The 121,896-nt window shown below is 41.5% G+C and overlaps 1 protein-coding gene across 1 annotated transcript; it reads right to left on the reverse strand.

Annotated features, from left to right (window-relative positions):
* Positions 1-61,555: 61,555 nt before the first annotated feature.
* On the reverse strand, positions 61,556-120,092 carry LOC124774885 (mite allergen Der p 3-like). Its single transcript, XM_047249537.1, has 6 exons — positions 119,996-120,092; positions 89,885-90,038; positions 86,083-86,218; positions 75,241-75,357; positions 71,690-71,839; positions 61,556-61,699 (listed from the first exon to the last, which is right to left on the reverse strand). Exons 1-6 carry the CDS (start codon positions 120,090-120,092, stop codon positions 61,556-61,558), a joined length of 798 nt encoding a protein of 265 aa, XP_047105493.1.
* Between the last annotated feature and the right edge of the window lie 1,804 nt (positions 120,093-121,896).

The following is a 121,896-nucleotide window of genomic DNA, read 5'->3' on the forward strand; positions in this document are numbered from 1 at the left end:
TATGAGGATATTGAAAGGGTAGTGCAGTATGTAAAGGGGGACGAAAATATAATAGTCATGGGCGACTGGAATGCAGTTGTAGGGGAAGGAGTAGAAGAAAAAGTTACAGGAGAATATGGGCTTGAGACAAGGAATGAAAGATGAGAAAGACTAATTGAGTTCTGTAACAAGTTTCAGCTGGTAATAGCGAATACCCTGTTCAAGAATCACAAGAGGAGGAGGAGGTATACTTGGAAAAGGCTGGGAGATACGGGAAGATTTCAATTAGATTACATCATGGTCAGACAGAGATTCCGAAATCAGATACTGGATTGTAAGGCGTACCCAGGAGCAGATATAGACTCAGATCACAATATAGTAGTGATGAAGAGTAGGCTGAAGTTCAAGACATTAGTCAGGAAGAATCAATACGCAAAGAAGTGGGATACGGAAGTCCTAAGGAATGACGAGATACGTTTGAAGTTCTCTAACGCTATAGACGCAGCAATAAGGAATAGCGCAGTAGGCAGTACAGTTGAAGACGAATGGACATCTCTAAAAAGGGTCATCACAGAAGTTGGGAAGGAAAACATAGGTACAAAGAAGGTAGCTGCGAAGAAACCATGGGTAACAGAAGAAATACTTCAGTTGATTGATGAAAGGAGGAAGTACAAACATGTTCCGGGAAAATCAGGAATACAGAAATACAAGTCGCTGAGGAATGAAATAAATAGGAAGAGCAGGGAAGCTAAGACGAAATGGCTGCAGGAAAAATGTGAAGACATCGAAAAAGATATAATTGTCGGAAGGACAGACTCAGCATACAGGAAAGTCAAAACAACCTTTGGTGACATTAAAAGCAACGGTGGTAACATTAAGAGTGCAACGGGAATTCCACTGTTAAATGCAGAGGAGAAAGCAGATAGGTGGAAAGAATACATTGAAAGCTTTTATGAGGGTGAAGATTTTTCTGATGTGATAGAAGAAGAAACAGGAGTCGATTTAGAAGAGATAGGGGATCCAGTATTAGAATCGGAACTTAAAAGAGCTTTGGAGTACTTACGGTCAAATAAGGCAGAAGGGATAGATAACATTCCATCAGAATTTCTAAAATCATTGGGGGAAGTGGCAACAAAACGACTATTCACGTTGGTGTGTAGAATATATGAGTCTGGCGACATACCATCTGACTTTCGGAAAAGCATCATCCACACAATTCCAAAGACGGCAAGAGCTGACAAGTGCGAGAGTTATCGCACAATCAGCTTAACAGCTCATGCATCGAAGCTGCTTACAAGAATAAAATACAGAAGAATGGAAAAGAAAATTGAGAATGCGCTAGGTGACGATCAGTTTGGATTTAGGAAAAGTAAAGGGACGAGAGAGGCAATTCTGACGTTACGGCTAATAATGGAAGCAAGGCTAAAGACAAATCAGGACACTTTCATAGGATTTGTCGACCTGGAAAAAGCGTTCGACAATATAAAGTGGTGCAAGCTGTTCGAGATTCTGAAAAAAGTAGGGGTAAGCTATAGGGAGAGACGGGTCATATACAATATGTACAACAACCAAAGGGAATAATAAGAGTGGACGATCAAGAACGAAGTGCTCGTATTAAGAAGGGTGTAAGACAAGGCTGTCGCCTTTCGCCCCTACTCTTCAATCTGTACATCGAGGAAGCAATGATGGAAATAAAGGAAAGGTTCAGGAGTGGAATTAAAATACAAGGTGAAAGGATATCAATGATACGATTCGCTGATGACATTGCTATCCTGAGTGAAAGCGAAGAAGAATTAAATGATCTGCTGAACGGAATGATCAGTCTAATGAGTACACAGTATGGTTTGAGAGTAAATCGGAGAAAGACGAAGGTAATGAGAAGTAGTATAAATGAGAACAGCGAGAAACTTAACATCAGGATTGATGGTCACGAAGTCGATGAAGTTAAGGAATTCTGCTACCTAGGCAGTAAAATAACCAATGACGGACGGAGCAAGGAGAACATCAAAAGCAGACTCGCTATGGCAAAAAAGGCATTTCTGGTCAAGAGAAGTCTAGTAATATCAAATACCGGCGTTATTTGAGGAAGAAATTTCTGAGGATGTACGTCTGGAGTACAGCATTGTATGGTAGTGAAACATGAACTGTGGGAAAACCGAAACAGAAGAGAATCGAAGCATTTGAGATGTGGTGCTATAGACGAATGTTGAAAATTAGGTGGACTGATAAGGTAAGGAATGAGGAGCTTCTACGCAGAATCGGAGAGGAAAGGAATATGTGGCAAACACTGATAAGGAGAAGGGACAGGATGATAGGACATCTGCTAAGACATGAGGGAATGACTTCCATGGTACTAGAGGGAGCTGTAGAGGGCAAAAACTGTAGAGGAAGACAGAGATTGGACTACGTCAAGCAAATAATTGAGGACGTAGGTTGCAAGTGCTACTCTGAGATGAAGAGGTTAGCACAGGAAAGGAATTCGTGGCGGGCCACATCAAACAAGTCAGTAGACTGATGACCAAAAAAAAAGGTTTGGACAATCAGAAATCTGTGATGTGGAGACATCATTTTCGTCCTACGAAAACATTATTTCTGGTCGGCGAAATTTTATGAGTGCAAAATGCACCACAAGTTATTCAATTCTGGCTCGTTTGGACTTACCACCCGACATCCTCAACGTTGCTTTGCTCCTCTTACTCGGAGCATCGTCCTGTATACTGGTAAATGGATGTACAGCGGATCCCTTGCTGACCAGGCGTATAGTTCGGCAATGACGCCCCCAATACGTAGTTGCGCTGGAACTACTCACAGGAAGGCTAAAACGCACTCTCAGGGATTTCGTTGAGGGGCCACACCTTTCATTGCAGAGCATGTGCTGATGAACTTCTAACGCTGGCCCGATTAGGTGATGAGGTGCATTCTATGCTTGGATGGAGCAAGTGATATGGATTGGTGACGAGACGCCACCAAGTCGTTGGTGATGTATAGTGGAAGGGGCCTCCAGCAAGGTTGCATGGCACCCCTCCATTAGGTTTGCCACGAACTATAGACGACTACTGCAGGCGATACGCATGGAGGTTCGCCAGAACCTACATCGATGCATGGACCTACTACAGCATTTCGAGAAGCTTCATGTGGCAACCAAGATGATACACATGACTCGGGTTCTCCCACTACCGACAGCGATAGGACACAGGCAGAAGGCGGCATTTCGGTACTAACTTACTGCTGGATTCCTATTTAAGGTCCGCTAGGAAATCCTCGCTCTCCCTCCTCGTTAGGGAGGGCTGCAGCCTTATATTTGTGTACAATGGCGAAACTGTGGACCCGTCAACATAATTAACTTAAGGACCATCTCCTAGAAGATGTGATGCCAACATTTATCCTGCCACCTGTTACAATTTCGCATATTCCTCGCTCTCTTTCTTAAATTTCGGCATTCATACTCGAATGTAGTTATGTGCAACCTGATCTCTCCACCATTCGAACTCTGAAGGAGAGAGACATGTATCGTTTGCTGCAGAGATCCGTCCCTCGTATACGGATTGAGAGAAAATGCCTTTGCCGGCCGCGGTGGTCTAGCGGTTCTAGGCGCTCAGTCCGGAACCGCGGGACAGCTACGGTCGGAGGTTCGAATCCTGCCTCGGGCATGGATGTGTGTGATGTCCTTAGGTTAGTTAGGTTTAATTAGTTCTAAGTTCTAGGCGACTGATGATCTCAGAAGTTAAGTCGCATAGTGCTCAGAGCCATTTGAACCAGAAAATGCCTTTCCACACTATGGCATACAGTGATGAGACCAGTCCATCAGCCGTTCCACCCTACACACGTACAATCAATGTAGCACCGTGTGGCCAACAACAAATATGCTACTAGACACAGGTTATACGCAGTCGGACTGAGATATTCTCCCCTCTGCCCGTAATGACACCACTCAGACACTGAAGAACACCGTTTAACACGTGGATCTACGTTTGACGTAGGGATGCTGGTACAGAAAATCCTCGCCTGCTACCTTAATGACCCGTTTCCGCTATTGGCCCCGCCTTTTGGTATACCAGTAGGATGCTTATCCGTACTTCCCGACCACCAAGATAGACGCTTTCAAACAGGTTAAAAGAATGTCGATTTCCTGTTTATTCCGAGACTATGACAAGACGAATCTTGACTACTGGCAGTATCTCCAAGACAACTGGTAGTATCTCCAAGACAATGATAGCACACTTGAGTGCATCCCTTGCCATCAACAACTATTTGCGAATTATTTACTTAGTGTCTTCGTAAGCCCCCCCCCCTCACAGTTGGGGACCTTGACATGAGGCAAAATGGTTCCCGACTTGGTACTAATGAACACTGCCCAAAGATAGGAAGCGTGCATGGGATGGCTCACAGGATTTTGTTTACATCATTATTTTTATTTCCATCGATCGTGTGGTCGTTATTTGAGCAATGTAACTCTAGTGATTTCCATTTACTTATTTGTTCTCTGGTGGTTTGGGTTCACTAGTATGGTGGAAGACGGATGCACCAAAGGAAATGTGCTTAAATTTCATTTTTATGTGATTTATTTTATTTAAATTATTTACAATGACTTCTCTGCAACACTAATAATTTGTATTCAATTTGTATCCCAAATTTAGGAGTTGAAGGGAAAAAATAAAGAATTTAAAATAAGGAAAGTGAAGGGGGTGTCAATTCGAGGACAGAGAGTCGTGGTCAGACCTCAGGTTATATCTCCCGCCCACCCTGTCTTCACCAGCCTCTAACTCACTGCTGTACTTAATTTTTTTTTACGAAAAAAGCTGGTTCAGGCAAAAACAGCCAGCAGAGCCCCTGCCTTCCAAAAGTAAGCGTGCCGAGTTTGAGTCTTGGACTGTCACACGTAAGTTTGAATCACCCCGTCTTAATTACTTTTCGTGTAATTCAGAAGTTATTCGAGTTTAAATTACTGATTATGTGAAATATTTAATGCAAATTTTTGTAATATTAAATATTTTAACCATTTTCATAACATGTATGTGTAGATATTTTGTGTGTCGATATTACACAAAAAACTGTGAACTCGCGATTATCAACGGCTGTAATAAATTTTCTATGCTTAGCGTTGGAAAATCTTTCAGCTGTGTACATAAGTTGCAGGGAACTTCACTTGTCGTAACCACTTGCAAAGACGTATTTGTGATGAGACTGACGTTGTAATGTGGTCATTTGTTTGTGAAGGGTAGAAAATAAAATATTTTTTGAATTATGCTGGGCGCTGTAATGGAACATGCAGTAGACTTTGTGTACTTTTATTGATAGGAACTGTCCCTCTATGCATCTCACCATCTCACGCCGACACTTCGTAAAATACTCTTTTCTCAGTGCCTTTATTTTGTCCCAGTTATTTCAGTCTATATTCGTTCCGTTTGCTACGTTTCTTGTAAGTCACGTCCAACAGATTGGAAGCTCCATAATATAATTTAAATTATATCTTTTATGTACGACGGACAACACTGATCTGGAGTTGCTCATTGACCTGTCTTCAGAGAATCTCATCTGTATCATTATGTTAGTTTAGACGGTCTAAGCAAGCAGTATGACAGGGAACTTGCGAATCTGAATGCCTAGCCGGCTGCCCATTAGCGCTCGGACACTGTCACGGAGCGCTACCTGCGCTTCACGTAATTATCGCTGCTCGGCAGTTTTTCGGCTTGGCTCAGGGCGTGGCGAACTTTTAATGAGCGGCCTGCGGGCAACTCCTGCCGGTTGTCCCGTGCTGCGACTGTGGCTGCAGCCGTGTCAGCGCCGGTGGTCTGACAGTCAGCCGCTGACAGCTGCCGCGGCAGGGGTAGACACGTGCTCGCTACACCTGACGTCACCGCAACCGGCCTGAGTGCGCCGATTTTTGCATCATAAGCTATCTAAAATAATCTACACGCTGCTGTCACACCTACATGTCAGCACTAATAAGAGAACCTACTTTTCGTATTGAACCGTTTAGCAGCTAGTGACTGTGCACTGCGTCGAACACACTGATAATAACAGAAAATATGTTTTTACGAAGTGCATATCTTGTCTGTTACTGCATCCATAGGTAGTTAACTTGCCACCTGAAACGAGTGGTACAGGAGAAAATATTAGGAGTAGTCAAAAATGGTTCAAATGGCTCTGAGCACTATGGGACTTAACGTCTGAGGTCATCAGTCCCCTAGAACTTAGAACTACTTAAAGCTAACTAACCTAAGGATATCACACACATCCATGCCCGAGGCAGGATTCAAACCTGCGACCGTAGCGGTCGCGCGGTTCCTGACTGAAGCGCCTAGAACAGCTCAGCCGCGCCGTCCGGCTAGGGGTGGTCAAGAAATATAGAAAACATTATAAAATATGTCGGGTATCGTATTTAGTTGTTAGGGAAATACGAAAATAAGGTGAGGAAAATTTGGGGAACGTAATAAAATCCATGAAAAGAATTTATCTTCAATAAAATCTTAGGCAAACTGTTGACTCAGTAGCACTGCAAAATTAGATCCTTATGTCTCATTTTAGCACTCATACGTATTCTCGTTCAAGTCACGTGTATATTTGACATGCATGAGCACAGATTCTGCTATCCATGATCATAAAGGGTCATTGACTTTTCGCACGTAATATGGCATATATGCTGGCCAATTCCGCAACGCTATGTTCAGTAACTGTTGAGATAAGTACAATTTCTTACCACTGATCAAGTGATGTATCTTCGGCTCAGGTAATGGATTTATGCGAAGTGCCTGAAAAAAGTGGCACTGATGCAATGTCACGCAGTTACAGAGGCTGCGTGAAGGAACGTGGCCTGTATCTGTACAGATGTCGAGGTAAGGGAGGAGACAATGGTAGTGTTGGGGGTTCCCTTGAGAAAGGCCACGCGCGTGAGGGGAGGTGCAGGGTGCAGTTCGCTTGAAGCATGTCTTGCAGAGGTACCTAGTTTGCAAATGTCAGTAGGATTATATAACATTTAAAAATAGCATCATTAAGTATACTAATGTTGCTACCTGTAATTTTGGGTATTCATTTCTGTTCAAGCCACCTGATACTAAAAAGACAGTTATTAAGTCCAACAGCATTACTGCTTTATACATTCATTTGAAGCGAACAGTAATAGCTCAAATAATCTCCATCAAAATTGTACATGAATCGTCTCTTCATGCTAATCTGCCTTTTTACTCCCAACAGAACCAGATTTTCCCCGTGTAGAGGAATCATTTACTTATTTTCACGGACAAATTTCTTGTATTCTGCACAACTGTGCATTCATATGATGCACAGCTTTTATCTGTGTGTGTACTGTAGCTAGTAATTTATTTTTTAAAAGTCTCCCATCTATTTCTTTATTTGATTCATCATATTTTTTTTTTTTTTTGCCACGGTGAGAGAGTACAGTACAGTAGAGGTAGCGAGGAAGGAAATGATGCGATGGCTAAGGTATTGGCAGAAACGGTAAGAGTCTTAATTGAAAGATTAGACGGAACTAGAACGAAATCAGATGAGAGATTAGAAGTTAAAGAAAGAACTATCTGATCTCCAGGAGGCCCAGGCAAGAGAATTCACGGAGACTGTCAATAAAATGATAACTGAGGAAAAATTCGAGAATTTTACAGCTCAGACTGTTATTCAAGGACGTGGCAAAGAATCCACCGACAGGGTGTTCACACCGTCCCATACGACTCGTAAACGTAATGGTAACATCTATCTCCACATTTTCTTTGCGTTTTGCCTTGTCACTGCAATCACCCCTCTCTATTTTTTGATGTTTTTTACATTTATTCATACCTACAATAACTTTACAATTTTTTGCTTAGCAGCCAATAGTTCTCCAAATACTTCCTTCCAAAATTCTTGTCAACCACTTATTGGGTCTAACTTAAAGTCTAAAGAGACTCATTGTCCTTTTTCTTTTGAACAGACGCTATTATGTTCCTTTGATCACCTATCTCATTCAAGATGCCTTCACTGGATTATCTTTCTGTCCAGACAGTCCTCGTTAGCTTTCCCCAAACCTTCAGTTTATTATACCATACCTCAGCGTTTTCTTTCTTCAACACTGTGTATCTTTCACAACTATACAGCAGCACACACCAGAGGAACGTACTGAGAATTTCATATTTTTGGCAGTATGTTTTGCAACGTCAAATGATACAATATCAGCAAGTGCATAACCTTGCTCGGGGAACGATGACCGACCACTTGCCGTGGCATGACATTTCGGATCGTACTAAGCATGCTGCTGTGATAGTGATGTGTGTGCATCAGACCTGTGAAGAGAAGTGATCCCCCTGATCGCAGCAGGATGTAGAGATAGTCGCCATTTCTTTCATGTCTGCGTCCACAGCTTCCACCTAATTCCTGAATGATGGACCCATTTTAAATAACTGTCAAATTCTATTATACGACAACCAAAGGTATATGTTTAACAAAGTTTCATCATTCAGAAACCAACCATGTTGTATGTGTTGCCGCAACGAATCATACTACTTTATGTGCATTTTCATGTACAACTAAACCTTGACAGCCACATTACCATGTGTACCGGTCGGTCAGTCATTTCGTCCGTCTCCTGCTGCAATCGCAGAATAGTGCACGGAAACAACGATTGTTACTAAAATTCCGTATAAACTCGAATCTCACTGCTTTTATATTGTTAGTGTTTTCTCGAAAAATATCAAAAAGCACAAATATGATTCTTGTTTTATTCATAAATTTGCACTCCCGCAATTTTAGCAGAAAACCACAGCGTAACGGGCCTGCCTTGTAATGTCCTCCAGTGAAATGGATGATTTTCTCCAACGTTTTCGCGCTTATTAAACGAACGCTTGACGAAACGTGCTTCTTATGACAACCCTTTACATTTCCGGTTAGTTAGAATTTAAATGAACCGCGTGTCCAAAGCTTCCTGTAGAGCGGGAAAGGCATCTCCTTCGGAGAATAAATGAAATCCGCTAAATCAAAGTGCTGTTATATCCGAATCGCCAATGCTCAGTGCTTTTATCAATGATGATAAGAAAATGAATTTCGGTTAAAGTAGAATGAAAATATAGAGTGAAATGGACTCATTGTAGTTCGAAAAATTTCGAAAAAGAGTTATGAGTTTAGTTGATAAATAAAGAAAATTAATGGTTGCCAGTTCACTCTGTGTGTGCCAAATTACTGTTCCTGTAATTACTAATTTGTGTTACTAGCAAATTTATGTAAAAATACTAAATGTGTTATCGAGCTAACACACAGCACGATATTTTTAAAAATAACTTAAGCACGAATTGAAATGGATATAACACAGTGGTCAAATACTTTTCGGTTAAATCGTGAAGCACGGAAACAGTTCAGCGATGAACTGGAACAACAAATGTCGTTAGTTGTGAATGGTTACGTAAAATGCAGAAATACTGGCGTTACTCTCTGTAATCCTTCTTGTCGTTAGTTCTGCGAAAAAGGCATTTACATTTATTCATTACCAAATGCTGTAGTTTAAATTGGAAACATCACAATGATTAGAGGCATGTCAATAATCACTTGCACGCAGTTCATAGTTACGTAATCTGAAAAGCTAAGTTACAGTTGCAAAAGTTTGTCAAAATTCAGCAAATGATGTTACTTGCATGATGATCACAAGTAATTCTACATTCACTATTATCCATTTGAATCGTCCCCTTTGAACAATTGTACAAGACTGTGCTTAAACTGACACACAATATTTTGTTAGCGCAACGCAATCTGACTTTCAAAATTCCCTACTAAAGAATGGCCCTGACTAACATTAAACTATACCTTTCACAAATCACTTACCTCACAAAAATCTTCGCTGCTCAAGCTACTGCAATACAGCGAGCGCCACTACTGCCAGCTAAATAAAAGATTCAAACTACTGAAGGCACTAACTACTGATAGGGATAGTTAGCAAATGAAAGATATTAATAGAGAACAAACAATGTATTTACCTTGATATCATCATATATAAATATAGCAGTTCATGACAAATTTCAAAACTCCGCCATCTCTCTCCCCACATCCACAACTGCTGGCGGCTCACCTCCAACTGCGCAACGCTACGCGCTGTTCACATCCAGCTGCCGCTGCCCAACACTACAATGGCGAGTATTACAACAATGCAAAGCAGCCACAGACTGCACACAGCACAGCCAGTGATTTTCATACAGAGGTGGCGTTACCAATAAAAAAACCTAAACAGCCTACTTACATAGCCCCCATGCTCCCCACAAAAAATTTTTACAAATTGGATTGGGCAGTGGCCAATACAGATTTGAAAAAAATTTTTCATAATTACAATAACAAAGAAATCAAATGCACACACTTATTGATACAATGTTGGTCAAAAGCTAAAAATTTCTCACAGTCCATAAAGACAGTCCTCATCATTCGTCACAGTAAAATTGCAGTGTTTTTCTCAAAGTCTGAGCAGTAAAAGAAAATGCATACGGAAGTAGTGGATTTCCATGCAGTCTTGAAGAAGTAGTGTCGTCCTTCCAACGGAAAGACAGTGCTGACTCTTGACTTGCTGACAGATAATGGGCCACAACAGAGCAAACCCACAGCAGAGTCAGTCGTAGTTTGGAAGAATATTGGTAGGTAGGTCATCACAGAGCAGACCCACTGTAGTCCTGGTAGAGAGTATGGTATTGGTGGGCCACCAGAGGTGCAGACTCACTGCAGACCTTGTAGAAATAAGGGCGTTGGTGGGTCATCAAAGATGCAGACCCACTGTAGTCCTTGTAGAAATAATGGCGTTGGTGGGCCACCAAAGATGTAGACCCACTGTAGTCCTTGTAGAGATGGCCAGCAGCCATCTGTTGTGACTGTGCAGGTGCACAATCACCACTGAAGAGTCTTGCGGATAATACAGCAAGTCCATAAACCACCACTTGTGCACTCACAAAGTTTTCGGAACTGTCCTTAGAACCAACAATGCTGTTATCCAGTCCCTTGCTGAATTATTAACACACGTGCAAACGCTAACAGTCCCTACTTCTCACATATTGTCCATATACTATGACCAACAGAAACGTGTGCAGTGAAATGTAACTTACAAGTTAATAATAAGATGAACTGGTGTCAATTACAATTTTATAACATGAGAATACAATTACAAAGGTACAAAATACATCATTAAAGAACATAACAATACAGATAAAATTTGTAGTAAAACAGGCGTTACAAAAGAATAGAAATAGACATGTACATCAGTGTTACAGGAATTATGACATGAGTACATACATAAAAGATCAGAATAACTTTCGAAACATCAACTTCACACATGAGCATTAACACAAAACAGAATAAATAATGTCTAAACATCTTTACAAAGTAAATAACACATTATTAATGCCAATTGCATTTGAGGATAACAGTATTCCTCATCATAGTGAATGTAACTTAGTATTAGAAGAGAAAAATGTTCTATGAAACAGTACACAGAGACAGGAAGAAAACAAATACACATGGGTACACAAACATATAGTGGGATAACACAAAAGGGAAAGGACAGGGTTTGTTTTACTGCAGTATTTTGCATTTGCATGGAGATCTCCCTTTGTTCATCATTATTCCCAAAAAGTCCTATCTAAGCCTGCTTTCTGTATTCTATTCATATTTCTTTCAAAATAATTATTTCTGATTGTACAATACTCATTTGGGCCCAAATCGTTTTCATATAACTTCGCAATGCATTCTTTACCTATTCTCCATAGTCAGTTTCTTATATAGTCTACCCCTCTTAAGCTAACTTAAATCTACTGAGCTCAGATGCTAAACTAAGGGACGAGGCAATGCAGCAGCACATAAAACAATTAATATAAACAGCAACGAAAAAAATGGAAAATCGCAAAGCAAGCTACAGTAAATCTAAATTACCAAGCAATTCAACATTACAACTAATATGAGGCAATGCGCAGCAAGCAAAAAAATAAATCTGGCTTAGCAGAGTAACACAAATTAAAGTTCAGTAGCACTATGCCTGGCAAACAGCAGCTTATATCTAAACATGACATAACTCAAGCAGAAAAAATAGTACACTAAAGATAACAATGCAGATAAGGGAAATGTATAATCACACCTTAATGTCTATGTAATTAAAGTGGTGCATCACAACAACTTATTGTAAAAGAAATATTACCATGTACTTGAAAAGAAAATTATGTGTCCAGTTACTGTTACTAGTCCCTTCTTACTGTTCTTTCCTTTCCAAGTGCTCCTTTTTTTTAAAGAATGTGGATTACAAAATTATCATTTAATAGATCTGTTGACAGAAAGTGTTCACATTAGCAAATGCATCTAAGTTTATTTTATAAAACTAATGCTGTAACACAGCTGGAAAACAGGTATCAAATGAAATAAGCAATTACGCAAACCAAAGCATAAAAATATCATTCAATAGTCATGTGACATTTCATAAGTTAGTAGAAATTCTCTCAACTCTCGTAGAAAGACGCTTGTCGTAATCAGGTGTGCAGATGTAAAAATATTTCTCGTCATTTCATTAGGCATTTCAATAAATATCATAAATTACGAGCTCCACAGTATGCTTTCAACAAGGAAATGTCAATGTGGAGGATAATGGCCTCTCCCCCCTTTTCTTTTTCTACCTGTGCTTCCAGAAAGGCACACCCTAATGGCTTGTTCTCCAGGTGTCTGACACAGCGGTGTGCCGACGACGCACGTGCAGGTGGTCATTTAACTTTCTTACGGAAATATTTACGACAGCAGTTTCCGCTACAGTGACAGTCTCACATAAAAATATTTCACAGGTCAAGAATTAGCGTTGCAAATCTGTAGAAAGAAAATCCTATAAATATAAGTGTCCAAATAAAATATTCGTCAGCATTGTGATACAGTCACGCATTTACGCACATTTCATAACTCTTAAAGTACGAATCTTGGTTTCCAACAACCTTTTTCACAAACCAGAGTCCCTAAACACTACTCATTATTCCTTACCATATTCGTCAACACTTCTTCAATATTTCATCATAACAGCTACGTGGCTTAATCAAATAACTCATATAGCATCAGCCTATTAATCATAAACATACCTCAGCAGCATAATACACATCGTCGTCGTAATAATAACATCATAACACCTCAGTCAAATCTCAAAAACGTCGTAGCTTTCTGCAATCATTTCAAAACCTAAAAAAATTCTCTGCTCATGTCAATAGTGTCATCTGCCTCAAACGTACTTTAAAAATCATGATCCCATACCAAATATATCATTCAAAGCTCTCATAGTATCACAATGGTTCCGAAAAAATATGAACAAATCACACAGTACAGACAAAATACAATTTCGTAAGTGTGAAGTAATCCAACTCTGTAATTGCGTAAACATGTGTCACTGACGTAGTAAAAAACATGTTTATCTCTCAGTTTATGTAACGTCCCCTTTGAACAATTTATACAAGACTGTGCTTATACTGACACACAATGTTTTTAGCGCAACGCAATCTGACTTTCAAAATTCCCTACTAAAGAATGGCCCTGACTAACATTAGACTATACCTTTCACAAATCACTTACCTCACAAAAATCTTCGCTGCTCAAGCTACTGCAATACAGCGAGCGCCACTACTGCCAGCTAAATAAAAGATTCAAACTATGGAAGGCACTAACTACTGATAGGGATAGTTAGCAAATGAAAGATATTAGTAGAGAACAAACAATGTATTTACCTTGATATCATCATATATAAATATAGCAGTTCATGACAAATTACAAATCTCCGCCATCTCTCTCCCCACATCCACCACTGCTGGCGGCTCACCTCCAACTGCGCAACGCTACGCGCTGTTCACAGCCAGCTGCCTAACACTACAATGGCGAGTATTACAACAATGCAAAGCAGCCACAGACTGCACACAGCACAGCCAGTGATTTTCATACAGAGGTGGCGTTACCAATAAGAAAACCTAAACAGCCTACTTACATAGCCCCCATGCTACCCAAAAAAAATTTTACAAATTTTTTTGGGCACTGGCCAATACATATTTGTTAAAATTTTTTTTCACAATTACAATAACAAAGAAATCAAAGGCACACACTTATTGATACAATGTTGGTCAAAAGCTAAAATTTTCTCACAGTCCATAAAGACAGTCCTCATCATTCATCACAGTAAAATTGCAGTGTTTTTCTCAAAGTCTGACCAGTAAAAGACAATGCACACAGACGTAGTGGATTTCCATGCAGTCTTGAAGAAGTAGTGTTGTCCTTCCAACGGAAAGACAGTGCTGACTCGACATGCAGACAGGTAATGGGCCACAACAGAGTAAACCCACAGCAGAGTCAGTCGACGTTTTGAAGAATATTGGTAGTTAGGTCATCACAGAGCAGACCCACTGTAGTCTTGGTAGAAATTACGGTACTGGTGGGCCACCAGAGGTGCAGACCCACTGCAGTCCTTGTAGCAATTGGTGGGCCATCAAAGATGCAGACCCACTGTAGTCCTGGTAGAGACAGCCAGCAGCCATCTGTTGCAAATGTCCAGGTGCACAATCACCATCGAAGAGTCTTGCGGACAATATAGCAAGTCCATAAACCACCACTAATTTTGAAAGTCAGATTGCGTTGCGCTAACAAAATATTGTGTGTCAGTTTAAGCACAGTCTTGTACAATTGTTCAAAGGGGACGTTTCATATGGCGAGTATTACAACAATGCAAAGCAGCCACAGACTGCACACAGCACAGCCAGTGATTTTCATACAGAGGTGGCGTTACCAATAAAAAAACCTAAACAGCCTACTTACACATTAACAGTTTCTGAGAATCACTTTCCACAATTATTACCATTATTAGTTCAAGACTTAACAAACACTTTTGACTGATTCCACTTGAGTAATATGAAAAGTAGATTATCATAGGAAAATAACCAAATAAATCGTTTAGTGAATGTACTTTGTTAAGCAATAATTTCAAAATTACTGTACAAATTACTAGATGCAAACACTTTGGTTAATTAATGTGTATAGGTTCGGCCTTTTGCAAAATACTGTTTTTTTGTGTTACCCAAACAGGTTTAGGCCCCTCTGTGCCATCAGAAGTCGGTTTTGTTTACTAAAAAACTGTATAAAGTGAACATCCTTTAGGTTGTAACTGATCTAAATAAATGTGACGTACAGACAGCTTTAGTTCGTTTTTGTTCTTACCTGGATTTTACGTTATACGGTGTTCAGGACCATCTGAACGTCTCCTACACTGACAGCTACTCATCTGCAAACCAAATGATGTAAATGTGTATTTTATCAACGAGTTAACATATTCTTCGACTGTTAAAAATATGATTTTGGTATGGCAAAATGTTTTACGTATATATTTGTTATTACTAACCTATTGTTGCAAAAGATCGTCATTCTTTCGCGTTCCGAAAGCACTGGCACACATATTAGATGTATTTTGCATAATTTTTATTTAACAAACGCCTTTTCACTTCACAAAACGCAACGTAAACGATGTTGTTGTATGTTCTAGCCCCATCGGCGTTTATTTGTTCCCGAGTGAGTTTGGCGCCGAATTTTAATTTTGTTTCCTTTTACTTCTCTCTTTCTGTACACGCGTGTATGTGTGCACGCGCATGCGTGTACGCTCCTTCAGATGTTTGGGTTGCCTCTTATGTAAAGTTCTTTTAATGTGTTATGTAATGTGCCTTGGCAGAGAGTAGCGTATTCATTTAAAACTTATTTGCCTTCTGCTATTGCCTTCTGTATGTGGAAGTTTTCTTCTATTACTAGTTAGTGGTATAGGCTGCGACTGGATTTCAGTATTTTTAAATCTATTGCCATTGTAGTTGGATGGTGGTTAAGGGCTATTACATGGGCAGCAAATGTGATATGAGTGCTGTTACTTTTTAGGGCTCTTAGTTGTTCTGAGTATATTGATTTAAAATTCCTTCATGTTTGTCCTATGTATATTAACTGGCAAATGTAGCACTTGAGTTCTGAGTATTTTCTGGGTTGCGTTGCCTGTCTTGTATCCTATTAGAAGTCTCTATTTTTTCAATATGTCAACTATTCTGTGTACAATTTTGTTATTGTAGTTGTAGGCGAGTAAATGCCATTTTGTTTTTATGTGGCTGATTAATGAACCACACACACACACACACACATAGAAGAGCTACTCAGTGAAATAAACAGTACAAACCAAAACTCACTTCACATTAGAAACAGAAACACAAAACAAACTAAATTTTCTGGATCTAACAACACTAAAAACAAACAACATCCATTGCTTCATAATATTCAGAAAACCGACAATCACGAGAACAACCGTTCACAATCTGTGGAACAACCCGGTAGCACACAAGCAATTAATCTTCAGATTCGTTCTCCACAGACTGCTCTGAACACGCATAAGCAAAGAGAATTACATCAGAAGCTAAACACAATAAAACGAAAAGCAAGGGAAAATGGCTACAAGACCCATATGATAGAGAGATTAAACCAACAAATTTGTAAATCAAAAAGGAATGGATTCATCGTATACACACAAAACTACGCACAAAACCACACACTACACTGAAAAACACAATACACCAACTACGCCCACGTGTAAACCATTAAAGTGCAACAACACACACACACACACACACACACACACACAAAACAAAATGGCGCATACTCACGTACAATAACAAAATTGTCCACAGAATAGGTAATATATTGATGAAACGAGGACTTCAAATAGGATACAAGACCGACAACACAACATACAAGATGCTCAGAACGTGGGAGACGCCCACTGATAAATTTAGCAGGTCTCATGCAGTATACATAGGAATTTTAAAACAAGGTAGGTGGAACAACTCATAACCGTAAAACATAACAGCACTCATATCACATTTGCTGCCCACATAATAGCCTATAATCACGATCCAACTACTATGGTAACAGATGTAAAATACTGAAATCCAATCACAGCCTATACCACAAACCAGCAATAGAAGAAAATTTCTACATACGGAAGGCAACAGCACATGGCAAATAAGTTTTAAATGAATACTCTCTGCCAAAGCACATTATTTAACACATTAAAAGAACTTTACATAAGAGGCAACACAAATAGCTGAAGGATCGTACACGCATGCACCGGCACACACACGCACATACAGTAAAAGAGAGATAAAAGTAAACAAAATACAAATTCAGCGCCAAACTCACTCGGGAACAAGCCGGCCGTAATGACCGAGCGGTTCTAGGCACTTCAGTCTGGAGCCGCACGACCGCTACGGTCGCAGGTTCGAATCCTGCTTCGGGCATGGATGTGTGTAATGTCCTTAGGTTAGTTAGGTTCAAGTAGTTCTAAGTTCTAAGGGACTGATGACCTCAGAAGTTAAGTTCCATAGTGCTCAGAGCCATCACTCGGGAACAAATAAACGCCGACGGAGCTAGAACACACAACAACATCGTTTCCGCTGCGTTTTGCGAAGTGAAAAGGTTCTGTTAAACCAAAATTATGCAAAGTACATTTAATATACGTGCCAGTGCTTTCAGAACGCGAAAGAATAACGATCTTTCACAACATTAGGTGACTAATAACAAATATATACGCAAAACATTTTGCCATACCAAAATCACGATATTAAAATTCGAGGGAGGTGTTAACTCGCTGATGAAATTCACATTTACATCGTTTGGTTTGCAGATGAGAAGCTGTCAGTGTAGGACACATTCAGATGGTCCTGAAAACCGTATGATGTAAAATCCAGGTGAAAACAAAAACGAACAAAAATTGTCTGTGGGCCTCATTTAGTTAGATCAGTTACAACCTAAAGAATTTTCACTTTCTGCAGTTTTTCAATTAAAAAAAAACACTTTTGATGGCAGAGAGGTGCCTAAACCTGTTTGGCTAACATGAAAAAAACAGTTTTTTGCATAAATCTGGAACCAATAGCCAATAATTTTAACTGCAAACACGGACGAAGTACAAGAGCTGCAAATCCAAAAGATGAATACTTTGATTAATTACTTTCTTGCACACGACTGAAACTTTAACTACTGTTACGTTTTTCAGCATAGCAAAAGTTACTCATCGCTTAGTTATTTTGTTTGACTGAATTCTTCCATAGAGAAACGTTGCTGTCGCGTCTAATTCATTAGAATTTTCTCGAATTAGTCACTTTGGATGGGATGGACGCTACTTTGATAAACTGTCTTAAATAGAACTGATAATCAGCATGTTAGATGAATGCGTGGTGTCTGATCTTTCAGACATGTCCCTTAGAACAGTGACCATTCGGAATGCACAGCTGTGATAAATGTTATGTAACTGTGGTTGGGGGAAGGAAAGGAAAGGGGAGGAAATAATGACATCAGCTTCCTCTGTACTTTTTTGTGCAATAAGCGGTGACGAGGGAAATTTTGTACAGTACCAGGACTCGAACCCTGTATATCCTGCTTACTATACATCCGGACTCAGTGTTAATCGCAAATGCACGGACTATCTCGGAACGCGCCCCCGTTGTCGCATCCTCCCACCTATCCGCAGTCCCCTTCCATGTCGTCCATGCTCGCTGATTTTATATTCCCGCTGGAGGTCGAACGTAAATGTGCATCCACGCTAAAGGTGGTGGATTCATCACCCATCGAGGAGAATCGACTATATGAATGCATGGTGTTCGTTCGGCATGCACAAACTTTATTCAACATGTAAACGTCACTTCAGATATTCGGATTTCAAATGGCTCTGAGCACTATGGAACTTAACATCTCTGGTCATCAGTCCCCTAGAACTTAGAACTACTTAAACCTAACTAACCTAAGGACATCACACACATCCATGCCCGAGGCAGGATTCGAACCTGCGACCGTAGCAGTCGCGCGGTTCCGGGCTGAGCGCGTGAACCGCTAGACCACCGTGGCCGGCTATTCGGATTTGGCTTGTGACTTGTTCGCCAACCCTGCCATCAGTGGTGATGACGTGGCGCAGACGAATAGCGAAATTCTGCGTGACCGGCTAAAGTGGCGGAACATCAATGCTGTCGATGACCTCCTGAATGGCTGTTCCCAGCTCACCAATAGTTCTGTGGTTATTGCTGTACACCCTGTGTTTAATATAGCCCCACAACAAGGATTCCATGAGTTCAAATCCGGAGAGTATGGCGGCCAATCGAGGCCTATGCCTGTGGTCTCTGCGAACCCCAGAGCCAGAATGCGATCCCCAAAGTGCTCCTCCAGGACATCAATCTTCTGCTTCTATGGGGCCGAACTCCATCTTGCATGAACAACATCTTGCAGAAATCAAGGTCGCTTTGTACAAGGAGGATGAAATCATCTTCCGAAACCTTAACGTACCGTTCGATAGCCATCTTTCCATCAAGGAATATCGCACCGATTATTCTGTGACTGCAGCTTGCACAACATACAGTCACCCGATCACGAAATCCGGATTGCCCATCCTCAAATGCACCAATTTTGCTTATTGACTGTAACATTGTCACGTGCTAAGTGGCCGACACAGCAAGATGCTGATTCATGCGCATACTAATTCCCATCGTTCCCCGCCGCCAACCTTGCAGTTTGAACTTCCTAACGGAAACCGTTCAGATTTTGTTTCATATAGTTCAAAAACTATCAACCAGTATAACTGACTCGCTTCGATGGGCAATGAATGCACAACGTTGGGTGCGGATAAACATTTCGTTCAACCTCCGGTGGGCAGGGGAACATGGATGGGGACTGCAGATAGGTGTCGCACGGTTGGCGAGTTGGTCGGCCGGGAGGCATGCCGAGATAATTCATGCGATTGCGGATGGCGCAGTGGTTAACGCAACTGCCGTGTAAGAACGACGTCATGGGTTCTAGTCCCGCCTGTGACACCTTGTCACTCGTCGTCGCTGATTCCGCACAACGACCTGAAGCAGCTCGTATCATTAGTTCCTTTCCTTTCACCCATCTCCACGTTCAACTACGTAGTATAACAACCAACAGTTCGCAAAATCTTGCTATTATTTTGTCACAAAATTAGCAACGAAGCTGGCTAGCCATATACAAATCTAATCAAATAATTGGTCAGATCTTACTTCGTGTTGAGTCGTCGTCGGTGCATATAAGGTATTGTTCGTTAACAGTGTGTGGTACAGGCTTTTCTTCTTGCAGCTGCACAATAAATAACATTGATCCCACAGTACTCTTCACGTTAATTGGTGTCTTCTTGCAGTGATTAGACAATGCCGCCTTAATCTCTTGTACTGTACCTGGTGATACCAAACTTCCGCCGAGTCATTACATATCTTAGCAGCGCTGGTTTACGACCATGTATCAACACACACGCTGCTTCGCTACTCTCTGCACCGTTGTCCGTACGCGGCTCTACTCGACTGCCCACATCTCAGCACCGTTCTGCACTGTTCTGCCGATGCGCTCGCACGCCCAGCGTAATCCGATTGCAACTTAACTATATTCTTTGACGACAACGTACAACCCTGGCTATTCCAGCGGATCTGCATACATCTAACTTGCATTTCATATGCATTTGGTTTTACAACAGAAAAACAGTATTACATTTCTACATTTCACAAGAAGAAATATTAGTACAGTTATTTACAACCTTTGTTTCACAGTAAAACACATAGCAGCAGCAAAACTGAAAAGGAAAAAAAAATAGTGATCCACAGAGTTATTGTAGTACAATCTTATGCACATCAGTTACAATTAATCATTTATTTCCACGCATAGCACACATAGAACAGCATACCTGTATGACACTGTTAGAGCTACGTTGATGAGAAACGTGGAACATTGTAGAACTCTCAAGTCCAAGACTAACTAGGATAATCCTCGGAACTGTACTTCCATGGAATGTTTGTGCATCACTATACACTACTGGTTACGTAGGCAGAATGAGACACTATATGACTCTTCCTTTGAAATAACGATCTCGCAGATTAAACTTCATGTGTCGTCCAGTGCACGTTACCACTGCTTTCTTGATACCTGGGGCTGTGCTACTGGAGTCGGTGGCTCCAACGTCCAACGATGTTGGAGGTATCAATCTACGGCGTCGTTTTCTTCATAGAGGCACCTCGCGTCCGACGTGTACTGGAACATTTCCAGGCCTTGTATTCTCGTCTGTTGATCCTGTGGATCCTGATGTGTTTGCAGTGTCCAATACGTCTGAACCCGCAGGCTTGAGTCCGTCCAGGACGGTGGTAGGCAGACCATTGAGTCTAATTCGAAAAGTGCTTCTGCTAATCAATGGATACGGTCTGTCGTACGGCAGTTGTAACGGCACTACATCATTACGTATGGAAACGTGTGTTCAGTTGCCAAGATCTGTGAACACAACCAGTGTCTTCCAGACAGACTTCTCGGCGCTGTTGGTCTAAGCTGGTGTTTATGCATCCGTAATCTGCCATGCTGTCTGTGAATAGTCTTGGCAGACGTATCGTTTTCCAGCATGCTATTCTGCTGCCGTAGACTTCAAATCTCTTTTGAACGATGTCTGTTGATCGAAGAACACAACAGGTATTGCCTCCATCCAACTCTGCGTCGGTTGAGTTCGCAGAGTTGCTTTTAGTTGTCGATGCACTCGTTCGACCATGCCGTTTGAGGCAGGATGATAGGCTGCCATGCGTACCCTCTTCGTGCCTAGTAATGTAGCTAATGCTTTGAAAAGGTAAGGCTCAAATTGTCGCCCCTGGTCAGTGGTTATTCGCAATGGTACACCGAATCGACTGATCCAACGAATATTATTTTTTGCGCAACTGTGATGTCTTTCATCTGGTGAATCGGTCCACAACCGTGAGACAACAACCACAGCCTTCTGAGACAGTGAGTGGGCCTATGATATCGGCATGCACGTGTTCGAAAGGTTATTCTGCGGTAGAAATGCCCATAACGATGCGTCGCTTGATAAATGTTTTGCAATTTTCGTGCATTCCAGACCAGACAAAACTTTGTCTGCCAAATGTAAGAGTGCCTCGTATTCCTGGATAAGCGAGAGTGCATTGATGCATTGCTTCGGTTCAAAATTGGTGCGGCGCAAATGGAGGCGTTTTCACTCTGGATGGATCACAATATAATTCAACATTTTCTTCAGGAGTCGCGTCGCATTGCACATTCAGTCTCAGTGGCTGTTTCAATAAATCATGTTGTTGGGCCTGTGCGAGGTTATCAAAATCAACGGTGGTTGCTGCAGGATCGTAGAGTGTGCCTGCGTCTCCTACGGCGTTCACAACCCGTAAAAGCGAGAGTGTGTCTACTGGCACGTTCAGCTTCCCTTGTACACACAGAATGCAGTTAGAGAAACGGCTAATGTTAAATAGATGGGGCAGCTGCCTCAGCGATGCTTCCTCCGTTTCACAGTAAAAGCGCAAGCTAACGGCTTGTGACGTGTATAAATAGTGAACTGTCAGCCCTCTAATGAATGCCTGTACTTCTTGACTGCGACATACACGGCTTATAATTAGCGGCGATAGGTTACCTAACCGTTGCTGTGAAGGTGACAACTTATAATTGAAAAATGCGATGGGCTACCAACAATGCTCGATCCGTTGTTGCAGTACAGGACCAACAGCGGTAACTTAGGCATCAACCATATGTACAGGGTTATTACAAATGATTGAAGCGATTTCACAGCTCTACAATAACTTTATTATTTGAGATATTTTCACAATGCTTTGCACACACATACAAAAACTCAAAAAGTTTTTTTAGGCATTCACAAATGTTCGATATGTGCCCCTTTAGTGATTCGGCAGACATCAAGCCGATAATCAAGTTCCTTCCACACTCGGCGCAGCATGTCCCCATCAATGAGTTCGAAAGCATCGTTGATGCGAGCTCGCAGTTCTGGCACGTCTCTTGGTAGAGGAGGTTTAAACACTGAATCTTTCACATAACCCCACAGAAAGAAATCGCATGGGGTTAAGTCGGGAGAGCGTGGAGGCCATGACATGAACTGCTGATCATGATCTCCACCACGACCGATCCATCTGTTTTCCAATCTCCTGTTTAAGAAACGCCGAACATCATGATGGAAGTGCGGTGGAGCACCATCTTGTTGAAAGATGAAGTCGGCGCTGTCGGTCTCCAGTTGTGGCATGAGCCAATTTTCCAGCATGTCCAGATACACGTGTCCTGTAACGTTTTTTTCGCAGAAGAAAAAGGGGCCGTAAACTTTAAACCGTGAGATTGTACAAAACACATTTTGGTGAATTGCGGATTTGCTGCACGAATGCGTGAGGATCCTCTACCGCCCAGATTCGCACATTGTGTCTGTTCACTTCACCATTAAGAAAAAATGTTGCTTCATCACTGAGAACAAGTTTCGCACTGAACGCATCCTCTTCCATGAGCTGTTGCAACCGCGCCGAAAATTCAAAGCGTTCGACTTTGTCATCGGGTGTCAGGGCTTGTAGCAATTGTAAACGGTAAGGCTTCTGTTTTAGCCTTTTCCGTAAGATTTTCAAAACCGTCGGCTGTGGTACGTTTAGCTCCCTGCTTGCTTTATTCGTCGACTTCCGCGGGCTACGCGTGAAACTTGCCCGCACGCGTTCAACCGTTTCTTCGCTCGCTGCAGGCCGACCCGTTGATTTCCCCTTTCAGAGGCATCCAGAAGCTTTAAACTGCGCATACCATCGCCGAATGGAGTTAGCAGTCGGTGGATCTTTGTTGAACTTCGTCCTGAAGTGTCGTTGTACTGTTATGACTAACTGATGTGAGTGCATTTCAAGCACGACATACGCTTTCTCGGCTCCTGTCGCCATTTTGTCTCACTGCGCTCTCGAGCGTTCTGGCGGCAGAAACCTGATGTGCGGCTTCAGCCGAACATAACTTTATGAGTTTTTCTATGTATCTGTAGTGGGTCGTGACCATATGTCAATGAATGGAGCTACAGTGAATTTATGAAATCGCTTCAATCATTTGTAATAGCCCTGTACAAGTGGAGCCTGTGCCACTGGGAGTGTCAAATGTACAACAATTATAATAGCTGCTTTCACAGCTTTAAAATCGTCGTCTGCCTCGCTTGTCCAAAGTACCCTGTTTTTTGCTTTGTTTCGCCCTTGAGAAGTCCTTCAGGGAAGCAATAATTTATCGACGGGTGATACTGTATGAATCTTAAACAAAAATTTACGACACCTAGAAAACAGCGTAGCTCTCGTATCCCAAAGGGGTTACGGGACTCACTTACGACGTCTACCTTATCTTGTGGCGGTCGAATACCGTATATGTCTACAGCGTAACCAAGAAAATGCGCATCCCTCGCTCGAAAAGTACACTCCAAGATGTTAATTACCAAGACTTGTGCACGTAAGCGATCGAATACTAAGTCTAGATGCTGTAGATGCTCTTCTTCTGACGCAAACACCAAACACCAATACGTCGTCTATGTAGACGTAACAGGAGTCCCTACTGATCTCATCCATGAAATTAAGGAACATCTGTTCTGCTTTGAACAGAACGACGGGCATTCCAATGAACTCGAATACGCCGAATGGCGTTGTCTGTTTTAGGAATATCTTCAGTAGCAACAGGTTCTGGCAGTATACCTGGGCTAGATCAAAGGTGGAAAATGTAGTTTTACCACGAACATCGGAAGGAAAGTCTTGTGTGCCACCGGGTACCGATCCGGGATTGTCCTCTCATTGAGCTGACGGTTATCGCCAGATGGATGCCATCCATTGTGAATTGTGGCCGCTCAGCTACTGCTTGAAACTATGTAAATACCCTGAGACCATATCCTACGGACTTCCTGTTCCACAACTTTCAACTTCTGTGCTGTCAAACGTCTGGGCCGAGCATCAGTTGGTGGGCCTGGCGTAGTCAAAATGAGATGCACCGTTGCGTGTTTAACCGGCGGGAGAGAAGGCGACTGCTACCTGATTTCAGGGAATTCTCTTAGAAGTCGCGTGTACGCGTATTTCCTACGAGCGTGCGTACCAAGTGACGCAACAAGCAGTCCCAGGAGTATTGCAATGCGGCGTACTTTCGTGGTAAGTTCTGCTAATTGCTACTGCATCGATGCTGGTGGCATCGCAGCACATTCTCTTCCCGCGGTGTCAGTGTTGATACGTTCGTTGCGGCACGCCTCTCGACGATCATGTCCGCTGTCTGCGCTGGTGCTTTTAGAACACCCGCGCACAGTAACAGAATTTTTTCAGCGTCCGATGGTAATCGAGAGGTTTTTATTCACTTGCTGCTAAGTTTATCTGACCCACCATTGATTTCTTATCGTGGGTCTGTATTAAGCCACTTGGCCGATGTCACTGCGTGCAGGATTCGACGCAGCTAAGTAATGTGGCCTCAGCTCTTGCGTCCACTCACACCGTTGCCCATGTCCCGCTACGTGGAGGTGGCTGTTTGTTCCTTTTTTCTTATTTTTTCTACAGCATTCGAAAACTTTGGAAATTAACAGTAATTTGAAACAAATGGGTTAGGAAAGCTGTACATAATTCAATCAAAAAGGATTAACTGGATGATTAGTTGGAGAAAGAGAAAAAAGGTAGAATTATGAGAGAAAGAGAGAGTGTTCCAGCACCGTTTGTGGGTGTCAGTAACGGTCTTGGAATGTATTTTAAGCCCCTGATGACCACTCGCACCTTTTTTAACTTAATATTTATATACTACTCACTAATTCTTAAACTAACTACTATTCAGTTTTTTTTTTTTTTTTTTTTGAGTCTTCAGTCTTCTGACTGGTTTGATGCGTCACTCCACGAGTTCCTTTTCTGCACCAACCTCTTCATCTTAGAGTAGCACTTGCAACCTACGTCCTCAATTATTTAATGGATATATTCCAATCTCCGCCTGTCTCGACAGTTTTTGTCCTCTTCAGCTCCCTCTAGTGCCAGTGCCATAGAAGTCATTCACGGATGTCTTAACAGGTGTCTAATCACCCTGTCCCTTCTCCTTCTCAGTGTCTTCCACACATTCCTTTCCTCTCCGATTCTGCGCAGAACCTCCTCATTCTTTACTTTATCAGTCGACCTAGTTTTCAACTTTCGTCTGTAGCACCACATCTCAAATGCTTCGATTCTCTTCTGTCCCGGTTTTCTCACAGTCCATGTTTCACTTCCATATAATCCTGTGATACACACGTACATTCTAAGAAATTTCTTCCTCAGATTAAGGCGTATGTTTATTACTAATAGACTCCACTTGCCTAAGAATGAACTTTTTGCCAGTGCTAGTCTGCTTTTGCCGTCCTCCTTGCTCCGTCCGTCACTGGTTATTTCGTTGCCTGGGTAGCAGAATTCCTTAACTTCATCTACGGCGTCACCATCAATGATGATGTTAAGTTTCTCGCTATTCTCATTTCTGCTGCTTCTCATTACTTTAGTCTTTCTTCGATTTATTCTCAGTCAATATTCTGTACTCATGTGACTCTTCATTCCATTCGGCGGATCATGTAATTCTTCTTCACTTTCACTCAGGATAGCAATGTCGTCAGCGAACTGTCATTGATATCCTTTCACCTTGTATTTTAATTCCAGTCCTGAACCTTTCTTTTACTTCCGTCATTGCTTCTTCGATGTAGAGAGTGAATAATAGAGTCGAAAGACTACAGCCCTGTTTTACACCTTTTTAAATCTGAGAACTTCGTTCTTGGTCGTCCGTTCTTATTATTCCCTCTTGGCTCTTGTACATATCATATATTACCAGTTTCTATAGCTTACCCCTATTTTTCTCAGTATTTCGAACATCTTGCACCATTTTACATTGTTGAACTCTTTTTCCAGGTCGACAAATCCTATGAAAGTGTCTTGATTTTTCTTTAATTTCACTTCCATTATCAACCGCAACGTCAGAACTGCCTCTCTGATGCTTTTTACCTTCCGTAGAGCCAAACTGATGGTCATCTAACACAATCTCAATTCCCTTTTCGAGTCTCCTGTATATCATTCTTGTCAGCAACTTGGATCCATGAGCTGTTAAGGTGACTGTGCCATAACTGTAGCGGTTGTCAGCCCTTGCAGTCTTCGGAACTGTGTTGATATTTTTCCGAAAGCCAGACGGTATGTCGCCAAACTCATACATTCTACACACCAACATGAATAGTAGATTTGTTGTCACTTATCCCAATGATTTAAGAAATCCTGATGGGATGTTATCCATCCCTCCTGCCTTATTTGATCTTAAGTCCTTCAAAGCTGTCTTAAATTCTGATTCTAATACTGGATCCCCTATCTCTTCTAAATCGACTGCTACTTCTTTTTCTATCATATAAGACGCTTCTTTCCCTCATAGAGGGAGCCATTTAACAGTGATATTCCCGTTGCATTGTTAATGTTACCATTCTTGCTTTTAAGTTCACCGAAGGTTTTTTTGACTTTCCCGTAATCTGAGTCAGTCCTTCCGAAAACCATTTCTTTTCCGATTTCATCATATTTTTCACGCAGTCATTTCGCCTTAGTATCCCTGCACTTTCTATTTATTTCATTTCTCAGTGATTTGTATTTTCATGCTCCTGAAATTTCCTGAACTTTTTTGTACTCCTCCTTTCATCGATCAATTGAAGTATTTGTTCTGTTACCCAAGGTTTCTTCCCAGTTACCTTTTTCGTACCTATGTTTTTCTTCCCAACTTCAGTGATTGCCCTTTTCAGAGATGTCCATTGCTCTTCAACTGTACTGCCTACTGAGCTATTCCTTATTGCCGTATCTATAGCCTTACTAAACTTCAAGAGTGTCTCGTCATTCCTTAGTACTTCCGTATCCCACTTCTTTGCGTATTGATGCTTACTGACTAATCCCTTAAGCTTCAGTCTACTCTTCATCACTACTCCATTGTGATCTGAGTCTACATCTGTTCCTGGGTACGCCTTACAATCCAGTATCTGATTTCGGAATCGCTGTCTGAACATCATGTAATGTAACTGAAATCTTCCCGTATAACCCGTCTTTTTCAAAGTATATATCCTCCTCTTCTGATTCCTGAACAGAGTATTCGCTATTACTAGCTGAAATTTATTACAGAAATTTAATAGGGTTCTGTAATAAATTTCAGCTAGTCTTTCTTCTCTCTCATTCCTTGTCCCAAGCCCATATTCTCCTGTAACATTTTCTTCTACTCGTTCCCTCACAGCTGCATTCGAGTCCTCCAGGGCTATTGGATTTTCATCTCCCTTTACGTGCTCTATTACCCTTTCAATATCCTCATACATTTTCTCTGACTCTTCATATTCAGCTTGCTACGTTGGCATGTATACCAGAACTATCGTTGTTGGTGTTGTTTGCTGTCGAATCTGATAAGAACAACTCACTATCTACATCTACATAAAAGGTAAGAAACAGTACGGTGCGTGGTGCTGGTACTCTTACTATTACTTGTTTCCTTTGCGCGCAATGTATTTTGGCGGCAGTAGACTCGTTCGCCAGTGAGCATCAAATGCCGGTTCTCTAAATTTTGTCAATAGTGGGTCCGGGAAAGAACGTCGCCATCTCTTCAGGGTTTTCCATTTCGTTAACGAAGCATCTCCTTAACCCTTCCGTTTTGTTCGTATCTACGGGTAACAAATCTAGCAGCCCACCTCTGAATTGCTTCGATGTCTTCCTTCAATCCAACCTGGAACGTATCCCAGCGTTTCGAGCAGTATTCAAGTATAGGTCGCACCAGCGTCCTATATGCGGTCTCCTTACAGGTGAACCACTCCTTCCTAAAATTCTCTCAATAAACCGAAGTCGACCATTAGCCTTCCCTGTCACAGTTTTCACATGCCACATTATGCCAAGACGTTTAAGCGACTTGACTGTGTCAAGCAGGACACGGGTAATACCGTATCCGAACTTTACACGTCAAATCATCCTGGTCATCCGCATTAATTTACATTTTTCCGCATTCAGAGCTAGCTGCCAGTCATCACACCAACTGCAAATTTTGTGTAAGTCGTCTTGTATGTTTTTACACTCACTCACCGTCGATACCTTACCGTACACCACGGCATCATTAACAAATAACCGCATATTGCTGCCCACTGGGTCAGCGAAATCATTTATGTGTACAGAGAACAACAGCGGTCCTATCACATTTCCATTGTGCTCTCATGACGATAGCCTTGTCTTTGATGAACACTCGTCGTCGATGGCAACATAATGAGTTCTATTATTCAAGAAGATTCCGAGCCACTCACATGTCTGTGACCTTATACCATATGCAGCCTTCATTAAAAGCCTGCTAGGGGCACCGTGTCAAATGCTTTCTGGAAATCTATAAATATGGGATCTGGCTGTTGCCCTTCATCCATAGTTCTCAGTACATATGCGAGAAAAGGGCAAGCTGAGTTTCTCACAAGCAATGCTTTTTAAAACCATGCTGATTCGTGCACGTAAGCTTCTCAGTCTCAAGAACATTTGTTATATTAGAACTGAGAATATGTTCAAGGATCTGCAGCAAACAGAAATTATGGACATTGTTCTATAATTTTGCGGGACCGTTCTTTTTCCTTCCTTATATACTGGAGTCACGTCCTCTTTTTACCAGTCGCTTGGGACTTTGCACTGGGCGAGAGATTTACGACAAATAAAACCTAGGTAAGGGTCCATTGCCATAGAGTACTGTTTGTAAAATATAATTCAGGTTTCATCCGGACCCGGTGATTTATTTACTTTCAAGTCCTCCACTTGTTTCTCTACGTCAGGTATGCTTATTACTATGTCGTCCGTACAGGAGTCTGTCTGATAATCAAATGGCGGTATGTTCATACGATTCTCCAGTGTGAACGAGTTTTTGAACGTGAAATTTCAAAGTTCAGATTTCGTTTTTTTGTCTTTAACTGCCACACCAGACTGGCCAACAAGGTACTGAATGGAAGCTTAGAGCTGCTTAGCAATTTTATATGAAGCAGAATTTGCTCGGGTTCTCTGCCATCTTTTCCTAAGGTGTGACGGTGATAGTTGTTTCATGCTTCGCATATACACTCCTGGAAATTGAAATAAGAACACCGTGAATTCATTGTCCCAGGAAGGGGAAACTTTATTGACACATTCCTGGGGTCAGATACATCACATGATCACACTGACAGAACCACAGGCACATAGACACAGGCAACAGAGCATGCACAATGTCGGCACTAGTACAGTGTATATCCACCTTTCGCAGCAATGCAGGCTGCTATTCTCCCATGGAGACGATCGTAGAGATGCTGGATGTAGTCCTGTGGAACGGCTTGACATGCCATTTCCACCTGGCGCCTCAGTTGAACCAGCGTTCGTGCTGGACGTGCAGACCGGGTGAGACGACGCTTCATCCAGTCCCAAACATGCTCAATGGGGGACAGATCCGGAGATCTTGCTGGCCAGGGTAGTTGACTTACACCTTCTAGAGCACGTTGGGTGGCACGGGATACATGCGGACGTGCATTGTCCTGTCGGAACAGCAAGTTCCCTTGCCGGTCTAGGAATGGTAGAACGATGGGTTCGATGACGGTTTGGATGTACCGTGCACTATTCAGTGTACCCTCGACGATCACCAGTGGTGTACGGCCAGTGTAGGAGATCGCTCCCCACACCATGATGCCGGGTGTTGGCCCTGTGTGCCTCGGTCGTATGCAGTCCTGATTGTGGCGCTCACCTGCACGGCGCCAAACACGCATACGACCATCATTGGCACCAAGGCAGAAGCGACTCTCATCGCTGAAGATGACACGTCTCCATTCGTCCCTCCATTCACGCCTGTCGCGACACCACTGGAGGCGGGCTGCACAATGTTGGGGCGTGAGCGGAAGACGGCCTAACGGTGTGCGGGACTGTAGCCCAGCTTCACGGAGACGGTTGCGAATGGTCCTCGCCGATACCGCAGGAGCAACAGTGTCCCTAATTTGCTGGGAAGTGGCGGTGCGGTCCCCTACGGCACTGCGTAGGATCCTACGGTCTTGGCGTGCATCCGTGCGTCGCTGCGGTCCGGTCCCAGGTCGACGGGCACGTGCACCTTCCACCGACCACTGGCGACAACATCGATGTACTGTGGAGACCTCACAGTGAGACGGTACGTCCACCCGGCCTCCCGAATGCCCACTATACGCCCTCGGTCAAAGTCCGTCAACTGCACATAGGTTCACGTCCACGCTGTCGCGGCATGCTACCAGTGTTAAAGACTGCGATGGAGCTCCGTATGCCACGGCAAACTGGCTGACACTGACGGCGGCGGTGCACAAATGCTGCGCAGCTAGCGCCATTCGACGGCCAACACCGCGGTTCCTGGTGTGTCCACTGTGCCGTGCGTGTGATCATTGCTTGTACAGCCCTCTCGCAGTGTCCGGAGCAAGTATGGTGGGTCTGACACACCGGTGTCAATGTGTTCTTTTTTCCATTTCCAGGAGTGTAGATCTTTTCACAGACACATGAATCTCTACTAACCTTCACTTGTCGTCATTTACGCGTTCCCTTTTGAAGCGAGTGTGCAACAGACTCTGCTTCCTCAGATTCCGCCGAATTTCGTTATTAAACCATAGTGGGTCTCTTCTATCATTTATACACTTACAAGGCACATAACTCTCCAGACCGCGATCTAGAATCTGCTTAAACTTTGCCCATAATTGCTCTACATCCATCTTACTGGTACTAAGTGATGCGAATTCACTGTCTAAGTGAAATGTTAATAGCTGCTTATCTGCTCTATCTAGCAGAAACACTCTCCTAGCCTTCTTCACTGATTTATTAACTTTCCTAATCATAGTTGCTATAATGACGTCATCATAGCTAATTCCCGTTTCTATACTGACATTATCGACCGAGTCCGGCCTACTTGTAGCTACATGGTCTAAGATATTTCCACTGCGTGTGGGCTGCCGAGCTAACTGCTCAAGACAATTTTCAGATAACGTGCTCAAAAGTATTTCGCATGACTGTCTGTCTGTACACCTCGGAATGAATTCATAGACATCCGAGTCTATATTCGGCACGTTAAAGTCTCCTCCGACCAGCATTGCATGATCCGAGTATTTACGCGCTATTGACCGTAGACTTCCTTTGAATTACCATAGAACTGTCACAACACAATCCCGTGGCCGGTAAAAAAATCCCGCAGCTAACCTGGTTTCCCTTATCTCTAATATATGCGACCAGATGACTTCACTGTCACACACAACCTCGACTTCAATTGAGCCAATATTTTTGTCAAGTGAAATGAACACCCCTACGGCCTTTGATCTGTCTTTCCGATATACGCTTCGTGACTCGCTAAATATCTCAGGGGTTTACACTTCGGGTTTCAGCCACATCTCGGGCCCAAGAATAACTTCAGCGTGTGAACATTCCCGGAGGGCAGCGCATTCGGGAACTTTATCACGAAAACTTCTATAGTTTACTGATATAATTGTGACAGTCAAAGTGTCTTTATTCTTCAGGCAGTTTGATTTCCCTTGATGCATATCTACTGGCGAGTGCTCATCAGAGCACCTCAAGCTAATGACTAGTCTGAAAAATACACATGTACACACCTCAGGTACTCAGTTACCCGCGTAGCTTCTTGCTTTGTGTAGTGCACTCCTGACCAATCAAGGATTTTCCTACAAATCCCCACGCAGGTCTAGAAATCTGCAGCCAAGTCCGTCACAAAGTCGACGAAGCCTTTGGTTGCGACCCTCCGCTCTGCTCCACACCAAAGGACTCCAATCAACTCTGGGAACAATGCTGCAAATTGCGAGCTATGCTTGCACTCCGCGCGTGAGGCCAGCAATCTTCACAATTTACGCCAGCCACCTATAGAAACTGAGGATCACCTGAGAACACTTTGACAGCCTTCGTTGGTGTCGACGTGAGCCACAACATGCAGATGGCAGCACCCTATACACTCGATAGCTACAGGAAAGGCCGCCACCACATCTTGGATGATTGCCCATGGTTGACATAACGAGAGTACATTGGTTTTCTTTCCAGCCGTCAACACTATCTGCCTATGGGGCTCCATAACGCACTAGTAAACCCCAGCCCCCGTGTGCCTGCTCGGACTCTGCTGAAGGAGCGGCACCTGTCCACTCACAGGATGAATGGGCGATGCCAGGCTACCAGCTTCCATATTTGCCCTTCGCCTGGAGCGACGCGAACGCGTTACCACCCGCCACTCACCCTGCTGTGAGGACAGATCCATGGCGTCGGGTTCTCTAGGGAGGTGCCTCGGAAGCAGAGTGCAAGGGCAAAGCAAGTGACACCTGAGGTGTCCCATGCGACGCTCCAGATTCTCCGCCACCGCTACACCCGGAGGCGACAGCCTGAATTAGACAGACCGTAACCGAAAGCTCATTCAGCTCTTCGCAAACTGCGGCCAGCTCCTTCTGCGTCCGCACACTGCGTGCCCATATCCTAGTCATTCTAGTAAGACTAACTGAAGAAGAGAACTATAAAAGCTGAAAATTCTAGATATGCAACTTGCCACCCTCCTGATGTGTCGCCGAGGGACGCTGATGCGTTAATAATATAGTTAGCTGGCTGTTCGGCGGGCAACTATTGCGCTACAGCCTGAACAGAAAAACATGCATGAAATTTAATCAATGAACTACGTGGAAAACACAGAAAAAACACGTAACTTGCCCCTCTGTAGACATATATCAGCAGACAGCTAGGGCCTTACTGAACTGTTCACAGTAGCACACTCTCTACGCTACCTTCCTATTCATAACGAATCCTACTCCCGTTGTACCATTTCCTGCTGCTTTTGATATAACACTATAGTCATCTGATCTGACGTTCTTGTCTTCTTTCCATTTCACTTCACTGACCCCTACTATGTCTAGATTCAGCCCTTACATTTCCTTTTTCAGATTTTCTATCTTTCCTACTACATTTAAGCTTCTGAAATTCCACGTTCTAACTCGTAGAACGTTATCCTTTCTTTGGTTATTCAGTCATTCTCACATGGTCACCTCGCCCTTGGTAGTCCCATCACAGAGATCCAAATGGGGGACTATTCCGGAATCTTTTACAATTGGAGATATCATCATGGCACTTTTTCAGTAACAGGCCACATGTCCTGTGGATACACGTTAATGGGTCTTGAATGCAATGGTTTCCATTGCCTTCTGCATCCTCATGCTCTTGATCATTGCCGATTCTTCCTTCTTTAGGGGCGGTTTCCCATCCCAACGAGTGCCCTGAACTTCTGTCCGCTGCTCCGACCTCTTTGTCAAGGCCGTTGGTAGAATGAGCGTGACTTCTTATGCTGGAAGCCCTCGGTCGCCAATGCTGATTATTAAACAAACTTTAAGTGGTGCTGTGTTTAGAACCTAGAGCCAGATACGTATTGATTATTAATTGAAGACGTTACCCCTAGACCACGGGTGCCCCGCTTCTAAACTTAATAATGATAGAACTACTACCCTACTACCTTTTAATCCAAGAGACATTCACTGTACATCCATTCTATGTTTTACTTGCTATATTTTATTTTGCTAGACGCTCAAAGGACATGTACCAGTTTATGCTAAATAATTCAATACTTGACTATACAACGCACACCGACTGTACTATTTGAGACGCTCTAACTAACCTCCGAAAATAGGGCGTATCAATAAGAATCATCCGACCTGGCACATCTACGTTTCTGAAAATAATAAACATATACAATAATTTTTTTTTTATGAACGGGAAATTCGAAAAGTTTTTATTTCATACCTTTACATAGGTGTTCAATATGCCCCCCTTGAGATGCACGGCATACGTCAATGCGGTATTCAAATTGTTCCCACACTACAGCAAGCATGTCATGATTTACAGCTTCCACAGGTGCTGTTATGTGATGTCTAAGTTCATTCATTGTTGTTGGTAACGGAAACATACAAACAGAGCCCTTTATAAACCCCCAAAACAAATAATCGCATACATTGAAGTCCGGTTACCTTGGAGACCAGTAATATATGACTGAATCATATGGTCCAGTGCGACAGATCCATCAGTCAGTAATCCCTTGATTTAAAAACTCCCACACTTCCAGATACCAGTGTGGCGGTGCCCCATACTGTTGGTAAATGAAGTCGTTAGAATCAGTCTCCAACTGTGGGAAAAGAAAGTTCTCAAGCATATCGAGATATGTGCTTCCTATAACAGTGTTCTCGCCAAATAAAACAGACCATACACCTTTTCCCATGAAACTGCACAAAACACATTAAATTTGGGAGAGTCAATCTCATGTTGTACAGCTTCATGTGGTTGTTCTGTACCCCATATTCTCACATTATGACGGTTCACCTTTCCATTTAAATCGATTGTGGCCTCGTCACTAAACGCTAAACATGCAAGAAAACTGTCATCGTCCATCTTGGCAAGAACGAAATTACAGAACTACACAAGTTGTTGGTTGATACCTTCGCGAAGAGCTTGCAGTAACTGAATTTTGTCTTAAGTGTAAACGTCGACGCAACACACGCCAGACGGACCTCGGGGGGCATGTTGAGCTGTCGAGCTGCACGGCGAACGGATTTCTGCGGACTCCTTGTGAAACTATGGTGGATGCGTTCGACGTCTGTGTCAGACACTCGGGGACGGCCCGGCGATTTGCCTTTGCACAAACAAGCTGTTTCTCAGAATTGTTCATGCCATCGTCTAATGCTCTGTGCTGTAGAAGGATTCACACCAAACATAGTTGGAAAGTTACGCTGAACAGTTATTACTGACCAGCACTGCGCAAAACGTAGAACACGATACGCTTTCTGTCGTCCCGACACCATTTTTATTAGAACTGAAATGAGCGCTCCTGCTGCTACCCAGCGGGAACCACTTAATGCTCGAGAGTTTGCTCTTTCCAACAATACGCTGTCCACGGACAAATAACATAGTAGTTACGATTTTTTTTAATCGGATGATTCTTTTAATACACCCTGTACAATTCCTCCTCGTGTTATTTATTGACTTTAGAATTCGATACTCTTTACGTAAATTTATATACACAAGGATCATAAAAAGACTGTCTGCAATTGAGATTTATGTTTGATCTGTTACAATTACACATGTGTCTTGTGACTCTACAATTCTGTTCTTGTACCTGTGCTGGAGTCCACAGTTTCTGAGTCAAGGCGATCCACCCCATGTTCTCTTTGTTGCCTTTGCACACAGCAAACAATCTTGTTAGAAGTACATCCGCAACTGAGCGTTATAACAGAGGTCGTGTCCATACGTACTCCATGTGGATGGTCTTGGATATTTCACCTGTTAATGAGTTCATAATGGACCACTGTTCTTCGTTCCAGATCATGCCGTGTGTCAATTGCTCAATATTTCTTTTGTCTACGAGTAGCGCATGTCTTATGTTCGTGTATTGTCCGCAGAAGAAAACGATGTGCTCTGGGGAACCTTCTTCCCTGCCTGTACACCTAGGTGTCTGCCACAGACTCACGCGGTTCCGGTGCGTGGGATGAAGGCCGTATATAGTCAGTAAACGTATCATGCTGTGGATGGGAACGATATGGTTTGGTTTGAATCTTTCCCTGATGTTAGAGAAAAAGCATTATAGTCTCCGACCCTTATCGCAGCTGTCCCACTCACCCTGCCAGGTATCCAGCCGCCATGTCTTCAGTTGGTGTCTCGTATGTAATGGTACACCAGTGATCTCACGAATCTGGTCTTGTTCAAATGGCTCTGAGCACTATGGGACTTAACATCTTAGGTCATCAGTCCCCTAGAACTTAGAACTACTTAAACCTAACTAACCTAAGGACATCACGCACAGCCATCCCCGAGGCAGGATTCGAAACTGCGACCGTAGCAGTCGCGCTGTTCCGGACTGAAGCGGCTAGAACCGCTCGGCCACCGCGGCCGGCTCTGGTCTTGTCTCACCATCTTTAGCCAGTACATAGAAACTGTGTATCTTATCGTCAGATCTTTCGGGGAAACTCCAAGCGTCACGCACAGTCCTTCAACTGAATTTTGATTTGCCAGTTTGTGATTTTTTACGCTTTGTGCGTTGTGGTCGTTAAGTGTTCCTGGAAATTTAATTTTTGTGATCTATTTGTACCCAAAGATAGTATGTGACGTTGTTCCTTTTATGTTCGTGTCCCGTAATTTTACCTGTGGGCTACTTTGCAAGAATCCATTCAGCAACGTGTATGTTTTTTTTTTTTATTATTATTACTATCGAGTTGAGCCGCTATGGACTGCGTGGTAACAACGATATCCATTTTAGTGTCTAGGTCTTGTTCTTGTTCCAGCTTTGATTTCCTGCCATTATCTTTTGAGCCCACCAAGAAGTGCCTGTTTATGCTCTTCAGTTATTGGTCCTCTCCGTCTTTTAAACGTTGATGTCATTTTGAAACATTGGTAGTTGTTCACCAATCTTCAAAATTTGTTCCCGTCAGGAATTTATCTTTCTGAGATACCAATCTGCATAAGACCTTTTTCACAGCCTTCGAACCATCTTGGCCTTGTTTTCTTAGATTGGATGAAACTCCATGTTCTTTTAGTTAGTCGGTCACCGTCCATCGTCATGAGATGAACGTAAAATAACAGTTGTCACTTCTTAATGGATGCTGTGATAGGGTCTATCTTGCTATAAAAGTCCTCTTTAGCTCTCATTCGCCATTGTCCTTAAACCCATCTATTACGTAGGAGTTTCCTTAATATCCTACGCTCTCGCTTTTCCAGCCGCTCGGCTTGACCTAGTCTATTCATGGTCAAAGTTTCGGACGCATATAAGCCCTCAGGTTTTACAACTGTATTCTAATGTCGGAACTTGGCCCCTATACTCTTACACTTTTTGTTATAGATATTCTTTTTCAGTTGGAATGCTTGGTCTAACATCCTGTTTTATTTTTCGCTGTCTTGAGTTTCTTGTTATTGCGCCAATGTGCAGATTTGACCACCATGTCATCTGCATACACGAGAACTCCATCCGTCTTTTCATGTCCCTCCAGTTACTGTAGGAGCGGTTCTAATATGATATCCCAGAAGATGGGGCCACAGATCGACCCTTGGGAGCAACCAAATACTGCGCAGCGCGTTGTCACTCGCCACGTCGTTTGCTAATGCGCGCAAACGGCGTAAAATTTGTGACGGGATGCGATCGCCGAGTTCCCCAATCTCTAGTCGTTTCGCCTCTGATCGTGACAGGCGCATCACCTGCACGTTCTTGAAGGACTCATACAGCTCGGTGTCCGGCTATGCGGCTAGCATAGCCTGTACTTCTGCGAATAGGTCCTCTGTAAGCGTTGCCAACACATAACTACATTTCGTCTCGCCTGCTGATATCTGCGTAAAGACGGACCGGCTTTGAGGCTGCGCTCGCCACAACAGAGGTTGTGCAGCCAGAACGACGGTGCTTTAATCGTAAACCTAAGAACTGCTCTGCTACCAGCTGGTTCTGTGGTGACTGGCGAATTTTTCCGTGGCATGCGAGAACGAGAGCGCCACTGCTAGAGCGGAAAAGAGAGACGTTCACTTTACGATGCGGTGTGGTATGCCGAAGTCGTCATAGTGCAGTGCAGTCACGTTCGGGTCATCAAATATGTAGATATCAGATACAACCAGACATTTACTTCTACATATAGGAAGTATAGAACAGCTTACAAGTCGCGATGATGAAGAGCATGGGAAAACCTAGAACTCTCAAGTCAAAGATTAACTAGGACAATAAATGGGAATTGCAGTTACATTGAATGTTTATAGACTACTTTACACTCGCGCTTGCAGGGACGGAATGCAACACTACGGTGTCTTCCGATTTCCTCTTTCTATCTCACTTGGTAAGGGTCTCAGCCTAAAAAATAAAATTTAAAAAAATGTTAAATCATAGGGTGCACGAGGATTTTGTAACCTATCGCCTTTGTCGATGGAATGCAGTTCGTGAAGATTCTTTTATTTACTATCAGTCTGATATTTCCCAAGATAAGTTCTCTACATCTACAGTGCATGACAAAATTAAAGGGTCACTTTTTTGGAACCCAACAATTATCTCACATTGCGCCGCAAAACTTTCAAATTTGGCTAAAAGGTGCCCAAAACCTTCCCCTGTAACGGTGCAAAAGGGTGGTGCTCAGCAACGATACCCTCGGGCTCTGCGATGTCTGAAACTGCGAGGTGTCCACACATGCGGGAGAAACGCCAGAGTTAGAAGCTCATGTGAGGTTTATTACGGTGGTAGCCTTTGCCACTGGATTTGAATGAGTGTATTTGTGGTGCTTCAGTGTTTCATTGTTTAACGACAAGCGGCGCGCAGTGTACATTGGTCGGTGTTGACTTGAGTCCAGACACCGAGCTATGAAATCTGTGGTCGACACCTTACGAAGACAGCTAGAGAAACAACGTGTAAAGCGAAAATGACAACTAGGTTGCAAAATCATGAAATTATAAATCATCAGTTTCTCCTAGAAAGACAAAAGGATCACAAGCTGTGATCCTCAATCCATCACAATGCTCATAAAGCGAAAATGCGAATCTCGATCATCAAGAGAGTTACCTCGACGTTGGAACACTGCCACGGATGTGCAACAGTTTGCGTCGTAGCCCTAATGACTTACGCTGCGACTAGACTCATGCCACGCGTGCTGCTGCTTCGGCTTCCGAAAAATACAAAAGCGATTCACACTCTAATGGGTACAGTTTGGCATTTGAGACAATGGATGGGCTTATCCGACTGCATCCTAGCTGAGGAACCGTATAATTACAGTTTTTGCTTCTAGTAAGTTTCACTCCTTATCCAGAAGAGTAGTGTGGGTTGTTTGAAATCCGACCCGTTGTGGACTGCAGCCAACTATCAGTCTAGATGGCAGTGGGATTGACCGGATCCCGATCTAAATATTTCGGATGATATTTCCAGTTCCTGTAGTTGCCTGAATGCCTCGCATTACCTTCTGAAAACCGTGATCGAAACTGTCACATTAATATCATTTTATTTCTGAAAATTTATGTCACATACAAAAATATGAGGGCATAGTACCTGTTTCAACAGAGGCATCCTGCCTAGTGAACTGAGAGGGCGTTGACCTGGCGCTATCCTTAATTGGAAAGAATGAACTAAAGTTTATAGATAGGAGAAGAGACATGTATAAGAATATAGAATTAACACATACTTGCAGCAATGCCAAATAATCAATTTATACTTCATCATCCATTCTATCTATCCGATTATGACATTGAGATTAACCTGGAAGGGCTTTCAGCTATAGTGAAGGAGAAAAAAATTAGATGTTATACACTGAGAAAGTCATGGAATACCTCCTAATTTCGTATCGTACTTACTTAGTCCAGCGTAGCGCAGCGACTCAACGTGGCAAGGACTCAACAAGTCGTTGGAAGTCCTCTGCAAAAATGCTGATCCACGCTGCCTCTATTGCCGTCTATAATTCCGAAAGTGTTTCCAGTGCAGGATTTTATGCACGAACTGACCTCTCCATTATGTCCTATAATTATTTGATGGGATTCACTTTGTAGTACATCAATCGATCAAATTATCCAGAATGTTCCTCAAAGCAGTCGCGGACAATCGTGGCTCAGTGTCATGGCGCATTGTCATCCATAAAAGCTCCACCGTTGTTTGGGAACATGAAGTCCATGAATGGCTGCAAATGGTCTTCCAGTAGCTGAACATAACCATCTCCAGTTAGTGATCAGTTTAGTTGGACCAGAGGACCCAGTCCATTCCATGAAAACACAGCCCACTCCATTACGGAGCTACCACTAGCCTGCACACTGCCCTGTTGACCACTTGGGGCCATAGCTTTGGGGGATCTGCCTCACACTTGAAACCCACTATTATCAGTTACCAATAGACATCGGGACTCATCTGATCGGCCACTGTTGTCGACGGCCCAACTGATATGTTCACAGCACAGGAGAGGTGACGCAGGCGATGTCGTTCTGTTGGCAAAATCATTAGCGTCGGCTGACTGATGTCATAGCCTATTAATGACAAATTTCGCCGCATTGTCGCAACGGATACGTTCGTCATACGCCCCACATTGATTTCTGCGGTTATTTCACGCATTTTTGCTTGTATGTTAGCACTGACAAACTCTACGCCTCTGCTGTCGATAGCTAAGTGAAGGCCAACGGCCACTATGTTGTTCGTGGAGAGAGATAATACCTGAAGTTAGGTGCTCTCGGCACATTCTTCGACTGGGGATCTCGGAAAATTAAAGTCCCTGACAATTTCCGAAATGGAATGACCCAGGTGTCTACCTCCAACAACCATTTCGCGTTCAAAGTCTTATAGTTTCCGTAGTGCGACCTTAACACATCGGAAACCTTTTCACGTGAGTCGGCTGAGTACAAATAACAGTTCCGCCAGTGCACTGCCATTTTATATCTTACATATGTCACACTAACGCCATATGACTATGTGCTAATCACTATCCTACGACTTCAGTCACTTCAGTATATACATTGAGTAAAGCAATTTAGTGTTAGTTGGAATTTTCTATGGCATCCCGGGAAGAAATTTTTATCGTGTCGGACAATATTACATTAAGAGTAGAAGATGTGCCGGTCCACCATACTTTACACATTAACATGAATTATAGTGGAGTTACGTGCTTCAGTTCAGTTTGGGTGACAACGATGAGTTCTCTCTGCCTCTAACTTAACCAGAGTATGGGTTGCGTGACAGTGAGCCTCTGTTGATAAGTTACAGCACGATGTACCAAGGGCGTTTGAAAAGTCCGTGCAAAATAAAAACTACTTACCTGCTTCGGGTAAACCTTTTTATTTTTCGACATAGTCTCCTTTTAGACTTATACACTTCGTCCAACGCTGTTCTGATTTGTTGATCCTTTCCGAATAATAGGAATTGTTCAAGTGTGCAAAATAGCTATTAGTTGCAGCAATCACCTAATCATTTGAATAAAATCTTTGTCCTGCCACCCATTTCTTCAAATTGGGGGACAAATAGTAGTCCGAGGGAGCCAAGTCTGGAGAATAGGGGGGATGCGAAATGAGTTGGAATCCTATTTCCTTTCATTTTGCGACCACAAGTGCTGAGGTGTGTGCTGGTGCATTGTCGTGATGGAATGGGACATTTTGTGGTCCAATTGCCGCCGTTTTTGTTGCAGCTCGTTTTTCAAACGGTCCAATAACGATGAATAATACACACCCGCAATAGTTTTACCCTTTTCCAGATAGTCGATGAGGACAATCCCTTGTGAATGCCAAAAGATAGTCGCCATAACCTTTCCGACCGAAGGACTGGTCTTCGCCTTTTTTGGTGCAGATTCTCCCTTGGTAGCCCATTGTTTAGATTGTTGTTTGGTCTCAGGAGTATAGTAATGTATCCGTGTTTCATCCACAGTGACGAAACGATACTTAAAGTATTGCGGATTCTTCCTGAACAGTAGCAAACCATCGTTGCAACACTTCACACGAATCCGTTTTGTTCAAGCGTGAGCAAACGCGAAACCCATCTTGCGGATAGCTTTCTCATGTCCAAATGTTTATGCAAAATATTATGTACCTGTTCATTCGAGATTCCCACAGCACTAGCAATCTCATGCGCCTTAACTCTTCTATCAACCATCACCATATCTTGGAATTTATAATTGATTTCTGGAGTCGTAACACCCACAGGGCGTCCAGAACGTTCAGCATCACTTGTGCCCATATGGGCACTCCGAAAATTTTGAAACCACTTATAAACTATTCTAATCGAAGGTGCAGAGTCACTCTAATGTTTATTAAGCTTTTTTTAGTCTTCTGAGGCGTTTTGCCTTTCGTAAAGTAATTTTTTGACAGTCACTCGACTTCCTTGATTCACATGAATGCCAAACACAAAGAAATAGACCAATATGACTGAAACTTGGTGTGCGTTCTTTCCAAAGATGATACTAACTAAACATGACACAGATACCCGTCGGTGGTGCCATTTCTTGGACTTTGCACGGACTTCTCAAACGCCCCTACTAGAATTTGTAATATACACAGACGAGAAAAAAATCGCAACATCACAATATAGTTAATGTAGAGTGATGGAATTGCAGGAATAAACTTGTCTACGTAACATATGTAGGTTATTAACATCGCAAGAACACAAGTTAATGTAAGCATAAGATAAGGTCACATTGTCTACATGGTAGAAACTGGCGAAGGTCCTACCTGCAACTAAACAGACGTTCATGAGCTATAAAGTTTGCTAAGTGAGTAACAGAGAGTCCAAATAAATCTTTCATGAAACAGGGGAGATTTAGCATGGAGCCTGACAACTAATGGAATTGAGTTCTAAGCTACCTCTATGTGGGAAACATGCTTAAATTGCAGTTCAGGTTGTAACCTCCCCACAAAAATTTTAAATATAATGACAATATTATTTAGAAATCCTAATGGACATTGCTCTAAGCGTAACCTGCCCACAATGAAATCTACTGACAATGACAATTAAACAAAAATTAGCAATCTGACTCAAATATAAGTTCTTCACAAAAATTAAAGTCCATTCAGTGATAAGAAAATTCAATTAAACCGAAACATCGGTCTTTGGCCCTGTGTAAAACAATCAGAATTAAAGTCTTACCTCAGAATAACTGGATGTCAAATTTCTGCTCTTTTTCGTGCGCACGGCTTGGAGGAACTGCATTGCAAATAATAATATTCCTTTTTTTTGTGATTTTACTGAAATTTTTCTTTAAAAAAAGTGGAGTGAAATGGGAAGTGCAACGAAATCTTTAGTTCAATAAAAATTAAATTTTTGAAAAAATGCTTTTGAAATAAAAATTATTATTGGGGCATTTGTTGGAGAATAATTACAATAAATAAATTTTTACATTATCTAATGATTATATTAATTAACAGTATACCTCATTCAGCATCTTGACCAGTGTTGCCGACCGCCTACATCACACAACCGCACTGGGCTGCTACTACTGACCGACCGCTCTGCATGACGACTATTAGCGTACTGCACTACATGACGACTAGTAGCGAACTGCACTGCACGACTACTACTGACCGACTGCTCGTAACTAAATCGAGCTACAGACTCGCAACGACTACTGACAGAGTATTGCTCTGCATAGCGACAACTAGCGAACTGCTCGCAACACTCGCGCGGTCAAGCGCATACTCTCTGGTCAGAGACGCTGCAATGTCTCGCCATCGCTGCTGCGTTACATACGTGTTTCATAACCCTCCACTGGGGGGGGGGCAAAAATTTGGCAGCGATGGTGAGTCATTTGGACTTGCCAATCGCGGCAAAATTTTTCATTAATTAATCAACTTGTACAATTTACAGAATGTTTAGATACATGAATTAAATGTGGTGCACACGCACTAAGTACAAATATATCAGACAAAGACAAAATGTGAGTACAAAACATAGTAACAAATCAGAAAAATGTATATACAAATTATTTGACAGATAACAAAGTGCACAGGCACTGAAAAAATTCTTTGGCATATTCAGAACAAATAAACAGACTGGCAAAAAAAAATCATGATGACAAGTGATATGAGTGTACATGCACTGGAGTTGAGAACATACAATGAGTAAGAAATGACATAAGTGCATACGCATTGAATATACAGAATAGTACAAATCATATTGAAAATGAGAAAAGTGCATAGGCACTGAAGTTCAGTAGAAAATATATTAACACCTAACATAAGTGCACATGCACTGTAGTTCAGAACATATCCTTACAATATAAAAGACAAGAGTGTACATATACTGTACTTCAGATCAAATCGAAAAAAAATGTCTTTAGCATTTTCGCAATAAATAAACATAATGGCAAAAAAAAACTCATATCGATAAGTGACATAAGTGTACTCGCACTGGAGTTGAGCAAATCTAAAAAAATTGTATAGCCATGAACATAAATAATGTTAGCAAAAAATAATTTTCACTATGTGACAAGAATTAGGATAGGAAAGGGAAGGAGTGCATCATGGTTGTAGCACTTTAGATTGCACACAGCTGTTCTGAAAGTCCATATCTTTCCACAGAAGTACAACATCAAGTGACACAACTTGAAGTTCTTTTCCCATCAGAATTTATCAGTGTAGCCAAGACACTGAACTGTCGTAGTAATGTTCCATGTTTTCATTTTGGCAGTACATTAGGTACACCAAACGGTGGGACCATAATAACGTCTTCACCACTCACGGTGGCGGACAGCATGTCGTGTCAACACCACTCTCTTACAAGGCACACCAACGTAGAATTAGTGCAAAACCAAATAGTGCTCCATGATCACTAGGATAAACAGGACAAATGGACATTGCAGTAATTCAGGGTAGTTAGCTTATGAGGTGAAGGACATCAAGTCACATAATATTGACAATTACAGACTTAATTAGTAGTTTGTGGCATTCATAGACCAGTTATTGAACATTTCTGTACCAAGTATGTAGTATTACAGAAAAATGTTCATAAATTGTTTTACATAGAATCAGTAGCCTTCTTTTCCTAGTTACAAAGCATTATTAAATATTCCCATTCTTTTCCAGCTACAAAGTATAGCACAGTTAATTAATTATGTCAGTTAATTAGTAATAATCATTAGCTTTTTCCTAATTACAAAGCATAATTAAACAGTCACAGTCATTTCCAGTTATAAAGTATGGCATAGTTAATTAATCATTTGTCAGTTAATTAATCATTTGTCATTTGAATATAGTAAGAATTATTAGCCTTCTTCTAATTACAGTTAATTAATCATTTATCATTCCAATAGTAATAATCATTAGCCTTCTCCTAATTACAAAGCATTATTAAACAATCACATTCTTTCCCAATTATAAAGCATAATTAAGAATCATTAGCCTTCTCCTAATTACAGTTAATTAATCATTTGTCATTCCTATATAGTAAGAATCATTAGCCTTCTCCTAATTACAAAGTATTATTAAACAGTCACATTCATTTCCAATTACAAAGTATGAACATTGAAAACAAGAGCTAATTAATGGCATAATTAATAACAATTCATCGAGTGACATTAATTATTGGCACTCAGTGGCCAGCAAGTATTGAATGGAATAAAACATAGTTCATCGTTCAGTATTATTCAGATCATTATGAAGTCATTATAAAAAAATCAATTATTACAGTCATAGCATTAATAATCATGGGCATTATAAGTAGTCTCATTACAATAAAACATTGTTCCTCATTCAGTATTATTCAGATCATTATGAAGTCATTATTAATAATCAGCTAATTACAATGAAAGCATTAATAATCACAGGCATTATAAGTAGTCTCATTACAATAAACAGTGTTTCTCCTTCAGTAGTATTCAGATCATTACAAAGTCATTATTAAAATCAGTTAATTACAGTCATAGCATTAATAATCATGGGCATTATAAGTAGTCTCATTACAATAAACAGTGGCAGTTATTAGCTAGTGACAAAGCATTATCTTAAATATATACTTTTTTTTTGTCTCATTAAGAAGTCATTACTCAAGCGACATACTATTCAGAGCTAATCAGTATTACTCAGAATTATCATAAACTAGTGACATTATGTGGGACTGGTAATACATTTTTTTTTTGTTAGCAATGCATTGCGTTGGGATCGATAATTAATTGCTGAGGCATAACACTATTTGCTTTTGACCTATTGCTGCAAATGAGGATAGGTAACGTCATTCGTCATGAGTCAGCTGTAGCAAGGTTATGTAACAAGGCAGTATATGTGATCACATTTATAAATGATAAACACAAATGGGTAAAAAAAATAAAAATGCAAGTACTAGAACAGGTATAATAAGTAACAGGTTTAGTAAGTATCATGAAAAACTTCTCCTGAAAAAATATACAAAATGGATTATTGACCTGAAAGAAGAAACGCACACTATGCTGAAAAGTAGTGAACTTCGAATTAACAGGTAGTGAAATGTGCATAAAAATGTGTTCCATAGCTGTCCTTTCCAAAACTTTCCGTCATCCTACTATGCAATGTAACACGTGCTGTCAAAACAAACTGCAACAAATACTTAAATAACTACGTAGCATAAATACATAACTTCAACATTATCCTCATCTGTAAAGAAAAAAACTTCATTATACATCTCATCATAACACCATTATCATCATCACCTGTAAAGAAAAACTTCATTATTCATAGTAGCATATTCTTCATCATTATTCATCAGCATTCATTGTCACCTGCAAAAAAATCATTTCATTATTCATTACACAACTTTCCTTATCTCTAGCATATTTCATCACTAAAACTAAGATGTGTAGTTCAGTCTGACAGCCTGCATCAATCACCTTGTATTCTGAAAGAAAAAAATTAGTTAAGACTGCTATTCTACGATGAGTATAGTATATTCTTGTTAATGTTTGTTAATCCTGATCCATTTACTCTTCCTCATAAAGTTATTGCATCTTCTTTCGTTTATTCCGTAGGTGAAATTCCCATTTCTGTTGAATTTATCTCTTACACGCATCATTTCTTTCTGAAATTGATGAACAAAGATTAACGTCTTGCATTTAAATCATATACCCACTAAATAATGACTGGTTTATGGTGACATAATTAACCATACAGCATAACATGACAGAAAACTTAATATGTCAAACACATTGACAGTGTTCAAATGCAAAATGTACAGAGAATATCACAATGCAGCAGCAAAAAATGTAAAACAGTCACGATCTTGAGATGTCATAGGGCAAAAAGAATGTCAAAGTCGACTGGTGTGTGTTATATCTTAACTATTTCACAATACATACAAACAAAACTGGAATACAATCGTACATAAAAAGACAAATGTGACGTTCGTTGTGTTCAACTTGTATGTAGTGTAATTAATCAAGGCGAGAATTAAAGACTTTAATAAAAAAAATGTAATGAAATTAACATGTCATTAGCTAATATTGCATAATTAGTCATAAAATACGTAAGTTCGTCTGGAAAAGTATGCACGGTCTGATGTGTAATGACAAGAAAAGCGACCTGCTAACCTTACCTTGCCGGGCACTTGCCAAGAAAAAATACGATAATCATCAGTAATTAGTCAGGTGAAATAATTGCATTAGTAAATGGCATCATAGTGTGTTGAATCATACAGTGGTTTCACTCAATAAACGGTTTAATGTTTGAGATATGGTGATTGCCTTTCGATTTTCTGGTTCTCAAAGTTTCGACGTGTACAACATTGGGGTGAGGGATGCTGCGAATCCGATATGGACCTGCGTATAGAAGTTCAAATTTACTGCACTTACCTTTTAATTTACTGGATAAATAGTGTGTACGTATTAATATCTTCTGTCCAACGTGAAAGTCGCGGCGTGTACAAACCTGTTTTTGCTGTCTTCTCCGGCGCTCTGCGGCACGTTTGATGTTGTTCAGCGCAATGTCAATTATTTCGTGGTGTCGTAGGCGACGACTTTTGGGGAATTTTACTAATTCTTTAATTTTGTTTGGTGGTTCAACGTTTTTCAGTATAACAGACGGAGATAGCATAGTGGATTCATTTGGAATGGAATTAATTACATCTTGGAACGAGAGTATGTGTGTATCCCAATCAATATGTTTTTTGTGGCAGTATATTCTACACAGTTTACCAATTTCTTTCATTAATCTTTCACAGGGGTTCGAAGAAGCGTGGTACTTGGATATATAGATCGGAGAAATGTTTCTGGCTCGTAACATGCGTGTCCATACGCTACTACGAAATTGAGATCCATTGTCAGAAATTACTTTCATTACATGCCCTAATAGAAAATGTTTTACAAATGCTTTTGAAACAGTTTTAGCAGTAGCTTTGCGTAATGGAGTGAAAGTAACAAGTTTTGAAGTGAGCTCAACAGCGACAAAAATGTAGCAAAAACCTCTGTTAGTTCTCGGAATCGGACCAAAAATATCTACTGCAGCCATATGTCTTAATTTAACAGGTATAATGGGATATAATGGAGGAATATGTGAAGTGGTGTCTGATTTAGCTTTCTGGCAAATTTTACAAGACGCTAAAACTCGTCGAATACGTTTCTCCATGTTGGTAAAATAACAGTTCTGTCTCAGTATAAGAAAACATTTTCGTGCTCCGTAATGTGCGTAGCTTAAATGAGTGTACCAAATTAATTTGTTAACCAGTTCGTCAGGTATGCATAATAACCAATTGTTGCTGTCAGGATGAGAGCGGCGAAACAGAATGTCATTGCGTACAGTGTAATGGTTTCTAATCGTAACATTATTCTTATCTAGCCAAAGCTGTTTAATTTCTTTCCACATATTGTCTTTGTTTTGTTCTTGTGCTATGTCCTGTAATGACGATGAAATAAAATTTTCAAATGCAACTTTCTGAATGTACATGACACTGAAATTTGTTTTGCAGAAGTTGGTTGCTACGTCTTGCTGATTGTTGCTCAGAGAACGCGATAATGCGTCTGCTATAACATTTTGCGTGCCGGGAATGTGAACAATCGTAAAATTAAATTCCTGTAAATACAGTTTCCATCTACTTAATCTATCGTGAGTGAATTTGGCCGAAAGTAAAAATTGTATCGCTCTGTGGTCTGTGTAAACGGTGGTATGTCTGCCATAAAGAAAGTGCCTAAATCTCGTGAAAGCCCATACAACACATAATGTTTCAAGTTCTGTAACGGAGTAATTTCGCTCAGCAGGTGACAAAATGCGGCTTGCAAATGCGATGTTTTTAATTACTGTAGCACCATCTTCTTCAATTTCCTGGAAAATGTGTACGCCTAAAGCGGTGTTAGAACTGTCGGTGGCAATGGAAAAATTTCTGGTAAGATCTGGGTGCGATAAAAGTGGAGCATTCAACAAAGCATGTTTCAGGTTCACAAATTCAGAATGTGCTTGCTTATCCCAAGACCAAATGCTGTTTTTACCTGTTAATTGGCATAATCTGGGTGTGTCTAAAGCAGAGTGATGAATAAATTTACGAAAAAAGTTAATTAAGCCCAAAAAACTGCGTAATTGCTTCTTTGTCGTAGGAACAGTAATGTCACGTAGAGCTTGAAGTTTTTCTGGATCAGGCGCAATGCCTTCTGCTGAAATTACGTGTCCAAGAAATTTTATGGAAGTTTTGCCAAAGTGCGATTTACTAAGATTAACTGTAAGTCCGTGTGCATGAAAAGTTTGTAACAGTTGTTCAAGAATCAGATTGTGTTCAGACCAGTTAGCTTCTGCGATAAGAATGTCGTCTATGTACGTCGTAATTCTGTCTCTAAGTTCTGTCGGAAGTATTGTGTTCAAACCGCGAATAAAAGCTGCAGAAGAAATAGTTAAGCCGAACGGTAATTTGCAAAATTGATAACAGTCGCCGAAACAGAGAAAAGCTGTATATTTTCTGCAATTCGGATGAAGTTGAATTTGCCAAAATCCCGATTTCAAATCTAATGTAGAATAAATAGCTGTACCGTGAAATTTCTGTAAAAGTTCCTCTAGTGTCTGTGGTCGATCTGTTTCATTAATAATAATGTCATTAATGTGACGTGAATCAAGTACAAGGCGAAGTGAGCTATCTTTTTTCTTAACAATATGCAGCGGGTTTATGTACGGACTAACTGCTGGTTCTATAATTCCTTGGTCGAGCATATCCTGCAATTCTTTTTTAACCTGTTCTCTGTGGATATATGGAATAGGATAATGCTTTGCTTTAAATGTGTCGTGCTGTTTCACTTGAAATTCATACATAAAGCCGGACATAGTACCAGGAATGTTGTCAAAAACTGGAGCTTGCTGTAAAAGAATTTTGTGTAAGTGCGTTCGTTCATCGTCTGTAGTTGCATTGCTTTGTCTAACTTTATCCGAAATCATTTGCATTACGTCGTAGTCAACTTCGTCTGGAGTATTATAGTTATGTACGTACGTATCCGTGAACAATGTGGGATTACAGTCAATGTTACGTGTTGCGGAAATGACCTCTGTGCGGTTAATTGTTTGTTCTTCCGCAGATAAAGAGTGCTGAAATTCTAAAGCCAATTGTACATTTTCATCCTTTAACATTAAATAAGAATTCTGAAAATCAATGACTGCGTCGTGTTGTACCAGAAAATTCGTACCTAAAATTACGTCTGTTGTCAATAAAGGAACAATCCAAAAATTAGAGTGGAAAGTATGACCTCCAATACAAAATGATAAATGCGTCTGTAATTTAACGTCTACTCCTTTACTCGATACTGCTCCCTTCACTTTTGTTTTGCCTAAAGGTAATGTCGGATAGGTATTCTCTTTGTTGCACTCGTTGAAAGTCTCCTCATTTATTACTGATATTGGTGATCCGGAATCAATTACTGCTGAGAATTTCGATGAACCAATTTTAATTTCGATAACAGGATGTGAAATGGTTTTCTGAATAACTGGTCTTTCCTGTAAAAGAGTGTCTCTGATGTCGTCAAAAGTAATTACATTTTCGTGAACAACATTTTGCGTGTCTAAGGTAGTGCTTGTATTATTGCAAGATGCGTCCTGTACATTATCTAGTCAGATTCTATCTGACGTGTTATTATTATTAGGAGGATTCTGTGGCATTTCGACTATTTGAACTGTCCTATTACTTCTTCCAGACGTGTTACGCTCTGGATGGTACCTACTGTCGGGTTCATTCATGAGAATATGTTCTTGCGGATAATTTTGCTGTTGGTGAGACCGACTGTTATTATATGTACGCTGATAATTCTGCTCATCGTTTTTACGTCTGTCGTGATAGTCATTCCTATACGGTGCATTTCGATAGGAATTGAAATACTGTCTTCTTTGTACGTAGTTGTTTCCTTGCTGCCGTACGTTACTATTTGTTGGAGCTGGGACTATACGTGCACGCGGCGAAACATTAAAGTTTGGTTGACCTTGTACACTGCATTGTTGGTTAGGTATGCTAAGCGGTTGACTTTCATGTTATTGTATTGAAAAACATCTATTGTTACAAAAATGTGGTTTGCTATTGCTGATAATTTTACACATACTGATGATTACGATTTTATCTGTTATTAAAATTACGGCGGTAGTTGTCATTACGGGAGTGCCTATTGAAAATTGTCACATTCGGTAAAATATTTGTCATATCCGGTTTTCATTACATACGTTTCTTAATTCTACAAAGAGCAATAGTTAAAGAGCAATTTTGACAGATATAAAGGATAGTAGAAGAAAAGGCAGCAGTGCAGAAAACTAAAGATGAAACAGCACTGCTACAGCTCGGGGCCCTATGCTCGCTACGGCACATATTCATTAAAGCGTAATGAATCCCCTGAGGTCATTTACGCACTGCAAATAAATTTTGGCTTTTGCGTTACAGGCAATTGCGGTATAAATTCAAAAGCAAATAGTTGTATCCAAGTTAATTCTAGTTTCTTCATTATAGGCAATGCTGTTGTAAATACAAAAATAAATTGTCGCATCTGGTTCAAAGCTAGCTTCTGCATTACAGGCAATAGCGGTGAATGTACAAAGATAAATTGTCGTATACAGCTCAAAGCGTGTACCTGTGTTCTGTCATTATTAAATTCTTTACATTTTCTTGCGAATGCAAACTGCTTATTATCAACGTTCTCGTCCCTGAATTTGATAACACGTTCAGGTTTGTGTGTGAATCTGTTCGTCTGTGTCATTACGGATTTCAAGTTGCGTAGCTTTTCATATTTTAAGTCGTGTGGCTTTTCGGATTTTAAGTCGCGCAGTTGCTGTAAATTGCTCACATTATACGCGCTGCGTGACTCTGACAAATGCTCGCAACGTGGCGGTTTCTGTGACGTATTGGTGACTGAAATAGTTTTCAACTCTGTTACTGTAACACTTTCGTCAATTTGGTTGATCTGTCTTGCTAATTTCTCGTCAACTTCCATATTCGGAGTGTGTGAAACTTCCAGTGGCTCTAAATTAAACTCGTCGCGTATCTGTACTGCGTTTTTAGGGCATTGTTCGGGGACTGCATTAATTTCGTGTATCAGTGTTGCGTTTGCTGAACATTGTTCAGTGACTGCATAAACTTCGTCTTTATGTAATTCTGTTGTGCTTACACGTGTGCTACTTAATTCTTGTGCAACAGTGCCAACTTCTTCATTACTGTTATTAGCACAAGTCTTAGTATCTACACGTAATTGTACTTTATTGTCCCGACATTGCACGGTAACAGCTGTAATCTGCTCACTAACTTGTTTGTTCTGTTCTTTAAGGTTTTCATTAAGTTGTTTATACTGTTCATTAAGTTGTTTGAAATAATCATCCATCATATCTAGTCTTTTACTATCTTGTAGCAATATTGCCATAATTTGACCCAATGTAACATTATCTACTCCATTCTCTGTACTATGTGACGGTGTATTTGTCATTGTCGCGTTTTGTGTGACCATTTGGTCATTCTGTAATTTACAAAAAGGTTTGTCACTCGAACGTACATTGTCAGTCACTATTTCGGAATTAAATGAATCCGTCGTATTTTCGGTACACTGTCCATTTTCATTAGACAAATTTGTTTGTACGTTACTTGAATTTTCCAAATCGGGTGTGTTATGCTGGGCATCGCTCATTACGATAGAGCGTTTTGCGTCATCAATTGTCGTCAAGTTAACAGACGAGACAATTGAGTTCGTTTGTTCGTTATCAAGGTAAAAGTCATCACTAGTGGTTGGAATGCACTGATTGTTAGTGAACGCAGGATTGTCATCATTACACTGCGTGTCATATGTCCTATCGGTAAAGTTGTTTGAGTCGGTAATTTCATTCAAAATACCTCGCGATACACTATTCATAGTCTTTCGCGGCATTTTTACAGTAGTCACAATTATTCACAAAACAAATAAGCACAATGCAAAAGCAACACACAAATACAACAGAGCAAACGAATTGTCGTTGATCTGTGGAAAGAAAGTCACAAGTTAATAAAAGCGTTGCGCCAAATCCTAATTATACTTAAGCAAATAAGAGCAGATATCTGACTGTTGCTCAAAAGACTCTCAACGAAATACGATCCTGGACTGGGTGTCGCCAAGTGTAACCTCCCCACCGTAATTTTAAAAGAAAATGAAAGACAATACTTAATACAAATGGGAGCCGAGTATAACCTTCCCACCGAAATTTTAAAGTAATGACAATATTATTTAGGAATGCTAATGGACATTGCGCTAAGTGTAACCTCCCCACAAAATTTTTAAATATAATGACAATATTATTTAGAAATCCTAATGGACATTGCTCTAAGCGTAACCTGCCCACAATGAAATCTACTGACAATGACAATTAAACAAAAATTAGCAATCTGATTGAAATATAAGTTCTTCACAAAAATTAAAGTCCATTCAGTGATAAGAAAATTCAATTAAACCGAAACATCGGTCTTTGGCCCTGTGTAAAACAATCAGAATTAAAGTCTTACCTCAGAATAACTGGATGTCAAATTTCTGCTCTTTTTCGTGCGCACGGCTTGGAGGAACTGCATTGCAAATAATAATATTCCTTTTTTTGTGATTTTACTGAAATTTTTCTTTAAAAAAAGTGGAGTGAAATGGGAAGTGCAACGAAATCTTTAGTTCAATAAAAATTAAATTTTTGAAAAAATGCTTTTGAAATAAAAATTATTATTGGGGCATTTGTTGGAGAATAATTACAATAAATAAATTTTTACATTATCTAATGATTATATTAATTAACAGTATACCTCATTCAGCATCTTGACCAGTGTTGCCGACCGCCTACATCACACAACCGCACTGGGCTGCTACTACTGACCGACCGCTCTGCATGACGACTATTAGCGTACTGCACTACATGACGACTAGTAGCGAACTGCACTGCACGACTACTACTGACCGACTGCTCGTAACTAAATCGAGCTACAGACTCGCAACGACTACTGACAGAGTACTGCTCTGCATAGCGACAACTAGCGAACTGCTCGCAACACTCGCGCGGTCAAGCGCATACTCTCTGGTCAGAGACGCTGCAATGTCTCGCCATCGCTGCTGCGTTACATACGTGTTTCAAGGTAATCAGCGCATGCGAGCGTGTGAACCTCCACATTAACTGGAACGGTTCACCAGCAATTTGGAAATATTGGAATGCGTGTCTGCTACCTTAGCTCCGCAGTGAACTGGCCTCATTACGTTTTACATATACTAGTGGCTATTCGTGTGGAGCTCAGGTAATTCACTTCAGAATGAAAGATTCTGTCGAATACTGCGATCTGCATATCCCACAAATTTGATGCTACAGAGCATGTCCGGTATTCATTTGGAAGGAGGGGCGTCTCGCGACTGTTCGAGAGGTAAAAATATTTGTTGACTACTGGCGATTTATCTACGGGAGTAGTGCGTTGAATGCATTGGATTCACAGAGAAAACAGTGATGGCTGTTGTCGATGACCACAAACATGCTATAATCACTCCACTAAAAAAGTTTTTCTGTACGTTATGTTGTTAATGTTAGAATTACACAAGCAAATCGCATTGTGCATGAATATATATTCTTCTATATGTAAGGTAAGTACGAACTACAAAATTATCATTATATAACGTGTGAATTCTGTAGTCATTGCCTGATTTTTTATGATGGGTTGCGCAATGCCAGAAAAATAGTGTTGGTAGAAAGTTCAATGGCTTGATACTGTATCATCACGTGAAGAGCCACCACGTTATCAGTATAACAGCCTATACTTGTCAAGCGATACGGTGGCGAGGCGTTATCATATTTAAGTGTCTTATCTACCTTAAACGGATTGTAACGATACCTTCAAGGTCCATGATGCGAGACAAACCCGTGTGGCCTGCAGTATTTAATTGACATTACAGAGTCACACGAGAACGACAATGTTGTTGAAATAACTGAGTGACGAATTATTCAGTAATCTGCTATGACTATTTATAAAAGACATATTCGTAGAAAAATTGTTGACAGACAGATGTGAGACACTCACTGAGTGCGACAAATTGTAACGGTATTGATTCGTCTCGAAACGTTCGTGCCTTTGAAAATTCAGCACTTCTAACTGATATCACTCATGGCTTTTCATGTCTTTACTTCTTTGTTGTTTTCAATCCCATCGATCCATTCGTTTAATTCTGTGTGAGCAATTCAGTTGGATTGTTTCCTGGGTAGGGGGTGTGGGCTTCACATCTCAGCCTGCCCATGCTGATTTCCTCTGCCAACGTAGAACTCAGATCACATCTCTCCTCGTTACAAATGCTATAATCTGATAGATCGTAGATTATGTTTACGTTCTTTACGTAACGTCGACCTTTCATATCAATAGTTAAATTATTATCAATGTTTAATTTTCCCATATCTCGGCAAATAATATATAGATAGCAATATCTGCTTATATCTCCACGACAAAGCAAAAATATCTTCACTTAACATTAATGTGTTTTATGCCACAACACTCCTCATTGGACGTCTCTCTAATCGAGAGCGACTGTCCAGTGTAGTAGAAAGTTGGATGGTTTCTCGAATAATGAACACCCCACCCTCTGCTTGGAAAGAGTTCCCACATGACAAAAGTTTTTCTCTACTGCCTTCTGCTCTGCTGGTGTTGAGTTCTGGAGAGAAAATTATTTGAAAATGACGCCTCATCGTAAATATGATGTACAGACGAAATAACACCATGTCAGTGGTTGTTAGGGGAGAAATTTCTGCTGCAGATTTTCGCACCGCAAATAACATTTTGACCTGAAAATAGGAAAACAGCAGTTTGCAGTGAATCCTGGTTGTAAGAAAACTCACATGTGGAAAGAAAACCACTTTTTATGAGTTTAGTGTCTGGTACTTACCGCACCGAGAAAAAAATGGTGACTGAAAGAGTGTGTAACACTATGAAATTATAAAACGGGAAATCATCGTATCCAGTGGTGGGTACGACGACGAATGCTCACAAGTGGACTGCAGCTTCAGAGGAGAACGCACACAAAGAGACAATGGGAGTCTCACTTTACAGCGAATGCCGTCATGCGGCTAATGAACCATGCGTTGATGTTTTCTGCAGTTGGTAGCCTACACTTTGTTGTTCTATACACTGAATGTTGTCTGTCACAATGGCAACTTTCGTAGTAGTTAATTCTTCCGCGCATTGTAAAAACGTAGACATATAACAAAGATGCTTCTGTACCAGGCAACTGATCACTGTAACTATCACACTCTTTGACAAAGAAAATAAAAAATGTTGAAATGTGTGTGAATTCCTAAGGGGCCAAACTGCTGAGGTCATCGGTCTCTGGACTTACACACTACTTAAACTAACTCAATCCAACTTACAGTAAGAACAGCACACACACCCATGCCCTAGGGAGGACTCGAACCTCTGGCAGGAGGGGCCACGCAATGAGTAACACGGTGCCTCTAACCGCGCCGCCAGTCCACACGGCGACGAACTTAGACGTATAGCTCAATTTGACTACCTGATGAGGCAGCCAATGGGAAGCAGGCGCCACCAAGTGCTTCGCTGTGTGCGGATCGTTTAAACGACTCGGTGTGAGTGAAGTATGGCCTGATCTTGTCTGTGTATCCTGTCAGCGCTTTCCGGCTGCTGCGGGGCAACCGTGGTTTAGTAATGTATTGGGCTGCCGCTGCACTGAAGCCCTTTGATGTTGATTAGTCTCAGATTGCTTGTCAGAAACGTGTGAGTAGGTTACGCCTCACATCGCACAGTTTGGCGTAACTTTATTCACAGAATTTCCAGATCTTTAGTGTGCAATTTATCGATGTGGGAACTTAATGTTAGTGTTCCGGTGACGTGGTCAGTTCTCGAAGTATGGTACAGAATTGGGTTCACACAATTCCGTCCGAATAGTAGGAGCATTAAATTCATCGCATTCCTACAATTTCAGTGCCCTTAGCGTTCTTAAAATCAGTTTAAGAACATATTAAAAGTTATTACGATCATGTAATACAATCAAGTGCTCATTTATGCTCAAAATTCTTTCGTTGTGCACATTAAGTTATTCCTATCCTTCAATATCTTCGTTTATTTAAATGTTGTAGTCACAGCATTACATATCCTTTCGCGAGTATAAAATTCGTGTACAAGCGGCATTTATTCAGGGCATGTTTCTGAGTGTATATTTGCATATAATCTGAATTTAAACAGACGTTAGATAGCTTACGACATATAATGCCGATTGATTTAATACAACAATTGTTATGCATAGAAGATTTCTTCTGAAAGTCGTATATTTTTATTTTGAAAAAAAAAGTGAAAACTGACTACTTTCTTATTGCTTCCGCGTTATGGTAATTTAGAAGAAACACCTTGAACGGAGAAATGAGATGAAGTTGAAGTAGTGGTTTGCAAGTATACTCTCAGTCCAAAATACGCTGCATATGTTTCTGTGGTATCTAATTTCCCTTATCTTTGAATGGTGATCACCGCACGATTTGAAAGTTGGTGGTAATTATATATGCTCTACATTTTGGAATTTAATGAGCAGCCCCTTCTGTTTGGCGCGTCGTCTATCTGCAAGTGTGTACCACTTCAAACTTTCTATGGGATCAGTAACGCTCTCGCAATGGCTAAATGTACCAGTCACGAATCTTGTCGTTCTTCTTTGGACCTTCTCAATCTCTTGAATCAGACCCAACTGGTAAGGGTCCCATACAGACGAACAGTACTCTAAGACTGGACGAACTAACGTATTGTAAGCAATTTCCTTTGTTGAAGGACTGCACCGCTTCAGGATTCTACCAATAAACCGCAATCTAGAGTTCGCCTTACCCTTTGCTTGTGTAATCTGGTCATTCCGTTTGAGATCATTTCGAATAGTCACACCAAGATACTTGACGGATGTTACCGCTTCCAAAGACTAGGCATTTATTTTGTACTAATACTTTACTGGAGATTTTCGCCTTGTCATACGCAGTAGGTTACACTTACTAAGTGCCAGTCATAACTACATGCATTTATTTTCTGCAAAACCTCATTGATTTGTTCACAACTTTCGTGTCATACTACATTCCCGTAGACTACAGCATCATCGCAAACAGTCTAATGCCTCTGTCAATACCACCAACCAGATCGTTTATGTAAATCGTAAAAAGAAGAGGACCTATTACGCTGTCCTGGGGCACAACTGGAGTTACGCTTGTTTCTGTTGAAGTCACCCCATTCAGGACGACATACTGCTCTCTGTTTGTTAGAAAACTTTCTATCCTACCGCATATGTCATCGGATAGATTGTAAGCGTGCACTTTTTGCAGCAAGCGACACTGCAGAACTGAGCTGAATGCCTTTCGAAAGTCGAGAAATACGGCATCAGCCTGGGAGCCGGTATCTAGAGCCTGTTGTATATCATGCACAAAGAGGGCCAACTGTGTCTCGCATGACCGCTGTTTCCTGAAACCGTGCTGGTTACCGCAGATGAGCTTCTCAGAGTCTAGGAAGGTCATTATGTCTGTTCCTCGAAACTTATCTCACTTAATTCATTTCCGAAGTTTTAGAGATAAAATCTTAATTAAATAGTAGTTTTCAGTGATAAACTTAGTTTAAAAATGCAGTTCTCAACGGAAATCAGAATCTTCTGTGTCGTTCTGTACAAGCAACGTAAGCCATATTCACATTTAAATTAGAAGCAACGCTGTACTTCTTGGAAGTTTCCATTATAAGACAGGACTGCAATGTGCTAATTATAGCTACAGCTGTGGCAAAACGGTTGTTTCCCGGACTGAAAAACGATGACATATTTATGTGACTAAAATTTGATGTTGATAACGTAATCTCTCTCCTGTCATTAACACGACTCTGTTGCTTTCTTGTAGTAACTAATATTACAGCTAATAACATCGCTGTCGGACTCTCTAAATCCACAGACACACACACACACACACACACACACACACACACACACACACACACATACACATACACTGGATTGTTTATTATGAAACAAAGAACCGCAAATAACAAATGTACAGTTCCTTTAGAACGTTGATTATAACGTCAAACTAAATGATACGCGAAATATATTGTGCAATGGGCTCCACAGCTTTAATTAACTGGGTGGCGGCATTGCAATAATTCACCCAAAGTTGGAACGCTCTCTCTTATCTACAGATGCTTTGAATCAAATATAGATCAAGTGTTTAGTACACAATAGTGATTATATCTTTTTTACTCATAATGTTAAAGAAGTCTCACGAAACCAAACAGCCACTTAATTGAAAAATATTCCATTACTGAATACTCCTGTATCTACATTTTAAAGAGTAAGATAATTTGGAATAGTAGGTCTGCCTAAGCGAAACGCCTAGTAAAAAACTGAGATGAATATGTTCATTCTAATTTAAGAAGGAATCTCCGTTTCCCAATCTCCGTTTCCAACAATAATAAAAAACTAAGTGTTTACAGTAGGCACTGTAAGTATATTCTCATGATGGTTATCTTTGGAATTACAAATGTTTTCGTTGCCATTTCTGTTATTATCTGAAAATACATACGAGATACAGATATAGCCTTCACTTTTCAGTTTTAAAGGGTTACGTACGAAGAGTTGTGTAGTGCTTTGACCATCTCGTCTTCCATAACCTTGAAAGAAACATCAACATGTCGAAACTTAGTAAATTTTTAGTTCTATTTATTTTCTACTGATACCAGTTCAGGTCAAACCCTGTAGGAGATATAAAATTTTCGACAAAGACAGAAATGTAATAGATGGGAGTATAGATTCAAGATGAAACAGATGGCAGTATAGATTCAAGAACACGAAAAGATTTCGAAGAAAGCAGCTGGTATTTCGGAAATAAGCAAATACAGATTCAATGGAAACTCCACAAACGGAAATAACTCGTGGAGATAGAGAGAGGTGAGTGTTAATATCCCGTCACAGTCGACATCAGCTGTAAGCACAATAGAGAAGCGACATATAGCATATCTTTATCGTTTTTGAAGATAACCATCTATGGGTGGAATGACACAATCAGCTGGGAAAAGAAAAGAGTGATTGTGTTTGGAAATAAACTTTTTAAAACGTAATATCGATAACATTTTACAATATATCGATTTGTTCAGAAAATCTATTTTGTTATTGACGCACTGTAATTTGAAATCCATTTCTGCAGATAAGGAATGCACTGTCTTAATTACTTTACCGCCTCACTCTGTAGACGAATACCTCTAATTGAATGTGTTAACATACTGTGTCACCAATTTCTGCAAACATGTGCCGAAAGTGGAAACTTGTAGCCAAGTTTTAATACTGCACGTGGACAGAAAAGCTACCGCTTGAAAGTGAAGGAACAAAATTTCAAGAAAATAAAAATAAAGAAATAAAATGAAATGTCATGTGGCCAGGGCCTCCCGGCGGGCAGACGTGATCGCCTGGTGCAAGTCTTTTGAGGTGGCGACACATCGGCGACTTGCACGTCGATGAGGATGAAAAATGATTATGATGGAAACGACACAAACATCCAGTCCATGAGAAGCCGTCGCACTGTCCACTCAGCTACGGTAATAAAGAAACAAATGAAGTAAACCACATTAATCTGAAAATTTATCAGAATTTCAGTTTAATTGTCCCAAGGCGGTACATGTGAAATGAAGTCAAACACAAGATACTTTTGGCCTCCATATAAAATTCCTGATGTATACCAATGAAATACTAATTATAGTGACTTCTAACAATACTTACAGTACAACTGTTCTTGTAATGAAAGGTCACACTAAAACGGTAGGAGGAAACAGTCAGACAAAGGACGTGGAAAAAAGCATGCGACTCCTGAAAAACGTGTTAACATATGATAAGCATCCAAAGATGAAAATAACAGGAAGTAGGCCTAGGGGCGTGAGTCTTCTAGGTGACAATGTGCGTTGTCTACTTCTTGTTCTCCTCGATCCAGTCCACGAAGTGCGAGACCCTGGTGTAGACGGTGGGGTAGCCCTCGAGGGCGCAGCCCTGCTGCCACGACGCCAGACCCACCACGACGCCGTCCACCAGCATCGGGCTGCCGGAGTCACCCTGCACACACGACGTCCGCAAGGTGTAAGGAAACAGACGTATAAACTATACTACGGTAGGAACGAAGAAAAAACGGGCAGTAGGTCGTAACTGCTGAGGGGACTGCCCCACTCTCATACAAAATTCAGATTTTTTCAAAGAAAATATTGAAGTACTGTATAGATAGAAAATGTCACTTTCATACTCCATTTTACTCAATTTTAGACATGTCGTATCATTCGTAAGATGATATAAGGTCTCTAGTTTAGTTTTGGTATTCGATGAGTGTGATATCAGTTCTCTTTTTACTCGATGTGTCGCACTCTATTTTTTTTAGACAGAATTACTTACTAATCGACATTTCGCAGCACAAAGGTTCTGAATCCTGGCAATGTGATTTTTGGTTTCTATGGTATTATCATCAAAAAAATGGTTCAAATGGCTCTGAGCACTATGGGACTCAACAACTTAGGTCATAAGTCCCCTAGAACTTAGAACTACTTAAACCTAACTAACCTAAGGACATCACACACACCCATGCCCGAGGCAGGATTCGAACCTGTGACCGTAGCAGTCCCACGGTTCCGGACTGCAGCGCCAGAACCGCTAGACCACCGCGGCCGGCCTATTATCATCACAAACCACAGATAACATAGACTGCGCATGACGCCATTTTACTAAAATCAACATCTAAGTCATGGCCGGCCGGAGTGGCCGAGCGGTTCTAGGCACTACAGTCTGGAACCGTGCAACCGCTACGGTAGCAGGTTCGAATCCTGCTTCGGCATGGATGTGTGTGATGTCATTAGGTTAGTTAGGTTTAAGTAGTTCTGAGTTCTAGGCGACTGATGACCTCAGAAGTTAAGTCCCATAGTATTCAGAGCCATTTGAGCCATCTAAGTCATGTGACTCGGGGCACGAAGCCGAGTATGTCATTAGGCATTTATAGCGAACAATTTATGACACTTTTGTTACTGATCAAATATTGAGCTTGTTACTAGGTGCAGGAGTAAAGACCTTCACATATTCTCAGATGAGTCTTGTTTTGTATTCTACAGATTACGTAATGAGACGAAAATCTCAGTTGTGTTAGTGAATTACTTTAAAATACTTGCAGAGGTATTTCCAAAAGTTGAAAGTTAGGATGGACGTTGTCCTTGGATGTAAAACTTAGTGAATGATTAAGCTTTTGAGACGACATATCGTTAACATCCAGCACTACACCAGTATAATTAACGTTTTGTAATATATATTACGGTACCTATATTAATATCGTTTCGGTATCAGTACTGGATTCAGAAAAAGTCAGAAAACATATATGCTAATTTTATGTTAATACCTGACATTATGCACATAAACGGATTTCCTTTCCTACAAAAGCTTACTAAAGTATTTCTTCTAGTGGAATCATTAGAAAGCTAATGTTGCGTTCGAAATTGTTATTTTGTCTTCCACTCCTGTGGATGCGGTGAACTACAAGAATTCACAGTGCTAAAGAAACGTTTTTACTAAAGAACAGTCATTCTGTCTCTTGTTAAAAGAATTGTCAATATGTTTCAACTTGACCATATGTAAGAACGATAACCACTGCTGTATCACGAATTTCGGAGAAATTAGGAAAAAAATCTGGAAATCTGTGATAAGTTCCTACGGGACCAAACTGCTGAGGCCATCGGTTCCTAGGCTTTCACGCTACTTAACCTAACTTAGTTAGTTAGTTAGTTAGTTAGTTACGTGTTCCATTGATCAATACCACGGAAAAACCGTTATGATGTGGAACGTGTCAAATGCACAAGAAATGGGCACAGGAAACAAGTTTTTTTTACATTATAGTGTTATACCTAAATATTTCTATTATCTATCCCATTCCCTTAAATGGTACTAAATGCATGTATTATATCTCCAGGTTTATTTAGTCATATTCAAGAATTCATCTATGGCATAGAAGGAGTTGTCAAGGAGGTATGATTTCAATTTGTTTTTTAAACTATTACTGCTGTCTGTCAGACATTTTATTTCATCTGGTAATTTATCAAAAAGATTTATAGCAGCATATTTTATCCCTTTCTGTGCCAAAGATTGGTTAAGTAAAGGATAGTGTAGGTCTCTCTTTTTTCTGGTATTGTAATCATCAATGTCTCTGTTGATTTTAAACTAGTCCATGTTGTCGAGAAAAAATTTCGTTACTGAGCAAATGTACTGTGAAGCAGTTGTAAGAATTCCTAACATTTTAAACAGATGCCAACAGAAATGTGCGACTATGGACCCCACACATTATTCTAACTACTTTCTTTTAAGCAGTGAATACTTTTTGCCTAAGTGTTAAACTAACTTACGCTAAGGACAACACACACACCCAGGCCCGAGGGAGGACTCGAACCTCCGACGGGGGGAGCTGCGCGAACCTCGGCAAGGCGCCCAAGACCACGCGGCTAAACAGCGTGGGGAGAAGAGTAATACTACAGTTCGCTGAATTGTCAAAATCAATGCTTGATTACAGCTATAAATGAGAGAAACTGTAACTGTCAGCTCCACTTCACTCAACGTTTAATGACGAACTCAACTTTCTGCACCGTGTCACGTGACGTAGATGTTGGTTTCAAGCGTTAACACGACAGAGATAGGGACATGCGTGGTCTATGTTATTATGGTCTATGATTATAATAGTCAGTGTAGCATTCGACAGTTTCACAAGGATTCCCTCAGACGAGACGTCATTTGGACAGTATCGACGGCCACATGACTGTCTATAAATTTTCGTTTGCATTCAATTCGATGCCCTCACAAGATTTCATGAGCGCGCACCGGGTCAGCTGTTATCGTGAATAACTTACAAATTAATGATTTAATACCCTTGTTTTATAATCTGCAGTATGGCAGTTCAGTGTAAAGGAGCACACATCACCACTGTCATTAAATTGATTCTGCATTGATTCTGGTCTGTTAGTGCTATTGTCGAGACCAGGTTATCGAGTGTCACCACATTGCACTTAGCGGAACACAGTTAACCAGAGCTTAAAGTATGATTTACTGTTGTCCTTAGTACAGCTGCGTTTGCTTGCACTTAGCCTATGTTTTCTTTTGCTGGTTTTCTTCTATATTATTTTAACTGCCCCTGTGTTTACCTAATCAACTACGGTGATTGTCAACAACTGACAAAGTGCGCATTTGATCAAAAGGATAGACAACAGTAGCAAATGATGCTGCAAAAGACACTGCACAGGGACAAGAAAGTGATCACTCTTAATATCCTGGAAGAATTCGAGAGAGGCATAAATCACCTTCGTCAACGTAAACTCAGTCGACAGATAGAACTGTCACATCGCAATATGTTAGCTAATTTTGATTGTCTTAACAGTACTCCATAGATCCACATGTTAGAACTGGGATTGGTCCTTCTCAAGGTTTGATCCTCACTTTCTAGGCATAGTTATAAGTTACCTTCAACCCCTTAGTGTCATCTGGCATTACCTTTTAATTTGGTTGTTACTCTTTGGTCTTTCCTGTTACTATTATTGTTTCATTATTTTGTACGAAATCGTCTATAGTAGTTATTACAGGTTTACTTGGCCTTGACACTGCTTTTACCAGGTGGATCTGTCTCTCAACGGACTAACACGTCCCAGTGCCAACGTAATGAGTTGAATCTATTGCCATTTACGTTTTTTATGTCTTTATCTTGTTGCCTTCAAGTATGAGTAGCTTTTCCTAGGGTTAGTGAGACCGGGGGAGAGGGTGGCGTTTAGATAAGTATCACTGAATTATTTTATATGATTAGCGTGATGTTACATTTCTTATGACGGTCAGATGTTTACTCGGGTATGAAATGCTGTAAGCCAATAATTTTGTGTCCATCGATAGCTAAATAACAACCAATTGTCGACGTTTACTGATACAAGGAATTTGGTTTTGTAAAGAAGTTACGCAGCTGCCCCTGTCCGGACACGAGGACGCTGCGTGAGGCTAAGTGTGCTTCTTGTTCTAACACTACGGTGGCGCGGTGCAAGCCTTCACGGAATAGCTTGCTTGCTGGTTGTTCCCACAGGGTTAGTATTAACATCGTATTACTGGAATTCATACGGTGCTATGAGAGCTTTGAGTTTTAGTAAGTTTCGTCAACACTGAAGATGTGATTCTTACGGGTACATTTCGTCGTATTTATATTCGTCCGATTTTGTTGTTGGTTCCTGTCTGATTTTCTGAGGTTGTTTGTGGCAACATTCAGCCTATGTATAGTTCGACAGTAGGCTCATTTGGCGTATTACTATTACTTGTACACATGTTATGTGAGTATTTATTTGTAATTTCGGTCATTTGGGATTGGAGTAAAATGCAGTTTTTTAATAAATATTCTCCCTTTTGTGAAGCTGTGCCTTTAAGCTACGAAATCGGTTGTTGTCCCAAATAAAGAGTCTTCCATATAGTTGTTAGCAGTTTTCAATCCATAATAACCAAATGAAGAGTTACAGCGATTATTAAGGACACAGGACTTTAGAATAGAAATAACCACTCTACCCAGAGGACAAGGTGTGTCCATGGCGCAACCTCAAATTTAGCATCACTGTTAGACAATTTCAGGTCGTGAAGTTTAAAATTTAATTTAACACATTCAATTTTTTATGAAAATAGTATATTCTCACAACAACTTCAGTTAAAATTTACTGGACGGAGTCAGCGGCTATCTTCAGGTTAGAAGGTCCGTGATTCAATCCCATCACCACGGAAACTACACTGAAAATATGATTTCGTCAGACGTTGGACTGTGCTAAAATTGTTGTGGTTCTGCTGGAAATCTGTCATCTATCCCATACGAGGCCACCCCTAGTTAGGTTCACAGATACATGAGCAACGCGAAGACTTCTTAAGTAACAGAACACAGTACGTTGTTATCAATGGCGAATGTTAATCCGAGACAAGAGTATTAGCCGGATTATCACAGGGAAGTGTATATGTATACGTGAATGATTTGACGGACACGGTGAGCGGTAATCGACGGCTGTTTGCTGATGATGATGTGGTGTACCGGAAGGTGTCCTCGTTGAGTAGCTGTAGAATGGTTCAGGACGACTCGGACAAAATTTCTGCCTAGCGTGATGAATGGTGGCTTACTCTAAATGTGGAACAAGTTAATGAAGATGAGTAGGATAAACAAGCCAGTAATGTTAGAATACAGCATTTGTATGTTCTGCTTGACACAGTCACGTCAATCAGATGTCTAAGTGTAGCGCTACAAAGCGATTTGAAATGGAACGAGCACTCGAAGACCATAGTAAGGAAAGCGAATGGTTGGCATCGTTTTATTGGGAGAATTTTACGTAAATGTAGCTAATCTACAAAGGAGACCCCGTATAGAACACTAGTATGACCCATTCTAGCGAACTGCTGCCGTGTTTGGAATTCCCCACCCCCCTCCTCCCAAATGGATTGAAAGAAGACATCGATTAAACTTGAATTTAGTTCCATATAATGTGGCTAATCATCTGAATACCTTAATTCAGAGGCGTGTTGTTAGATTTGTTACCGCTAGGTCTGATCAACACGCGACTATTACGGAGATGTTTCGTGAACTTAGCTGGAAATCCCTGGAGCGAAGACAGTTCTTTTCGCGAAACGCTAATGAGAACATTTAGAGAATCAGCATTTGTAGCTGATTGCAGAACGATCGTACGGCCGTCAATGTACAATTAGAATAAGGACCAGGTAGGCAAGAGAAGTTAAGGCTCATAGAAGGCATACAAACAGTCGTTTTTCCGTCGCTCTGTAGCGAGCGGAACAGGAAAAGTAATGACAAGGTTCCTTCCACAGTGTACTATGCGGTGGCTTTCGGAGCATGTCTGCAGATCCGTTACCAACTTCAGCCTATGAGAAGATATGGGACGAGGATCTTCGGTGTGTGGTGCAGCCACTTAAGTGGTGAGTTTACAACTTAGCATCTGGGTAGTGCGTAGTGTGCAATTTGCTACAGCCTCTAGTAATAGGCAAGACAGTTTAAACACGTCTTGAGCAGCTAAGCTGAAGTTGCATACACATACATTTCAAAATATACAAGCTGTGTGTACTTTCTTTTCAAGAGCTTGGAATTCATTTAGAGTCCCAGTTCCTTCTCAGTCGATCAGGATGAGTCCACTGTGTTTAAAGGAAAATTCTGGTCTTCTACATAGACTAAATGGCCGGTCTTGAGAGATATTTTGAGTCATCAATAACAAATCATTCACACACAGACACACACACACTCACACACACACACACACACACACACACACACACACACACACACACACGCACAGTCACTAGATCTAATCGAATAGCTTAAAAGTAAATTTAGGAACTCAAGGCATGATGGGTAAATGGAAGATGTTCTCATATATGCATTTGGACATTATTAACATGCAAAATTTGAATAAATGAAGCTAAGATCAACAATAGCAAAAGTTTTCAAAAGTTATGTTTGTACATGAACGGACCAGTAACAGTATGAAATAGTTTACAGCATCAAGTACAGTACATAGAATGCAGTATCCAGTATTCACAATATTAATACTGTTGTTGCCGACTATATGATATAGCTTTTCGCTAACACAAAGTGAGCTGTACCATTGCTAAATCTTTACAGCTAAACATGGAGAACTGTTTGCCGTTCATCTGATACATTATTCAGTGAAAGATAATGGACTTGCATAAATTTTTGAGATAACAGATTTTTGAATCTCTTTAGCCATTGGGAGAGTAAGCTAGTATCCTAGCCAATCAGGGAAAAAATGTTATCCTTCGATTTAGGCGCGATTTCCAATTAACTACCAACTCTCTAAACGGTCATAGCGGGTACGAGTTGGGAACCCAAGAGAAGTAGCAGTAATGAAATGTAATTTCCCGTGTTAAGAAGGTAGAGACTGTATCAGAAAACGACATAGTGTGCAAAATTAATCTCGCTGGGTCGATGAAAAGAATGTGTCGCATCAGGTGTCGAAACCGGATTCCCGTGCCGTACTCCTCGGGTAACGCTCTCACCATTTAAATATGGCCGTGCTCGTTTCGTGTTCACCAAACACCTTCAGTTGATCTGTATTTCATCCTGATGTATTAAGTATGAATTCCAGCAACCAAAATCGTCCAACCTGTTCGTACGACCTCGTGCTTACATAGCTAGTAAAATTGGTAGTGTTAGAAAACCAACAAAAATATTCAGTTTTGATCTAATTTCTACCGTTGAAGAGCTAAGTTACTCTCTGGTAACTGTATTTCCCAGTTTGTGTTCGTTTCTTTTGTTTTTGCTTTTTTCTATTTTAGAAACAATGTTATATTACCATAATTTATTTGTTATTAATAGTAATTTTATAGTTCCTTTCATACAGATGAGTCTTCTCTTACGTTCTTAAGATGCATGGTAGAGTGATAAACCCCTTGAAGAAAAATGCATTGCAGAATTTCTCATTCTGGAAACATCGCCCAGGCTGCGCAAGGCCATGTCTCCGCAACATCCTTTCTTTCAGGAGTGCTAGTTCTGCAACCGCAGAAGAGATTCAGTGAAGTTCGGAAGGTAGGGGACGAGGTGCTGGCAGAATTGAAGCTGTGTGGAAGGGTCGTGAGTTGAGCTTGGGAAGCTCAGATGGTAGAGCATTTGCCCGCGAAATGCAAAGGTCCCGTGTTCAAATCTCGGTCCAACACACAGTTTTAATCCACCAGGAAGTTTCATATCAGCGCACACTCCGCTGAAGATCTTGTAAGTGTTTTTCTTTTGCTGCTCTTCTTTCTTTCACTTGTTTCCTCACATTCTTCCGAGAACAATGGATTTTTCTTCCTTTTCCTTTTACCACACACTTCTACTGCTGCTACTTCCACATTCGTTTTTGCCATTTCCCTCTGGTCTTAAGTGTCGAGGTTGTCTTCCATTGTTGGAACCTCAAACTGTCTTGAGGCTTAGTGACAAATCGCATGCATTTCCATTATGTTTCAATTTTCCGCGTCAGTAGTCCATTCTATTATATAATTTCCTCCCATTGGTTTTTCTATTGCCATTCGTTGCCGTGGCGTTCCTTACTAGGTAGTGGTCTGTCTCTTATGGTTTTCTCCTTCATTTCGCTGGTTTTGTGTCTTTTATCTACCAGAACGTGGTCTATTTGGTGTTATTGTTCTACTATCTGGTGACACCCAAGCTGCCTTGTGAATGTCCTTCCGAAGAAAGTATGTGCTCATAATCCTTAGGATGGCTGCGCTTGCAGAGAGAAGAAATCTTGCTCCATTACCATTACTTTCAGCTTGCAAGCTTACTGTCCCTGCCACTCCCTTCCTCGTCATTGCTTTACCGAGTTCATTGTTGGCGTCTAAAGGAATGAGTTTCGTATCTCAGCCTTGTGCCTTACTGATTATCTCTTCAAATATTTCATCGAAATTATTTCCTTTCATCCACCGCTAACTCAGGTGGGGCACGTACCGTAGTTGTTGTTATACAGGGTTAACATTAATAAAACCGACAAACGGCGTTCCTGACGGGAAACGAAGGGAAAAAAATGCATCGTTGCCATGGTAGATGGCTCTCACGAATGAAAGTTCCTCTGACCACATTCCGTATATTCCTTGTCTGTTGCAGCCTGTGTGACTGACGTAGCGTACTGTAAGCAGCGTACTGGTCCGGTATTCATGTCGGAAACAAGCCGAGATGGTGTTCGTGTATGGCCAAGCAGATGGAAACGATCGACATGTATCAAGGCTATACCAAAATAAGTACCGTCATAGACAGCAACCACATCACACAACATTTCAACCCCTGTTTGAGTGTTTGTATGATCAGGGAGCCTTTCAGATAGACAAACGCGCAGGCAGGCGGCGGATTGTGCTTGAATCGCATTTGGAGGACCGAGCTCTGAAGGATAATGAGACACCTCAACATCAACTTCCCTGGACGTTGGATAGGTCGCGGAGACCCGTAGCACGGCCTTCTAGACTACCGGACTTAAATCACCTGAATTTTTACCTCTGGAGGCATCCGAAAAGCGTCGTGTATGCTGAACCAGTTTCCTTTGTGTAGGCCCTTGAACAGTGTATTCACTACGCATCTAACGCTATTCGGACAGAGGCCGGAACGTGAGAAAGAGTGTGGCAATCCACGATGCGATGAGTGAAAGCGCGCATTGCATGCCATGGGGACCAGTTTGAACATTTGTTGTGACGTGGATGCAATGCACCTCTGCACTGCGTTCCAGGACCATTTGTAGTCGTTGTACGCACGCTGTTTATTTCCGGACTCGTATTCATAGGAAATTTTTTCCTCCATTTCCAGTCAGGAACCCGTCCCTGCAGTATGTCGTTTTAATCAATGTTAATTCTGCATTTACGAATCTATGTCTTAGTCTTACAAGAGCTGTCCTGTTACCACTTGACTTAAAATCAGTTTCTACCGCTGCTGTTCTTTTACCGACAGTGAAACCTCCTCCATTAGCAATTTTCCATCTTCCTGCCCACTGTAGTGTCATATGTGTTCGTCTGTTTCCGGCGTTCGTGTCCCTGGGTATCCTGTTTCTTGAAGTGCGAGTAGATCCATTCTATATCTGTCGAGTTCTTCTGGAAGAATATTATGAGCCCAAGGTATGTCCAAGTTCTTACGTTCCATGTTCCAAATAGTCAGTCCTTGTTCGTAATGCGTTTTCGATGTTCCTTTTTTCCATTTTCACCCGAAGCACTTTCCTAACGTTTCGTAACGGTTTCCCTTTCGTGAGACGGGTTGTTAGTCAAGTGCCCCACTCCCAACCTAGAGGACAAGTCCAGTTACTTTTTCAGCGCCATATTTTGTTTTCCCCCTACTCTCCGACGCTGCTGGCGGCAGAGCCGGCATGCTGTGAAAACAAAACGTTAAAAATTTAGTCAGCCTCATTCTTTGACGACAAAACGTTATTCTTCCCAAAAACAATGGTTTTGCTGTGCAAAGGAATCTCTATTGTTTTGCAAACTTACGTTTAAACATGTAAGCGTGATGCTTGTTGCAGATAAGTGTGTCCCCCAGCAGGAGGTACTTACGTTGCAGGCGCCCTTGTCCGGCAGCGGCACCTCCGAGCAGATCTGGCTGTCGTGAATCGTGTAGTTGTAGGCGTACACGTCGAAGCACTCCTGCTGGTCCACGATGGCCGTGTCCACCTTCTGCAGCATATCGGGTAGGTCTCCGTTTTGCTGTAAACAGTTCATATGTTGTACAACCGCTGCTGTAGGAGCACGTCTGTAGGTTAGCTGGTGCATGCAGTGAGTCTTGTGACACGTTCAGCGTCAGGGGTCTATCTGTCTATTAAATTCTCAAAACAGAAAGCGTGATACCTACAGATCTGAGTGAATTAATGAAAATGAGTCTGTACTGCACTACTTGTGATAAATGTTTATGATTATATCTGTCAAACAGTAGCTAAGACTAAGGGCTGGTTAATGGATCTTACCTGTATGTTTGACTCCATGCTTTAAAGGTTTAGTACATACACTTTCAGAGGTTCGAAGTAATGTTTTTATGAGTGTGACACGCGCAGAACTGAGGAAGTGAAGAAATACATGTCTAATTGAGTCTTCGACATATCTAACGAAAGCTGATCGCACTTTTTTAATGGAGAATGAAACATAATACGTTTGTATGGAGTAATCAGGAGAAACTGATTTTCATGTCAGTTTGTTGGTGAAACGCACGACTGTTACATATTAACAACACGCAGTTGATAATGTGCGTTATCTCGCGCCCTAACAAATGATGGCACAGAAGTCATCCATCAATGTTTATAATGAATACATTTTTTTAGCATCTTAGAGATTCATTAAACTCAAATATCAGCCTAAATCCGAATAATGCTCATTCGTCACACATATAAAGCTTATCAATGAACACTAATTGTGCCAGTGCTGCAGCATAGTTTCTCTTTATCTGACGCCCTTGTACAATACCGCTCTGAGCTAACACTCTCCCAACACCCCCTGCTCCTCTGTTGTAATATTATCTTTTGAAACATTTAAACAAGTTTATGGCTAATAGCAAACAATTGGAGATCATCAAGTGACTCACTGTAGATTTGATCTGTCATCCATTACAATTTGGTAGGCGGTTTTCTTTCTTTTTCAAGTTTACCTTCGTCTTGCTGAAAGGTATAATAAATGAATAGGATGGAATGTAGCCAGAAAATACTCAAACTCGATGACCAACATAAAAATATGTATTATTCACCATGGGAAAATGAAATACATCAGATTAGCCTGTTGAGGCATGCATTGTTGTGCAATGAATACAAGACGGGATTGGGCCTGTATCCACGGTTGAGTCAAAACATTATTACTACTTGCTTAATAGCTTGTTTGTCAGTCTTGGATCAAAATACATCACTGATTCTGCGTGTCAGCAATTCGAAACTCTGTTGGTAAGTTTGTGGAAGTATGTGGCGTATATGTCTGCGTACAGGTGATGTAATTCACGTAAATAACCAGCCGCTGATTTGCGTACGCTGTGACGGCGCCCGATAGCGACCTAGATGAGTTCGATTTAGTTTAGATCAGGTGAATTTGGTCGCGGAGACATCAATGAGAGTTCCTTATGAAGCTCCAAAAACTACTATAGCACGATTATGCCTCCGACAAGTGGACAGTTATACTGCTAAAAGATGACATCGCCGTCAGGGAAGATATCTAGCATGAAGGGATGCATGTGGTTCGCAGCTGTCAGCGTGTCTTCGATTACTACCACAGGTCCTAAGCAAGCGCAGGAGAATCTCTCTCATAGCACAAAACTGCTTCCACGAGCCTGCGTCAATGGCACGGTGCACGTTTCGTTCAGCCGTTCACCTCGATGACGGCTTTGTAGAGATGGACATCGACCTAGTGTAGCAAAATTGTGATTTGCCAGAAGGGGACATGCGTTTTCATTGATCCACTGTCGAATTCCCGATGGTCCCGTGATCACTGCTATAGTAATTGGCGATGTAGTTGGGTCAACATCGAACGAGTAGGGGTGGTCTGCTGTGAGCTCCATGTTCAACAATCTACGGTGAACGCTGTGCTCCGAAACAATTACGCGTGCACTAGCACTGTGCTCTTTCGGCAGAGATGCCACAGATCAGCGTCTATCCTACTTTACAGAGCAGAAAAGCCTCCGAACCCCACATTCTGTGAAGAGTCGTGGACGTACAACCATTTGGCGCCCAGTGGAAGTTTCACTGTCCTTCTACCTCCTTCTGTAGACGATCACGGCAATAGCACGTGAGTCCGCAACTCGTGGTCGTGCGGTAGCGTTCTCGCTTCCCACGACCGGGTTCTCGGGTTCGATTCCCGGCTGGGTGAGGGATTTTCTCTGCCTCGTGACGACTGGGTCTTGTGTGATGTCCTTAGGTTAGTTAGGTTTAAGTAGTTCTAAGTTCTAGGGGACTGATGACCATAGATGTTAAGTCCCATAGTGTTCAGAGCCATTTGAACCATTTTGAACCAATAGCACGTGAACGTTGTGGCACAACTTGACTAGAAGAAGGGATCGGTTGGTAGGACATGTTCTGAGACATCGAGGGATCACCAATTTAGTATTGGAGGGCAGCGTGGAGGGTAAAAATCGTAGAGGGAGACCAAGAGATGAATACACTAAGCAGATTCAGAAGGATGTAGGTTGCAGTAGGTACTGGGAGATGAAGAAGCTTGCACGGGATAGAGTAGCATAGAGAGCTGCATCAAACCAGTCTCAGGACTGAAGACCACAACAACAACAACAACAGCACGTGAACATTCGACCAGTTTCGCTGTTTCCGAGATACTCACTGACAGGCTGTGAGTAATAATAATTCACCCTTCGTCAGAGTCGCTTATATGAATGGATTTCCCAATTTGAAGCCCATATCTTCGCTAGGGTGAGCCCCCGCTTACATACTTTTGTACCACATCACGTGCACACAACGCCACCAGACGGCATCCAAAGTCATGGTGGGCAGTGAACATAATACTATCGCTTATCAGAATACAACCATCATCATGTAAATATGTTTCAGCTGTAGCTGCTCAGGCTTGGTGTATGCAAATAGTACCGGTGATGGGAACACACATAAGTGTGCCCCAAGTGTCTACATGGACACGGCAGATGTCGTAATTGAGCTGTGCCTTAAGATGTACTATTTAACAGCCAAATATAGGTAAGGGTTAAATAGCAAAACGTAAGTGCTATTACAAGTCATGTATAAAGCTAATTTGAAATTAATCATATAAAAAATTATGGCTAAACTATTTACAGATAAGGCCAAATCAAAGACGAAAAGTAATAAATAAAATTGCATACTGAATGCAGAGAAATGAGAATAAATGAAGGACACCCAACTGGTAATGACAATCGTCAGAGATGGATGAAAAAGGTAACTGGTGGTAAAGATACAATGACATATAAAAGTTAAAAAGGTTAAAATTGAAATAAAGTTGGAACATTAAGTAGTAGAGGCCTACAACACTGCCAATGAAACATGCACAAAAATCATTGATTGCATTGAAAGCAGCTCTCGGTACTTGGCAGTGCAGATAACATCCTTATCGTCAAGATTCCCGACATGCAGCACGTGGTGTGTTCCAGTCCTTACCCAGAGCCGTCCCCAGCCGATGATGACGGCGGGAGTGCCGGCAGGTGTGTCCTCCCACTGCTCCGGCAGCCTGGCAGCCGCCACGGTCACGTTGTCGATAACCAGCGCGGGCTCCACCTGTGGACACACGACGGCGTTCAGGTCAGAAGTGATGCAACCACTTCATTTATTTTACTGAGTGACTTGCTCATCGACTCAGGGGAATTCACAATGAATGGGTAGCGCACTGGAAAAAGTGAGCACTCACCAAAGGACGTGAAGGGACGGTGATTGGGGTTTAACATCGTATCGATAAAGAGGTATCGGTCTCAGAAAATATTGACACAAGATTAAAGCTTTTTGTATTGACAGTTCTGGCCTTGAATTTTCTTTCCTGTATTATTTGCCTCTGAATGTTTTGCTGTAAATGGTACACCTTCACATGAAGCGTTGTAAGGAGTTTTACGTTCTTCACGTATGAATTTTATATCCTCTCCTTGTGAGAGGAAATAAGGAAGATCGAAGTCCCAAAGTGCTAAAATTAAATGTAGAGGAAGACTGAAATATCTCCAGCAGAGTGAGTATAGTACAAATGACACTCTGAGATGAAGAGGTCAGGACAGTAGAGGATGTCAGAAGACTGACACTAAAAAGTTATAATATATAAATATACAAACAAGCGAGGGTGCTAGAGGATATATGTGAGTTAATGTCTTAATCATACACTCCTGGAAATTGAAATAAGAACACCGTGAATTCGTTGTCCCAGGAAGGGGAAACTTTATTGACACATTCCTGGGGTCAGATACATCACATGATCACACTGACAGAACCACAGGCACATAGACACAGGCAACAGAGCATGCACAATGTCAGCACTAGTACAGTGTATATCCACCTTTCGCAGCAATGCAGGCTGCTATTCTCCCATGGAGACGATCGTAGAGATGCTGGATGTAGTCCTGTGGAACGGCTTGCCATGCCATTTCCAACTGGCGCCTCAGTTGGACCAGCTTTCGTGCTGGACGTGCAGACCGCGTGAGACGACGCTTCATCCAGTCCCAAACATGCTCAATGGGGGACAGATCCGGAGATCTTGCTGGCCAGTTGACTTACACCTTCTAGAGCACGTTGGGTGGCACGGGATACATGCGGACGTGCATTGTCCTGTTGGAACAGCAAGTTCCCTTGCCGGTCTAGGAATGGTAGAACGATGGGTTCGATGACGGTTTGGATGTACCGTGCACTATTCAGTGTCCCCTCGACGATCACCACTGGTGTACGGCCAGTGTAGGAGATCGCTCCCCACACCATGATGCCGGGTGTTGGCCCTGTGTGCCTCGGTCGTATGCAGTCCTGATTGTGGCGCTCACCTGCACGGCGCCAAACACGCATACGACCATCATTGACACCAAGGCAGAAGCGACTCTCATCGCTGAAGACGACACGTCTCCATTCGTCCCTCCATTCACGCCTGTCGCGACACCACTGGAGGCGGGCTGCACGATGTTGGGGCGTGAGCGGAAGACGGCCTAACGGTGTGCGGGACCGTAGCCCAGCTTCATGGAGACGGTTGCGAATGGTCCTCGCCGATACCCCAGGAGCAACAGTGTCCCTAATTTGTTGGGAAGTGGCGGTGCGGTCCCCTACGGCACTGCGTAGGATCCTACGGTCTTGGCGTGCATCCGTGCGTCGCTGCGGTCCGGTCCCAGGTCGACGGGCACGTGGACCTTCCGCCGACCACTGGCGACAACATCGATGTACTGTGGAGACCTCATGCCCCACGTGTTGAGCAATTCGGCGGTACGTCCACCCGGCCTCCCGCATGCCCACTATACGCCCTCGCTCAAAGTCCGTCAACTGCACATACGGTTCACGTCCACGCTGTCGCGGCATGCTACCAGTGTTAAAGACTGCGATGGAGCTCCGTATGCCACGGCAAACTGGCTGACACTGACGGCGGCGGTGCACAAATGCTGCGCAGCTAGCGCCATTCGACGGCCAACACCGCGGTTCCTGGTGTGTCCGCTGTGCCGTGCGTGTGATCATTGCTTGTACAGCCCTCTCGCAGTGTCCGGAGCAAGTATGGTGGGTCTGACACACCGGTGTCAATGTGTTCTTTTTTCCATTTCCAGGAGTGTATTTTATTATGGCTCTCGTTTCTTTTATACTTTACGGGGAATTAAACTCATTGTGTTCCTCATAGTCGTAAAATCGTCATGCTAGACTGGTTTGATGCGTGTTGCCACTAATTCCTCTCCTGTGCCACCCTCATCTCAGAAGACATTGCAGCCTACGTACTCAGTCATTTGCTGAATGGCCAATAGCATTTCCTTGGGGAACGTCAGTTGTCACTAGTGCCAAGACTTTAACGACAAGTCATATTTTTTTATCAACTATAGGGTAAATTTTAGAACAATTTATACACAAATCTAGGCAATTTAATGTCGAAAAATGTATTTTGATTGTGACTGCCGAAAAAAGAAGACTCAAAAAACTGAAGAGAACTATTTTATTTGGCGTAATAAAATAAAAATTTAGAAGGACCGAAGTAAACACTCGTTATAGTTAATACGAAGCGAACACGACAAAACCAGGGATACGATAAAAGGGATTATATTGTTTATGAACACGAACGACGAACTTGTGCTTCTTCTCGATTGCCTGCTACTCCAATAAGTTGTACCACGTACGCAGAATGTTTGAAAAATAAGCTGGAACTTTCATTTAGGGATTAATTCTGATCCATGTAGCAATTTTCTCAAATAATTTATGAAATATAAAGCGGATAGCCCACATAAATTAAAACCAAAATCTCGAATGGTCTAGAAACTGACAGACATAAAAGCTTGAAATCCATATAATGATATCACTGCAGAGACTAGTGAAGCAGAAGTCATAATTGCCCCACGGTGCCCGATACTGCATTGGCACACAGGCCCTCTGCTCAGACCGTAAAGCTCCGCCCGCTCGCTGCGGCAAGAGACAGTAGTCTAGATGGCTCGAGGCCAACATTTAGCTATGAATGGCGATGTCTTGTAATTAGAACGCTGGATGCGGTACAAAACCAGGTCGACGTTTAAACACGACTCGTCCTCAGATGCCCTGTAAACAGCGGGTGCCGCCATAGTTCACCGACCTAGTTGCAGAGGACACTGACAACTTACAATAAGGGACAGTACAGAGCGTTGGATTCACGCAAGTATAGGGACTAGTTGCTGTTGCGAGAAGCTTTATCGGAACGCCACAGCTCAAACACATCGACAATCACTGTGCTCCAGCAGACGTTTTGTATTTGAACTTAACCAGCATCATAGTGCGAGCGTTGGCAAGAAGCAGGGAATATGGGATTAGGACTAAGAATAGCGACGGCCACACCTATCTGTGGATGCAGCCGCGTATGTTTCTTGATTCTACAGGCGTGTTGATAGACACTGATGATGAAATATTGAAACTGTTCTGTTTGCCTGAAAGAGGTCTGTGTGGAGGCGTTATGAACTCCGTGTATAATATCGTGGGACGGCAGTAGTACGGTGAAAAACTCGCAGAAGGAAAAGAGGAAAACAACATACTAGAAGACAATAGTAACTGATCAGATTAAACACTTCTTACGTTTCAGTGGAGTAATGGTGCATCCAAAGTACATAGTGATATTCAAGAACCTGGACCATGACCTCTACGGACCCTCTTGGAATGGTAGAATCCTCCGCTCTACAGAACGTGAAGAATGTATGCAAGAATCAGCAGCAACATCTGGGATATAATGGTATTATCTTCTTGGCTGCAGCTACACAGTAGCTGTGAATCTTTTATCTAAAATGGTCGGAAGTTTTGTTCGTATAACATGGTAATAATGTATAAAATCTGTCAACAATAAATAACGCACGTGTAATTGGAACTGATGGTCCTTAGTCCTGATAAATCACAGATAGTTAGTTTTCATAAAATCTTTTCTCATTTTTCTTTTCTTCATCCTCGAATATGCATGATGCACATATTCAAATGTCCGCAGCTCGTGGTCATGCGGTAGCGTTCTCGCTTCCCGCGCCCGGGTTCCCGGGTTCGATTCCCGGCGGGGTCAGGGATTTTCTCTGCCTCGTGATGACTGGGTGTTGTGTGCTGTCCTTAGGTTAGTTAGGTTTAAGTAGTTCTAAGTTCTAGGGGACTGATGACCATAGATGTTAAGTCCCATAGTGCTCAGAGCCATATTCAAATGATCTTCCACTTTCCCTTAACTAAGGCATGCATCTGTGACGCTGCATTAGCGACTAACAAATAATGCTTCTTTGTTCCATGTTCAATTTACTTTTTCTTGACAATTATTTCAGATCGGATACGTAGTCGACAATTGTCAGTTGCACGAGTCCCTGTCTGTTAAGTATTCTAGTGCAATACTAGTCGCTGCTGCTTTGTCCTAGTGGCTGCGGGATCCAGTCTCCGGTATAACAACAATAACAATCCATTACGAGGAGTGCTGAAGTTCTTCATGAAGCTGCTTCTAGCATGAGAATACTCCCGGTTGTACACAGCATTTTCTGTCCTAGACTAACAAAGAGCGGATGTTGAAGCTGATGACGTAAGTGAACTTGAGTACAAGTAGTTACAAGACATCTAAGCTCTTAAGGTGCCGCAGCAGCAGTCCTTCCCAAACGAATTCACATGCTAACGTGAAGGCTAGCAAAATGGTTCTGCAGCTGCACTCAAATACGAAGTCAACCAAGATTATCAATATAGAGAAGTAAACTGTTATCAAGCAATCGTGGTCACCCGCAGAAATTTTACAGATAGGCTGCGTGGGGGAGGGGGGAGGGGAAGACAGACGCAAGAGAGATGGTCAGTCTGGAGACATGCCATAGGAACTAAGTTTAACAGGTGGCACAGTAAGTTGCTATGTGGCAAAAAATTAGTGATCCACTAAGTATCTGTACATGGAATAAGCCTGTACTTCACATTCCATTTGAGGGTGGGGGGGGGGGGGGGGGGGCAACGTCACTCTAGCCCTCCCTTGCGGAATCGATTACATAAGATTAGAGCAGATCTAGATCTTCGGCCTTGTGCCAAAGACATGATTTCTGTAGTTCATGGACAGTTGTGTCAGGTCGTGAAGAGTATTAAAATTCTCGAAGAAAGCTCGAGGTCATCACCAATGTGTAGCTAGGCGAATAGAATGATCCAACGAGTTACAGACCTATCTCTCTGACACGTTTTGTCTACAAAGCACAGGAGAGGTTACTCCTGCAGAAGTTTGTGAGGTCAACACGATCGACAAAAAGTGCCTCTGTGAGGTGCGACAACGCGCGGTTAAGCGTTTCCGGACTCGACAACGAGTTTTACGGTAGTCTACTTTTGAGAGCGTGCCAGCGCGGTAGTCGTTAGGACTCTACAGATGTGGTCGGGCGCGAACATTCGGTTGAGGAAGTAACCGAAACAAAGCCAAGCAGTGTACAGGATTTTATAGCCACATGTCTAAAGAATTAATTAGCAAGCGGAAAATGTCGTCCAAGACTGAAGCATTCATGAATGTTGATGTTCTATTCGAATGTCTAGCATGTTTTTGATACTATAAACCAATAACAGCTATCGATAATGGATCATTGAAATAATAAGAATTGTGAAACAATCCAACATCGATAAGAAGAAGATTAGTTATCTATGCTGTGAGCAAGAGAGGGAACAGACAAGCTGGTGATGAAGACTGATCAGCTTTATCTCGAAAACTGAGGTATCAGAAGAATGGTGAAAAAGGATTAATATGGACTGGCATAACATCGACGCTAACATATACAAAACAATTTTCTTTAACTGTATACAAAACATTATTACGTGAATATGCCTAATATTGCTGTCGTTGGCAAAACGTGCCTCAAACGGCAATGTTTTATAATAATTAGCAATCGTGGTAATAACCTCCTGAAAGAGAGGTCATGTACAGAGATCATCTCCCTCAGTTTCCAGTGGTTTCTACACCCCAAAAGAGAATCGTTATAAGATGATTAAAACGTTGGATTAAATTTTACAGTGGGTGCTTTGTTTTACAGAATGACGCATGTATTGGAATTGACATTATTTATAGTATAGAGAAACTGCAAGCGCAGAGTTACAGAAACACTCTCTGCCATAGAGATTGTAACAACAACAACGCTGTACTATTGTACAAATAAGTTTTTTTTTCTTCTGATTTTTCGATAAACTTGAGTAATTGATGTTCTGCTTTCATTTCTTTTTTGTTTCATGCCATTGTGTTAAGGAAACTGTAAACGAGTTTCAATGTGAAAATTAATGTTTATGTCAAATGTCAAGCAATATTGTAATAGAATTGAAATGTAACAAAAATGGTTCAAATGGCTCTGAGCACTATGGGACTTAACTTCTGAGGTCATCAGTCCCCTAGAACTTAGAACTACTTAAACCTAACCAACCTAAGGACATCACACACACCCATGCCCGAGGCAGGATTCGAACCCGCGTCCGTAGCGGTCGCGCGGTTCCAGACTGTAGCGCCCAGAACCGCTCGGCCACTCTGGCCACTCTGGCCGGCAAATGTAACAAATGTTGAAACTGTTTTAAGATGTTTAAAATTGTAACTGTGCGTCTGGTCCATACGTAGGCAATGTGTTATGATATGTAGAATGCAAAACGTCGGGTGAATACCCTGTCTGTAAGGGAGCGCTAAAAGGTGGATGGCAGGCGGATGCGGAAAAATGCACGCGGGCACTGCACGGCACAACGGGCTCAGTAGTAGTTGGAGTTTGACACCGGTTTGAGCAACACCTTCTGGAGCGAGGAGGCTCTCCTAGAAGACGTAGCTTCACTGAGCCTCGGGTATGCCGTTCCCATAGGCACTAAATGGAAAAGTATGGCGTCGCTAAGCAGAATTAAAGTGCCGATACGTCAAGAGCCATAGCTGTGGTTGTATGTGTGCTCTGTGCCTCGCCATCTCGCCGCTCGCCAACCGCCGCATCGATAAAAGCAGGTTGATGTGGTGTCACCGCCAGACACCACACTTACTAGGTGGTAGCCTTTAAATCGGCCGCGGTCCGTTAGTATACGTCGGACCCGCGTGTCGCCACTGTCAGTGATTGCAGACCGAGCGCCGCCACACGGCAGGTCTAGAGAGACTTACTAGCACTCACCCCAGTTGTTCAGCCGACGTTGCTGGGAATGGTTCACTGACAAAAACGCTCTCATTTGCCGAGACGATAGTTAGCATAGCCTTCAGCTACGTCATTTGCTACGACCTAGCAAGACGCCATTACCAGTTTATATTGAGATTGTTAATAATGTTCTCCAATTGTGGATTAAAGTTAAGTACTCCAAGAACTACGTTCTTTTCTTTATAGGATAATTACTTTACCTTGTTCCAGACCTCACGCCAATCTTCGTGAGCTTAATAGCGTGCACTTCTGCCAACGCTTCAATTGAAACTTTTAGTACTATATTGGTATGGACCATAGAGTGAACTATTCAATAATATTCAATAATAACCTAAATTTTACCAGAACTTTCCCCTCATTTAATTATCCTCAAAACTAACCTAGACAGGGTCCTTTCCAAATGTTGTGCAATCCGAGTTTCCCGAAATGAAAAATTAAATTTTGTGTTAATAATAATTACTTGCAGACCTAGTTATATTAGAGTGGTGTTTAAAGAACTGTTTTGTTAATGAACCAGTAAATGAATAACGAAGGTCTAACGAAGTTGAAAGATAACTTTAATATTGATATGGTCATGAAGTTTAATTATTTCGAGACAGATATAAAGGTATTTAAATGAGAAGTAAACAAGATTGAAATGGTAGTAGCTCATATACTGGAAATCTTGAACGCATGATAATATCTGTAATCAATTTTTTTAATATAGTGATCATAACAAAAATGATTCAAATGGCTCTGAGCACTGTGGGACTTAACAGCCGAGGTCATCAGTCCCGTAGAACTCATAACTACTTAAACCTAACTAACCTAAGGACATCACACACATCCATGCCCGAGGCAGGATTCGAACCTGCGGCCGTAGCGGTAGCACGGTTCCAGACTGAAGCGCCTAGAACCGCTCGGCCACACCGGCCGGCAGTGATCATGTTTTCAGGGTCCCCCCCCCCTTTTGTTCATTTGAATTCTGAAGTGTTCTAAATTGGTTTGACCAGCAAAAAATTAAAGTCAATATAAAAGCCAAAGTTTATCAGTGTTTTATCTTTATCAAAACTGACATTTTGTGTGTGGCTCGAAAGTGTTATTTCTAGGGTAACCTATGCCCATTTTAATCACATCAATAGACAGTACTAAGTTCTGTAGTATACGTTATGTGTAGTGTTATGTATTCATGGTTTTTCCATATCAGTACAGAACGTGAAACTATCAGTTCAATAGATTTTCTGGTTCCAAAATTTTACTATATTATGCAGTGTTACTACGTGTTGTTTTGCATGAATATACAGCAACTTGTACAGGGAAGAAGCTCAGTTAATGCCTAATTAGGCTGGCGACCGTATTATATTAAATTGGTAGCATCTTCAGTGTTGCTTTCGGTCCATACTGACGTGTAATTGCATTTTGAATTTACTTGACGGATCATTGTTATTACAGAGTGGGTGTAAGTCTGATTTGCCACCATTCAGGTACACGCGGTCGATATCTATACGAAAATCCTTTCTCATTAGGTGAAGCCCGTTCACTTACCATAGCACAGGCTTTAACGAGTATTGTGTGCCCCACGCGTACGTTACAAGTGGCTTCCGGTGACAGGACATCCAGTTGTTGTCGGTCACAAATTAACGGGAATACCGAACAGTAGATGTTCAGTGGCACGAATTGCAATATTATTCAGTAAAGTAAATAGCAGTGAACGTCAAGTACGGTAATGGGGTTTAATTTGCGTTCGGTATGGACAAGAACGTAAACACAGTAGATGGGCCGAGCGTAATGGAAGATGCGGCTGGCAATGACAGGAGTTTACGCGGCCAGATACCAGATGGCGTTAGTGGTAGACAATTGGCGTACATGCAATACCACGAACATGTTAACGAACAGATTGAAATCTCGAGATTGCCTAGAATACAGCAAGGAATAAAACAGGAAGCAGAGGATGGCTTTGTAGATGATAGTGAGTATGTGAATGAATCCACTGACATGTTTGATTCACCACAGATAAAGAAAGAACCGAAAGAAAATTTTGAAGTAGGATCGGAACACACCGATTCCGTAGAACAAAACAGTGTGAAAATTTTAAACATGAACGACTTATTTGAACTATTGACCAAAAAAATTGCAGGACAGAGTGAGCAGCTCAAAACACAGAATGATCAGCTTCAAAAACAAGTTAGTAATCAGGTTAGTCAGCTTAAAACACACGTTGATGAGCAGCTTAAAACACAAAGTAATCAGCTCAGAACACAGAATGATCAGATTAAAACACAAGTTGGTCAGCTTAAAGTACAGGTCGAAGAACAAGGAATTAAAATTAGTAAACAAATAGAACAGGTAGAACAAAAAGTGGGTAATTTAAGTTCTGCAGTAAATACTATGAAATCTGAAATTGACACAATTAATAAAAATATGGATGTATGCAGGGGGAAATTGACGACATTAACAGTAGGTTTGATGTTGAAATTCTCAACATCCAAGAGAAAGTAGAGCCTCTAGTTGAAATAAAAGTAGACGAGAAAGTTTTCGGTCTTAAAACTGAGATCGTAAACGAATGCCAACATGGAATCTCACAGTTGAAAAAGGCAGTTTCAGATACTGAAAGAGATTTAGGCGAAATAGTTACCGCATGTGTACAAAAATGTGAACAAAATACATCGAAAATTCAAGGCAAAATTTTCGATCTCGAAAGTAAAATCAAAAATAGGCCTGTTGTTGTCTGTAATGGCACGCCACTTACAAAGCTGTTGGAAGGTGAGGAACGCTTCGATCCCGCAAAAGAAAACATAAAGGATCGCATCCGTTGGATTTCATCAACTTGTTTATCAGTGTTTTATCTTTATCAAAATTGACATTTTGTGTGTGGCTCGAAAGTGTTATTTATAGGGTAACCTATGCCCGATTTTAATCAGATCAATAGACAGGAGGGATAAGTAATAATAATAATAATAATCGTATAGCTTGATTACTGAGAGTTTCTGACGAGGGATGTTCAGTTGCAGATGCAAACATTTGTTGAACTCCGATTCAGCGAAATAGGAGCCACCGTTATGTAAAAGATAATTTTGTCATGCTGAACACCAAATCCTTAAAGAGAATATAAATACTGATTACTAACAGCCAGAAAAGAACAGTGAACGCAATTTTTCCAGGGAACTGTACATAAAAAACTCCGTCTTTAACAGTTTCTTTAATAAAAATCGGCAGTTCCTCTTTCTCTTACATTCTTGGATGAGACACCTTTATCCAAATTTTAACTTTATTGTTCTGAGTGTGAGTGCCTTAAGGAAAACACACATATCCATATCAGAAATAGAGGAAGATAATACACGCTGTGGTTGCAGATTATCTGAGACAGAGAGAAAGAAGAGGTGCCGCTCTAGTGTCACGAGTCAATTCATTGCAGTACACTTTCAGAGCAAATTTATTGAGTTTTTCCTTCTGTTTGTAGCTGATAATATTCTAATCTCCACTATTTTTAGAATTCAGAAGCTCGCCCTATAATGTTACCGTTAGTAAAAATTTTCCGAGAATCCGTACCATCACCACCTGTGTGGTAAAAACATTGTGCAACCAGAAAGCCTTTAGATATACACATATATCTGTTAACAGACTCTTAAACGTATTCGCCTAAGACGATGAGGGGACTCAGCAAAATGAAAACCAAATGAGTACGACAACCCATCTGTCGGCGAACAAGTAGCTAGCCAGCCAGACGTACCCTTATGAGAGCGACATCGTTGACCCAGGAGTCCACGGGGCTGTACCGGCTGTGCACCACCACCTTGTTCGCCCGGTGCCGCGTGCCGCCAGAGGATATGTTGACGGTGCCGGCTAGGACTGACAGCTGGCTCGTACTGCAACAGAGTATCGTCTGCTTTTTGCAGCTAGCACAAGACACTGCCGAACATACAGTGGAAGAGATAAGGAAATTACGGGGAAGATTTATGGGTTTAGCGATTCCATTTCTTGAAGCTATGAGAGCTGCAAACTACATGAAACACCCACAAAATATGGTAACTGCATGTTTTTCAGCGGTCTGCAAGAATCTTATTCATAATACTCCATATTTTCTATAGTGTGAATTTTTGGCAGATGTTTGAATTCATGTAGTTCATAAAGGAAATAACTCTTGAAAATTTCAGTCGAATTGTTTGAATTACATCAGACAATATTTGCCACAGCAGATGGATATGTAAACAATCACATTTCCGTAGTCTGCACATTTCCCAGACCGCAATCACTTGCATAATTGTGTGTGGGCCCACGGAAAAGAAGGCATTAAAAATGCAGCGATGCTTCGTTAATGTGTCAGGGAGGTGTGCGAAACCATTAGGCATTACTGTCGCAATTTGAAAGGCGGAGTTTCGAGGCTGTAAGATCGAAGGAAGTGCAGATAACCTTGTAGGTGGGGCAACCACATGAGCATTCGTCTTGGGTATTAATAACCGCTTCAGCTGTATTTCGGTCCTTCATTATAGTACCACTACCGGTCTCTTGGCGTTAAAGCCACACCATCGGGTGACATATGATTAAAACATTAGAGCGGGAAACTTGGAATCTTTGTTCCCAACATTCGTTGTCTGTCAGAACAAAACATCACTGAAGGGCGGTCCAAAATTCTAATATAGTGGTTGGGTCCAAAACAAATCGTACCATAATGATCGCTTCTCCGATCTATGTGGAACCGCGTACTGTATTGGAATTTGGCAGTTTTTTATCCATGACATACCGTTTTCTATTGGTGTTTGGTTTTGGCGGAGAACGAATGTTGGGAAAAAAGATTCGGAGCTTTTAAACTCAAATGTTTTAATCATATGTCGCCTGAAGATGTGGCTTTAGGGCCACGAAACCGGTACTGGTACAGTAATAAAGGACCAAAATACCACTGAAGAGGTTATTAATACCCAAGGTTGAAGAAAGTGTTCTGGGATTTTCAATCGCTTGAAGTGGTTAAAATGCCAGGAGTATCGACCAAGTAATCTCTGGCAGTGACTGGTTATAGGGCGTTGGTACCCTACGCCTTTATTTACTCTAGCTGCCGGCCGTGACGTCACTGGGTCCTACGATGTCACCATGAATGGTCATACGTTGCCTCCGCGTTCGATGCACCCGTTTCGACCTCACTGAGCTGAGTTCAAGGGTACCACCTCTACTGACAGTGTTGTCAGTGATTTTTATTCCAACGGATTCTTTAATTACAGAGTCCCAGAAGCTGCTAATGCCAGCCACGACAGAGGGATCGATGAAAGAAGTCTTGTGATCTTTTCCTAGAGCATGCTCTCCTAAAGCAGACTCTTCATGTAGCACAGGCAATAAAACCCCTCTCACTCCTTCCTGCTTTGTTCTACAGTGCGCACTGTTTGTCCAACGAAAGACTGACGGCGGCGTACGCAGGGTGTTTTGTAAACACTTATTAGCAAGACCTGCCGCGCCTTTAATTGGGCACAGTAATTACCAGATTTTCCGAAGAGACCTGAAGAGCGATTTGGTTTTACATCTTTTCGGCAGGAGGCTTGTCTTACCCGACATGGGGCCACAGATTGGCAAAACTGCTCACGTGTTTCCCTGCTCTTCGTCGGTGGCCTTACTACAGTTCTTATATGAGATCACTTCATTTGGTGATCGTTAAGAAACTTGCGTAGCTGCCTCACCTCATGGGACGGGTCACTGGCGTCCAGTATCGGCCTGGCACGATGTACCAAAGTTTGCATCACATTGCACTCCTGTGCCTACTTACTATACAAATTGTACGGTTAACTTACTAAACACGTAAACACGTATATTTAGATGTCAGATAGGGCTGGAGGATCTAATATTGTAGTAGAAAAAACAAATGTAGAACGTCAGAACTAAGAGAAATAACGGAAAGCGTTCCAAACAGTTTCTAGTGGTGTCATCATGATACAGTCCCCTGTTCGAAGCTATCCCCTGTTCCCATTCAACCTCACCATGTGTTACACACCACGGGTGTACACATTCCGCTTTCAACCTGCCCATAAATGTCTGTTAGTCAGACAGGCAAGCTGCCGTACGTTATCAGCAGAATGGGCAGGTCGCCTTACTTCTATCCGAGACAAACTAAGTCATGCTATACTGAAAAAGGAGTGTTGCTTGTCTGCCCAAAGTCCCGCTGTGCTTCGGTACGCAGCAGTTTATTCTGTACGCTTTCACTTTAGTGTTATGAGTAGGATTCGTAAGTTGATTAAAATATCCCAGTATCATAAGACGAGGCTCAGTGAGATATCTATTTATTTTGATTCATTGTATGCCAGAAGGTTGTTGATTTAATTTTTTCCCGCTTTTCGACGCATATTGGGATTATTTATTTATTTCTCTTCTCTTCCTTTTCACTTCTCTGCAACTTTACCCTTTTTCGACTTGTACCAGCTATTCTCAATTCGCACCATCATTAAGTCACCTTTAATACATATTTTCTGTTGTAATGAGAGCCATCTCCGAAGGCCGAAATCCTTTGCACCAAAAATCCTGAAGATGTCTGTTATACAACAATGGTTTTCGAAGTATAGTTTCTGTAACCTTAACGTTTCCAGCCAGTTATACAAATTTTAATTACTTTTTCCTGGATGTATATTGTGAGTTCTCTGAATTCACTCTAAGTGGGCAAAATCATTCACTCTATATTTCCCAAACACATTTTAGCAAACGCAAATTTCGTTTATTAATATTATTATGTTAATCTAAATAGTACCCGTCTGAAAGAAAAAGGTTTTCTTTCATACGAAGCTTTCTTAACACTATGATCCATACCACCAGAATGAGGTTTTTAATATCCACTGAGCCATATCTTTTCGTATTTCAGAGAACATTTGCGCTATCTGGAAAGCCTATACACTGCTATATGGCCTCAGTTCCTTAGCACACATTTGCACACACTTGTCAACTATTAAGTCCTTGTCCTCTTTCAAAGTATGTGTATAGTGAGACATGTCGTTATATGCTTGAGCTTCCCGAATAGGTGCTTCAGAACTTTTTACACAGTTTCCATTGCGAGACACCTGTCGATTTATTTGAAGTTGCCATATAAACAAAGGACAACTTTTCACTTGTTGTAGTTGCGCTCTGTTGCAACTGGTATATATTCCCCAATTCTTAAATTCTCCTCATTCTTCTGTCATGTTTGCTTGTTCATTTTTGTGTTCCCACCGTTATCATTAATGAGCTGCAGTGAAACTACCTGCGCAATCATATACATGGCTAGTCCCGTTGCGCTGATAGCGCAACCTGTTGTCAGCTGCAGCAGGCTAGCGGTAGCCAAGGTTGCCCTGCTTTAACCACTGCGCTTCAGTGCACAAAATGTACTCGTGTGTCTCCGTTGCAGCAGGCTGAGCTGCCGTAATTGCTGCAGTGGAGATAGTGGCAGGCAGGCTGGAACACGAATTTGTACACCTCCGATGCACACACGTACACTCACTCACTCACACACGTACACTCACTCACTCACTCACACTCACACACACACACACACACACACGTGCTCTCACAGACGGTGGGATGCTTACTCGACGTCGACGCAGTGCGCGGCGGTGAGCACCCACTGCTCGTCGAGTACGTTGGCGCCGCAGTTGTGGCTCTCGTCCACTTGCAGCGACACGATAGCCGGGAACTCGCCTGGAGCTGCGTCCTCGCCGCCTACTATGCGGTCCTCCGGCAAACCTGCGCAGTCAACAGCGAGCGCATATCAGCAACCAGTTCTCGCAACGAGCTACAAGTGCTGAGACTGCAAGGTGATAGAGAGGGCAATGAGAATGCACAGACAACCTAAATATCTGACTGGTACCTCAAAAACGGTAATGTTTGGAACGCCCAGAAAAGCTCATAGAACAACATAGTAGTCACTGTCTTAAAAGAGTAGACTGGTAGCTTTGGAGCGATTTGGATGATAGTGATCAGTTCCTCCACCAATGACGTGACTCACGGCGGTGCAGAACTTTGCATGTGTCAGTCGGTTTGTGCCATCAGCACTGTAAATTGGATCGACGTCCATACGTGACCTAATAGGAGGGTGGAGCTTGAGTCTTTGAATGTGGCCATAAGCACACTGTTAATGTAGATGTCCAATTTGTTGGTTTATCAGTGCAGACTGTCCACGGAAAGTTGTACCATTCACAACAATATAACATGGTGCGAGAACAATGGTCCTGTGATAAGGATCACACATTGTCAACGAGAAGCAGTTCCATTCTTGCTGTTGTCAACGGACGCAGGCCCATTTCTACCATATTTCGAGCGAACATTGCGAAGGGAATTGCAGGCAACTGAAATTCGGTTCGTCACGATACGTCATTTCTCACAGTGGCATATGGAACTTAGCATTTTCAATGGGCCCCTTTATTCACATACCGTAAACATGAACTAGTTTCTTCATGTCAACATCTTTGGTTACAAAGTGTGGCCCGTTCTACATTTTTATGAGTATGCGGTTGATACCCTATTCTTCCACGGTAACAGCTATATTCATAAACGGTACACAGATTCTTCTGGTTATTAATATTTATACACTACATTGCACCCCTATTTGTTCGCTACGTCACTCGATGTTGCTTGCATAAAAAAATGTTGTAACCCATTTAGAATAGCAGGTCAAATGTATAAATCACCGTGCCCTCAATATGGTCGCTCTTCAGTAGAAGAGGCCACGAATTCGGCTCGTGAGCCGCGCCCTGGCGTGGATGCCACAGTGGTCATGCAGGCTGGCACATTTCCCCCACCGCTGTCTTAACGTTACGAGGTGCAAGAGGGGCAAACAGCGAACGCGCCGCATTTGAGAGGTAGGGCGATTGCACTGCATACCACTTTGCTTTATTCCACATTTCCCAACAACATAGATAAAAACAAAATAAATTTCCATTACTAATTAATTATTTATGGCGCGCTGAAGATATAACTTTTATCTATTGCGAACTGTCAGCATATGGACAGAGGCAGGCAAATTTTCTCACGTTGCAATGTCTTACTATGTATAGTGTGCATTCAAATTCACTTAAAAGAGCAATCCATTACGAATATTTTAATTTTAGTTCCTGCACTTCTTTTTCGTTCATGGATTCAACAATAGCGATTTTACATCGAAAAGTCGTTCCAGGCGCTCCCTGGATTTAGCCAGAGTGCTTTGCAGTAATATAAAGTCTCCATAATCTTCGTCCAATTCCGTCGAAAACTATTGCAAATGACAGTGGAATAATGCATGCAACTTCAGCAGTTTTACTACTCATACCATCAATTTATTCAGGTGCCCCTTGACCGCAAATTTTGCACAAAGTGCTTCTGGGTGTACAGAACAATCAATCCGTCTGTCGATCGTTGCCAACTAAATCTTTAAATTCTTTCTGCATGGGACTGTAATGTCTTTTCATATCAAATTTAGCGCTTTAGCGACTGCATAGTATATATAGAATTCTTAACTCTCTCTTCTGTCACTAGCATTCTGTTTTAAAGGCTTGTGGTGATAGATGGCTAAACTTCCTCTTTTTGTGCGAACAGCTACTGAATATGTGAACATCTTTCAAACAAATAGCGAAGGGTAAACAGCGCTGAGACCACGATTCTGTACAACTTAGAAGAGCTTCCGAGAAACAGGCTGAGTCATGGCCTGCACGTGGCCCGAACTCCGTGCACACGTGCACGTAGCACGTCATGGACGGCACTGCTGTACAGGATCTCGTCGTAAGTGGATAGCTTCGGGTGAATATGACAAACTGGAGAGAAACTTCTTCCATTTCCGAACTGAGACCTTTTTCTATTCTAGAGTAGTCTTAAGAAGATATTAGCTTGACGTGTACTGGTGATGACCAATTTATTATGCTTTGTGTTTACTTATCTGAGTGACACAAATGTATTTGAGATTACACATAATTTTGTCTGCTTTACGTGAGACATACGTGCTAACCTAAGGCCATTGTATGAAATATCGCAGTATCCCATCAAGATTAATCACAATTTTTGAATCCGATGATCGTTGTAGTCATCAGTCAGAAATCTACTTTGACGCGACTCTGTCTTGAGAAAATCGTTCAATAAGTTAAGAGCTCTTGCACAATACAACTATTTTAACCTGCTTACAAATTATTTAAGCATCGATCTTCCATTTTTATCAATTTTGTAACTCTTTGTTTAAGTCCCCTATGTTCTCTTTAGCATGTGAACACGTTCATGTTTAAATTTTTCAAGAAGAGTCACCTTACAGACGCACACGACTGTACGCCTATATCGCTGATCTCATGTATTTCATTGCTGAACACTGAATATCTACCCGATAGGAGGCAATGGAAACAGAACATAATAATTATGTTAACCCAGCTCACTTGATTCATACAATAGGCCCAGAAGACAGTGTATATAGGAGTTTAGATTGAGAAGGTGTTCCCTATTTTGCGGAAGGTGTTGAATAAAGTTCCATGGTGTCATCGACGACGGAAACTAATATCTTTGAATTGAAGAGTTCCCAGCAGATAGACCATAGCATAGCATAAATGTTCAAACGTAAGAATAAGTTCAAACGTACTTGAAGCAAGTGTTACTGTACCATTCATGTTCGCTATATAAGCAAACACCGTCCGAACAGACTTTGAAGAACCAACGGTACTGACCGGCCCCCTTCATCCTCAGCCCTTACGTGTCACCCAATGCAGATGCGGAGGGGCAGGTGGTCTACACACTGCTCGCCCATTGCTGTCAGTTTTCGCGACCGGTGCCGCTACTTCTCAGTCAGGCAGCTCCTCAGCTGCTCAGCTGGCTTCACAAGGGCTGAGTGCAGCCCACTTACCAACAGCACTCGGCAGACCACGGCGATGACTCATCTAAGAGCTAGCAAACACTAACAGTGCGTAGCCTCGTTTATCCTACGAGAATCTGTGTTACCTTGCGGCAAGGCCGTTGGCATGTTCACCGTATACGGTGCATAAATTATCTAGTGTATATCGGAATTTTAATGAGGCTGCTTCAGGATGATTCTTGCTTATATGAAGAAGTTACAATGAACAATATAGTAAACGCATGTAGATCTCTATCAGACCACGTTTCACTAAATAGCCGGAAAGGCCTGTTACTGATTGATTACACTATTGTCTGCCAATCACAAGAAGTTGTCACATTAATTAAATACCTGGCACATGTGTATGGAGCGATTTAAAGTCCATCCACCGCATAAAACTAATCATAGGAATGGTATATGCCAAACTGCGATTCACTGAAAGATTCGTCAGGAAGTGTAACCGTCCGCGAAAGCGGTAGATTGCAAATCCTCCTGTGGCCGATACTTGAATTTTGATTCTCAGCTCAGTGCAGGATCCTTACAAGCTAGGTTTGAGATATAAATGATACAACGAAGAACAGCGGGTCGTAACGGGTTCGTTTAGCAGTTTGAAAGCATCGCAGAAATATTCATCCAGTTAAAGTAGCAGACGCTACAAGGGAAAAATTATGCACCGTGGTGTGATTTACTGTTGAAATGACTAGAACGTACATTGGTAGATGAGTAACCAATATAATGTTTCTTCCTGCATACATCACGCGGGAGGTCGTGAAGGTAAAATTAAAGTGATTCGATTTCACTTTGCATCCAGGCAGTTGTTCTTCCCGCGCAGCAACAACTTTAATGATCTAAGAGGAGGGGGAGAAGGGGGGGGCCAAGTGCCATTGTTATACCAAGTAACTCAGTAGTCTTTTCACTTGAATATGTGAATTCACACATTGCTGCAAACGTAGTACAATTTTAGCTTACTCTACGAAAATTGTACTGATGGAGAAAACTTGAAGGAATAAATAATTGGCTGCTATTATCTCTGTAGCAATGGTCACTAGCAATAATTTTTTCTCCTAGTACGTTCCCTTATCTTCCACGTGGTAGAATATTTCATTTGAAAAACAGTAATGTGTGGAAGGTCTCACCTATGAAGAAATCATTTCAAATAGTATGGGTGTTACCGTTCATTCTGATAAAGACACCTCAGAAGATTAGGAAAAAAAAACCGGTTACACAACATGTACAATCCATGTAAATAATGGGCCACTCAGGAATAATATCCAATTAGCGTGCAAACTATTAAAAAGTGTAATGGACATGCCACGAACATGTGTTTTTAGTATAACACGAATTGTGATTACCAGTGTCATTAAAATATGGGGATTTCAAGCGTCAGACAACAGGTGAAATGAACCTAAAATCTGGAATCAGTACGAACAGTCCACACATTCCTCGTGTAGTACCATGCCCAACAAATCCCCAGACAAAATGGGCATTAGACAGAGGGATAGTATGTATTTCACTCGTAATTCCTCACAAGTGGCTTCTAACCATATTGCGTGCCTATGGAGTATTGTGTCAGTTGTTCATCTGTATTCGTGATTTCAAGTCAGAAAGAGAGTAACTGATGGAAAGTCATCACGTAAGCCATATGTCATAACTAGGGCCCGAATTTTAATTGCCTAAAAACACATAAAACTTACATAAATATGACCTTAATAAATAAAATATGACTTAATAGAAGTTTATTTAAAGCATTCTTGTTTTTTTATTTAATTTTTTATTCACCATAAAATAATACAAAATTCACCTCCCAAAATATTGTAAGTATAGTTCTTTCTTTATGTAGGGTTTGTGGCTAATTTGCACCTATTTTTTGATTGTCTGAATGTTTTATTTCCTAAACACAAATTACAGTGAAAAGATCACCTATCGAAACAGTAAAACAATGTTTTTATTTCTACATAGTATTTAACGCGTTTCACATTATTTAATACCGTATGTCAATCTTCAGTATCTGCAAAGTTGCACTGGATCACAAGGTGCATTTTCAGGTTTTCCATTGCCAAAGATCTACGGTTGTCGTTGAGGATAGTTTCGTACCTGGGAAAGCTCCTCTCCACTTCACAAGACGTCACTGGAGCGTATTTGAAGACAGCCAGGTCACTGGAGTTCAGCTTTGTTTCAGTATCTTCAAATGTTACGGCATTCTCTGAAAGAGTGTCATTAATTTTGCACAGTGTAGAATATTCAGAATTCCGCTGGAGGAAACTTTGCAATTTGGTTTTCACTTTGTTAGCCACATGACCACAAGCTCGACCCAACTCACTCCGCACATGTTGCACAATACTCAGGGCCTCACATAGCTGAGTGCCAACGAATTCCAGTTGTTTGATGGCTTCTGATATCACTGAAAAATTGGCGCTGATGTATGCCAAGTTTCGAGACAATGTATCTGTAAAAACTTCTTTCACAATTTTGATTGCACTTGATTCATTGCTATCAAGCTCACAGAAGATTGTCTTTATGTGGGTGTAATTGGTGAAGTAATACTCAGCATCACTAAGCCAAGAACCCCATCTTGTAAGAACAGTTTTAGGTGGGAGGAGCGTTGAAGGTGCTTGTTCCTTGAATTTCTGCACCCGTAGCGGAGCCTTCACATAGATTTTCTTGCCACAGGAAATTAATTTGTCCACGTCAGGGTAATTTGATCGCACGTCTTCGGCAACTCCGTGCAACGCATGTGCAAGGCAAGTGGCATACACCATACTGGGGTAGAGAATCTGAAGCCCTTTGGCTGCTTTAGCCATATATGAAGCATCACCTGTTACAAGCAGCAAAACGTTGTCTCTTTTCACACCATCTGGCCACAGTAGCTTCAGAGAGTTGTCAAACAAAATAGCAATAGTCGAATTGTTTACTCTATCGAGAGCTTCACACGTTAGTAGGAACATATCTCCAGGGCCATCAACTTTTAGAACACCAAAAACAACATTTGCAATATATCGCCCACTAATATCCGTAGTTTCATCTATCGAAAGCCAGATCTTTTGCTCAGAAATAGTAATTCGTATTTTGTTGAGCACATCATTGTAGCATACGGATAAATAGTTCATTCTCGGTGTAGATTCATCTGGAACTGGATGTGTTGTGTACTTCTCCAAGAACCGTCTGAAGCGTGGATTCTTCAGCTTTTCCAATGGGATGTTGCAGAACACCATCATCTCACACAAATCCTTGCAGAATGATTGCACGGTAGACGATTGACCTGTCTGTTCAAATAACAGCGTTTGCGTGCTGTTATTTTCAGCACTTTGTTTCACACAGCTGCTGTGTTTAGCGGTATTACAGTGTTGTTGCACATTAAGGCGCTTTTCTGCACTAACTTTAACTTCACACAGTTTACAAAATAACATTTTCCTATCAGTACTAAAGAACTTCTCTCCAAATTCTCGAACACATCCTCGCAACTTCACGCTGTTGGAGCACTTTACTTTAGGCATGTTGAACAAGGCCAAACTGGTTATTGGGAACACCTGTGCGACTGTGATGATTATTACGGCAGAAGCCGCCTTTGTTGGCTCTGAGAGCGTATTGTCGACTCTGCGCAACAATGTTTCATGTTCGCGAAACGACTGTTGTTGGTACACCGATTTTGCGCTACAGTCCTGAGAAATAAAGCTGTGTACTAATTTATCTGTTTATCTTTTATAATAGCACGTTAAATATTGTCTCGTGAGCAACATATTCATTTTCATATTCGTGTGTCCCGCAAGATACGAGAAAAACGGTGTATGCATTTTTGGCAAAAGTTGACGGAAATATGACTTATTATATTAAAAGTTAGCCGCAATATTACCTATTACTAAAAATTGTTGAAATATGACTTCATATACACAATCAAAATACATTTTTCGACATTACACTGCCTAGATTTGTGTATAAATTGTACTAAAATTTACCCTATAGTTCAGAAAAAAATACGACTTGTCATTAAAATCTGGGCCCTAGTGACAACTGACGTTCCACAAGGAAATGCTATTGGCCATTTGCTACTCATAATCGATGTAAAAGATACATAAGACAATATGAGCAGTCTACTTAGACTGTTAGAAATGATGCTGCCATTTACTGTCTAGTAAAATTATCAGAAGCTCAAAAGCAATTGACCCTAAATAATGAAAAGTGTGAGATTATCCATACGAATACCGGAAGGAATGCGTTACATTTTTATTTCACATTGAATCACTCAAATCTAAAGGCCGCCAATTTAACCAAACACTTAAGGATTGCAGCTACGAATAACTGACATTGGAACGGTCACAAAGATAATGTTGTGGGGAAAGCGAAGCAAGGCTGAATTTTATTGGCAGAAACACTTAGAAGATATAACAGGTCTACTAAAGAGATAGCCTGTACTACGCTTGTCCGCCCTCTTCTAGAGTATTGCTGCACGGTATGAGATCCGCATCGGATAGGATGGGCGGAGGACAACGCAACCTTCATAGAAGGGCAGCTTGTTATGTACTGTTACGAAATAGGGGAGAGAGTTTCACTGATGTGATACGCGTGTTGGTGTGTCAATACTTAAAACATTTATCGTTGCTGAAGAATCTTTTCACGAAATTCCAGTCACCGACTTGCTCAAATGGTTCAAATGTCTCTGAGCACTATGGGACTGAACATCTGAGGTCATCAGTCCCTTAGTACTTTGAACTATTTAAACCTAACTAACCTAGCCGGCCGCTGTGGCCGAGCGGTTCAAGACGCTTCAGTCTGGAACCGCGAGATCGCTAGGGTCGCAGGTTGGAATCCTGCCTTGGGCATGGATGTGTGTGATATACTTAGGTTAGTTAGGTCTAAGTAGTTCTACGTTCTAGGGGACTGATGACCTCAGATGCTGAGTCCCATAGTGCTCAGAGCCATTTGAACCATTTGAACCTAAGGACATCACACACATCAATGCCCAAGGCAGGATTCGAACCTGCCACCGTTGTGGTCGCGCGGTTCCAGACTGAAGCGCCTAGAACCTCTCGGCCACATCGGCCGGCCCGACTTGCTCACCCGAATGCGAAAACACATAGTTGACGCCCACCTGCGTGGGACGGAATTCATATGATAAGAGATATCAAATCTCACACAGGTAGATACATGTGTTTCTCAAGTGTTGTTCCAGAGCGGAAAGGTAGAGAAATAGTTTGAAGGTGGTTCGATGGACCCTCTGCCAGGCCCTTTATTGTTAACTGCAGAGTAACCGCATAGATGTAGATGTAAATGATTATTGCGAGTCGGTAAAAGACTTGGGTCATCACCCCCTTTGCAGTATGGGTTGGTGAACAGCCATACACATTTGTCTCCAAGAGAGACCTAACAGCATTGGTAAGTTGTGATTTAAAAACACTCTATGCTCTGAATGTCAAGAATGGACACTGGTGCATACCCCCAGTTCGGTTCGGTTAATCCTCACAGACATGTTAAGTGCCAATCTCGGCATTTTTCATATTAACCGTAGGCGAAAGACGTGTAAAGTGACGGACAATAGTCCTACAACTAAGTGGGAATCCGTAGACTGGCGTTCTGCACTGAGCCAAGTTTTTATTTATGAACGAGCCACGCTAAGAACGCCGTAGTTCTTGAATAATATTTGTTCCGATCACTGTTAAAGCTGGATTTCCTTTCTGTTTTCTCGTACCGGTATTTAAACAGCATGTGCACGTCTGGTACTAAAGATCCTTCAAACGGTCCTGATGACTGGCTGTTCGCCGTGGCCTCGTCTTCAGCCCAGCCGAAAGCAGTCATCAGGACCGCTTGAAGATGGCACCAATTCTGTTTGCCAAAATATCGCACCATTTGGACGACGACATCCGGATGAATGCCTGAGAACATTTCAAAACTCATAAATGTTGCCCCATTTTCGGTCATGGATATTTCGTAGCACATTTGATTTTCCTGAAGGTGACATGCAATTCCTATAGCTGGTGGTTATGGCATTTCGGAAGTGTTCTGAATATTATATACGTTTGCTGTTTATTCTCAGTCGTCACCCATAGCCATTATTTTTCTCCAACGAGTCGTTGCCGTTAAGCCTCCATACTGTTCCTGAATTAAGATATCATGTGATTAAGTATTACTAATTTTAATATCTTTGTTTACAATACACGCAAAAAAGTAGACGATGAACAGTTTTGACTGATGAAGAACCATCATTAGATCTACAGCAGAAAAAGAAAAATTGCTTTTCAGGTTTATTCATTTGCAGATATAATGTAACACTGATGCTCCAGTTATAAATTCATTATCCAGAAAGCAAATCCGACATACATTGCCGAGCAGCAGCTTAACGTTTTTCGTAAGGTTATTGCGTGTCGCCACTCACGTCCACCGATAGTAAGTGATCTTCGCTACCATCCACAGTAACAGGCTCTCTCGTACTGTGTGAACGCTGCACATATACAACGCAGCGGGACTAGTAAACTGACGGTTAGAGGGCGCTAACAGCAACTGGCTTATATTTACTGATGACTAGTACTGATAAATATTCAGTTACTTAGCTGTTACATTTTCAGGTCGTTTCCAGCCTATTTTACCCTTTCAAGATCGAGTAATACTTTGTAAAATGTAATTGAAGACTCTTCCACACACACAGTTTCCAAGTAAACTTACTTATTACTATACAGATGAGAATCGTAGCTATTTCACATCTACTTCTCACATTCTTTGAAATTAAATCAAATTATTCATCGTTAGTTTACTGAAATGTCAGATTCGAAACAGAGATAGTGTAACATTTGTCTCGCAGCTTGTGTTGTAACTCTAGAACCCTGTAATGTAATAACTAACATATATTTGTCTAAGAGCTTCGAAATGTCAATCAATCAAGTGCAATGTGGTACACGTAAGGTATTTATCTGATGTGTCGGCAGCTGGGCCAACACCTTGTAGATCGAGATGGCTGAAAATGCACGCTAGACTAACGCAGACGGGCGTGAAGTACTGGAACAGGCTACGTAATTAATGCTATGAAGAAAAGTACGTAGCTGGATTAATACTTATCTTTAATCAATCATTGTGGTACATCGCTCTTGACTATACACAGGAGACTTTAATTACAATCACTGTAAGGCTAATGGCGCCTTGCTAGTTCGTAGCCATTAACTTAGCTGAAGGCTATTCTGTCTCTCGGCTAATGAGAGAGAAAGGCTTCGTACATCTAGTCGCTAGCTAGGTCGTCCGTACAACTGGGGCGAGTGCTTGTTCGTATCACGAGACCTGCCTTGTGGTGGCGCTAGGTCTGCGATCACACAGTGGCGACACGCGGGTCCGACATGTACTAAATGGACCGCGGCCGATTTAATCTACCACCTAGCAAGTGTGGTGTCTGGCGGTGACACCACATTATCAGGTTTATATACAGAAGCGTACAACTTTGAAAAAAAAAATGAAAATAAAAATAAAAAAGTAAATAAATACATTCCTGCAGATAGTCGTTGTACCGGAAAATAATTGCAGATGTTTGCTAGCGACAATTCAGATAACGGATTATCGTTATTTGACTATCACCCATTCAAAAACCACGTTTACGTTCATCTACGGTAAGTGAGCAAAGACAGTTACTGTTTACAACGTTAAATTCAAAACACATGAGGGCAATCCATATGTTTATGTGACTATGCACTTACTAGAAGGACGACATGTGCATATTTCTGATGACAGGTCATTTTACAATGGGCACCTCGACCAAAATAAGACGATCTAAGCTGTGGGATTGGCTGTAATAGATGGACCGGATAGAAAAGTCTTTAAGAAAATATTCCGTGGAAGGTAATATTCTATACAGAGAGCAAGGCGATTCCCTGAAAAGTTGTATATTTTTCTGTTGTGAAATTAACCTGGAACTTTTACCACAGAGGATAGGGGAGGAACTAGCGCACTGTCGGCCGGAGTGGCCGTGCGGTTCTAGGCGCCACAGTCTGGAACCGAGCGACCGCTACGGTCGCAGGTTCAAATCCTGCCTCGGGCATGGATGTGTGTGATGTCCTTAGGTTAGTTAGGTTTAATTAGTTCTAAGTTCTAGGCGACTGATGACCTGAGAAGTTAAGTCGCATAGTGCTCAGAGCCATTTGAACTAGCGCACTATTAAAGCCACCTACCGCGTTGCTCCTAACAGCTAACTTAATAACCTTGTTCATTGTCGTCAATGTAATGAATGTGGAAACTTACCAAACACTACTGAGACGGCTAGGCAGAGGAAAAATAGCAGAGCCATGTTGCTTTTAGCGTCGGAAGACGTTAACTGCATTGACGACGCAGCAAAAGGTTGTAGCACTACACCACTTGAACAAAGCAAAGATCGGCAATGTCTCAGGTTGATACACCTATTATCTATACAGAGAGCAAGGCGATTCCCTGAAAAGTTGTATAATTTTCTGTTGTGAAATTAACCTGGAACTTTTACCACAGAGGATAGGGGAGGAACTAGCGCACTGCCGGCCGGAGTGGCCGTGCGGTTCTAGGCGCCACAGTCTGGAACCGAGCGACCGCTACGGTCGCAGGTTCAAATCCTGCCTCGGGCATGGATGTGTGTGATGTCCTTAGGTTAGTTAGGTTTAATTAGTTCTAAGTTCTAGGCGACTGATGACCTGAGAAGTTAAGTCGCATAGTGCTCAGAGCCATTTGAACTAGCGCACTATTAAAGCCACCTACCGCGTTGCTCCTAACAGCTAACTTAATAACCTTGTTCATTGTCGTCAATGTAGTGAATGTGGAAACTTACCAAACACTACTGAGACGGCTAGGCAGAGGAAAAATAGCAGAGCCATGTTGCTTTTAGCGTCGGAAGACGTTAACTGCATTGACGACGTTCTTTTCTAGATATGTGCGGTGATATATAACACTCCACACAGATAAGATATCAGTTAGCACAAATTATTACAAGTAACTGGCACAAGTCCAGATAGATGATAAGATTTGCAGGCACTAAAGTCTCTTTGCTGTCCTTCCACATTAATGACATTGTGCGAGATTTAATGCCTTGTAATGCACCTGTTTGCTTAGTCACAGCATTTTTAACTGGAAATCTAGTGGCTGTATAGATGCATATCACATTTCTGGTATTTTAATCTACTTGAGTTTCAAAAATGTCTTGGAAATTTCATGAAAAAACGTAAGGTTTTTTATATTGCCATGAATGAAGTATGCTTAGCAGAAAATTTGCATCGGTTTATAAAATAACGTTACAGCCGTCGTATTAACATCTTCCGGTAGCTTTCTTCAATAGTATGTCAGTCGCAAGAAAAGGTGTAAATGACGTGGGATTCCGGATGTTGAATGGATGGGAGCTCTCCCTCAAAGTTTTTCTTTGATGTTTGTGCATCACAGACTTCGATTCATCTAAGAAAATACCTATTTATTGATCATGAATTTGGTCTACATTAGAAAAGTTACTAGGTCGTTGTCCCAACAGATGGGTTCCAATAATTAAACAGCACTACTGATGTAATCGACTTTCCTTTGGAGAGTGAATTATAAACTTGATTCTTGCTATAAACACGGTTTTGCAAGTCATGTAAATTAAAGCAATAGGGAGAAGAGTGATAATTGCTTGAAACACATTATTATTGTCATGGTACTCTATCGATCAACTACCACACGAAAGTTTTCTGTTATGACAATTTACGCACGCCCACTACATTGTAAATATATCTTCAATTCAAGTGCGGCGAATTATTAATCCCAAGAGTAGTATAAACTGCCTGCGAGAATTGGACGCCCGTGCTACGGACGCATCTTTCTGGAATAGGTAACCAAATATGTATATTTGAAGACTGTGTGAAGCGATTACGGAGATCGGACGTGTTTTATGCTGGAGAGATTTTGGTATTTTTGTGTGACACTATTAAGCTCCATTGTGAATGTTTAGTTAGTCTATGGCACAATAAACAAATTCAAGAAAATAATACGCTTTCAAGGTGTGTATTTATTAATTTATAAAAGATTTGGCAAACATTCTTCAGATATCAATTGACGTAGATCGATCGGAGGTGCAGTGTGGAATGATAGTGCGAGCCTGCATCTTCTCACGGTCAATATTCTTCGAGAGAATATCTCAGAAGCAATAAACGTTTCGCTGATAAAAAAGTTATACTCATCAATCCATACGCATCATACAATGTAGCAAGTACTTGTGCCGAACGATCTTCGCAGCGAAATAAACATTTTAGAGATTTCAGGTGGAGCAGCTCCAGCGAGGAGTATCAGCGAGATCGACGCTGCGGGACATATATCTAGCTGTCCTGTGGTATTTAAAACCAAAGACTTATATTTGATGTGTTATTCCTTTCGACACATCGACATTAAACACGTAACCAGTTTGTAGTTGTCATACACTTCTTTATTACAAACACATGCTGTTAATGAAACCAACAGTAACAACAATTATAACGGTTCAAAATGGTTCAAATGGCTCTGATCACTATGGGACTTAATATCTGTGGTCATCAGTCCCCTATAACTTAGAACTACTTAAACCTAACTAACCTAAGGACATCACACACATCCATGCCCGAGGCAGGATTCGAACCTGCGACCGTAGCAGTCGCGCGGTTCCGGACTGAGCGCCTAGAACCGCTAGACCACCGCGGCCGGCAACAATTATAATAAAAGGCACCTGCCCTACAGAACCAGCATCAGGCCTCACATTAAAAGATTAATGCATTTAAGTGCGATAGACACCGATCTTTCAAAATTTAATCAACAAATTTTCACTAATTAAATAATGTTCATAAAAACACCGTTAATCAAATTTAACTGACATAACTGAATGCTTCGTGACTTACATAGAAACTGGCTTTCACGTAACTCATATCGAATTCTAAAACTGCTTCCAACAATTAAGACATTTTCCATGGACTGATCTTAAGCAATTGTAACCAATTAAAAGTATTTTCAGATTAATACACTCAACTAACCTTCTCTTTAGTATTACCTACAGGTACGAGGTTCACATGCATTTCATCCCCAGGATATAATAATAGCATATTAAACAGTCTTAAAATGGAGCCGTTTCAATTTTATGCTGAAACTTATTGATGGACGCGAGCAGACCGAAAAGTCCTACCAGATACAGGGGATTCACGGCCCGTAAGGTAAAGTAGAACTATACTCAACTTTAAGCCACAAGTAAGCTTCCAGAAAACCACAACGCTCCACCGGAAACGTAACTATAGACACCGATCCAGGTCCTCAAATTCCCCTCTTCCACAGTGATACCCCGATCGGAGTTTGCTCGCGTCGACCACTGCTAATTACCTGAAACACAACACATTAGCGGCAGACAACATTCTGGTGCATCAGATACACAAAGCATATCTGCCCAACTGGTTATGAATTAACCTTCAATTATACATGGCGCAGATGAACCCAAGCAGAACTAACCTACGTGACCACTTGCCCAGTAACGGCTCTTAAAATTTGATTAGCCAGTACTCTAGAACAAACAAATAAAATAATAACATAGAAAAAGGAAATAGGGAAAATTATTACGGCTTGTTCTTGAACATCAGGCACAGACTTACGTACTACTTGGCATGACCTCTAGCTACGCATTAAGCACAGCTTCATGTCTATTTGTTGTGAGTAGCTAGCACTCCCTTAAATGCAGTCAACATATCAGGCGGCAAGGCCAAATACAGTGTGAAGTAACTGAAACAATCAAGATAATTTTCAGTGCACTCGGGTATTCAATTAACATGAACAGAACGCACCAAGGAACAATTCGAGGACTCCAGTTCATTCACTTTGAGTAACCTGTAACGGAAGCGAAGGAGATCTGTCCTTCAAATCTCAAGGAAATCCCAATCACAGTCAGCAGCGGATCTGCATTCAAACGGCTGAACACGCCGCAGCAGCTGCCCCCGCTCCTCCGTCGTACCGACTCGGCCACTCCCCAGCGCCACACGTCACTGTCGCTCACACAGCTGGTACCCGAACGCAAGCTCCTGCAGAGCGCGGGACACGCAGTTAAGTAGCCATCCGCCAAAGATGCAAAGAAGACAAGCAGGCATCGAAAATCGACTCACAACGATCGGGATTACAATCGATGAAGACTGGCTCCAGCAGCGCAACAGCTTAATATTCTACAACTTTTAAAAGACTGAAGCTAAAACATAAATAAAACCACTGGAAATCCTAACTAAAAATACCAAAAATAAATAAGAAGCAGAGAATTTTCTTAAACAAATTTCTGAAATAAATAAATTAATTAAGTTAAAATATAATAAAGGGTACGCTGTACCACTACTAGTCATTTCCCTTCCTGTTGCACTGGGAAATAGAGATATGGGAAAACGACTATCTATATGCCTTCGTACAAGCCCTAATCTCACTTAGTTGGAGGCAGCAGCATCGTTCTACAGTCAGCTGACAGATTTCCTCGAAAATAACGTCGCCTTCCCTCCAGGGATTCCCATTTGAGTTCACGAAGCATCTCAGTAATCTTGCGTGTTGATCAAAAATTTTGCCACTCACATATCTGGGAAACTATGCTCGTATCTTTGTTAACACTCTGCAGTGGGACACAATGTGAAACGCTTTACCGAAATCTAAGAATATGGAATCTGCGTCTTACCCTTCATCCACAGTTCGCGGGATACAATGCGAGAATAGGGCAAGCCGAGTTTCGCACGAGCGGTGCTTTCTAAAGCTGTACTGATCCGTCGACAGGAGCTTTCCCTTCTGAAGGAACGTTATAATAATCGAACTGAATGTTCATGAATTCTGCAGCAATCCGAAGTTAAAGATACTGGTCTGTAATTTATCCTTCTAATACGCAGGAGTCACTTGCTCTTTTATCGAGTCGCTTGGAACTTTGCGGTGGGCGAGAGATTCGCGAAAGATGCAAGATAGGTAAGGGACCAGTGCCATAGTGTACACTTTGTGACACCGAGCTGGAATTCTATACGAACTTGGATACTTATTTCTTACGAAATCTTTCACTTGCTTCTCTACGTCAGGGATGCTTATTACTAAGTCGTCCATACGGGAATCTTTGCGATGGTTAACGACGGTGTGTTTGTACTACCATCTTGTGCGAACTATTGCTTAAATACAAAATTTAAAACTTGAGTTTTCCTTTTTGCTATGTTCTGTTGCCACACCAGATTTGTTTCTGTCTAGCGTTCATTTTCTGCAGAATGGCATCGACTTAGCTGTAAATTTTCTTCTCTATGTGTAGTTGTTCGAAGTGTTATATTTCACTCTCTCTCACATTGCTAGTCATTAAAGCTGCTTCACCGAGAGGGATATCAAATAACGAAATTTTACTTATTGTCCGCATACGGAACAAAAACATTGCGAATCACGAATGTAGTGGGCGGCGCTTTTGCCACGTAGGATAGGCAGGCTCCCGACGCTGAGCTAGGCAGTGTGGTAATCCTGTTCAGCTTTACTACAGCCTGGCTTCTTACTTCGGCTATGTGAACTGTCTCGGCTGTGTCCGGTGGCACTGGGACCAGGGTGTGTGGTAAATGCTTAAGGGACGGCCTAGGCAGCGAGTACTTCCTCGTGAGCTCTGGCCGTTGTTGCCACAGAATGCCTCGGTGGCCTTCCTCTGACCCGCTTCCGTGACGCCTCTTGTGTCGTGATGATGCCTCTCGCTTTTTTACCTATGCCAAATCAAACAGTTGAGGTAAAGCAGCTGTAACACTACTAGCTCATTACTACATGGTGTGCTTTTGGGAATTAAGATGTGTCACCTCAAGTCGCTTTTGAAGTAATCATAACTAACTACCGTCGTGTAGAAACATGTACCGTTGCTCTCCAGTCTACGTCACCTTCCGTCAGTCTATGAGCGTTTAATGACTGTTTGCCTGCACCTAGCTACTGTACTGGCGCCGCTGCACGTTTGCGGATGATTTGACTGTTCACATGTTAAAGTTATTCACCTAAAGTTAGTGTGTGATTTTCTTCACTGAGGTTAATCTTCATAATTCGGAATTTTGACACTCGATCGTCGTTGATAATATTTGACTGTGGCAGTGATGGTTTGCTCCGAGTAGAGGTGTCACTTGAAAAAATGGCACGATGATGGAGAAGTTTCATATTGTCCACAGTAAAATGCGCTGCCATCGTGCACCTTCCTGACCCTGCACTCACTCCAACGATTAGCGCAACGTCTGACAAATTCCAAGTCATGTGAGACGCCTAATTATTCTCCCTCAAATACAACAGCTTTATCTGTTTCTCTACATCATATCTGTAAATCTCATTACAATAATCTTCTTCTCAAACTATTTAGCGATCAACTTAATCATGAGAAATAAATATTCGTGGCAAATACTATATGGCGATCGTAAAAATTTACATGGAAGCTACAAATTGTGTTTTTTCTTTAGAGGCTAGAGTTAACGGCCTTGCCGCAGTTGTAGCACCCGTTCCCGTCAGATCACCGAAGTTAAGCGCTGTCTGGTTGGCCTAACACTTGGATGGGTGACCATCCAGTCTGCCGAGCACTGTTGGCCCTTGCACTCAGCCCTTGTGAGACAAAATGATTACTTGATTGAGAAGTAGCGGCTCCGGTTTCGTAAACTAACATACGGCAAGGAGAGCGGTGTGCTGACCACATGGCCCTCCATATCCGCATACAGTGATGCCTGTGGGCTGAGGATGAAACGGAGACCGGTGTGTACCGTTGGGCCATCCAAAGCCTGTTCGGACGGAGTTTAGTTTAGTTTAGAGGCTACAGTTAGACTTACTGCCTGAACATCGTAATTACTTCCTTTGTAATTTAATGCATTGTAATACATAAACATGTTGACTGATTATAAACTATTTATGTTAACGTCTGTTGAAGTTTCGAAAACATACCTTCACCGAGGAGTCAAGCAATATATTGTTCCCTCCTACGTATATCTCGCCAAGAGACCATGAGGATAAAATCAGAGAAATCAGAGCCCGCATAGACGCATACCGACAATCCTTCTTTCCACGAAGAATACGAGACTGGAATAGAAGGGAAAACCGATAGAGGTACTCAAGGTACCCTCCGCCACACACCATCAGGTGGCTTGCGGAGTATGGATGTAGATGTAGCTGTAGATGTTAAACACTCCCTACCTGTTCTTATCACTGAGCAATGAAATTTGGTATTAGTCAGAACCTGGCGTACCAAACGAAGCTGTAGTTTCACGTCTGCAGCAACTGTGATAAAATCATAGTACGATGGCAGCAACGGTTCTGACCCAAATTGCTGATTTTAGGACTTTTTTCTTCTGACAGCATTCTAGGATCTGAACTACCAGCATTTTTTGGCGTCAAAATCATAGCAGCTTCACTTACTGTGTCAGAGTACAGCTCAAGCAATTGTGCTTGTTATATTCAAAGTTACTGAGCTTCGTTCCCCTCTCATCCCCTCCCCTCTTCCCCCTCCCTCTCCACATTTCTCTCTCAGCCAATCGCACTTTATCGTTATCAAATGCCCGGCCAATCACAGCAGTCTCCCCCCCCCTCCTCTCAGGAAATTTACTCTCCTTTCGAGGTCTGTACTCTAGTAAGAGGACGCAAATTTATTTGGTAAACTGATTTGATTAGTCGTGTAGTTGTTAATACGGCAGGAGTTCTTTTTCTTTCTTTTAGAGTTCAACCCTGACGTTGGTTTGCAGCAGAGCGCTATTCCTCTCTTCTGTCTGCCTTCCTCTTCATTTCCACATACGTGTTATATCCAACTTCCTTTATGATCTGTTGCATGTATGATAACCTTGGCCGACCTCGACGATTCCTTACCTCAATAGCTCCTTCTGCTATTGTTCCAATCTTCTAAGCACCTCTTCATTTGTTACTTTGTCTCTCCAGTTGATCATCATCCTTCTACAACACCACATCCCCAGGGCCTCTAGCCCTCTTCTCCCTTCTCTTCCCACTGTCCAAGTTTCATATCCATATAGGGGCACACTGCAAATGAAAGCTTTCATGATGCGTTTCCTTATTTTCAGACAGAGTAAGTTCCTCCTCAGATTATATGCAATTTTGGAGTGTTGTATTCTGCTCGCAATTTCTTTCTGGCTTGTACCGTCCTTTGTGATTTTGCTTCAGAGGTAGATAAATTCCTCTATCACTTCCATCTCTTCTCTTCCAATTCCCATTCTCAGAGGTTCATATTGTGCTTCTGTACTGCATACCATCAATTTAGTTTTTGTCTTGTTTATTCTCATTCCACACGGATTGCATAGAATCTTTTTAATTGTTCTGAGGCCTTCCTCTAGATCTCTCTTTGTCTCCCTGACTATAGCAATGTCATCTGCATATCTATCTTTGCGTGTCTATCTTCTGCCCATTAATTTTGATCCCCACCTCAGTAGTTTCTCAAAGTTGGTCTATAGCATTCTGGATGTAAGAGTTCAATATAAGAGGAGAGATAGCACATCCTTGTCTTACCCATTTTCTAATATTTGCTTCTTGTTCCTGGTGACAGTTCCTAATCACTGCCACCTCATTCTTAAAGAAACTGAGTGTCACACGGGTGCCTCTGTACTTCATTTCACTCTTCCTCAGCACTCTGAACATCTCTTACCAGATAACGTTATCAAACGCCTTTTCCATGTCTACGAAGGCAGTATAAGTTGGTTTACTTTTCTGTAACTTCCCAAAGGAGCCTCTGTGCCACAACCGCTTCTCTTGTTCTCGATCCCCTTCTGAAACAAACTAATTTTCGCTCTCCATATCGTCCACCTTCTCTTCATTTCCTTCAGAATTATTTTTACGAGAATTTTTAACGCATGTGATATTAGGCTTCAAGTTCGGTACTTTTCACATTTTGTAGCTGCAGCCTTCTTTGGTATAGGGATAATGATGCACTTCTGAAAGTCTGTCTGTATCTCTCTTGTGTTATAGATGGGTCTAATAAGTTTAAGGAGCATCATTTTCATGCTGTCACCAGCATTCTTTATTAATTCTGCAAAGATATCAACATCCGTTGCTTTGTTGTCCCATAGTTCCTTTAGCCCTTTGTCAAAGTCTTCTTGCGGAATGTTGTCTCCCTTGTCATCTTCGTCTCCGTGCTCTTCTCTTCCGAAAGAGGTGTTATGGCATACAACTCCTCAATGTATTCTTTCCATCTCCTCCCCATGTCTTCACCAAAGAGCATTTTCCCCTCTTCATTCTATTGTGCCTGAGAGTGTTGTTCACGTTTGATAAAAAATTTATTTGCAGGCTAAATCAGGTCTTCTGTTTTGCATATTTTCTTCTACTCTCCTCCATATTTCCTCAAGAAAATTTTCTTTTGCTTTCCAAGCTTCTCTGCTTACTAAATTCCTTACTCTTCTGTATTCAGCATTTCCTTTTTCTTCAGTTGCATTTTTGGATAATCTCCTGTTTTCTATAAGCTCAATAACATCCGCTGTAATCCATTTCCTTTTGCTTTTGGGTTTAGTTTTTCCAACTATCTTTTCTGCTGCTTTGTATATGCCAGCTTTAATTTGATCCCAGTTTTCATTTACTGCGCCATGTTGAAAATTTTTAGTTAGGCTGTCTGTTTCGACAGCATAGAGTTTTGCCAGTCCTTCGGTTTACAGTTTTCTAGTTCCCATTTAAGTTTTACTGTCTTCTCCTTCAGACATTTGAATCTGAGTGACCTCGTCAGGACCAGGTTATGGTCACTGCCTATGTCTGCAGATGGATAATTCCTGCAATCTTTTACTTGGTTCATAAAAACGTGCTTTCACTAGAATTTAATGAATCTGCTGTCTCCTCAGGTCTCCTGGGCTTTCCGTGTGTATATTCTTCGTTTGTGAGGCTGGAAAAATGTGTTTGCAACAACTAACTGATGCCTCGAGCAGAACTCGATTAGTCGATCTCCTCTTTCTTTTCTTCTTCCAAGCCCAACAATTCCTTCCTCCGGTTCTTCACCCACAATCGCATTCCACTTACCTATGACAATCAGGTGTTCACCTCCCTTAACATTTCTCACCGCATTACTTATTTCTTCGTATATTTCGCCAACGACTGCATCTTCTTCTTTGGATATTTGCATGTATACTTGTATTATGACAGTGTCCTTTGGTTTAGTTTCGCGTTTGACTAGTATTATTCGAGACCTATATTGCACATATCCCTTGGCACGTGAGCCATATCTAATCCTCAAAATTATTCCAACTCCTCCCATTCGTGGTCTATCTTGATCAGTTCTGGTGTGAATGACTCTGTATTCTTCACCCCAGAAATCATCTGAATGAGGCCATCTCATCTCCGATATGATTGATATGTTAATTTACAGTAGCTCTATTTCAAAATTTAGGTTTTCTAGTTTGCTACACTGAAGCAGTGTTCTCACATTCCAAATTTGCTATGTTAAAAATGGGGTTGTAGGACTAGCCATAAAAAATGGCAGAAAATTAATAGGACCGGCAGCAGAATTAAAACAGGCCTCAAAATTGGCAAGTAAGAGCATTGGCGAAGATACAGACGTACACTTGACAGCAAAAAACGTGAGCCATTGCTGAATGCAACCAGCATAATGTAGTTGTGTCGCAGGTTCTTTAAACAGCGAAATCCAGTAGGATACTGTCGTTTGATTATACGCAGTGGTTACTACAAGAGACCACTAGAGAACACTGTTCATTATGGCAGTCAGTCCAGATGTAAACTGGTACCGCAATACAACACATATTACAAAACACATTATTAGAGATGACACAATTCCTAACGCTTGTAAATTAAACACCTCAGACGTCTAATCAAACCTAGTAAGTGACATGACGAGTTATTGTTCGCGACCTGAATTTCAGCCCACTGTTAACCAAAAAAGATTACATGTCTGATAGAGACTCGACTAGGCATACAGAAACATAAAACATTGAAGTTTTGACCAGTATCAATTTACAAGGCCGAACGTCTGGACCTGTAAATGACGATACGTTTAGCACTGCACTGGGAACCCCCATGAGGCTTACATTGCCCGTCAGAAATAACCACGAAAGAAATGTAATAAAGTGCAAGGCACAAGTGTATAATCCCAAAAAAAGTTGTGGTGATGGACGGAGAGTAGAACCCAACACCTACATGAAATGTTAACTAATCACAATCAGATGCCAGATATTAAATATGTTCATCAATAGCGCGATATTGGTACCTAAAACGACGATACAAATTATTTTTGCCTGGAAGGGTTTTCGAACCCGACACCTTTAGTTTTTGTCTTATAGCTACAAATAGACATTAAATATACGTTGTTTCTTCAACAGTAACAAGATGAGCACATATTTGGCTGGAGGTAATGCCGCGAATAGTTCTGTGCTTCCTGGGACTCCAACCCCATGCAATTCCATTCGCTACTGACTGGAACAGGGTTGGGTACGTTTTGGCTGCCAGAGGCAGAAGTCGCTGCTTTCAGAAACTCTGTCTCTAGTAAGTAATTTTACAATGGTAATGTTATTTTATGTTAATGAAACAGTCGTCACGTAAGGTCATAGGACCTTCATTTCTCTTAGTAAGTGACCTTGGGATTTTGGTTGTATTGTCATTAGAATGGGATTCGAGCTTCGATTCCAATTTTTCTCTGAATTCGAACCCTTCGGAATTATGCTCTCCATTATTCCGTTCTTTCCTCACAATGCAAAACTCCTCCAGGTCTCTACTAATAGCGCTACTCTAACTAGCAGAGAAAGGGAGTCCGGTACTTGACACCTCTTAATGTGGGGTCAACAACGACGATGGAGTCTTCATATCAGGAAAAATTACCACCCCCTGCTTATGTGTTTGTTTTTATAATAATTACTGTTTATTTTTGTGCTGCGTAGACACAGATTTCGATTGCAACACTTATGTTTATACATTCTTGCTTTATTGTGTTTTTATAAGTCTTACATTACATTTATGAAGGTGTGTTTTTTTTGTTCTAATATTCCACAATATTCTGAATACCAATATATGGTGTTATAATACTAATTACTAGTATTACAGGAACAGCTGCCAAAAATACTAGTTCACCTCGTAACCATAGGCATCGTGACCAACAAAATGACCAAAGCTGTGGACTATTTCAGTTTGCTTAAGGTAGAGACATTGTAGCACCAGATGGAATGACCTGGAAAGTGGGAGTTATAGGTGACTATTCAGCTAGCAGATATGGAAGACGGTATGTTATCAAATAACGTGCAGAACTATTTTCGCATGCGAAACGAAACGTGAATGGGACCAGTTACAGTGCTTGGCATCTTATGATGTTGGACAAAATTTTGAAACACGTTGTAAAATGCAGTGAGACGAAACACGTCGAGTTTTGGGTTCAGATGACTGGGTTAAGAACTGGAAGCTTTTATATCTATATTGTAAGTCCGTGGTGATATAGGTGCGAAGAGCTTAGAGCTAGACACATTGTAGTCAATGAAGTGGGGAAATAATTTTCTGAAGTCTCCAATGGCTCTCGAAAGATTAAGAGATAATGCGTTATCTCAGATTTGACATTAATTTCACAAGATTGCAATGACTGAAAGAAGACAAGTTTGCTTTGGTATCACAAATCTGGTACGAGTTCATTGTGAAAGAACAGCTGCTTCCTTCAAAGCGAAGTTGCAGATTCACACAGACCATGGCCTCAAAACCGGACAAATACGGACAAAAGTATTGAATGCCAGTAGATAAAGACTCCAAATATACTGTGAATGCTTTTCTTTATCTAGGGAAGGGTGACACTTGGCCGAGTGATGAACGTCTTGGTGATTTTGTTGTGAGAAAATTAATGCGTCCTTATCTCAATAAAGGAAGACATTTCACATGTTACAATTTGTTCACCTCCTTGGCTGTCTCTGAAACCTTGAAATCAAATGCTACAAGTCTATTGGGCACCATAAATCCATCTCGCAGGGATGTTCCAGTCTATATCAAGCAGGTAAAAGAAGTGTTATACAACACAGTATTGCCGAAGAAGAATGATACCACATTGACATTATAGCAGGGAAACAGCAACAACAATATCCTGCTTCTCAGCACTATGGATTCTTATATTAAAAATGAAGATTGTCTGAAAAGAAGCCAGATACAGTTACATTTTGTAATGGCTCAAAATATGGAGTGGATGTCGTCTACCAAATGGCTTGCAAATACTCTGTCAAAGCACCAACGAGATGTTAGTATATTCACACATTTTACAACTTGCTGGATTTGGCTAGGATAAATACCTATGTGTTCTAAAATGCTCTAAACGAGAAAAATAGTTGGAATGCAGAGATTTCATTCTGCAGCTGGGAGAGGAGCTTGCTGAGAAGTACGCAGCAACCAGAAAGACAAGTATTTCCGTCGCACCAGAAGGCATTCCTGAGACACAAGAAAAGCGAACACTTTGCCCTGTAAAGTCTAACCCAGAAGCAAATAAATCATTTGTAAAGCGTCATATGTGCAAGAAAACTGTCTGCAACGAATGCACATCAAAAGACAATTACTTGCGCTCATTATGTGATGGTAGTCAGTAAGGGCACCCAGATAATGTGTGTAAGTTAAAAAAAATGATAATTTGTGGAATGCTACTATGTTTTTGTTTATTTCATATTCCAGTACTTCAACGAACTGATTCATTAGTAGTAACAATAATTCAATGATACAGGATAATAAAAGGGCAGATACGCGACTTATTACTGACCCAACCGCCAATCTAGATAAGTCTTGTGTCCAAATATCAGCTGTTCTAGTGTTAGAAAAGAAAGGAATAGGACGGTGTTGATATCGCGGCTTTACGTTCACACTGCATGACGGTGACTACAAGATCACGAACAGGTTATTCACAAAAACAGCTGAAGTGGAAGTCAACACGTCCATATTGTGTGCCGCGTATCCCATTATGACAAAGACATGTTGCTAACACATGTGAAATTCGGTGGTTGGTTATATTGAGCTTTGTTTGTAACGGCTAAGGTGTGGGCTCGATTCCCGCTTGGGGTACCAGTTTTTAACAGCCACAAATATACCGTCTTCATATCCAGTAACGCTAAGTAAAGGACGCAGAATTGTACCTTGATTCCAAATTAACAATAAACATGTACATTCGCTACTAACTGGAACTGAGTTGGATTTGTTTTGGCTGTTAGAGGCAGAAGGCGCTGCTTTCAGAAACACTGTCTCTACCAACCACTCTTACAATAGAAATAGCATTTTATTTCATGAACCACTGTCATGTAAGGTCATAAGACCTTTATTTTTTTTTCTAAATGATCTTGAGATTATGATTGTATTGGCACTAGATTGGGTTTAGAGAACCGACTGCAATTTTTCTCTAGATATGAACACATTGAAATGATATTCTGCCATTATTTCGTTGTTTCCTTGTAATACCATATTCCTCCAGGTCTCCATGAACGGTACCATCCTAACTAATAGTGAGAATTTGACAGATGACACATCTTCGTGTAGGGTGAAGAACAGGCACACAAAACTATTCGTTGCGTTACCTCTAGCCAAACATGGCACATCTTGTTACTTTGAAGAAACAGTAATATTTTTACGTCTATTCGTAGCTATAACTGAAGGTGACGGGTTCGAATTCCTGGCACGAAAAAATCATTTGTATCGTCATTACATGTTCCTCTATCACTCTGTCGGTGAAGACATTTAATACTTGACATGTGATTACGCTTACTTAAAAATTGGTATAGGTACTGGGTTCTACTCTCCATGCATCATCACAACTTTACTTAATGTCGTTTCACAATTTTGCGTTGCAGTTTATTACATTCCTTTCGCTGTTACTTCTCAGGGGCAGTATAAACTTCATGCGGGTTCCCGGTTCTGAGGTAAACGGATCGTCATTTATTTCCATGTTCGGACATTCGGCCTTGTAAACTGATTCTGATGGTAACTTAGATATTTTACTTCCATTTGTAACTAGTCGAGTCTCTATCAGACATGCAAGCTTTGCTTTGTTAACAGTTGGTTCCAGTTCAGATTACGAACAACTATATTTCATGTACATTTAATGAGTGTGATAAGACATCTGCCATATCACTTATTATAATGATGATTAATTTACAAGCATTAAGGACTGCCTCCTCTCTAACAAAGTGTGTTCTAATATTTTTTGTACGACGGTATTGGTTTGCATCTGGTCTGACTTGTAGTCTCCTATGTATAATCAAACGACTGTATTGCTGAGGGTTTAGAGGACCTGTGGCACAGCTATCCTATGTTGGGTGCATACCATCAGGTGTGGCCTACACATTATATATCTGGCGTGACCAATTTTTTGTGCTATCGAGTGCACTTGGAGATAGTAACTCACTTAGAAGTGTTCTACACCTAACAGATATAAATTATTAATTCACGAATGATGTAACACCATCCGCAATCAGTAGAAATGTCTGCACTTACACCCATTACACATTGTATAAGTAAAGATGACGCAGCAGATTTCGCATTTACAAATCGTGTTTGTGTACTAGTTGGCTGTGGAAAGATCGTGTTGTGCCCCGTGAAGGAGGAGGAGCATCCACCAGCACGTGTCGGGATCCTGCAGCAGTAGGATCTTGACCTATCGAGACAGTTCGCGTTGCTCGGAATCCGACGACCGTCACGCGCAAATGAATCTGTAGCTTCCGAAGGATCATACTCTACATCCTACAAAATCTCACATGTCCCACAGTACTGCCGCCTGAGCGGACTGACATATCGCTACTGGATCATGTGGGATGTGGTAGTGCCACTCACTACTCTATAGAACAAGATAAATTCCGCCTCGCATTGTCGGTATTTTTATACAGCAGCCGTGAACTAGTTTCGAAGACTCCGCGGCCTTAACTTCCAACAAGATAATGATCGACCGCATGTAGCTTGTGCTGTCCTGATCCACCTCAATACAGAGGCAGTTCGATGCACTCAACAGTACGTTTTCCAGAGCTCTCATCCATAGGAAACATGGTCACGGAATGCCAAGGGACAAGCGCGCCAATTCTCGCCAACGATAGGAATGATGCTGTGGAATGTTGAAGCAGCATGAAAGCGGATCAGAGCCATTGTTGCTCTGCGTAGAAAATTTCGCATCCTATACACTCCCAAATCATGTACAAATTTAATCATGTTTCTTCCTATTCTACCACTACCGTATACCCGTAATAATACTTCGTTACCCGCTATCCTTTCTGTCCTACAGCTTAAGTGACCAACAGAGTACTAACGCTTTTCGCCTGCAGATCTAGACGTGGTTTTATGATTCGAGGAGTACCCCATACACTAAAATGAGTGTTTCATTTACTGATGTGTAATGTATTGGTTTAATATGTGACGTGCCTTAGTAATTGCAAGCATTGTTGTTTAATAATGCAGTTCTGTGCATTCGCGTCACGATAAAAGCGAAATATTTACGTACATTCTAGCTAGTAAACATAGTTTATTTACACGTCCTCAGAGTTTTTTGCTGTGGCATGCTTCAATAAAATCTCCTCGGTTTACAGGCCGCGTCATTTCAAATGAAACACTCGAGTTCTTGACACCCGTCTCCACTATCGTCGTTAGGAGTTGAAAACACTGACTGCCCGGGATGGCACGTGTTCTGCTTATATAGATAAAACGGCAGCGCCTGGAACCTTCCAGTGTGTGCCGGAGTGGTGAATACGCTGGCCAATTGCCATCTGCCCTCGAGAGTTTTATTGGAAATGAGGTGGCTTGTAAACATAGAAGATTTTATCGAAATGATTTATTCATACTTACGTTCAATCATTCTACTCTTCAACTCTTGAATATTCGGTGAAAGGTATTTAAAATGGCTACTTACAAACCTTGGGACTGTGCAAAATAACTGGGAACACATATACTCTTGGCCCCTTTCGTAAGCGGTCTGTTGAGGGATTACACTACCTGTTACTTCTTCGCACTGTAGGATTCCAAAAGGAACATGCAGGGCAATGGTATCACTCTACATCGCTGTTGGTCTTTATTGACGTAATTACGCTTTGCAAAGAGAGACTGCAAAGAGGGCACTTGAAATACATGTGCAGTGCCACTGTTCGCTGTATTTATGCATTCTGTTTGTAGACCTTCTGGCATTGACAGAGAATCGGATGTTGCTTTGGCCGCATCAGCTGTTTGTTATAAAACACTGAATCTATTTATTTTCCGCGTGGGTGTAGACGTCACTGCGATGCATACAGTACGTCGTGTACGTTTTTTGTCGTTATTCGGGACGTCCGCTATTAATCCCGACCAACCGTTTGTGGTGCTTCTCCAGTCGGGCGCCGCTTGCGAGCTTTGAAGAGGATGCTACCTGTACCCTGAGAAGTGGACAGTGGTATCACAAAATAGAATGTTCACAGAATGGAAACTCGGCTGCAATCCATGCGCCAAAATTTAGTGTGTATGCGCCGAGTCTGGCATATTGAATTCGAGTAATCAGCTGTGTTTGAAGCCAAAGGTAAACGGATACTTTTGTTTACTTTATTAATTTTGAATATTAGCCGCCGGGATTACCTACAACGAAACCATTGTTTGAGGTACTATTAAATTTAGAACTATATAATGAGCAATAGTAAGAGGAAAGACCACACAAGAAAGTAATGAGCGGTACATGAGAAAAATGAAATTTCCGATTTTCTCGCTGTAAACAATGAAAGCTCATTGAACAGTTAAAAATACTGTGTGTAGATGAAGTAAGCTGGAAACCACCTGCAGTTAGTTTTTCGATAGAGGTTCTCATTTTCCTACACAGAATCGAAATCACCTTTTTGGGATTTGGTGCGTTTCGTTCAGTACTGTGTATAACAAATCTCATTCAATTCTGACGAAACTAACTGGCATTACATACCACAGCTTAATGATAAAGAGTCTATTTTTTCGATATCTATTGCAGTTGTGATAATTTCCAAGCAAGGTACAGTATAAAATTTGAAAGGTTTGCTGTGAAAACTGTGAGCCCTGGCTACTTTACACTTGAGTCATTTTAGGTGATACTTTGCTGTGTACTAAATGTAGGTAACCTACAGAAATTGGTTTTAAAGCTTGAAGGAAAGCCAGTGTACGGAGAAAATAGAAGTTGAAGTTTTTCATTTGAGCGCACTCACGCCGAAAGCGTTCCCTGAGTGCGCCACGCGATTGTGCTGTACTTGCAGATCACAATTAGGTGTGAACACTTCGTTTCTCAAATTGCTGATCGTGAGTTATCGTTGCACTTACTGCTCGAAAAAACTGATGAAGAAGAAGACTTCTTGCGTCGTAAGTTACATAATGGGAAAGCTCATATTTAGGACAAGGCTTGAAAAATTTTCTGTATGGCACTTGAGTCTAATTCAATGCAGCGCATTGTCTTCATTGAAAGTAACACCGGTGTGTTACTTTCAGGTTGAAAACGTAATGAAAATTCCAGCATTGGTATAAATACTCAAACCTCGGGGAAAGTGTCCAACAAGAGCTGTTTCAGATGGAAGTGAACTTGATTTATCAGCTCGAAGTGTCAGGAAAGAAAAATTAACCAATAAAATAAAATTTCTACAAGGAAAAAACCGATATTTATAAGACAAGATAACTCCATTATCATCTGAAGCTAAAATCAGAGGAAGTTAACAGATTGCACTTGTAAATAGAGGTGAATTTAAAAGTTTATGAGATAAGTTTTTAATTAAAGATTTATCACAAATTGCTTCATCAGCGTTCCCCTCAGTAAAAGTTTTCGTTTAGTTGGTTAAATTACTTCCGTTTCGTAAGAATCTCCATTACGAGCAGCAGAAGGCAGCTATAATTTCGCGTTCATTCCACTCCAAAATAGCGTCGAACACAACGCTTCTCTTCATACATATCAAAGAAGCCGCACTCTGCTTTAATGTCTGTATACTCTCTATTCTATGGTGGTATGCTGGAAAATGCGCAGTTTATGTCAGAACAGAACAACAGCGACTCGGCGACGAACAGCTCCCTTGTTCTCTGACAGAGCAACGCCGCAGAGACACCTGTGGCGTGCCGTGGGCCTGCATGAGGGCGGGCGTGCGGGGGGCGTGAGAGGGCATCGTGGCCTGGACAGGGTATCCTCCCTTCGTTATGAGTTGCAGTGGTGGTCTCGTAGACTGATGTGACATATGCCGTACAAAGACATCTATGAAGATGGAATGATAGGTTGCGCTTCACCTCGGAATGCTACACTGAGGCGGCAAACAAACCGGTATAGGCATGCGTTTTCAAAGACAGAGATGTGTAAAGAGGCAGAAAACGGCGCTGTGGTCGGTAACGCCTATGTGAGACAAGTGTCTGGCGCAGTTGTAAGATCGCTTACTGCTGCTACAATGGCAGGCTATCAAGATTTACGTGAGTTTGGACGTGGTGTTATAGGCGGTGCTCGAGCAATGGGACACAGCATCTCGGACGTAGCGATGAAGAGGGGATTTTCCCGTACGAATATTTCACGAGTGTACCTTGAACATCAGGAATCCGGTAAAACATAAAATCTCCGACATCGCTGCAGCCGAAAAAAGATCCTGCAAGAACGGGACCAACGACGACTGAAGAGAATCTTTCAATGTGACAGAAATGCAACCCTTCCGCAAATTACTGCAGATTACAAGTGTCAGCGAGTGAACCATTCAACAAAACATCGTCGATATCGGCTTTTGCAGCCGAAGGGCTACTCGTGTACCTTTGATGACTGCACCACACAAAGCTTTACGCCTCCCCTGGGTCCGTCAACATCGACATTGCACTGTTGATGACTGGAAAGATGTTGCGTGGTCGGATGAGTGTCGTTTCAAATTGTATGGAGCGGACGGACGTGTACGGGTATGGAGACAACTTCATGAATCCATGGACCCTGCATGTCAGTAGGCTCTGTAATCGTGTATGGCGTGTGTCGTTGGAGTGATATGGGACCCGTAATACGTTTATACACGACTCCGACAGGTGACACGTACGTAAACACCCTGTCTGATGAGCTGCATCTATACATGCCCACTGTGTACTCCGACAGATTTGGGCAATTCCAGCTGGACAATGCGACACCCCAGAAGTCCAGAATTGCTACACAGTGGCTCTAGGAACATTTATGACTTTAAACACTTCAGCTAGCCAGCAAACCCCCCTGTCATAAACGTTATTGAGCATAGCTGGGATAGCCTGCAACGTGTTGTTCACAAGAGATCTCCATCCCCTCGTAGTCTTACGGATTTATGGGCAGCTCTGCAGCATTCATGGTGTCAGTTCCCTCCAGCACTACTTCAGAAGTTAGTCGAGTCCATTGAGGCACTTCTGCGTGGTCGAGGGGGCCCTACACGATATTAGACAGGTGTACCAGTTTCTTTGGCTCTTCAGTGTAATTTTTGCGACTGAGAGATGATCACGTTTAGTTTGCGGTAAAAATGGGACTCAAATAAAATTCCGCACTGAACCTGAACCTGCGATTTGTCAACTGTTAAAATTCCTGCTGTGATGAAACCAGGCGCAAATAGCGCTATAGGAGAGCGGTAAGTTGGGTGATGGCGAACCGTGTTAATTTGCCGTACAATGCGGCAAACTATGTCAAAATGGACAGCAAGAATGAATCAGACTTCGTATATAAAATAACATCTAATAGAAGGATACAAATAAGCATGTGATAGCACGCTGATGGAGCGTAAGTGTCGTGTCACCGAACTTCAGATTCCCATCGATTTAGGCTGCTGAATCATAAAATAAATCTGTACAGAGAATTACTGATGGTGAAGATACATCATCAATGAGATAATAACTGATTTTCAGCAGTATTAACATTTCCAGAATTATCTTAGTGGTAAAAAATGAGTATCTCACGTTTCCAGAGAGAGAAAAGGAAGAGGGCCGGAAGAA

The sequence above is a fragment of the Schistocerca piceifrons genome, chromosome 1 (genome assembly GCF_021461385.2).
Source record: "Schistocerca piceifrons isolate TAMUIC-IGC-003096 chromosome 1, iqSchPice1.1, whole genome shotgun sequence".
In the NCBI taxonomy this organism is placed as follows: domain Eukaryota; kingdom Metazoa; phylum Arthropoda; class Insecta; order Orthoptera; family Acrididae; genus Schistocerca; species Schistocerca piceifrons.

Coding starts and splice junctions, on each gene's coding strand:
- LOC124774885 (XM_047249537.1), bottom strand. CDS start 120,092: ATGCCCTCTCACGCCCCCCGCACGCCCGCCCTCATGCAGGCCCACGGC. Junction 86,219..89,884: donor GCGCACTGCGTCGACGTCGA/GTAAGCATCCCA, acceptor ACTCTGTTGCAG/TACGAGCCAGCTGTCAGTCC. Junction 71,840..75,240: donor TCGGCTGGGGACGGCTCTGG/GTAAGGACTGGA, acceptor AACTGTTTACAG/CAAAACGGAGACCTACCCGA.